The sequence below is a fragment of the Ovis canadensis genome, chromosome 24, assembly GCF_042477335.2.
Source record: "Ovis canadensis isolate MfBH-ARS-UI-01 breed Bighorn chromosome 24, ARS-UI_OviCan_v2, whole genome shotgun sequence".
NCBI classification, from domain to species: domain Eukaryota; kingdom Metazoa; phylum Chordata; class Mammalia; order Artiodactyla; family Bovidae; genus Ovis; species Ovis canadensis.
This window is the reverse complement of record NC_091268.1, coordinates 18,635,770-18,736,938: the sequence shown is the minus strand read 5'-3', so window position 1 is coordinate 18,736,938 and position 101,169 is coordinate 18,635,770. Positions and strand designations below refer to the sequence as shown.

The window sequence follows — 101,169 nt, the reverse complement described above, 5'->3', positions numbered from 1 at the left end:
ATTAGCCGGCAGATGGTCCGGAGGGAAGGCCAGCTTCGGGACCTAGCACCTGCTAGGAGGGGGCTGTTAAGGGCCGATGCTCTGGGTTCTGGGTCCTCGGACCAGCCAGTGCATGGGGAGGGGGAGGGGCCAAGGGCCACAGAGCGCCCCCTTCCTGCCTCCTGGATTTGGCCCTCAGGGGGCCCTGCAGCCTGGGGCCTCACTTTGTTCCAGTTGGCCCTGCAGGCTCCAGCTGCGAGGGAATGCAGGTATATCCTAAAAGGTACACAAGGGGCTAGTTTTAAATCTGTTAAAACTGCTTATGGAAGGCTTACAGGATGCCAGTGACAGTGGGGACAGATAGTAAACAATCCCAGCCATCCTTGCCCTTCTGGGTCTCACAGTTCAGCTGCAACTGATTCAAGTGAAATCCACAGGTCTCCACACTATGAGGGGACCTGACCACAAGAAACCTTAACCTGTGAGGACCTTTCTCATTTGTTTTTCTGCTCCCCTGTGTTTTCATGGACAAGCACGTTGCTCCCAGTGAGAACTCTGACTTAGGATTCCCACATTTGGATGGTAAATAATAGTATCTCCTTTCTGAGGTTGTTATGGAAATTAAATGAGGTATATTCTCAATACACATTAGCAATCACTACTAGGAATCAAGAGGCTTCCCAGATGGCGTTAGTAGTAAAGGACTTGCCTACCAATGCAGGAGACATAAGAGACACAGGTTTGATCCCTGGGTCAGGAAGATCCTCGGGAGGGGAGGGTGAGGGAACAGCAACCCACTCCAGTATTCATGCCTGGAGAATCCCATGGACAGAGCCCTGGCAGGCTACAGTCTGTAGGGTCACAGAAGTCCGACATGACCGAAGCAACTTGGCACATATGTACACCCACAGCAGGTAGCATTAAGCCTGACCCACTGCTTTTCAATTCCAGGACCCAGTTGGTGTCCCCTTCGCTGCAGACAAACCCCTAAATTTGGCACCTGCAAACCCAACAAGAATGAGGAACTCTATATAGTTTTGGTGGAGTCAACCCAACCAGAAACCCTCAATTCCCAGCCAGACCAGTTCTTTCTCTGAATGAGATGGTTTACTTTCATTATATTCACAGTAACCCTGAGGGTGGGTCCTATGGTTATTCCCATTTTGCTGAGAAAGAAACTGAGGCAGAGATTAAGTGACATGGCCAAGGTCTTAGAAGACAGAAGGAGGCATAGACCAAGTTGTGGTCTCAATCAATCTGAGTCCAAAGCATTTGTTATAATTGCTGCCTCCCTGGGGCATCAACTAAGTGATGGGATGGAGTGTGGAACATTTCAGAGGGCCAGACTCAGAGAGGATTTTTCATGGTATGCTTTTCTGGGAGGCAGCATTTGTTATGGCAGTCAGGCCAAGCATGGCCTTCTAAGTGCAAGGTGGGTGAACAAGGATGTCTTCTTTCCCTAGTGACACTAGATTTCCTCCCTCCAGGAGCCCTTATTCTGAGTACCCATCCTTTGTCACCTGCTCCCCTCCCATGTGTTTTGTACTGTCTCTTCTATTAGAGCATAAATTCCCCAAGAAGTAGAATAGGGGACAGTATCTGTTTTGTCACCCCCCTACAGGGTCCTGCCCAGGGCCTGGCATCATCATAAATATTGCTGTTAGAGACTGAAAGTTTGTGTCCTCCTCTGTATTCATATACTGAAGCTCTGCTTCCAACCCTGAGGTGATAATATTTGCACATGGGGCCCTTAGGAGGTAATTAGGTTTAAATAAGTTCATGCAGTCCCCATGATGTGATCGGTGCCCCTATAAGAAGAGGAAGAAAGTTGGAGCTCTCTCTTTCCCTCCCTTTCTTCCTCTCATGTGAGGACACAGCAAGAAGGTGGCTGTCTGCAAGCAAGGATACGAGCCCTCACCAGGAAATGAGTCTGTGAGCACTTTGATCATGGACTTCCAGCCTTCAGAAGTGTGAGAAATAATGGTTGGTTAAGCCACCCAGCCTGTGTATTTTGTTATAGCCACTGGAACTAAGATAATTGCTAATATATTTGGGGGCTGAATATTGTCCCTTAATCCTTCATCAGTGAACTTTTATTTCCCCATGCTGCGTGGCTTGCAAGATCTTAGTTCCCCAATGAGGAATCAAACCGAGGCCACCCCACCCCCACCCCCGTCCCAGCAGTGAAAGCACCAAGCCCTAACCACTGGACCACCAGGGAATTCCCAATAAACATTTATTGAACATCTCCTAGGTTCCCGTTCATTCAACAGATGCCTATTAAACTGTTATCACATGTTCATTCAACAACATTTATTGAGGGTCTGATGCATGCTGGGCTAGCAAACTCATCCAGGTTTCCAAGGGGATCGCTCAGTCTAGGGTGGGCTCCTTACCTGTCAGTACCCAGAAGGGACATGACTCACTCATTCACACACATATACCTGCCCACTTAGTACATGGCTCTTTGGTTAACACATGATGAGTTTCAGTATAGGAGTAACTCAGCTGTATAAATATGGTTCTTCTCTTTCCAGAGCCTTTAATCTATTCAAGGGACTGGAATTGAATAATACAAGACAACATGTGAGCCTGAAGACTTGTTTCAGATGTAGGAGAGGTAATAGGAACCAGGATAGATGAATGGTATCTATCAAACCCCAAACTCTAGCTCTTAACCTCAGCCAAGTCATCAACTCTCTTCTAGTTTCCCTGTCTGAGAAACGGTGATCCTCATGCCTGCTACGGGGCTATATGAGGCTCTACTAAGAGGGAACACAAAGGGCTGGAAGGGAGAAACAGCGCAGCAAATGGTAGCTGTGCTATTATTATTAATGAAGCCTGCAACCCACTGTGAGTGGGGCCCAGGCACAAGGATGGAGCTGTGGCAAGAAGTGAGATCAGGGTGACTTATTAACCTTGAGCAGTCAGCCTGGAGAGCTCTCTCCCCGTTGGCGCTGGCTTGCCATGGCTGCAAGGCTGGGGCTGACTATGGGTGGGGTGTTTATTCTGGGAATCAGCCCTGACTGTTCCTCACTCTCAGCTCCAGAGAGAAAGAAGGGCTTTGAGTCAGAACCGAGGGCCCTGCTGGGCCCAGCATGTATGACCCAGCCCACCTGCCAGCAGGGCCCCTGACTGAGAACACCCCAGGAGGCACAGCCCCCAGGGCCAGCAGGGTCTTTTGGGTTTGACACACACTCTCCCACTGGAGATACACCTGACCCCTAGAGGGCCTGAAGCGCTCAGCTTTTGGAGTTTTGGAGGCTGAGCTCTAGACGTCAGCCTGGAGTGAGTCTCCTGGGCAGGGAGGGACAGACACTGGATGTGGGGGTGTCCATGCTGGCTTTTCAGCCCCTATAAATAAGTGGCCCCAGTTTCCTTCATCAGGGCTCCATGGACATTCACCTGTTCAGTCGCACAAACCTGACACTTATCAAGGCTCATCCACCCCCAAGGGTGATTTGGGGCTTCCCTGGTGGATTAGTTGGTGAAGAATCTGCCTGCACTGCAGGAGACTCCAGGTTCATCCCTGGGTCGGGAAGATCCCCTGGAGAAGGAAATGGCAACCCGCTCCAGTATTCCTGCCTGGAAAATCCTAGGGACAGAAGAACCTTGCAGGCTACAGTCCACGGGGTCCCAAGAGTCCGACACGACTTGGCAACTAAACCACCACCATACTTCACTGAATGTTCTGCCTTCACCATCTTGGGATTATTAATCATTCTGAACAGACCCAGTGCCTTTTCATTTTTGCACTGGATCGGGTCCATTGTGCAGCCTGTCCTGCCCCCCTGCTTTGTTTTTCCCCCCTAGTCTTCCTCAAGTGAAGGAGGTTTTCAGATCCACCCCTCAGCCACGCCCAGCCACCCTGGAGTGCCTTAAGTAATAAGCCCATTTCTTGAAAGGGGCGGGGGTGAGCACCTGCCACTTCAGCCTAACGGTACCAACCTTTCCGGAAAAAGGCCCAAGGAGTTGGGGCTGTGTGCTGGTGGGTAAGTCACTCAACTTTCTGATCTTCTGATTATTGAGACAATGTTTTATTTAGCTGAGTTGGACTATTGGGAGGATTAAAGATGTAGTTCATATAATACACAGTGCTTGGTGGAGTAAGCGCTCAATCCATTAGAACTATTATCAATATCGTTTTTAAAAAGGAGGATTCTTACAGGCGCTAACTTGGAGAGAGGGAGGGAAGGGCCAGCCATCCCTACGGGCCTGCCCCGGGAAGGAGGAGCCGCCCCTCCCCCGACCCCGCCCCGCTGTCTTCCGAGGGAGGAGACCCCACCGTGGTAGGGACGAGGGGGCGGAGGAGCGGGAGCGACACATTTTTGAGTCGTGACCAAGTGGAAACTCCCTCCCAGAGGCGGAAGCCGGGGGCGCCCCACTGGGGCCAGAGCCTCCGCCGAGGCGGGATCCGCGGCCTGGGGGCGGGGCGGGGCGCCGCGGGGTGGGGGTGGGGGACCCGGGACCCGCCCCTCGCCTCATGAATATAAACGAGCCGGCGGAGGAGAGCGGAAGTGCGAGGCAGCCCTGCCCCTGCTGGCCCCGCCTTCGCCGCGGGCCCGCGGCCGGAGGGGTGTGGCCTTGCCGCAGACGCCCCGCCCCTCCCGCCCGTTGCGCTGGGCCTGCTTCCGGCCGGCGCGCCCCGGACGTGACCTCGCGCGGGCGCGCGCCGGAGCCGCCCTCGGGGAGGTACCCGCGCCCATCGCGCAGGTAGGGCCGCCCTTTGTCTCCGGCGCCGGCCCCCGGGGCCTGGGTTTCCACCACCCGCCTCGCTGCTCCTCTAGCTCCGACGCAGCTTGGCGGCCCCCAGGGCGCGATCTGGCCCCTGAGTCAGGCTCGCAGTCGCGCCTGCAACCCGGGAGGCGCGACAGGAACCCATTCACTCCAGCGCGGGCTCCCCGGGGGCAGAAGGCTGCAAAAGCCCTGCATCTCACGGGGCTTGTGCTCCAGAGCGAGAGAGGCCAGCGGGTGCATCAGTAGAACGTCCAGTATGTCGGATGAGTGTCAGGGTGAGAACAAAAGCACGGGATGGCACACCCAGGCCGCTGAGGGGGGCCTGGAGAAGGTGACTTTTGAGCGAAGACCCGGAGGAAGCGAGGAAACAGGCCTGTGCCTGGGGGTGTCGGGGGCAGCCGGGCATTGAGGATGGTGTGGCTGGAATGGAGACAGGCAGAAGGAAAGGATGGAATCATGATAATAATGACTCAGTGTTGAGCAGGTGCCCTGCAAAGTGCTAGGTGCTCTATGTATATTATTTTTTTTAAGCCTCAGGACAGCCCGGACCTGGGCGCTAGCATTATCTGAGAGGAAATCAGTCTCAGGCAGGCTAAATAACTTGCCCAAGGTCGCACAGCATTGGAGCCCAAGGAGACTGGCGTCATTGCCCGATACACCCAAGAGACCCAGAATAAGGTGAACTTGACCGAGTCAGGTTCTTGTGCCGCACCTCAATTTCCTCCCAAAGTGCTGGAGGAAGAGGGTGTGACTGACCCCCTGAAGGGAAGAACGGGCAGGCAGGGCCTTTTAGCTAACAATCTTCCCCCAAGCCAGCTTGCTGTAATTCATACCCAGCCCTGAAATCCAGCCTGAAATCTACACAGAATGAGGATGTAGCAGGAGTCTTCGAGGATGTCTGCCTATGAACGAGAGGCTTTTATTGCCTGGGAGGCACTTGTCACCCCTCCAGGCTCTGGAGCAGGTACAACTGGGCTTGGGAAGGGAGGACAGAAGGCCCAGAGGCTGGAAGAGGCTGCTAGGATGGGGGCGGGGGCGGGGGCGGGGGCGGGGGTGGGGGTGCGGGGTGGGGGGGGAGCTCAGGGAGGAAGAGCCCTGTGAGCCTCAGTGCTCCAGAGCAGTAATAAAGGTGGAGTCAACCAGACAGACAGGCTCTGTGTGCGTGCAACCAGCTAGTGCAGAACAAGCAGAATCCCCCAAACATCCCTGCGAGCCTGGAGAAATTCACACACACACACACACACACACACACACACACGAAACAAAACCCACCCATGTCTGCACCTGCAGCAGATTTCTTTGACCACTGCTCAGACCAGAGGGAAAGGGCCTCAGTGCTTCCTATTTGGGTTTGGCTGGCCATGCTGACCACTCTCTGCTGTGGGAAGGGACAATCTCCTGTGAAGATTTGCTTATGCACTTAAGGTGGCTCGGATGGTAGAGCCTCTGTCTACAGTGCAGAAGACCCGAGTTCAATCCCTGGGTTGGGAAGATCCCCTGGAGAAGGAAGTGGCAGTCCACTCCAGGACTATTGCCTGGAAAATCCCATGGACAGAGGAGCCTGGTAGGCTACAGCCCATGGGGTGGCAAAGAGTCAGACACGACCTAGCCACTTCACTTCTGATCCTGAGAGTTTCTAACAGGGCAAGGGTGGTGAGTCTTCAGCTTTGCTCCTTCTCTAACCTGGCACAGGCTCCAGCCTCGGCCTCTGGGCCATGGCGTGAAATGTGGCACTGGGAGGATTAGTCATGTGCTGCATTCCTCTGTGTTGGAGCACAGTCCTGGTGGTACAGGACCACAGTGGAATTTACCATCACGCCCATTTGGTAGATGCTCAGAGAGGTTAAGTGGTTGGACTGAGTGCACAGCTGTCAAGGAGCAGAGGGGACTTCTTTGGTGGTCTAGTGGCCAAGACTCCTGGCTCCCAATCCCGGGCCCCGGGTTTGATCTCCAGTCAGGGAACTAGATGCCACATACTGCAACTAAGAGTTCAAATTCCACAACCAAAGATCTCACATGCTGCAAAGAAGATTGAGGATCCCCTGTGCCCCAACTAAGACCCAGCCAAATAATTTTTTTTTTTTTTTAAGGACCAGAGGTGGGATCCTAGTCCAAATCATTTGACTCCAGAGCCCTGCCCCTCAGGGAGCTGATTCACCCTGTAGAGGAGATATATTTCGTGTTTGGCCTGGAGACATCCCCCCACCCCTGCCGCGCCCCCCCCACACACACACACATATACTCTGTGGGGTTGTAAGGGTGGCAGAGGGGACAATGACCAAAGGGGATGGAGACACTTTCTGCTCTTCTTTCTTAGCCACACAGTCTCCAGGCCTTTGTGTCTGGGTCAGATAGGTCAGTCCCTTCTCAGGGTGGGAGTGCTGCAGGTGGGGCCAGAGGCACCTTGGGGGCACCCGGCAGGCAGGAGGCTTCCCTGGGAGAATGACTCTTATTCTACCTGGGCTCCTGGGACCTTCTGTGCACCCTGGCCTTGAACTGAGGGGGCGGCTGGAGCTCTGGCCGCTGACCAGGTAGGCTGAGAATGTGGGAGTGTCCGGGTGGAGGGGGAGAGGTCTGAGGGTGTCACATTGGAGTGCTGCAAGTCACAGGGATGAACCTGGAGAGAATGCCCGAACAAGCTGAGAGCTGGTCCCCTCAGATCAGTCTCGCTGTGTTGTCTGTCGCCTGCTGAACTGGAGAGCTTCTGAACCTTACAGCTGCAGTAGTTCTCAAACTGAGAGACTTACTGAGGGCGGGGCCCAGGGGTACACATTTCTAACAAGCTCCCAAGCAGTTAAGATGCATCTGGTCCTCTGACTAAACCTGGAAAACCACGGTCCTGGACCTCCCAGCCAGGCAGCCATGAGAAACCCCTTCTGGAGCCTTCTAGCAGATCCAGAGCCTGGTGTGTGTGTAAATGTTTTCCACGACTGGATTTAAGTGCACTCCACTCTCCGTTGGGGTGCTGTCATCAGCTGAGCTTCCCTGTTTAAGATAAATGATGGAGTCTCAAGTGATAGCTCTGCCTCGATCCATCCCCGGCCGTTTCCCCCAAAGAGCAGGCTGCCCCATCACCCGCTTACCGCTGAGCCGCTTACCGCTGAGCTGTCCTGAGCCTTCCCCCTGGGCAGACCTCCTTCCAGCTGTCCTTCCTGAAGCCCTCTGGGGTCTGCACCGCCTGCCTGCCTGTGGGCCCCTAAAACTGGGTATTCCCTAGGATTCCTTCCTTGGTCCTTTTCTGTTTGATTCCTTTCCTCAGTTGAAGAGGCAAAAGTGAGGGGGAGGGATTTCCCTGGTTGTTCAGTGGCTAAGACTGTGCTCCCAGTTAAAAGGGTCCGGGTTCAATCCCTGGTTGGGGAACTAGGTCCCACATGCTGTGACTGAAAGATCCTATATGCCTTAAGGAAGATCTCTCTTGCTGCAACTAAGACCCAGTGCAGCCAAATAAATAAATGGGTTTTTCTTAAAGTGAGAGAGGAACCTCATCTCTATCCAGGAGAGTCCCCTCAATGCTACCCAGCTTCTGAGGTGCATCAGCCCGACATTTTCAGGGGCGAGCATGATATCTCCCCTCAGCTAACCCTGTGGAGCTCTTCGATATAGACTCTGACTTGAGGGGAGTCTGGCCACACCTGTCACCCTGAGGGGGGTCCACCCACCGTGGGTTCCTCGATGCTCCTTCCAAGCTGTACCCCTGACAGGAAAGAGTGCCCATCCCAGTAGCCAGGCTTCCAGCTGGAAACTTCTGACTTCTTTCTGCTTTCCCTGTTAAAAGTCACAGTGCCCTCTCACCTTCCAGACCCCTGAGTGCACACACACCCCCACCCACCACATGGGTGTCTGTCCTGGTGTCCCAGGCTGGGGGTCTCTGTATTAATACCTTTTCTTTTATTACCGCCCCCCGTCATACATCTCTTGAGTCCCTTCATCTGGCCACTGCAGTTAGGGGCCTTTGAACTCCCCAGTGGCCCCCTCACTTTCTGAGAACTTGACTCAACCCAGAGGCGTCATCTGAACTGGACTACTTGGAGGCTGCCTGGCTTTTCCCCCATCTGTGTCAGGGCCACGTGGCACTGAGTCAGTGCCCCTGCCTTGAGTCGGGGTCTTCATTCAGATCCTGGCCTTGCCCTTCCCGGCCTTTAGCCTGGACAGATTCCTTGAGCCCCCCAAATTCCCATTTCCTTGTCTATAATGGCAAAGCAGGTATTAATAACAACAGTGTTATCTCACAAAGCACTTGTGAGGATTGATGATATGTAACCTTGTCTCTAGAATTCCTTGGCACATTTAATTTAAACACTGCTTGGCGCGTTTAATCCTCAAAACCATGCTGTCAGAGACTTCGTTGCTAGTCCAGTGGTTAACAGTCCACCCGCCAATGCAGGGGACTCAGGTTCGATCCTTGGTCTGGGAAGATCCCACGTGCCGCAGGGCAACTAAGCCCGTGTGCCACAACTGCTGAGCCCAAGTGCGCCTGGAACCCGTGCTTCGCAACGAGAGAAGCCGCCGCAGTGAGACACCTGCACATGGCAGCTGGGGAGTAGCCAAGCCTGTGCTGCAGCAAAGCCCCGTGCAGCCAAAAGTAAAAATACAAAATAAATCTAAAACAAAATGCTGTCAGGTAGAAAGTCAGTGTCAGGCCCAATTTGTAGATGGCGAGGGAGGCTCAGAGAAGCCAAGAAGTTGGGCATGCAGCTGTAAAGCAGCAGAGGTGGCCTTCAGTGGAAACCAGTTCACCCCAGAACCTGAGCTTCTAACCACCAATCCCGACTCTGGGTTCTCTTCACCTTCTGTTCATTCATTCACCCACGTGGCAGGTATTTACGGTGTGCCTACTATCCAGGGCCGTGGTGTGAAGGAACAGGTGAAACCCCACTCTGTGAAGGTGCAGAGAGGAAGGCCTCAGTTCCTACAGGAACTCCTGGGGGCAACTGCCCAGGCTCCTCTTCCACACTCACTTCCTTGGAGGCACAGACCAGGATGCCCATCTCTCCTCTCCACTGCTCCTCATACCTGAAGGTCTCCAGGCGCTGGACTGGATTAGGGTTTGACCCTTGTGAAGGAGGAGGTGGATCACAGCAGGACAGGACCTGTTGTAGGGCTTGGAAACATTGGAATCCTCAGGGAGTGGGACAGTGCAGTCGCGAAAGGAATGGGGGTGCAGCTCCCCCAGCAGATGGTGGTCACGAAAGAGGAGGGGCAACAACAAGTGTTGAGGAAGAGAGGGAGGAATTGGAATGTTCTCCCACTGCTAGTGGGCATGTTGGGCATATCAGGTGGTGCGGCCACTGGCAGTTCCTCAGGATAGAGTCATCATTTGACCTGGCGACTTCACTCCCAGGTGTGCACCCAAGAGAAAACACATGCCCACGAAAAACCTGTACACAGACGTGCGCAGCAGTGTTATTCGCAACAGTCAAGAGGTAGAAACAGCCCGAAGGTCCATCAGTGGATGAATGGATAAACACGCTGGAATATTACTCAGCCAGGAGAAAGGCTGAAGAACTGACACAGGCTACCGTGTGGATGACTGACATCACTTCATTCAGCAAAAGAAGCCAGACACAAAAGACCACATACTGTATGATTCCTTTGCTCTGAAATGTTCAGAATAGGCCGATCCATAGATAGTAAATAGGTGAGTGGTTGCCAGAGGCTTGGGGCAGGGGTTGGGGTGGGGTGGGTAACTGGTAAGCAGTGCAGGGTTTCTTTGAGGGTGATGAAAATATTCTAAAATTGATTGTGTTGAGGGTTGCACCACGTTGAAATACTGAAAAATCACTGAATTGTATACATTAAAATGGTAAGTTATATACTGTGTGACTTATATTGTAATAAAGCTTTTATTTTAAAAAAAAAAAAAAAACCTCCTAGCCAGGAGCCTTCACTGGGGGTACAGTGGTTAACACTCTGCGTTTCCAGTGCCGGGGACTCAAGTTTGCTCCCTGGTTGGGAAGCTAAGATCCCACATGCCACACAACATGGTCAAAAAAAAAAAAAAAGAATAATTAGCCAGACTTCCTTGCATCAGTGCTGACAGAAGGCATGAACACAAGAACTCAAAAACTTTCTGAGGAATCGAGAGACATTCTTTGGGGTTGCTTTGCTGTAGTTCTCGGGACACAGAGAAGTGACTAGATCAGGTTTCCGTTCATCCTTCAGGCCTCAGCTTACACGTGACTCCCGAGAGAGACCCTCCCTTTGTCACTTGTCCTCTGTCAGCCTTTCTTTCTTTCCTTAAGAGTTCTTCCTGCACTTGGAATTGTTATGTCTGTGGAGCTGATTCGGACTCTTTCTGGGTCTGGTTCCGGGCAGTCAGGGGCTTGCCTCTCTCTTGCTTGCCCCATAGTAGGTGCTCAGTAAATTCCCGCAGCGTGAATGAACAGCAAGTACTGATAACAGCCGGGGCGCCGGGCTGGGGTCCACACTCCCTGCAGGGGAGAGAGCCAGCAGGGCGGGTCGGGGTGCCTCCCAGCCCCAGTGGCTTTCTTTTTCTCTGTTCCAGTTCCAGGAGAATGTCTCTGGAAAGGAAGCCCAAAGCCCGGTTTGGCTGGGAAGAGGCGGGCAGGGAGGGGAGCAGGGGCCGGGCGGGCCTGGGGAGGAAGTCTGCAGCCCCAGGCTGCCGAGGGCGCGGCGTCTGTGTTCGCACCTTTGGAATGTGGCTGATTCACTCTGGGGGGAGGCAGGCAGCCACTGGCTGCCGCCGGCCGCCGACTCCGATCCGACATCTGGAGGCTAGATTCCAGGAGGAGAGATGGAGTCTTGCAGGCAGATGTCAGCTTTGAAGGTCAAAGAGAGCAAGGGAGCCAAGGAGGAAGAGGCCGCCAGGGTCCCAAGCTTCCCCACCCAAGATTCTGGGAGAGAGGTGAGGCCCCGTCCCCAGCCTTGTCCCAGCCCTTCAGCCACCAGAGCCCCTAAGGGGGCAGGACAGCCTGGGGCCCTCCTTCAAAGACCAGTTGCTTAAGAGCTCATGTAACTGCAAAGGCTGAGGGCCTAGCTGGTCCCGTGCTGTCACTGGCTGTGGGACGCGGGCTTGCATCTCCTGGCCCAGTGTCTGGTGTAGCTTCACTCAGACCATCGCTCCCCAAGGCCTGCGAACTCCCAGCTTGCCTCTCCCTGGGGCTCCAGTGAGACCCTCGGCTTGCCCCTCGTTGGCTCATCTGGGAACCAGTTCATGTTGGACACTTGGATGGGCCAGGTCCGAGTCAGGAGCTCGCCCCAGTGCATGGCTCACACCCCTAGAGCCACACAGAGAAGGTGGGATTTGGGGGTGGTCCCCCAAAGGAGCCAGTGCCAGGGGATGGGCAGAAGCCACACTCTGTGAGCTGCCCCCACAGGACTGGCATCTGACACTTCTGCCAGGCAATGCACTCGGCTTTATGACCCTTACCTACTGGGGTGTCTCACTGGCTACATTCCCTAAGCTCTCACAAGCTCATTTTCTTCATCTATGAAATCTCATGGGATTCTTTTTGGGATTGACAGAGACTATGCCTGCAGATCCTCTGGCACTTGCCTGGCCTGGAGAAAACACAGAGCTAAGTGACTTTGGTACCTTTCTCTGTCCTGAATCTAGGTGCTCTGTGGTCTGCCCTGTGGGCTGAAAGGATGGTGTGTGCATGTATGCGTGAGTGTGTGTGTATGTGGGAGTGAGCATGCAGGCTCCTTTCTGTTCTCCAAGGAATTTTGTGCTGTCTGGCTTCTCCCTGGGTTAGGGACTACAGCAGGCAGACGGTGGAGGCAGGAGGGACAGGAAAGGGCTGAGGGGAAAAGTGGGTGAGCGTGACCTGCGGGCCTGCAGGCTCAGGCCTGCCCCTGGGAGTCGCCTCACTGTGCCCTCAGCTCCACCGGGGCTGGAGGAGGGGCCCAGGCTCACTCCTGGGAGTGACGGTCGGTCTGTCCCTCCCTGCGCAGCATAAGCCTGCCTGGTCATTTGACCGGGGTGTGTGTCTGTGTCTGTGTGTGTGTCTGTGTGTGTCTGTGTGTATCTCTGTGTGTGTGTGTGTGTGTGTGTGTGAAGGGCGGGACCCAGGCTCACCCGTCTCCTATCCTGTCTCTCCTGGATCCTGGGGACCTGTAGTGGAGGGTGGCTCAGAAAGGGAACCCAGGCCCGGGGCTCCTCAGAAGAGGAAACCCGGTGTCCAGACTGGTCGGAACCTCCTGGAGCCTTCAAGAGAAACTTGGAGGTTCTGGGAGGGCGGAGGGCCGGCCTCCTGTAAGCTTTTTGCAGCTATTTGTGAAGTGCAGTCCCTCCCAGAATCTGCTGGGGCACAGTACATGCTCCACAAAGTATGCCTCCACCCTGCCCCACCCTGGGTTCAGCACCCTCCACTCCTGCCAGCCCTGCCTCCCAGCATCCCTCTGGGATGCAATACATCTGGGCATCTGCTCATCCCCACCAAACCACCCACATCCTCCCACTTAAGGACTTGAGTCCAAATGCTACCTCCTCAGATCCCTGCCAGCCTCCCGCACTCACAGTTATTCTCCTCTGGACATGGTGGGCTTGGTACTCCTGTGTGGAGCTTATCACCACATCAGCCCCCTCGGTGATGGAGGGGCTCCTGCATCTGCCTCTTGTCCATGTCCTACATGCCCTGAGCCTGACTCTAGGATAGGCGACCCAGGCTGCTGGGACGAGGCTGCCTGGCTCTCTTCTCTAAGATTTTTCTCTTTTCCATTAAACGACGGACTCTCTGAAGTTGAAGGACATATAACGAGAGCTACATTTTCTGAGCTCTTACTAAGTGCTTTTTATTTTTTTTTATTATTTTATTTTATTTATTTATTTATTTATTTTTAGTTTTTTATTTTTTAAATTTTAAAATCTTTAATTCTTACATGCGTTCCCAAACATGAACCCCCCTCCCACCTCCCTCCCCACAACATCTCTCTGGGTCATCCCCATGCCTAACTGCTTTTTAAAAACTGATGTATAATTCACATACCTTAAAAGTCACACCTTTAAGATGGACAATCCAGGACTTCCCTGGTGGCCCGGTGGATAAAGAGTCCAGCTGCTGATGCAGGGGACACAGATTCCACGTGCCACGGAGCAGCTGGGCCCCTGGACCGCAGCTGCTGAAGCCTTTGTTCCCCAAGAGCCAGCAGGTTGCAGCTACTGAGCCCGTGTGCACCTAGAGCCTGCGCTCCGCAACTAGAGGAGCCACTGCGATGAGAAGGCCGCACGCTGTGGTTAGAGAGTAGCCCACCCTCTGCAACTGCGGAAAAGCCTGCACAGCAACAAAACCCAGCACAGCCAAAAACAAACAAAGCAGTGTGTACACGGAAAAATATTTACAATCCAGTGGATTTTAACGTATTCACAGAGTTGTGCATCCACCTTCAGCATCTAATTCCAGAACATTTTTATCATCCCCCCAAAGGAAGCCCAGCAGATTCATCAACTGTAAGATATGTACCATTTGTGTGGGGATTGATCATGGAGGAGGCTGTGCACATGTTGGGGCAGAGGGTAGGTGGAAAGTCTGAATCTTGGCTCAATACTGCTGCGAACTTAAAACTACTTTTTTTCATTTTTTTAATCGATTTTGGGAATTTTCTGGTGGTCCAGTGATTGGGGCTCTGTGCTTTCACTGCACAGAGCCTGGGGTCAGTCTCTGGTTTGGGAACTAAAATCCTGCTAGCTGCATGGCACAACCAGCCCCTACATTGATTTAAAACAAAACAGAACCCTGAATGCATTAGCAGTCACTCCCCATTCCTCTCCTTCCCCACCCCCAACCACTGGCAATCATTAGTCTGCTTTCTGACTCTACAGATTTGCCTGTTTGAGACATTTCATATAAGCAGAGTCCTATAATATGTGGTCCTTTGTATCTAGCTTCTTTCACTGAGCACCATGTTTTCAAGGTTCATCCACCTCAGTCCTTTTTTATGGGTGACTAATATTCCACTGTCTGAATAGATCACCATTGGTTTATGCATCTATCCATCAGAGGACATTCAAGTTGTTTCCACTTTTCGTGAATAATGCTGCTAGGAACATGCATGTACAAATTTTTGTAAAGATGAAGTTTTTCCAGTCTAAGTGTTTTTTTTGACAAACACCTCATTTAATCCTCAAAGCAGCTCTCTGTTTCAGTGCTGACACGATCCCCCTCCTGCAGGTGAGGAAGCCGAGGCTCAGAGAGGTGAGCCAAGGTCACGTCACAGCTGGAAGCTATGGAGCAAGGACCCTCCTGCCTCCTGGTCAACAGACCCTGGTGTTTCTGCCTGTATTTAGCAGAGCTTTGCCCACTGTTACTGCACAGTAGATGTTGCTGACTCTTCAAACAAGGGCCATGCACACCTGAAGTCCCAGAAGTCCTCTGTGATCTGTCAAGCTGAATGGGTCACCTGCTCGGTGATGATCCAGTGGCTCCAAGGGATGTGCTTTCAGGGGTTACGAGAGGTCCCTGTGGCCATAGCATCGTCATCCATGGATCCAGGCTGGACCAGACCTGGCCCTGCTCCCTCCAGATGCCGTTTGTACCACCTCGTGGGGTATAAGCCCCAAACATTGCTGCTCCTTTCATTCACCTGCAGCCTCTTTGCTGGGGTTCCTGGGCTGCCTTACGTCTCTTGCTTTCTTGGATTTGCCGTGCAGCCCTGGGTCACCTTCCGGTGGACTTTGTTCCTTTCTCCTTGCCAGGAGCGTGGCATGGCATATCTGCTGTCGGATATCCCGGGTTCGAGTCAGCTTTGCTACTCTGGCTATGTGGCTTTGGGCACGATCCTGAGCTTCTCTGAGCTTCTGTCTGCTCCTCTACGATGGGGGTCACAATAATAGACCTGCCGAAACTCTGTGGGACTGACTAAGGGCAGGGAGATGAGCAGCTCACGCTGTGCCCAGCACCTCACACATACTTGGGAAGAACTCGAGGTCGATCCTCAGGGCAGAGGCAGGCTGGCAGTGGGCCGGGGAGGGGGCGGGGAGCTTCATGTGTCTCCCATGACTCAGTCCTGTCCAAGGAGCGGGGAGTCAAGGCCAGGCCTCTGAGGTCGGGCGCCTTGGGACCTCCCGTCCTCCTCCTCCCCACTCTGCCCTCGGCCTGCTCCCCACCCAGCGCTTCCGGCAGCGCCGGGCAGGGCCTCACGCATTCTCCACTGGCCGCCTGGGCACGCCCTCCATCCTTCCCCAGATCCGCAGCTCCGTGGCCCAAGGGCTCGGACACTGGCCCATCGTGGACCACCTTGAGCTAGCGCCACAGCCCGCAGCCTAAGGCAGAGGGGCGGTGACGCAGAGAGGGGATGCGGGCGGAGGGAGGGTCTTTTCTGGCCGCTGGAGCGGAGCTGCAGCTCCTGCCAGGGAAACCCTCTCTCTCTGCCGCCGAGCCTTTCCCAGCCCTGCCCCTCTCCCCTCTGCTTCTCAAATTTCAGCTTCTGCATTACTGGCATCACAGCCTGCCCTGTGGTCACCGCACCAGACAGACATTAACCCCCAGTGTGCTGGTGGGAGCAACGTGGCTGCATGTGGGCGCAGGTCCAGAGAGGCCGAGGGAGGAGACCACCACCTGGAAGCCTTCCTTCGCTCCAGCCAGCTTCCCCTCCAGGGAGCTTGCTCGCCGCCTTTCTCCCTGTCAGCCCAGACTTGAAGCCAAAGCCCTCCCTGACCCTTAGGAGTTGCTCCTTCCTTGGCTGTCTGGGCCCTGACTCTCATCCACAGCACGTGGGTTCTGTATCACCATGAACCTGGCCTTGTCGTTTTAGCAGACGGGGTTCTCGCCCTCCACATCCCTCAGCTCCCCTCTTGCACCTGGCCTTACCTGGGCAGGGCCAGAACCCTGGGACCAGGTGAGTGAGTTCTCAGCCTGAAGGCTGTTCTGGGGACAATCACAGCAAGGTCATTGAGAGGAGCCTGAAGGGAGCCAGGCACTGGTGCAGACTGGCCGGGTGACCCTGGCAAGTTCCCGGGGAATAACAGGATTGGGGGTCCATAGTGAGGATGAAACGGGGGATGCAGGTAAAGCCACCAGAGCAGCCTGTGTCAGGCACTTGCGTGGCCCAGACTTCTCATGCCCATATGCACAGGGACCTCCTGGCATGCTGAGCCCCCCTCCCCAGGGAGAGCTCCTCCCATTTCCCATCAGCTTCCCCCCTCGCAGCCCACCCAGGTCTGCTTTCTCATCAGAGCAGGCGTCCGTCCCTCCCCTGGCCTGGCCGGTCCCATCCTCAGATGGGGCTGGACGTCCTGCCTTCTCTCCCCATCCCTGTCTCCTTCAGAGGAGAGTCTGCAGTCCAGAGGGAGACTGGATAGCATCTTGAGCTCAGCAGCACCCCTCTAGTCCTCCTCCCTGATTCTCCTGCTTCCTGCTTTCCTTCTGAACCCCAAATGCTCCCTCGCGGTTTCCTGTGGCGCCTCTGGTGACCCTTTGTCCCCTCCGGCCATGGTTCCCTTGGTGCCTTGACCGACTCAGCCTCCTTTATATTGACCGGAAGCCCAGAGGCCCTGTCCTTCCCTCCCCTGCACCCCTGGTCCCCCTTTCCTGCTATGCTGAGACCCAGGCTCCTGGTGGGATTGTTGTAGCCGCCCTGACGGCTTACAACCAACTGAGGAAGTGGTCAGCCAGCCATTGCTGTCTAAAATGGAAAGTCCAGCCAGAATGGCCATTCACTGAGTTTTTATAACGGGGATGCACCCAATCAAAGCAGACGACCTGGCTCCTTCTAGTTGACATGTTGCAAAGCAGCAGAGGAACATTTCCCAGGGTTGGGGGTGGGGGTCCTGGACAGGGCGAGTTGGTCGAGGAAGAGAAGAGAAGGCAGGAGGCTCCCTACCATGGGCTACAGTGTCAGGCCTGGAAACACGGAGTGGGAGAGTGGGACCAGAGAGAGGAGACAGGGGACACGTCACAGGTGGGTTCCAGCCCCCTTGTCAAGGGCTCACTTGTGAGCAAAGTGAATCAGATCAGCCTGTTAGAAGGAAGCGGGCATCTGGTGATCGGGGCCTGGTGGCTGGGGATTTGGGGCCGTGGGGTTGTAGGAAGCTGAGTGGTCAGAGCTTCTACCCTAGTATGTGCAGTTGGGTTTCCCAGATGTGCTCAAGGTGAGCCTGGACAAAAAACATTGTGTGTGCTAGTCGCCCCCTAGTGGTTGGGGGACCCCAGTCTTGTTGGCCCAGGACTCTCCCTGTGGATAGGGTAGGAAAGGGGACCAGGGCATTGGCGGGTATTGCAGTTTGCTCCAAACCCCAACAGAGGCATGTGACCCCCATTCTGCCTTCCTGGGTGCATTTAGGATCATCTCCCAGGCAAGGGCTTTATGCTTCTATGGGGCCTCATCCCTGCTCCTATAGCTGGTATCCACACCCCTCAACCCCAAGAAGGCCGGGATTCCCTGTGTGCACGTGAGCATGTGGGCCATGAAACGTCAGCCAGAGCCTGAATGGTCATCTTGTCCATCCACCTGCTGCTCCTGTCACGTTTGTGTAGAGGATAAAGCTTCAGATTAGGGTTGGGGCCCCCGTTTCTGCTTCAGGCTCCATCTCCAATTCTCCATACTTCCTGAGGGAAGTTCCTTAACTTTCTCTGTACCTCCTTCGCGGTCTCCCTTCTGTGGCAGCAGAATTCTCCTATGACCCCGATGACCTTTGCTCTCGTGAACTCCCTACATTGGGTGTGTGTGGAACCTGTGACCCTGGCATCACTCCCGTGATTAGGTTATAAGTTGCCTAAGTGATAGGTTATCCAAGTGGGCCTGACCTAATCACTCAGAGCCATTTAAAAAAAAATAGTTTTCTCCAGCTGCTTGTGGAAGATGAGATGAGAGAGATTCAAAGCCAGAGAGGGAATCGATGTGTGGGACGCGCTCTGTTCCTCAGATGGAGGGACCACAGGGCCTGAGGATGGTCTACAGGAGCCGACAACCCACAAGATGACGGGACCTCAGTCCTACAGCTGCAGGAATTGAATCCTGCTGACAACCAGTGAGTTTGCAGCCCCACCAACACCTCAGTTTCACCCAGCAGGACTTTGAGCTGAGAGCCCAGCCATGCCACGTCTGGCAATGATAAATGGTACTGTTTCAAGCCAATGCTGCTGCTGCTGCTGCTGCTGCTAAGCTGCTTCAGTCGTGTCCAACTATGTGCAACCCCATAGACAGCCGCCCACCAGGCTTCTCCATCCCTGGGATTCTCCAGGCAAGAACACTGGCGTGGGTTGCCATTTCCTTCTCCAATGCATGAAAGTGAAAACTGAAAGTGAAGTCGTTCAGTCATGTCCGACTCTTCGCGGCCCCATGGACTGCAGCCTACCAGGCTCCTCCATCCACGGGATTTTCCAGGCAAGAGTACTGGAGTGGGTTGCCATTGCCTTCTCCGTTTCAAGCCAGTACATTGATGGAAATCTGTTACGCGGCAACAGGGAGTAAGTACATCGTCATTCCAAAGAGAGGAACAGTATTCTAGATGCACAAGTAGGATAAAAGCTTAAAACTGAGAAAAACCCATCCCTTGCCCCTCGGGCGCTGGGTAGAGTGGAAACCTGCCGCAGCCTCTGTGCTGATGGTCCCCCCTCCCGCCCTCCCGGCTGCAGGTTACATCCGTGATCTTAGGGCTCACATCTCTCACCTGAGCTGCCAGCCACCCTCAGAGGAGGGCAAGTGTGTTCTGAGAAAGGTAGCGCTGATGGCACCTTGAGGGCAGCCAGATCCCACTTTGGCTGAAGAAAGATGCTCTGGAACCCTTTGCTTTAGGGGATCCCTGAGGTTTCTGGGGCTCCTGGGACTTCTGGAAATCTTCAGGGTCAACAAAGCTATTTTTTTAAAGAAATAAAGTTGTTTAATATAATAGCTTTATTATATGTAATTCAACCATCTAAAGTGTACAATTAAGTGGGTTTTTTTTTAATACAACCAGTTTTGTAACCATCACCACAATCAACTGAGAAGATTTTATCACTCCCCCCCAAAGAAACTCTATGCCCACTAGCATTCACTCTCCGTTTCCCAGACTCCCCCTCATTCCCTTCAGTTCAGTTCAGTCGCTCAGTCATGGCTGACTCTTTGCAACCCCATGGACTGCAGCACGCCAGACCACCCTGTTCATCACCAACTCCCAGAGTTTACTCAGATTCATGTTTGAGTCGGTGATGCCATAGAACCATCTCATCCTCTGTCATCCCCTTCTCCTCCTGCCTTCAATCTTTCCCAGCATCAGGGTCTTTTCAAATGAGTCAGTTCTTCGCATCAGGTGGCCAAAGTTTGGGAGTTTCAGCTTCAACATCAGTCCTTCCTATGGATATTCAGGACTGATTTCCTTTAGGATGGACTGGTTGGATCTCCTTGCAGTCCAAGGGACTGTCAAGAGTCTTCTCCAACACCACAGTTCAAAAACATCAATTATTTGGCACTCAGCTTTCTTTATAGTCCAACTCTCACATCCATACATGACTACCAGAAAAACCATAGCCTTGACTATACAGACCTTTGTTGGCAAAGTGATGTCTCTGCCTCATTCCCTGGCAACCACTAATCCGCTTTCTACCTCTGTGGATTTGCTTATTCCGGACACTTCATAGAAATGGAAACATACGATATGCGGCCTTTTATGTCTGGCTTCTCTCACTGATCGTCACGTTGTCAAAGTTCATCCACTTTGTGCCATGTATCAGTACTTCATCCCTTTACATGCTGAGCAGTTCTTCATTGGGTGATAGATCATGGCTTCTGTATCCAGTCATCAATAGAGCCTGTTGCTCATCACTCTTCCCACCAGGAATCTGGGGGTGGGGCTGGGGGAAAGGCAGCAAAGGGGAATGGGGGGAAGTGGGCTGATTGGGCTTGGGTTTGACAACATAGAGAAAGGAGGGCGGTGTCCCAGGCCACACCGTAGCCCTTAGCTCTTTCCCCTAGGCTGAGTCAGTCTGCTCCCTTCACCTGTTCTCCAAAGCGCTGGATGTCCCGGGGTCTCCAGCCCCAGAGCCCTGCTGCAGGTGGACCGGCTGGCTGTCAGCTCTGTAATCTGCATTTCTGATCGTCTGCATTTCTAACACCGATTGTCCACTGGCAGTTATTTGATGACAGTCTTCATAGAGACTTCCTTTTTAAAGGGCAAACTGTCTGCAGGCCAGTTTTCACACCAGATTCTACCTGTGAGTGTCTTTACTATAAAGCAGTGAGCACCATGTTCAACAGAAAAGAAACCTGCAATGTCCTTGCTTCCTTTCACTGTGACAAGTTGCTTTTTTGTTTTTTGTCTGCTGTGCCACGAAGCATATGGGGTCTTAGTTCCCCAACCAGGGATTGAGTCTGTACCCCCTACACTGAAAGTGCAGAGTTTTAACCACTGAACTCCCAGGGAAGTTTCATCACCGTGACAAGTTTGAGCAGGGGAAGGGAAAGCTGGGCCCCTCCTCTGTCCCTCCCCGGTTCTCCCGGGCCAGCTAAGCTACCTCTGGCTGCTGTCACCCATGTCAACCCAGTGATACCAGGAAATACCACTTATTAATGCTATGACAAGCCAGGTGTGCCGGTGACTTCTTGTGACAGTCAGCCTGCAAGCTAGGTACTATATGGCCTCTGTTTTACAGACCAGGAAGCTGATTTAGGTTAAGGAACTTGACTGCGGTCACCAGGAGCTGGGGTTGGGGTAGAACCTCCTGGATTCTGAATCACACTGCATGGCCTCGCGTCCTTTCTGGAAACTCTGTGGTCCAAAGAGTGGGGAGTATGTGTAGACAAGAGATGAGGTCTAAAGACTATGGCCCTGGGATATCTCAGATGCCAAGCAGAAAAGAACTTCAAGAAGGTCATTTAGGGACTTCCCTGGTGGTTCAATGGTTAGGATTCCTTGCTTCCATTGCAGGGGGCCCGGGTTCGATCCCTGAACAGGGCAACTGAAAAAAAAAAAAAAAGTCGGATACAGTGAAGACATGAAACAGAGCTCCTTGGAGTCACCAGTGAGAGCAGTTTTCATGGAGTTCTGGCTCCGGATGGAGTGAGCAGGATGAGAAAGTGAGCATAGACAGCCACTTCAGGGAGTTCTGCAGTCAAGAGTGTAGCTTGGGAAGGGAATGTGTGATTGTCTGATTTTCTTTTTGGCTGAGCTGCGGTGCTGATGGGATCTTAGTTCCCTGATCAGGGACTGAACCCAGCCCCACGGCAGTGAAACACGGAGTCTTAACCACTGGACCACCAGGGACTCTGCCATTTTTAAATTGGAATAAAGATGGCTTGTTTTCCACGTGGGAATGAGCCAGTAGCGGGCAGGAGGGAAGGATGCAGGAGTGGGGGACAGTTGCTGGAGAGACATCTTTGAAGAATACACGTGGAGGGGTTCTCCAGGCACTGACAGAACATGGACTCACATCTAGGTGCTGGCTGGATAGCAGATTTCAGGTACCAGGGGGGAGGCAGAGGAGCCTTGGGAAGGGAGGGAGGAGGGAGCAGGGCCATAGGAGGGGACGGCCAGCCACACAGAGGAGTCACTTGAAGATCTTGGTCCAGCATTTAAAAGTAAGATGGTGGGATTTCCTTTTCCCAGCGCTGTTCAGATCCAGGGGTGGGGGCAGGGGCAGGACAGGTGGAGGGCTGGACTCAGAAGGGAGCATGCATGCAAGATGATTAGATTGCTGGGCTGTGAAGCCTAAACTGGAGGAGCAAAGAGAGAAGACAAGGGGCTTGCGGCAAGCCCCCTCCCTTCACCTATGGAGTCAGGCAAACTATAGCCCACAAGTCAAATCCAGACCACTGACCTGTTTTATTTTTTTTGTTAACTTTTAAAAAAACTGTGGTAAAATACATATAACATAAAATTTACCATTTTAAAATTTTTGTGTGTTCACCTGAATGAACAACTTTGCTGTTTTAAACTGCACAATTCAGTCCCATTAATTACATTTATGATGTTGCGCAAACACCACCACTATTTCCAAAAGTTTCCATCACCCGAAACAGAAACTCCATACTCCTTATTAAGCAATAATTCCCCATCTCCCCTCCCCCTCCCCCGCCCTTGGTAACCTCTAATCTACTTTCTGTCTCAATGCGTTTGCCTATTGTAGATCATTCATAGAAGTGGAGTCATTCGATGTGTGACTTTTTGTATCTGACTTTCACTTAGCATTGTGTTTTCAAGGTTCAGCCAGGCTGTAGCATATATCAGAACTTCATTCATTTTTAAGGCTGAATAATATGCAGTTGTTTGAACAGATCAGAGTTTGTTTATCCATTGATCCATTGATGGTTTTCACCTTTTGGCTGTTGTGAATAATGCTTCTGTGAATACTGGTATATGATCATGTGTGAGTCCCTGGTTTCATTTTTTGGGGGATGTGTACCTAGGAGTGAAATTGATGGAGCATACTGTAACCTCTGCCAGCTTTTGTATGAACTGAGATTGTACGGTAGACGGAAAAATGACCTCCCCAAGATGTTCATGTCCTAATCTGTAGAACCTGTGAATAAGTTACCTTCTATGGCAAAAGGGACTTTGAAGATATAAGTAAGTTAAGGATCTTAAAATGGGGAAATTATTCTTGATTATCTGCTTGGGCCCAAGGTCATCAATAAGGGAGTGGTGGTGGTGGGGCAGTCAGAGTCGCATAAGGAGATGTGATGACTGAAGAAGTTGGAGTGATGCGTTCTGAAAATAGAAGGGGCTGGGAGCCAGGAAGGGGCAGGCAACCACTAGGAGCTGGAAAAGGTAAGGAAATGGATTCCCCTTCCTACCCTAGAGCCTTCAGAAGGAATGCAGTCCTGCTGACACCTTGGTTTTAGCCAAATACAACCCATTTGGATGTCTGACCTCCAGAAAGTATATATAAATACATATATTTTTAAATTGGCTGCACCATGCAGCTTGTGGGATCTCAGTTCCCCTAACCAGGAACCCGGGATTGAACTTGGGCCATGGCTGTGAAAGTGCAGATTCCTAACCGCTGGACCAGCGGGTAATTCCCTTGTGCTGTTTTGAGTCACTAAGTTTGCCGTAATTTGTTATAGTAGCAATAGGAAGCTAATACAAATATTAAAAAAAATTTTTTTGTTGAAGTGTAGTTGATTTACAATGTTGTATTAATTTTTGCTGTACAGTGAAGTGATTGAGTTTTTAATATATATATTATATATATATTTATATTCTTTTCCATTATGGTTTATCACAGGATATTGAATACTGTGCTATACACTAGAACCTTGTTGTTTATCCATCCTACATATAATAGTTTTCATCTGTTAATCCCAAACCCCCACTCCATTGCTCCTCCCTCTTTGGCAACCGTGAGTCTGTTCTCTCTGTCTGTTTCTGTTTCTTAGATATGGTCATTTGTGTCATATTTTAGATTCCACGTGCACACAACTTTTACATTCCCTTTAAAGAAAGTTTGCTGATGCCTAGTTTAGAGTCAGAAGGGGTGGGGGAAGGTCCAAGGATCAAAGTGATTTTGCGGAACAGCCTCTGAGAACTCTAGAGGGCACAGTGGCCCGAATATAGGAGTCTGGGAAGGAAGTAAGAAAGGGTCAGACGAAGGGGGTCTACAGAGCCTCCAGGGAATGAAAAATAGCCTGGAGGAACTTCTTTGGTGGTCCAGTGGTAAAGAATTTGCCTTTCAATGCAAGGGACACAGGTTTGACCCTTGGTCACGCAACTAAGCCGAGGTACCACAACTAGAGAAGTCCACTGGCTGCGACCAAGACCCAACACACCCAAAAAGGAAAAAACCAGCCCGGAGTCTGGGGACTTCTCATGCTACTGTCATGAAGCAGGTGACGGGAAAGAATTGGGTGGGTGGTGGGAGCAGTGATATTTCAGGTGTTGGGGCAGCTGAGCCAGGGGTCTGGGTTTGTGCCAGGGGGTGTGGTTTTGTGCATTGGAGACAAGACAGGGCCCTAGAAGAGAAGGTCCCTTTGGCAGAAATGGGGAGGCCAGTTGGAGTGACAGTGTGCCCAGGGAAGCAGGCTCCGGCTGGGTCAAGGGATTTTTGAAGAAGACAGAGCAAGGGGTGGACGCATTTCCCCCAGCTCTCCATTCATTCTCCAGGCACTGTGGACGCTGCTTAGTGTACACAGTTAAGTGGCCCTGTATCCTCTACTGCCCCCGCCACCATGTCATCCTTCCTGCTCCCGCAGTGAAGCCTCCCAGGGACCCCAGATATTACCCAACAGCTGTCTTGAAGGATTGCAAAGCATTCAGGTAAAACTGCCAGGCCTCTACAAGGGGCTCCAAATATCTAAAAACAATAACATTTCCTAATAATAACAGTAATCCTTGTTATTAAGAGGGTTTCAATCAGGAGGCGCGATCTGGGCGGGAACCTGGAAGGCGGATGGGATTTGGAAAGGCGGTGGGCAGGAGAAAGGACATTCCAAGGCAGGCGCGGTCTTCCTGAACCAGAGGCCAACCTCTAGGAGCCAGGGGAGGGGACGCGGGAAGGAGGGGACGGAAGCTCGCCGGCCAGGAGTCCTTTCCTCCTCCGTCCCAGTCCTTCACCCTTGGTAGAGAGCGCGCCCTGCCGGGGGAGCAAGTCTCGCCCTAGCTTCGCCACGAATGGGCAGCTGCAGTCTTCCGCCTGCCCAGGTCAAGCTTCGGCGGGCCTCTCGCTGTCCAGCCTCCCAGCGGAGGGCTAAAGAGAAGGGGACAGGAGGCGACCCGCAGCAGCCACCGGACCTTCGGGCCGCGCCGGCAGCCGGCCTCCGGGGCTGCTGCTGTCCTGGCCCGCCTCCACCCTTCCCTCCCCGCCCGGGCCCCTGCTGCCTAAGGCAGCCCCAGGATCTGAGGCGCCCGGCGCGCCGCCCCCAGCTTTGCCCTCCCCTCCCCGGCTCCGGGATTCCCAGGTTCCGGAGCCCAGGCCGACCGGCCAGCGGCGGGCAGCTGGGCAGGGAGGGAGTGAGGGAGGGGGCCGCTTGGCCTCTGAAGTCGGCCCCAAGTTATATGTGGGAAGCGGTGGCTGTGACGCAAGTTTCCAGGGGGCCCTGGGCTTGGAGGGAGCGCGCCAGAGCGGCTCCTCTCCTAGCAGTTGCAACCGTAAAAAAAAAAAAAAAAGAAAAAAAAAGCCCCGAGCAGCACCCCAGGCCGCCTTCGCCTTCGCAGGGCCCAGCAGCGCGCTCCCGCCCCCCGAGGGTTTTCGAGGGCGCAGACCCTGTACCGGGCAGTCCCCGTCGGACCCCGGGCGCACAAGCTGGGCTCCCTCGCTGTGGCTGGCCGTTTCTTTTTTTTTTGCTACGCTTGCCAACCTGTCAGCTGATGGACCTCATCACCCATAGTGGCGCATGTAGCTCGGCCGCAGCTCGCTCCATTCAAGCCGCGCCCCCAAGGCCGCCCGCGGCCCCCGCACCCGGAGCTGGGGTGGGTGGTGGCCCGCAGACCGGGGCCACCACCCACCCCCGGGGGCCCGCGCCCCTCTCGCCCCGGCCTCGCGCCGCCCGGGGGGCGCTGCAAATAGTCCTTTGTTTACATGCAATTCCTTACTCCGCGGAAGGAGGCCGGGGGAGTGCTGAGTTTTCACCAGCTGTTTCCCGCCTTGAAACAGACATCTGATCAGCTGCAAACACACACACACACACACAGACACACACACACACACACACACACATACACACGCCCGGGGAGGCAGGCCGGAGAGACCTCCCTCCCGCCCCTCCCGCCCGCCTCCCTCCCCTCGCCGCCGCCGCAGCCAGCATCTGGGACCGGCCGATTCTGCACCTCCGTCCGGCGCTGCCCTTTGATTCGGATTTCCATCTTGCATTCTCCGGCGGACCGCGGGACCTGGCTCGTGCAGAGGAGGGGGGCCGATCGCTATGGAGTATTTCATGGTGCCCACTCAGAAGGTGCCCTCTTTGCAACATTTCAGGAAAACAGAGAAAGAAGTGATAGGAGGGCTCTGTAGGTGTGTACTCCTCCTCCCCCTCACCCCCTTCCCACGATTGCAGCCCCCGGCCAGTCCGCCCAGGCGGGCGCGCGTGTGCGCACGCATGGCCCGCGCCGCGGACCCTCTCGCCTTTCTTATCCGCCGAGGCGGCTGCAGCCCCGCGCGCCAGGCTTGGGCCGTCTGGGGACCTTCCTCCCTCGGAACGTGGGGGCCCCGAGCGGCCCCGGTCACTTTTGTCCGCTGCAGGCGGGCGAGTCGCGACGTTTGTAAATTGCAAACAGACCCACGTGGTTCTGCAGCAGTCCCGGCCATGCTTGGTGCTGGTGGCTTCCCCCCCGCGCTTCCTCCTACCCCTCCCGCGGCGGCTTCCTTCCTCTCCCTCCTTCATCGCTCTCTCTGGGCCCCCCCACTCCAAGGGGAACTGGGGGGCCCATGTCGCGCGTGGGGCCGCGGGGCCAGGGGCTACAATGCAGCCACGCCGCGGCTCCGAGCGCGGGGAGGGGGGTGCGGGGAGCCGGGTGGTTGTGAGTGTTTGCTGGGACCGGGGCTGCAGCGGGGTCGGAGGGCGTGCTGGAGAGGGGGTGCAGGAGTGGGCGGGACCCGGGGGGCCAGCGCGGCCCGCCGGGAGCGCCGCCGACCCGGGCACGTTGGCGGCCGCCTGCTAGCTTGCCGCCCGCGCCAGGGCGCTGTTTACTAGCGAGGCCTGGACGTGACTCTGCAGCCCTCTTGGAGTAGGCGGACCTCCGCGCGCCGCCTCGCGGGAGCTGTAGTTCTCCACGCCGCGTCGGTGCGGCATTGTGGGAGTTGTAGGCGCGCCCAGGCCATGCTTTACCCGCACAAAGCTCGGCCCCCGCGGGCGGGATGGGCGAGGCAGGCCGGGTAGGGGGGCTTTTGGGGGAGTGGGCACCATAGGCCGCCCCTAGCCTCGCCAGATCTCTGCCCGCCGCACGTGGGCCTTGGCTGCAAACTTTCGCGTCTCACGCCCCTCCCCCCAGTCATAAACCGAAAGCATCCAGTTGCCCAGCAGGCTGGGTGGGTGGGTGGTCCAAGATCCGTAGCCCTCCCCAGGAGCTGCTTCTTAAATTTGGCCCGGGTTGCTCCGGGATCTATCCTTTGCCGAAGAGAATGGGTCAGGGGAATCGCCCTGGACACTTGTTAAAATGCACACGCCCGCAATTCTGATCGCTAGAAGGGCCTGTGTATCAGCATACTGAACACTCTGCGGGACTGCAATACCGCGTGGGTTGTTCTCTGCTGGTCCAAGTTTGGGACCTGTGGCTCCTTTCCTCCCGTGCCGCTTTCGGAGAGAAATGGCTCCCCAGGGCTGGGGCCACGTGCTCTGCCGCCCCGGGCAGTCAAGGCGGGGACTGAGGGAGGAGGAGTCGCAGGCGGTGTGGCCAAGGCTGGTGGACACCATGGGCTGCAGAAACCAGGCTAGGTGGAGGTTGCTGCACACGTATACATCGTTCCCGCCCCCTCTCCCCCCACAGGGCTCCTGCCTTAACTACTCTCAAGTTCAAGGTGGTGGGCAGTCGGCAGTCCTGAGTGTTGGCCCTTCCCCAAGGTCCGTCCACCTGGAGGGCTTAGCTGTAATAAGTGAAAACAAAAAGAAAACAATTCTGGAGCTTGTAATACGTTGTAGGGTCTCGTTTTGCAAGACTTCTCTCATCAAATTGTTAACAGTCTTCCTCTGTTAATCAAGTGGCTTAATGGACCCAGGTTTGGGAAGGAACAGGTAGGGCAACTGGTGGGGCTGGGACTTGAACTCTGATCCCTGCTGTTACCCTGAACTGTTGGTTGCTCTGGGAAGGGAAGGGCTGGGCAGTGAGGAGGTAGGTTGAGCTGCCCCAGATGCTGGAGCGGACATCCTGGCCCTGACCTCAGGCAGGTGTGGCAACATAGGACCCTCTGGCCACAAAGCGTGAGCCTTGACTGAGTCCTCTCTGGGCCCCCTAGGACTACTGCTTGACCTGTTTCTGTTCCAAGCCCCCTCTTCGGAGGAATCCAGCAGTTCCTTAGGGACCAAGTGCCCCAGGCTTGGGCATGGGGACTGCCTGGCTTGCCCAGCTGTGAGGCAGTTGTCAGCCTATGTGCTGGCTGTGAAGTTGGGGCCTCTGGGTTTATTCATTTTCAGACGGAGCCGCCTGATGAGGTAGGATTGAATGTGGGTTGGGCAGGACCTTCTGGCCGGATATACTGGCTTCTCAGGCTGGTGGACTTTGCTCCATCCCTCGTTGACTAGCAGGGCTCTCTGCTTCTCTTCTGCTGGAGCGAACAGGCACTGGACCATGGGCGGGGGTGGGGGTGGGATGGAATGGGCGTACCTGACAGCGGCGCCCTCACACACTGTGTGGTTTTGGACCCGTTGCCTAACTGCTCTCAGCGTCTGTAAAATGAAGCACCTGTGAAGCTTGGCTATGCATGTGGAAAGTGCCTGGTAGCTGTTAAGTGGCGCTCGGATTCTTAGACTCAGGAGCATGGTGGTCTTAAAGAGTTTAGCTGCCCGCTGCCAGGGAGAAAGAGGCCAGCTCCCCTCAGAGGGAGAGAACAGTTAGGGGCTTTGGAGTGTGTGTTGGGTCCCTGGTCTGGTACTTACGAGACACTTACTTTGTGCTGGGGCTTCCCAGGTGGCGCTAGTGGTAAAGACTCCACCTGCTAGTGCAGGAGACATAAGAGACACAGGTTTGATTCCTGGGTGGGGAAGATCCCCTGGAGGAGGGCATGGCAACCCACTCTAGTGTTCTTGCCTGGAGAATCCCATGAACAGAGGAGCCAGGTGGGCTACAGTCCATGGGGTCCCAAAGAGTCGGACATGGTTAAGTGACTAAGCATACACACACCATGTGCTGGGATTGAAGACACCACAATGAACTAGAACTTGCCCCTCTCCTAGGATATGGAAGTCTCATGGTGCTACAGAGTCTTGTCAGTTTCCTTAGATGCATGAATTCTGGAATCTGGGGTACAAACTCTGGAAAAGCAAAGCATCTTGTTACCCTCGATCTCTCTCTCTTTCATTTATTTGCTTTTCTGTTTACTTGTCTGTGCTGGGTCTTAGTTGTGGCATGTGGGATCTTCGATCTTCATTGCACCATGAGGGATCTTTAGTTGTGACATGAGAACACTGAGCTGCAGCATGTGGAATCTAGTTCCCTGACCAGGGATCAAACCCAGGCCCGCCTGCACTGGGAGCTCGGAGTCAGCCGCTGGACCACCAGGGAAGTCCTCCTCCTCTATCTCTTTTAAACTTCACTCTGGCCCTGTGAAGTGAGGCAGTATGTCCCCATTTTTTGAATGGGGAAACTGAGGCTTCAAGAGGCAAAGTGCCTAAGCTTGGGATTCCACAGCTAGTAAGTGGCAGGACTGGAGTTTCCACTAGAACCCAATGCAGGCCTCCCTCTGAGAGGTTGGAGAAACGGAGGGGAGGGTTGTTTCTGATGGGGACAGTCCGGACATGGTTTCTTCTGGGGACCGTAGGCGGGGTGTATGGATAGAAGCAATGGGCATGGGCCAGGGCCTCAGGCTGCTTCAGTAGCTGCTGCAGGAGAAGGATGGGGGCCTTGGGCATCCTTAGTGAGAGGGTCATCTTCCTCCTGTCCTCCTTTTTGGGGTATAGGAAAAACTCCAAGTGGGCTCTCCCACCTCTGCGTCGACATTGAGTGGTAGGTTTGTGAATTACTTTGGGGCAGTGTGAAATGAGAGCTCTCAATGGCTAATTTGAGGCTGGAGCTGGGTGGGTATTGGGGGGTGGGGGTGGGGAATGGGGGATACCCATTTGCACTTGGGCTGGGTAGAAGGGGCGGGTATAGGTTGGGATCTAGACTTGAAGAGCCTGCTTCCTGCCCTCGAGCCTCTGGTTGGGATGCCAGGGTTATTCTGGGGGGAGGGAGAGGAGGGGTTGTCGTGGGGGTACCCTAAGAGTGGGAGCGGCAGCTCTGGTCTTGGCACTGGGGGCTCTGCCACCAGCTGCCCAACCCCAGGAGACTGGCTGGCTGAGGGCTGTCAGGGAGGGAGAGGAGAGAGACAGTGTCTGTGGACCAGGCCTCACTGCTGACCTGGGGTTCTGAAGTTGATGTGAAAGAGTGGAAGGACCTTACAATTACTGTAAATCGGGTATACTTCTGCAAAACTCATAAAGAAATGTAAGAAACTTCCAGGCATTTGCAGAAAAACCCACTTTATCTAGTACAGTAGCAGCTGGAAATGCTAATTAGCCATCCTTTATAGGAACCCCTGGCAGGCCAGCACTCAGAACCCCTGCTTAGTCATGATTCCACTCATCAGAACTTTGGGTTAGTCTGCATTCTATTAAAGAAACTTCCAGGGCTATTTAGGTGAGTTGGTCTTGGTGGCAGCCCAAATCCCTATGAGGAACTGTGGCTTTGGGGTGAAGTCTGTTTTCTGAGCTTTTAAGTCTGCACGAGCTTAACCAGCAGCTAGTTAGTTCCTGAACCAGGAGGCTGGGCTGAGGGACTTGGTGCTGAATGGGACAGCATGGACCATTCAGAAGAGCCAGGCCCCCTTCCCTCTGGGGACGTCTGGGCTGGGGCTTTCAGGCCTGGGGTCCTGTGGTCTCCTTTGGTGTCTCCGCACCTCGTGGGCATGCTGGGGAGAAGGGAGGGGCCAGAGGTTGGCTCCCCAGGGCTGAGGTTTCCTGAGCAGATGAGTGGGCTGGCGGGGTAGGGGGTGGGTTTTTGAGTTCTGGCTTCAGCCTGGAGAGTTGGTGAGTCTCAGCTGGGAGGCAGGGGGGCTACAGGGCTGTATGTGAGCCCTCAGTAGAGGGTGCCGCCCACAGGCAGGGGAGGAGAGCATGCATTTTGGCTCCTGCAGGTGCCTGTGGTATCCTGGTGTGGCTGCCGGACCTTGGGCATGCCAGTTCCCCTCCCAGAACCCTGGATTCCTCATTGCAGCTCAGCCACTAGGTGTCCTTGGGGGTCAGGGAAAAATACAAAAAGTCCTGTGAATGGCAGTAAGAGCTGACCAGTTGACAGTGCACACCTGTGCACAGCCTCTCTACACGGTGACTGTCACCTGTCTGTCAGGGCATCTGACCTGTGGCACTGGGATCGGGGTTCAAGTCCCAGCCTCAGCACGCACCAAAGCTGTTCCCTTCCCAAGCCTCAGTGTCCTCATCCCATCAGGCCACTTGACTCAGAGGAAGATTGAGATGTTTCAATGAGATAATTCCAGCAAAGTGAGTCTTTAGCACATTATGTTAAGAACTTAAGACTTTTTTATTTTTTAATTTTTTTTGGCCACACCAAGTAGCTTGCAGGATCTTAGTTCCCCAGCCAGGGGTGGGTTAAACCCGGGCCCCCAGCAGAAAGCACCAGTCCTAATTCTCAAGACTTTTAGAAAACAGTAACTCTGTGGCTAGGCTCTATAGGTGGGCCTTCTGGAAGGGCCAGCACTCAGAGTGGCCCAGGGGTGCAGATGGGGCTCCTTTTGACCCTTTAATGCTCTGGTCAGCTCTGGTCTCCATCTCTGGTGATGCATGGGCATCTCCAGGAGGGAACCCAGGGAATGGGTGAGTGGGAGGCGTCTCTCCCTGTATCTATCTGGGTGGGGGAATAGGAAACTCCCAGATGGATGTGAGTCACCTGGTGCGCTGGCTTCCTGGGGACGTCTCTTCCCATCTCTCCCCATCCACCTGCCGCAGAGGGTCTGGAGGGCACTGGCAGGCCTGGGAGCCCAGACTCAGTTCTGATCTCCCTTCTCCCCGCACTGGCAAAGGGCAGGCAAGCCGCTGCGCATCCGGTCTCTGACCTTCATTTTCTCTTTTTCTCCATCTCCGCCACTGTGTGGGTGCATGCTAAGTCACTTCAGTCATGTCCTACTCTTTGCGACCCTATGGACTATATAGTCCGCCAGGCTCCTCTGTCCATGGGATTCTCCAGGCAAGAATCCTGGAGTGGGTTGCCATTTCCTCCTGCAGGGGATCTTCCCCACCCAGGGATCGAACCCGCGTCTCTCATGTCTCCTGCGTTGGCAGGTGGTTTCTTTACCACTAGTGCCACCTGGGAAGCTTCCCACTGTCGGGTTAGGGAAACAGAGAAGTGAGGTGCCCCTGGCCCAGAAGTCGGGGAGCCAGGTGCCCAGCTGTCTGACCAGGAAACCGTGTCCCTCCCATTCTGAGCCCTCAGTCCCATTTGTAAACGGGGGGTCATAGGCCCCTGTGAGGGAACTGTATCTTGGCAGGGGAAGTGGGGGGCTCCCAGGGAGATGCTGGGGCTGCTCGTGGAGGACAGGGCTGGTCTGTGGACCCCTAGCACCAGCTGATGTGAAGCTTGCTCCCAGCTCACCCCCAGCTGACCACCCTCATGTGGGGAGAGGAGGCGGAGACTCAGGAAGGGGCAAGGGCAAGTTCAGGGGGTCGCTCAGGGGAATGAGGAGGGACAGGTGGGTGGGTGGGGGGCCAGGAAGACCTTGACTATCTCCAGCTGTGGGAGACACGCTCCCCTCCTCGGTTTCCCAGCAAACTCCTTTTTTCCTGGGGGTGATCAGAGGGGGCCGGGCACCTGCCTCTGAGCACAGGCTGCTCCGCCATCGATGGAAAAAAGCTGCTCAGAACCATCTCCCCTCGTTCCCTCAGATCCGGGGGTGTGAGCTGTCTTGGCCTGGGCCTGGACCAGGTCACCCCAGGAGGGCCCCTCAGGAGGCAGCCGGGGCTGTGGCTTTGGGTGGGGCCAGTGGCCTCTTCTGGGAGCCTGGCATCTGGAAGCCATCAGGCCAGGGGTGGGGAGTTGCAGGAGAGGGCCTGGGAGGGGAGCCTGCCTCTTTCAGGCCACACACAGGCCCACCCCTCGGGAGCAGTGGCGTTGGGCCCAGAGCCCTGCTGCTGGCTCTGTCTCCCGCCAACGCCTCTCAGCCTGCAGCCTCGTCCCCTTCCACTGGCTGCCTCTCCTGTGAGATGCGATCACATAATATGCAATAACATCGCCTGCTGTGTGCTGGGAGCCTCGCTTCTCTGGCCCAGGGTGGGCCTGCCTTTCAGGGTGGATGGGCTTGGGGACAAACTGTCCGTAGAGGGGCCTGGCTGGGTCCTCTTCCTGGAGCGACTGGTACCCGGCTTGTCTTGGCAGTCTTAGCTGCCAGTGTCTTGGGCTGGGCTGGGGGCGTATGTAGGAGTGTATGTGGCTGTGGAGATGGGAAAGGAGGAGGGACATCTTCCTCCATCCTCAAGCCTGCGACCCTGAAAGAGGGGACCCTGGGGGCACAGTGAGGAGCTCAGAGGTGTCCCAAGAGCAGGTGTCTCTGATTATCACCTGAGGCCACTCGCATCCAATCACAGGGATTCTTAGCCACGTGGGTTTCCGGGTCCCACTCAGGCCTGTTGGCCAGGCAATGGGGTCAAGACTTGGGGTCCACACACTGACGTTGACAGCCAGGCATTTTGGAACATGCTACTCCATCAGCCCCCTGGTATGCTGCAGGGTGTAGGCATCAGACAGAGCCGATATATTCTGTAGGGGCAGCTTGCCTGTTACACTTGGACCCTCTGGAGATGAAGACAGGGGCCCACTGGGAACCAGGCATGGAGGGCGCCCAGCCTGAGCCCATCCCTGTTCTCCCATAGCCTGGCCAACATTCCACTGACCCCTGAGACTCAGCGGGACCAGGAGCGGCGGATTCGGCGGGAGATTGCCAACAGCAACGAGCGGAGGCGCATGCAGAGCATCAACGCGGGCTTCCAGTCCCTCAAGACCCTCATCCCCCACACAGATGGAGAGAAGCTCAGCAAGGTGGGCGAGTGTGCCAGAAGGACTTCCTGGAGGAGGAGGTGGGCTGGAGGGGGAGACTCGCGAGACATCAACGGTTGGGGTCCCTGACTCGTCCCTCCTGCCCTCAGGCAGCCATTCTCCAGCAGACAGCAGAGTATATCTTCTCCCTGGAGCAGGAGAAGACCCGACTCCTGCAGCAGAACACACAGCTCAAGCGCTTCATCCAGGTAGCGCTCTGCCCTCCTCCTGTGCCCTCTCCCTGGCGTGGGCACGTCTGGGCCCAACCACTGGCTTGAGACTGTGATGTGGCTGCAGGTCCCTTCTTCCCCACTGACCTGCCTACTTCTGGCATTTTCCTTCCTGCCTGGGGTCCTGATTTAGCCATGGGCAAGTGCAGTGCAGTGGGATGGGCTCTGGAAGCAACTGGGTGACTTTGGGAAAGCAGGTCCCTTCTGCCTCCCTTTCCAGCCTTGGCTTGGTGGATTTGCACAGGGGGGCTCCCTCGTGCACGTGCATCTGGGTTTGACAGCTTTGGGGGGCTGCGATGGAGCTCTGCACTGCCCTCGCGGTGGTGGTGGTGGTGTATGCAGTGTCACCACACACTCATCAGCCCCTGGGGGTTCCCCAGGAGCTGAGCGGCTCATCCCCCAAGCGGAGGCGGGCGGAGGACAAAGACGAGGGCATTGGCTCGCCGGACATCTGGGAGGACGAGAAGGCGGAGGATCTGCGGCGGGAGATGATCGAGCTGCGGCAGCAACTGGACAAGGAGCGCTCGGTGCGCATGATGCTGGAGGAGCAGGTGAGGCAGGGGAGGCGATGCTGTCGGCTCGGAGCTCCTGATTTGTGCCGGGGCTGGGTGTCAGGTGTCCGGTGGGGTGATCAGTGGGGAGCAAACCAGACAAGTTTCTGCCCTGGGCAGGGGGGTGGTCACTGTCCGGGCCTGGGGAGATGAGTCAGAGGCACTCACTGTAAACACGCATCCGTGGTAAAGGCCACATTGGATCGGTGGGCATCAGCGAGGGGGGATCTGGGCTGGTTCCACCCCATAGCTTCCTTGTGAGGGTGGGAGGAGCAGAGAGGGGAGAAGGGTGCTCCAGGCAGAGGAAACCACATGGGCAAAGGCCTGGGGCTGGAGGTAGGCAGGGAGGGAGCACAGCCTGCGGGAGGGAGAGGAGTCAGTGTGGGCCCGGCGGGCTACGGTGCAGGACTTTGGTCTCAACCCTGAAGATGTGGAGGGCCCCGCCCCTGAGCCCCGCTGCTCCACCCCCAGGTCCGCTCCCTGGAGGCCCACATGTACCCGGAAAAGCTCAAGGTGATCGCACAGCAGGTGCAGCTGCAGCAGCAGCAGGAGCAGGTCCGGCTGCTGCACCAGGAGAAGTTGGAGCGGGAACAGCAGCACCTGCGGACCCAGGTGAGCGGGAGGGGCCTGCAGGGGCCGCCTGCCCCTGGGCCGGGGCTCTCAGACCCAGCATCAGTGCCACCGGGTATCCAGCAGGGCGGACCCAGGGCCTCAGTCACAGTAGTCTAGACGTTCCTGGCTCCCAGTGTCTTGCATAGATGATTATGTTGACTCCTTATAGCAGCACTTTGAGGCCTGAGCTGTTATTAATCCTGTTTTACTGATGAGGAATTGGAGGCACAGAAAGGTTCACTAACACGCCCAAGATTGTTCAGTGAAGTGGGGCAGGGATTTGAACCCTGGCCATCTAGATTCAGTCTGAACTCCTAACCACCACTGTATTTATTAAATGTGAAATGCTGGCATGGCTGTGCAGAGGGAAGGCCCGTGCAGTCTCAGATGGTCAGAAGTCCCTCTCCAGACCACCTTGCCTTCGTTTCTTAAAATAAGAGGGGTGGGAGGGGTCACGATTTTGGTGGCCCCAAACTGTGAGTGAAGGAGGTTGATGGGCTGCTGGGGTGTTTGGTGGAGGTTCCCCAGGTGGTGGGCAGAGGGAGATGGTTTGGAGGACTGTCCCACACCCTCTGTGATGGACAGAAGGGAAGGGGCTGCTCCTAGAACCTTTGCAGAGACACTGAGGGCCCCTGTCTCGCAGCTCCTGCCCGCTCTGGCCCCCACCCACCACCCCACGGTGATAGTGCCAGCGCCGGCACCCCCTCCCTCCCACCACATCAACGTCGTCACCATGGGCCCCTCCTCGGTCATCAACTCTGTTTCAACGTCCCGGCAAAATCTGGACACCATCGTGCAGGTACCTGGGCCTGGGGAGAGGGCAGTGCTTGGGGGCTTCCCCCTGGGAACAGGCCCTTTGGGGGGAGATTAGAAAGTGGGGGAGTGCAGGGGATGGAGACAGGGATATTGAGTGTTGAGTTGGGGGAGGAGGTCTGGAAACCGGATGGGTCTCCCATCTCTGCATCCTGGGTGAGGGGCAGAGAGGGAGGGACCGGATGGCTGGGAAGACCCCATTCCTTGCCTCGTGGGGGTTTGCTGGGGCTGTCCTTTGTTCCCGGAGCCTCCTGCTTTCAGAGTTCTTGCATCTGTCTCTTGGGTTTTGGGATGGGGGTGGAGGTGGAGGAGGAAGAAATGAGATGCTCAACTCTGAAGGTTGAGCCTGAAGTCCCTGCTATGCCCAGCCTCGTGCAGAGACCCCCTTTGGGAGGCCCAACAACATTACAAAGAAAGAAACAACCCAAAGGCCCAATCGGAAAAAAAAGGTCCACTGAAGTCCCAGGAACTTAGAGTTGCACCCGGCAAACTGAATAATAAAATTAATAACAGAGACCTTCCATAAAGCCAACAGGCAGGCTTTTGAAATACATAAATGAGGAAGAGAGGCTTATGACTTCAGGCAGGCCTGCACTGTCCCTCTTCCAAGCCAGATTCAGCTCATGAGAGAGCTTTTAAAGTTTGTTTTCCCCCTGACTCTGAACGGGCTGCCCCTTTTGCCAGGCTTCCTTCTGGTTCTTTCTGGGGGGTGTGTGGGTGGCGGGGGAGACACTGCTGGAGATGCTGGCGGTCCACATGGCCCCCGCATCCTCATGGCAGCCTCCCCCACCCAATCCCAGGCGATCCAGCACATTGAGGGCACCCAGGGCCAGGAGGAGGAGCAGCGGCGAGCCGTCATCGTGAAGCCGGTCCGCGGTTGCCCCGAGGCCCACGCCTCGGACACCGCCTCCGATTCGGAGGCCTCAGACAGCGACGCCATGGACCAGGGCCGGGAGGAGCCGGCAGGGAACGGGGGGCTTCCCTGACCAGCCCCCCAGCCCTCCTCTCCCTTCTGGGGGCTGGAGGGGGCGGGGCAGCAACTGGGAGAGAGACGAGGGTGAACGAGTGAGAAATTTTTACAAAATTTACGGCGTCATTTGGGTCTCTTTTATGACCTCTTTTTTCAATACTGTAAATCGTCCTTTGAATGAAGCCGCTCGACCCGAAGTCCGGGGCTGGGGCGGCAGGAGCGCCTGGCGGCACCCGGGCAAGTGGGGCTGGGCCTCGGCCCCGGAGGCTGGGGAAGCGGACGTGGAGGTGCCTGGCCTCTCTCCGCCAAAAAAGCATTTTTTCAATGAAACATGTTTTTAAGAACAGGGAAAAAAATCAAAACAAAACCCCACGGTATTTCTGCCCTCTCCGGAGCCAGCCCGACCACTGTCAGTTTTTAATTACCCCTTCCCTCCTCTTTCTTTGGTGTTCTTTCTCCTTTAAGCACTTACATGGGTTGGGGGTCTGGCTGGGTCGGGGCTCTGGGGGTCCGGGGGTCTCCACTGCTTCTCGGTTGGGGTTTGCTGCTGACCTTCTCCCCTCCCCTCCCTCACCACCCGGCCCCCCACCTCTCCCTCCAGGTTTCCCATCTTGCACCCCCAAAAGTCTTTGTCTCTCTCTTTGTTTTGTTTGTTGTTGGTTCTTTTTTGGTTTTGGTTTTTTTTTTTTTTTTTTTTACAATTTTGAGGTCTTTGTGTTCAAGGAAAAACTATTATATTTTGTTAAAAAAGTGGGGGGTGGGGAACCAAGAGGCCACTGTGCCTTTATAAAGAAACAAAATAAAGTTTGTACTTTGTTTTTTAGATTCTGTGTCTCCTGGGGACTGTGTCCTGAGGGGCTGGTGAAAGCTCCCTGGGGGTACTCTTTGGGCCTGCTGGAAGGGGACTGGATGTGGGTGAGCGTGATGACTCCCCCAACTTAGTATTGTGGTGTTATGATGAGATATCAGGGTCCTGAGATTCCTTGGGTTTACTCTGGGGATTCTGCAAAGATGGGAGATGGTGCTGGGATTGAGGTGAGCGGTTCCCAATTTCTCCTGGGTGGGAGACAGGAGAGAATGAACAGCTAAACCAATAGTTCCTGTCTGCTAGAGAAAGGACACAGGATGTTCAGGGCTCCCGATTGATTGCCACTTCCCCGGCTTGTGTAACCTCTCTGAACCACAGGATCCTCATCTACGGAAGGGAAGGGAGCACTGCCTTAAGGTGCGGTGTTTAAGAGCTCAGGGCCTGGAGTCGGTCTGCTGTTGATCAGTTTCACCTTGGGCACATCTCTTGATCTTTGAGACTCAGTTTTCTCTTCTGAAAGTTGGGAATCATAAGGGCTCAAGGTTAAATTTCTTAATCCTGTATGATCAGAGATGGCTTAATAACATCTCGCTCTTGACCTGCTTTTCCTCAGGTATGTGACAGGTATGTTCGGACTGAGGTCAGAGCAGAATAGTGGATTCACACCTCACCCCACATTGAATGGTTCAAGACATGAATTTGTTGGATAGAAAGGAAGGCAGGGGCCTGTATTTTTTTTAACTTTGAATACTTTTTAAGTGAAATTAACAATTTAAGCATTTAAAATTGAACAGTTCAATGGCATTTTGTTGTTCAGTCACTAAGTCATGTCTGCCTCCTTGAGATCCCATGAACTGCAGCACTCCAGGCCTCACTGTCCTTCACTATCTCCTGGAGTTTGCTCCAACTCATGTCCATTGAGTCAGTGAGGCCTTCCAACCATCCCATCCTGTTACCCTCTTCTCCTGCCCTCAATCTTTCCCAGCATCAGGGTCTTTTCCAATGAGTCAACTCTTCGCATGAGATGGCCAAAGTACTGGAGTTTCAGCTTTAGCATCATTCCTTCCAAAGAACACCCAGGACTTTAGAATGGACTGGTTGGATCTCCTTGCAGTCCAAGGGACTCTCAAGAGTCTTCTCCTTTTAGCCAGGTGTAAGACGCGCCACTCCAGTGTTCTTGCCTGGAGAGTCCCAGGGACGGGGGGAGCCTGGTGGGCTGCCGTCTATGGGGTCGCATAGAGTCGGACACGACTGAAGCGACTTAGCAGCAGCAGCAAGACGCGTCCTACGGGTTGCAGGCAGCGCCTAAAAGGGTCAATAGAGGGCGCTGTGGAACCAGGATGTCTGGCAAGCAGGGGCAGAGGCTCCGCCTCCTTCCGGTGTCTGCTGGACTACTCAGTTCCTATAGGCCAGAGGCGGGGCTCGGGGGCGGGGTCAAGGGAATACCCAAGACTTGTCCTTTGGAGCCCAGCTACCGTAGGCGGTCTCACCAGCAGGAGGCGGGAATCGGGGGCGCGGCCGCGGCCCCGCCCCTTCCCGGACTCGCCCCGCCCGGCCCCTAGCTGCGCATGCTCCTTGGTGCCTCAGGCCATCTCGCGCGCTCCCGATAGCACGCTTCTCTGGCTCTGGCCCGACCCCGCCCCGCGCCCTCCCACGCACGCTCCGCACGCAGACGCTGCAAACGTGCGTTTCCCGCGTGTACTCCGCACGGAGGCGCTCGCAGGCTTTCCGCTGTGCCCGCTGGGTCTTGTGGTGGCTCCTTCGCTGCAGAAGTTTGGAGCCCCCGCCGTTCCAGAGACTTAACGATGTCGCAGTCAGAAGGGAACAAATGACCTTAGTGTTAATAACTTGTTTCCTTTTAACCCAGGTAGCGAATGTAAGAAACTGAAACCATTCGCCTCAAATTGGGACTTGAACCCATGTGCGGAAACTTGGACACTGCCAAAGCCCAGCTTGGAACTTAAACCCAAATGGCTGGGACTCGAAGGTGGCCAAAACTCACTGTCTTGTGAGGTCATACATCTGATTTCAGGACCTAATGAAGCTCAAGCTCTTGATGTCTCATCACAGAAAGAATTCAGTGAGAGACAGAGTGGTAGGTAAAAAGTAGATTAATTTAGAAAGAAACGCTCCATAGTATGTAGGCCATTTCAGTGCCATAGAGTGGACCATGGAGGAACGCAAATACAGCCTCGAAATGTGGTAGTTAGCTCTTATGGACTGGGTAGTTCATAGGCTAATGAGTGAGACGGTTATTCCAACAATTTTGGGGAAGAGTTGGAGATTTCCAGGAATTGGACCACCACCCACTTTTTGGTCTTTGATGTTCGTGGAACTGTCATGGCGCCTCTGGTGAGTCACTTAGCTTGATGAGCTGTTACTGAGGATGAAGTTCTAGTTGAAGTTGACTTGTCTGCCATCTTCGACCCATTTAGTTCTAATCAGTTTACCTCGTGTTCTTGGGCTTCATCATTCTTTCAAAGGTTGTGCGGTACCCCCTTCCTCTTGTTTACAAACTACACATGAAATAGCTCATTCTTCCTGCCGAATCTGGGAGCCCTGTATGCAATACTTTGGCCACCTGATGCGAAGAACTGACTCATTTGAAAAGACCCTGATGCTGGGAAAGATCGAAGGGGACAACAGAGGATGATATCGTTGGATGGCATCACTGACTCAACAGACATGAATTTGAGTAAATTCTGGGAGTTGGTGCTGGACAGGGAGGCCTGGTGTGCTGCAGTCCATGGGGTTGCGAAGAGTTGGACACGGCTGAGTGACTGAACTGAACTAAACTGTGTGCATCTTGCTCTGGCCACACCTTTGTAGGGAAGGCCATGTATCTGGGCACTTGGGAGCCAGGCCTAGGATTCAGAAAGGGCACGGTGTCCAATGGGCACAGCAGACACTGGCCTGGGAGGAGGAGGAAGTGGAGATAATGTGGGAACCAGATTGTAGAGGACTTTCAAGTCACGCTACGAAGCTTGGACTGTATTTTTTGTGAAGGGAAGGAGTCTAGGAGAGACATGACCAATGCAAAGTTCAACAAAACCTTTCTTATAAACTGTTGTATTGAAGTACTGTATTACGTACATTTAGAGGGCTCATAATGAAGTGTTTAACTCCGTGAATTTTCACAGACTGAATGTACACCCATATAGCCATCATCTTACCAAGCCTTCAAGTGGTTTGTTTCTTAAACAAAAAATTGTTGGAAGTAGTTACAGGAATGTACAGGAGGCATCTGCAGCCTTCACCCTGCCTCCCCCAGTGCTAACATCTTGCCTACCTAATGCACCCCATGGAAACCAGGTGAGTGTTTTTGGTGCAGGCCACAGGACTTATTCAGAGTTTACAGTTCTGCATGGGTTCACTTCTGTACCTGTGTCTACAGTTGCTCTGTACCATTTTGCAACAGCGATTTTGAGAACTGGAGTTGCTCTGCATCCTTACCAGTACTTGATATTATATTGTCAGATCACTCTCTTTTTCAGGGTTTTTTTCCAACCAATTTGGTAGGTGTAGAGTAGAATCTCACCACAGTTCTATTTATATATTTTCGGCCACACCTTGAGGCATGCAGCATCTTAGCTTCTTGACCAGGGATCGAACCCTGGCCCCTTGCAGGGGAAGCATGGATTCTTAACCACTAGACCATCAGGGAAGTCCCTAGTTTTGCTTATTTTATATTATCATACAAATCGTACAGTATATATACTCTTTTTGTCTGGCTTCTTAATATAATTCTCTGAGATTCATATTTGATTTTGTATATATTAGCAGTTTGTTCTTTTTATTTCTAAGAATACTGCATTGTATGAATATACCACAATTTGTTTAGCCAGTCATTTAACAGTGGACACCTAGGGTGTTTCCAACTTGTGACCATTGTGAATATATTCTAGTAGAGACTGTCCCCCAAATAGACTGTGCCAGCCTATGGATTCTGTCACCAGAGTGACGGTGAAGGGGCATCGTAAGCCTGTGCTGTGGACCCTCTTGTGGTGGTTTCTTTGGGAGGGGATTAGGCGTTCTTGGTTCCTAATGGCCTCCCCCACCCTATTTTAAGGTCTTCGTTAGGGATTAAATCTTATGGGGAAATGTATGTCTGCTCTGATCTGAAGGATTGTGACATTGCACCATGTCCTCTTTGTGAAGATCCTCAGAAGAAATTCCTGTCGAGTCTCAGCAGCAGAAATAATTTCACTTCTCCGGAACAGTTGGTTTGTTCTTATTTTAAGGATACTGAATTGGCAAGTGATCAAGTTACACACACGTGAGGGTTTACGTATGCACTGCCGCTTGCTTTTGTATCAGCCTTACACATGGCTCCACTTCGTGTGCCTGTCTTTGTGTGGTTTTCATCTCCTGTTACTTCCCATTCTTGTTTTCTTGGTGTACTTTATGGATATTTGGGACCCATTTGTATGCTTTTCTGGCACAGGGTGGGTTATGATAAACGCTGCTTGTGCCCTGATTTGGGGGTGTCTGGCAGCAGAACATTAGCCCCCCACCCTAGTTCTGTGAGATGTTGAAGGGCTATCTAGCAGAAAGAGGGAGGGGACTCCCTGTGACCTTGGCCTCCTTAGCGGTTGGTTAACTGGCCTCAGACCAGTACATAAAGCCCTTGCAAATCCTCCAGCCACCTCTTGGGGCTGGTCGGCCAAGTTGTCCTTAGCCCCAGATTTGTCTCTGGCTCTCCCCTGCCTGCCCCTGCCCCTCCTGGACCCATTCTGCAATCCCTTCTTCATCCAGCTGCCTCTCTGTGCTCTCCTACAGGCTGCTGTCCTTGTGGCCTTTGTCTTTCCCCCCCTGTCTGGAGTTCCGCATGCCCTCCCTCACCCTGCAAGTCCTGGGCTGGGGCGTGGGGTCAGTGCCATCCCCTGCCTTGGTCCCCTCTCTCCTCTTGCCCTGCTGAGTTGCAGGTTTCGGTGTTGATTGACGCGAGCGCGTGCTGGCTGAGAGGAGGGTGGTAGGGGGCTGGGGGGCAGGATGGGTCCTGAATCCGGCAGCCGTAGGAAGGAATGAGCTCCCCGAACCGGCTGTCCCCCCCACCACACCCCTGGTGTTGAAAAGGAGCTAGGAGTGACAGCTGCAGGGTTTCCTGAATTAGGGGGCCCAGGTCACAAGTTCCCGCGGGTGCGGCCTGTCTCCATGGCAGCCTCAGGATCAAGTTCAAGAGGAAACCGCACAGCGATTGGAGAAGCCTGCGTGCAAGTGCTGCACACATTCCAGAGATTAGTCGTCCCTCTCACGTCGCCTCTCGCCTATCTGAGGCAGATAGAGAGGATGCTCTGAAAACGGGGAAAGAGAATTGACGACAGCCTGTTCCCTTGTAGGGAGAAGGAATTGTCTGGGTTGGATGGGCACTGACAATTAGTGGGGTCTGCTTGTTTGAGATCAGGGGAGGGGCGATCTCCATTCTCTGGGGGACCTCATGGTGCGTGTCCCTGGCTTCCTGCGAGAAGGTGGGATGGCAGTGGGGAGGAGGTCTGGAGCACGTGGCTGGCTGTGGGCCTCACCTGGCATGCAGAACAGCAGAGGCAGTACTCTGTGGTAGTACTCTTTGTCATTGGAGGTATTCAAGCAGGGATCTCTGTGAGGGTTATTGTAGGGAGGATGATGGGAATTTGGGTCCTTCCAAGGAATACAGTCACTAACTCCTGAGGTAATGGGAAGGTCCTCTTGATGAGGGCTACTTTAGAAGAAATGAAATCTGCTGACACCTTGATCTTGGACTTCCAGCCCCCAGAACTGTGAGAAAATAAACTGTTGTTTAAGCCCCCAGTCTGTGGTATTTTGTTATGGCAATCCTAGCAAAGTAACATGCTGTCCTTTTGTGACTTTTGTTTCACTTTGCATAGCATTTTCAAGGTTTAGCCAGATGTTGTAGCATACCTTAGTATTTCTTCTTTTTTTTAAAATGACTGAATAATATCCCATTGTATGGCTGGACCACATTCAGTTTATTCATGCATCTGCTGAGTGAGGGATACTTGGGCTTTTTTCACCTTTTGGCTGTGGCGAGTTGTTTGCTGGGTGTACAAGGACCTGTTTGACCACAAACAGGGCATCTTTAAATCAGACGCAGTCAACCCTTTAAGCGGAGCTGGGCTCACCCTCCCTGTCTTCCTGGCGTGGGTTCCTGTGGTTTCTCTGACTCTCTGTCTGTTCCCCACATCCCCGCCCTACCCTCCACGCCCTTCCCTGATGTGCTAACTCCTTTCCCCCTACCATGGATGCTGTTCACTTGGTTGATGGGAGAAGCACCAGGTTTGTGAGGCGGGCTGATCTGGGCTCAAGCCCAGCAGCTCTGTTCCTAGTTGGCAACCCTGAACAAGTCCCTTCAGCCCAGAGCCTCAGACTTCTCTGTGAGGTAGTGACGTTCGCCTCCCATCCCTCGAAGCCCCGGGTGGAGTGGGCGCCTCCTTGGTTCAGACATCCTTTTCTCTCCCGTGACCGAATGAGGCCCCTCCCTCACAAGGAGGGCCACACCCCCTCCAGCTCCCCAGCCATGAACACGGGTTGGAAGACTTAATGTTGGTGTGTCAGTCGGGGTCTCCTGAGAAACAGCCAATGGGATCCGTGTTTACAGAGGGGCCCAGAAAGTCAGAAATCCAAGGGGGAGGCAGCAGCTGGAAGTCAGGTGGGTGGACATTGCAGTCTGAAGGCAGAACTCCCCATCTGTGGGACCTCAGTCTTGCTGCTTAAAGCCATCAACTGATTGGGTTAGACCCACCCACATTAGAGAAGGTGATCTGCTTGACTCAGGCTGGGGTTTAATTATTTTTATTTATTTTTAAATTATTTATTTATTTTTAAATTATTTATTTATTTTTGGCTGTGTTGGGTGTTCATTGCTGTGTGCAGGCTTTCTTACTTGCAGTGACTGGGGGAAACTCTGGTTGCAGCGAGCGGGCTTCTCACTGAGGTGGCTTCTCTAGTTGCGGAACACAGGCTCTAAGGCATGCGGGCTCAGTAGTTGTGGGGCATGGGCTTAGTTGCCCCTTGGCATGCGGATTGTTCCCCAGACTGGGGATCGAACCCATGTCCCCTGCCTTGACAGGCAGATTCTTAACCATTGGACCACCAGGGAAGTGGGAAGTCCAAGACTGCAGATTTAAATGTTAGGCACATCTGAAAAACACTTGCACAGCAATATCTACACTGTTGTTTGACCAGCAGTTGGGTGTCATGACCTAGCCAGGTTGACATACCCATTGCAGCTGATACCTCATCAATTCTCTTCAAACTGATCTACAGATTCATCATAATTCAATTAAACTCCAAGAAGACTTTTAAAAAACAATTGATAGACTGATCCCCAAATTCATGTAGAACAGTTAAAATGACTTTAAAAAAGAATATCAAAGTTGGAGGATTCATACTACCTATTTTCAAGATTTATTAGGAAGCCACGGTGATCAAGATAGTGAGATATTCAGTTCAGTTCAGTTCAGTCGCTCAGTCGTGTCCGACTCCCTGTGACCCCATGAATCACAGCATGCCAGGCCTCCCTGTCCATCACCAACTCCCAGAGTTCACTCAAACTCACATCCATTGAGTCGCTGATGCCATCCAGCCATCTCATCCTCTGTCGTCCCCGTCTCTTCCTGCCCCCAATCCCTCCCAGCATCAGGGTCTTTTCCAATGAGTCAACTCTTCGCATCAGGTGGCCAAAGTATTGGAGTTTCAGCTTCAGCATCATTCCTTCCAATGAACACCCAGGACTGATCTCCTTTAGGATGGACTGGTTGGATCTCCTTGCAGTCCAAGGGACTCTCAAGAGTCTTCTCCAACACCCACAGTTCAAAAGCAACAATTCTTCTGTGCTCAGCTTTCTTCACAGTCCAACTCTCACAACCATACATGACCACTGGAAAAACCATAGCCTTGACTAGACAGACCTTTGTTGGCAAAGTAATATCTCTGCTTTTCAATATGCTATCTAGGTTGGTCATAACTTTCCTTCCAAGGAGTAAGCATCTTTTAATTTCATGGCTGCAGTCACCATCTGCACTGATTTTGGAGCCCCCCAAAAAAGTCTGACACTGTTTGCACTGTTTCCCCATCTATTTCCCATGAAGTGATGGAACCAGATGCCATGATCTTAGTTTTCTGAATGTTGAGCTTTAAGGCAATTTTTTCACTCTCCTCTTTCACTTCCATCAAGAGGCTCTTTAGTTCCTCTTCACTTTCTGCCATAAGGGTGGTGTCATCTGCATATCTGAGGTTATTGATATTTCTCCCGGCAATCTTGATTAGTGAAGGGACAGACACGTATGGAATGTGATATATGTGACATATGGAATGGAACAGGACATAGTCCAGAAATAGATTCTCACATATATGGTCAATTATTAAAATAAAAAACCTTTTTTTTGGTCCAAGTTGTTTGGCATGTGAGATCCTAGTTCCCTTACCAGCGATGGAAATTGTGCCCCTCAAAATGGAAGTGTGGGAAAAAAAAGAAAGTATAGAGTTCTAACTACTGGACCACCAAGGTGTCCACATATATAGTCAGTAGATTTTTCTTAAAAAAAGAAGCAAAGGCAATTCAGGGTCGATAAGACAGTAAAGAATTTGCCTGCAGTATGGGAGACCTGAGTTTGAACCCTGGGTCAGGAAGATTCCCTGGAGAAGTGAATGCCAAACCACTCCCATTCTTGCTTGGAGAATCCCATGGACAGAGAAGCTTGGCAGGCTACAGTCCATGAGGTTGCAAAGAGTTGGACACGAGTAAGCACTAACACTTTTACGCTTCAGGAAAGTCCTTTTAATAAATAGTGCTGGAACAACTGGATATATATTTGTTAAAATCTAAATTTTGGTCCAGTCTTGCAACATATTTTTTAAAAAAGCAGAAAATGGATTATAGATCTAAATGTAAAACCTGAAACTACTGTACTTCTGGAGAAAACAGGAAAAAAATCTTCATGACCTTGGGTTAGGCAAAGAGTTCTTAGGTATGACACCAAAGGTATAATTCATAAAATAACACATTGATCGGTTGGACTTTATAAAAATTAACCGTTTCTGCTCTTTGAAATACACATATAAATGAGAAGATAAGCCGCAGACTGGATAGGGAATATTTACTGATGATGTATCTGATAAAGGATTGTCTCCAGAAGACATTAAAAAATGGGGAAATATTTGAATAGGCACTTCATCAAAGATGCACCAAAGAAGTGGATGACAGATACATACACAAGAACATGCTTAATATCATTAGTTGTTAGGAAGGTGCAAATTTAAACTACAGTGTGATATCAATACACACCTATAAGAATCACTAAAATTTGAAAAACAGGCCATACTAAATGTTGGTAAGGATGTGGAGTAACTGGTGTTGGGATTATAAAACCGTATGGTCATCTTAGAAAAAAGACTAAGAGGAGTGAATTAAGAGTTTGAGATGAACATACATGCACTACTCTATATAAAATAGATAACCACCAAGGACCTACTGTATAGCACAGGGAACTGTGCTCAATATCTTGTAATAACATATAAGGGAAAAGAATTAAAAAAAATTTTTTGCCACTGTGCGGCATGTGGGATCTTAGTTCCCTGACCGGGGATCGAACCCGTGACCCCTGACATAGAAGCCTGAAGTCTTAACCACTGGACTGCCAGCAAAGCCCAACTCCAAGGTATTTATCCAAGAGAAATGAAAGTGTATGTTGTAATGAATTGTATATAGATGTTTATAGCAGCTTTAAAAACTGAAAGTCTCTCAACGGGTGATGGATAACAAACTGGGGTCTATCCAGGCCATGAAATACAACTCAGAATCAAAAGGAGTCAACTCTTCATATGTGCTACAATGTGAAAATGTCTCTATCATTATACTATGTGAAAGAAACCAGATAAAAAAGAACGCAGATGGGATGATTCCATTTATATCAAAATCTAGGAAATGCAAACTAATGTATAGTGGCAAGAAGCAGATCAGTGGTTGCCTGGGAAGGGGTAGGCATGCATGCATGCTAAGTCGCTTCAATCATGTCCGACTCTTTGCGACCCAGTGGACTGTAGCCCTCGAGGATCCTCTGTCCTGTAGGATTCTTCAGGCAAGAATACTGGAGTGGGTTGCCATGCCCTCTTCCAGGGGATCTTCCCTACCCAGGGATTGAAACTGTGTCCCTTACATCTCCTGCACTGGCAGGCATGTTCTTTACCACTAGCGTCACCTGGGAAGCCCTGAGAAGGGGTAAGAGGGGTGAAGAGGGAGGGACTGTAATGAACATGAGGACAATTTGAGCGTGGGGAATCCGTTTGTCATTTTGATTGTGGTTGTGTACGTGTGTGAAGATATATCAAATTGTACACTTTGAATACGTTATTTGCTGTGTGGCCATTGTGTCTCATAAAACCGTTTTAAATGGGAAGTGCATGAAAGATGCCGACCAGACTTTTGTCCTGTCCCCCATGGCCAACGGTCGCCCCCACAGGGACGCCATCCCCAGCAGGACCAGCCGACGCCACCCCTTCTAGAGCTGGCTTTCAGGGGGCCGTCACGTGCCCCCGGGAAGAGTGCATCAAGTAGCGTGTTGCAGAAGCGCTGCTGGACAGGCACTGGTCCGTCCAGGCTCTGCCCGACCGCACAGCATCCTATGTACCATTTCCCTCCCGTCAGCATTCTGTCTCTTCCAGGGGAGAGGGAAGCCAAGGCTCCTCGCCATCGACCTCAAAGGTCAGATGTCACAGGCTTTCCTCAACTGACCATCAAGACTCTACCCTCTTGACCTTCAGAGAGGGCCTCAAATGTGTGTCAGTGCCTGTCGTCTAATAGGTCCTTGGTCCACAAAGCCGAGGCGTGTGAAAGGGACTGCTCGCATGGACTTCAGCTCACATGACTGCAGGTGCTGAGAAGACTCGATCCCTGACTCCCAGACCAGACCCAAAAGGACACCCCACTTTTTCTCTGCTGTACACCCCCCACCCCTGCCCACCCTGCGACCCCTGTCATGTGACCCTGGGGCTGTCGCGGGAGAGGAGTCAGCCAGGCCCTGCCTTTCCCATGGCAGCTGGCGCTGCAGGCACAGAGCAGCCTCCACGGCCTCTGGGGTCTGCGCTGCTGGCCCATCACGTCCGCCCAGTTGCCCTGGTGACTGTGTGACCCTGCCGCCCGCCCCCGCTGCCGCCCGCCCTATAAATAGAGGTCTGGAGCAGCTGGGCTCTCTTGGCAGTCACCATGAGGGCGCTGGTCCTGCTCTGCTGCTTCGTGGCCTCACTCCTGCTCCCAGGACAAGCAGGTACGACCCCCAGCCAGTTGGCCGGGCAAGCCTGTGACCCCATGCGCCCCTGAGATTTTCTGTTTACTGTGGGGTGGGAGGCTTGGGTGGTGGACGGAGGGTGAGGCCTCTGTGGCTCCTGGAGCTGATGGCAGCCCTTTGCCTCCCAGCTGGTCTCACTGAGAAGGCACTGGGTGCGGAGACCTGAGAGCAGTCAGGGGGCTCGTGGGGAGGAGGCCAGAGGGAGCGGAAGCTGTGACCTGAGAGGTGCAGGCAGGTGCAAGGCCTGAGCAGGGGGCTGGGGAGAAGGGCCGGCCGGTAGATGGTAGGGGAAGAAGACCCCAGGAGTCAAGACTGGAGCCTCCTAGGTGGACAGAGGACCCTGTTCTTGGAGGTGGAGGGAACCCCTGGAGGTCACTGAGTTGACCCTCCCACCTGGTAGAGATGGAGTGGTGCCTGGCTTTGCATGAGTGAGGGTGGGTAGGGGGGCACGGCTTGGGAACAATGGGACAGAGCGGGGCTCAGTTTGGGGTGGATTGGAGCGAAGAGCTGGAAACCAAACTTGGCAGTTCAGAGGAGGGCCAGGACCCAGTCTGGAATGGAGCTGGGCTAGGCCGGGGGCTTCACTGGAAGGGGGCTGGGGCCCGTGTGCCGTGGTTTTCCTGTGACATCTCAGCACTTTTTGTGGCAGAGGCGGTGGCTCTGGTTACAGCGTGGGGGCTATTTATAGGTGTGGAGCGGGTACTAGAACATTTTGCCACCTCTGTTCCCAAGACTCCTGGGGCTGAATGCCCCTCCAAGATGCTTCAGGGGTGCCCTGGGAACCCCCTAGGAGTCCAGGAGCCCTGCTTCGCCTTTTCGTGACAACTGTAGGCTTCTTCTGCACTGGGGACCGTGGGGCCTTGGGGGTTCTCTTTCTTGAGGTCTTGGACCCAGACAGGGAGTCTAAGGCAGGTCCCGTGTCAGGCAGGAGCAGAAGCCAGTCCCTCGAGGGCTGGAGACTGAGGCAGGGGGCTCCGGCCTCGTGTGTGCCACTGGGCCCTGCCCTTGTCTGTCCTTGAGTTAAATTTGGGCTCCATGGGGCTGCAGTGGCCGGGGCGGCAAGGATTCCAAGCGGCTGTCAGGCGGCTAAGTATGGAAACAGCCGTGTAATCGGAGCCTGAGCCGGGGAGCCACTGCCGACCTCTCCCCTGCACCGCCCAGCCCCAGCTGCCAGCTCCGCAGCTTCCACGCTGTCGCCCCAGGAACTTTTAGCCTTTTAGGGACATCCTTTATGTTTCCTCCCGCCACGGGAACTGGACATCTGGAATGTCCCACAGGTCCTGTTGGGGGACCTCGCCATTGGGAAAGGAGGCAGGCAGGTGCTTTCTGCAAAGATCCTTTCTTTGCAGTCCTTTCCTTCCTGGACTCTGCGGTGTGCCCCCCAGCTGGCCCTGGCCTGGCCACTCGTGTGCGGGGTCCCCGCCCTCCTCCCCACTGCTCACAGCTTGTGCTGTGTGTTCTTCACAGTGGTGGGCTTTCTAACCCCCAGTTGCAGATTGTAAACCCCAGATGGTTTCCTCCTGTGATCCAGGGTAGGGGATTCCATGAGTAGCTTCCCTCACCCCATAGTGACAATCCTTTCTACCAGTTGACTTGCCTGGAGAATATGCTATCAGTAAATGCCACCATGCCCACAGACACAGCTTTGCTCCTGAACTTCCCACCCCTGTGCTGAATCCTCATTTCCAGCCCCATGTCACTCACCCCTCCCTGGTGGCAGGCCCCCTTCCCGCTTCCTGGGGGGACACTGCAGAGCCGCCTTTCCTTCTTGTTTGCCCTCCTTGTTTCCGTGGTCCTCTGCACCAGGGTGATGGGCTCCACAGCCTCCCCGACCCCCAATCCACCCCAGTCCTTTGTAACTGCCAGCGTCCTTCTCTTTGTCTTGGGGACCTGGCCTGGGGCCAAGCCTGCTCAAGGACAGAGGAAAACAGCCCCAAGAGGGTTTACTCAGTCTGCTCATGGTCCAGGTGAGGGAGCAAAAACCAGAGGAAAGAACCGTGGTCAAGGTCAGACAGCGAGTCTGCGGCAGGCACGCTGGGCCAGGGCCGGTCTCAGCCCACCTGGGAGCTCCTGGCCTCCTTTGGCCCTTCTCTCTGCAGTCCTTCTTGGACACCCCAGTCCTCCTTGGACACCCCAGTTTCTCTGCCTGTGGGTGTAGGGCCATGCATGGCTGCCTTGGGATACAGGGCAAGACCAATGCCTTTGAACTTTGACTCCCCAGAGAGCATGTGGGAATGGGGGTGCTGTGAAAACATTTCTCTGGGCTTAAACTGCTGGTGTCTGTTAGGCTGAATTCAGGACAGCCTTGCTTTCTGTTACCTGCTTGAGGCAGAGATTGAGGGACGACAGGAGGTCTGAGTCTGCTTCCTCCAGCCCAGCCCTGGTTTGCAAACTCACCCAGTCTGCTCTGGCCCCACCCTGCCATCCCAATGGTGAGAGATTGGTGCGTGCTGGGGCTCCCAAGGCCCTCCAAGAGCAATGGGGGTCTCTAACCCCTTCGTGACATTTCCTCTCCCACCCAGAAGGAAGTGGTTTTCACAGCCCAGGTGCCATGATCCAGTTGTGGGGAGAGCTCGGAGAGAAGGTCATGAGCTAGGGGATCCTGGGGAGGAATTAGACCCAAGAAGCCTTTGCAGCATGTGCCCCTCCACCACAAGCTATGTCCCCAGTGAGGTCCCCAGCTCCTGGCTTGGTGCTGCCAGATGAGTCGTGGGGAGCAGGTGATCCACTTCCCACATCGGGTATATGAGGCGCTAGTCTGGATCTGCTCAGTGGATGCAGCCCCCCGACATGGGCACCGAGCCTGGTGGCCTGTGGAACCACGGTTTGGGAAATGCAGGCTTTGCCTCCCATGTGGGTGTGGTGGTGAAGCTCACACAGCTAGCTCAAGGGCCAGAGCTGGAATCTTGGACCAGAGAGGGGTCCGATGAGGCTGGTTGCATCCACCTGGCCTTGGGTGCTCGCTCAGGTGTGGTGGCCAGGAAGGAGCCTAATCAGGACTCCTGGAAGGAGGAAGACGACTCAGGAGGAAAATGACTGTTCCTCCATTGATCTGGCCTGAGGGATCAGGACAAGGCATAGATACGATGCCTTCTGGCCTGGAAGGAGGGGTGTGGCTGGAAGAGGAGGGCGTGGATAGCATCTGCCACTATGGGGTGTGCCCCTCTACCCCAAATCCAATCTAAAGCCAGACTCACCATCCCTTCCGTTTAAATACTGCTCGAGGATGCAAAGTGCTTTCACTCAGACACCTTCCTTAATTCATCCCAGATCTAGTGTGTGCCTGCTGGTTCGCAGGTGTGGGGCCAAGGGAACGCGGATAGGCACTCTGTCCTTGGCATGCTTACAGTCCGGGGCTGGGGGAGATAGGGTGTCCCCCTTGTGGCTGTGCACACACAAAGAAGACACACGCGTGTCCTCGGGGAGGTCCAGGTAAATGGGGTGGGGTGGATGGAAGTGGATCTGAGTGGATCAGGAAACGTCTTTCAGGTGAGGGAGTGTCTGAGATGGGCCTTGAGAAGCATAGGGTTCAGAAGAGAATGCTGAGGAAAAGCAGGGATGAGCACATTCATGCACCAGGGAAGGTGGGGCTCAGGTGAGACCTAGGAGGGTCACGGGGAGGAAGGGTGAGGTGGGGTTTGTGGCGAGTCCGGGAGGCAGGGTTGGGGCCAGAATGTGAGCGGTGCTGGGCTGAGGAGGGGGCTTTGCTCTGTGGGTGGCAGGTAACCACGGGGTGGGGGGTGGTTTGGAAAAGTGTGTCTGGCAGTTGTTTGTAGGGAGGAGTAGACCGAGCTGGGATGATGTGTACTCTGGCAAGGGAGAGGGATGGACCGGAGGGCAGGCCCCACAGATGCTGGGGAATCTGCTGGACTCCTTGGCCTGGCAAGCTAGGTGGGAAGGAGCCCCCAAGGGTTTCATGTAGGCCACAGCAGGCAGCACCTTGCCAGAAAAATAAGACCAGGATCGTAAAAGAACCGATTTTAAAAGGTCATCTGAAATCATCATGAATTCTGGGTCCTGGAGGAACGCCTGGATGCAGGTGGTTAGCTTAGGAGGAAGGTCGGGTCTGGGGATCCAGAAATGAGGCTCGTTTGGGTAAAGAAGAGGGCAAGGCTGTGAGATCCCCGAGGATGCTGCTGCAGAGAGAGAAAAAGAAGAGAGTCCAGGACCAGTCCCCAGGGAGTGGGAAGAGGAAGAAGATAAATGGATTTCAGGAAGATGGGACGAGATCCAGGCAGAGGCGTGACCTGGCAGCGGAGGACAGGGTGCTTCCTGCAGAGGCTGTGAGTCCTGCAGAGAGGCCAGGGAAGGTGAGGTGTTGGCTTGGACACCAGGAGGCTGCGGACTGGTCACTCAGTGAGGACACGGAGGCACGTTCACTGGGACAGACTTTCAATATTAAGTCTACGAGAGCTAGAGGACGGTGAGGAGGTGGGGCGGCTGAGTCTGCAGAGGAGGCAGTGTGTTCCTGGGCCGATGGGGAGGATGCAGAGGAGCAGGAAGGGCTGATGATTGTGGGGCATGGGGTGGGAGACAGAGTTTGAGAGTGAGGTGGACAGGTCCGAGGGGGTTTGAGGGGGGAGCTCAGAGGGAGCCCCCGTGCACTCAAGGTTCACACAGCAGTGCCTGTGCCCACCAGTGAGCTCAACAAGGAAGTGAGGATCCTGGTCTACAACGGGATTGCTACAGAGCAGAGAGAAGGCCATGGAGGGGAGGAATCAGCCAGAGCTGACCAAGAACCCCTTGAGGTAGAAAAGGAGGCCGGTTGTCCTGAGATGCGTGGGATCAAACAGCAGAGCCCAGACCAGAACCTGGTCTCCAGTCCAGCTGAGATGAGGCCAGGAGGTGGCCAGTGAATCAGCATTTTCATCACAGCAAATGTTGGTCTCTCTCTGTTGGTGAACCAGCCCTCTCGAGCCTTCAGATGCTGCAGAGAAGGGGGCAAAACCCGACCCCAAGCTCTGTCCCAAGGTGTTCATTCCGCAGACACGCACACACCTGCTCCCGGGAAGCGCTGTGTTCGGCTCTGCAAGGACCGTTACTTTGGTGGAAGCTGGCGCAGGGCACGGTGCAGGGCACCGGGCCCAGAGGCAGCTGGGCTCAGGTTTCCTCTGGGTGTTTTCCAGGTGGCTGCAAGGCCTCCCTCTGCAGCTCCTGGCCCATCGGCAAGACTCTTTTCAGGCTGAGGGAATTCAGGATCTGCTCCGGGAGGCCAGGGCCCTCAGAGACCACCCCCCACCTTCCTCACTTGCCTTCTCAGGGGACTTATAGATTTAGACATGGCTTCAGGCGCCTGTCTCTGCCCTGTCCGTTTCCTTCTCTCCTTGGAGGTTCCCTTTTCGCCCCAGACACTGGCCCTGCTTTGTCCCCATGAGATGTGCCCTGAAACTCATTCCAGCAAGGGCTAACGGCTCAACACTTAAACTGTCACTTTCCAAAGTCACTTTTGGTTTGAAAGGAGTCAGAAGATTTTAGCTCAAGGAATGCATCTCTAACATGGAATTTCTCATTGCTTTGGTGGGCAAGGTCTTACCCTAAGTCCCTAGTCACGGCGTTGAGGCAATAGATAGTCCCCAATGCTGAGCTGTAGAGCAGGGCTTCCTCTACCTGACCCTGAAGGAGAGGAGACAGGGAGTGGGCTGGAGCCATGGTGGCCGCAGCTGTAGGACTTGCTCTGTGGTTAAAAAACCACCCGCTGCTCACCCGCAGCCTTGTTGTCGTCAGCAGGAGGTAAAGCGGGTGGCGTAATTCGGCAATGGGATGGGTCAGTTTTCATCTGCGCTGAGTTTCTGGAGACATCCATTTCCTGGTCTGTGTCACCTGGGATGTATCTTTCTTGGGGCTCAGGGACATCCCATCCCATTTGGTTTCAGCCCCATCCCTCTCCAGCCATGAAGATGGATTTGTTCAGAGTCAAGGTCCCAAGCACCCCTCTGGCGTGGGGTGTCCCTGTCACTTCCTGTCCCCTCAGAGACCTCCAGGTCAGCCTTTCCTGAGCTGCCCATCCTCAGGGTGAGGGGCTGGGGTGGTGGAGTCTGTTTTTAAAATGCCTGAACTGTTAGGTCCGCCATTCACACCCCTGGCAGGGCCTATAGCATCTGCTGCTTCCGCCCTCCAGCTCTTCCCCGGCTGGTGTGGAGGGAAGACTGGTGTCATTGTTGTTTAGTCGCTGAGTCGTGTCTGACTCTTTGCAACCCCAGGGACTGTAGCCCACCAGTCTCCTCTGTCCAGTTCCTCTGTCCGTGGGATCTCGCAGGCAAGCGTACTGGAGTGAGTTGCCATTTCCTCCTCTAGGAGATCTTCCAGACTCAGGGACTGAACCCATGTCTCCTGGGTCTCCTGCACTGGCCGGCAGATTCTTTACTGCTGAGCTGCCTGGGAAGCCTAAGGCTGGTGGTGGGTGTGCCCAGTTCTGAAGCCCACGAGACCGTGGGGCTGGCGGGCAGCTCCTGCCTGGTGCCATCTCAGGAGCCTGTCCTTCCTGGGACCACATCGTCGGGACCATAGGAAAGCACAGTCGCTGTTGCTCTGTCCAGTTCCTAAGCCGGGACCCAGAAGGATTTTGGGTGGGACATTGGCCCAGTGGGGCAGGCTCCCCATGTTCATGGCAAGGCTGTTAAATGATGAGAAGAGGCTTTTCTCCTCTGGCCCTTGGGGTCCTTGTCTTCCACAACCTTGAGGGCCCTTGACCTCTAATCCTCTGTCAGCTCAGAATGCTCAAGCGCAAAGGATCAGTGCAGACTGTGTGGCCAACCCTGGGGAGGAGGGTTCAGCACAGCCTCCTGAAAAAGCAGGCAATGTGGCCCTGGGTTGGGAATCAGGATGGACACAATTCGGGGGGATGGGCAGTATGTGATCATCAAGAGGCATGAGGGTGCAACGTGGATTCAGACACGGCAGGAAGAGGGAAGGAAGGGTGGGGCTGGGTAATCACACAGGGTGGTGGCTCAAGACACCACCAGGACCGATTAGGCAGGCAGGGTCCCTCTCGGAAAGGCCCAGCTCTCTAGCCCAGAGGCCAGGCCGTGCCCATTGTGATGTCTGGGCTGGCCACACTGTGCTGGCAGGAATGGGTCATGCCCCTGCCCTGAGGTGCTGCCTTCTATTTGGGGAGATGACACGCACTGAAAAAAAGATGTAACTAACACTCCGGGCAGCTCTGTTTGGAGTTCAGAGGAGGCCTGGAGGTCTGGCCTCACAGAAGGGCAGGGTTTCAGCTGCACTGGGAAGAAGGGGTTGATCCCTGGGCTGTCAGCTCCAAGAGGACAGGGCTGTGCATTTAACTTGCTCACTGCTCCATCGCCGACGCATAGCGCAACGCTTGGCTCACTGGAGGTGCTTAGCAATGTCTGATGAATGATGAAAGGTGACTCGTGTAGGCATAGACGGGCCGGGTCGGGGAGCATCTGGAGCTGGGGGTCAGAGCCGGGAGCGGGAATGCTCAGAAGGTGGTGCTGGGTGGATGAGAACAGCTCTGGCTCGAACATGGGGCTCGAACATGGGGCTCCCGTTGAGGGAGACTAGACCACCCTGATGGGCTGGAGCCCACTGGAAAGTACCTTGAATGCTGAGCCAAGCCTCTGTCTCCCTAAGCTCTCAGCATGCTCTAGCCCCTCCCTTTCCAGTAAGCTCCTCCCCTTCCCTTCCCTCTCAGATATTTTTGGATCCTTCTAGAGCAGGGACTGCATTCTGAGCTCAAACAGGTGCAGGCAAAGTCTGGCCTGGAGTTTGGGGCCCGCGGGAAGTGGGTTGCACAGGGATCCCTGCCCAGAACCAGGCCAGGGGGGAGCCCTGGGGTGTGGGAGCCCCCGCCCGCCCTCCCTCCCCCCTCCAGGCCGCTGCCAAACCTGCGGCCCCTGGTTCTCCTTCAAGTGGCCATTCAGTTAGGACCTCGGCCAGCGCAGTTGCCTCCCATAGAGTTTTCCCTAGATGGCAATAGGTTAACACAAAGCCATTGCCTTGATCTTTAGGTCCCCAAAGTGCCTCTGATTCCATGGGTGCCTGCCCTGTATACCTGCACCGCCCCCTCACACCAGAGACACTTCCTGGTTACTTGCTTTTTCCCAAACTTCCTCCTACGCTTTATTAATCAAGGGTCAGGCAGTAGAAGACCATTTATTTCTCTAGCTTATCCCAGGTGGTTGAAGACACCAGAAACACTCCCTGGAACCTAGGGAGGGGTCTGGAAACATCAGGGAGGGGTCACAGCTCTCGTAGTGGCCTGGGGGAGCCCATCCTGGCCTCAGGCTCCCAGAAGATGAAGCCTGGGTCCCAGGGGTCCCAGGAACAGAAGGCCGACGGCGACTCCACCCCTTTCTCCTGTCTCTTCCTGCCTCAGTTCCATTTCAGAGTAGATAGTTAAGCTGATGTCCTCTTCACCCAGACCTCCCTCCCCTGAGGCTGCCCACGAGGGTACCTGGGAGCGGGGGCGGCATGCACTCTGAGACTCGAGGACAGAGCAAGCCCTGGCATCGTCACAGTTCACCAGCGAGCCCCTTACCACCTCGGCACCTGTTGGCTCTGCCCGTAGAGTGGAATAGTACTCGCCCTATTTACAGCATGGGGTTGTTTCGCGACTAAAATAAGAAAGCGGCTATCGGATGCTTAGGATGTTTCTCGATCTCAGATACTTAAGGTTAGAAGGGCTGTGACAGCGATTACAGGCTTTCGCTGTGGACAGTATTCCTGTAGTTTGACACCTGCCTCTGGTTCCCTCAAATATCATGAAACGCGAGCGACTCCAAGGATCTCATCATCAGTACAGCTGCCCCTCTCGGCACTGCAGATATCCTCCGATTCTGTCCTCAGTGAGCTTGCAGACCAGGAGGGCAGGCCATCCCTGTTGGTGATAGGAGGAGGGAGCCATATAAAGCAGGTGTAATTGGGGCTAAAAATAAATGGCCAGAGCTTGCAGAGTAAGTGGGAGCAGGGACGGGGCCCCAGGGCTGGGGAGCACGGCCAGCATAGCCTCAGAGGGGCTCGAAGGCTTTCGTAGGGCCAGCTCGGGTGTTGGTCCTGTATTATTTTCCTGGGCTGCTGTTGCTGTAACAAATGACCTCAAACTAAGTGACTTCAAACAAGAGAGAATTTGTTTTAATTGAAGGATAATTGCTTTGCAGTATTGTGCTGGTTTCTGCCATACATCAACATGAATCAGCCACAGGTATACATATGTCCCCTCCCTCCGGAGCCTCCCTCCCACCTCCTACGTCATCCCAGCCCTCCAGGTTGCGACAGAGTCCTGGTTTGAGTTTCCTGAGTCATACTACAAATTCCCACCAGCTATCCATTTCACACATGGTGCATGTGTGCGCTAAGTTGCTTCAGTCGTGTCCAACTCTTTGTGACCCTATGGACTGTAGCCCGCCAGGCTCCTCTGTCCATGAGATTCTCCAGGCAAGAATACTGGAATGGGTAGTCATGCCCAGGGATCGAACCCGTGTCTCCTGAATCTCCTACACTGCAGGTGGATTCTTTACTGCTGCCACCGGAGAAGCCCCTCCACACATGGTAGTGTACATCAAAAAACAGAAATTCATTTTCTCCCAGTCTGCAAGCTGGAAGTCTGAAGTCGAGGGGTGGGCAGGGCACGCTCCCCCTGAGGCTCCAGGCGAGAGTCCTTCCTGCCTTTTCCCTCTGGTGCATCCAGCAGGCCTAGGCCTTCCTTGGCTCCTGGGTGCGTCTCCCTGATCTCTGCCTGTGTCCTCACTTGGCCTCTTCTTTGTATGTCTCCTCCCCCTCTTATAAGGACAGAAGTCTTGGACTCAAGGTCCACTCTAATCCCATATGAACTTATCTTGACTAATCACCTCTGCATAGACCTTATTTCCGAATAATGTGACATCCTGAGATTCTAGAGAGAACACTCTCTCTTTTTGGTATTCATTATTTGTTTGTTTATTGATAGCTGCACCAGGCCTTAGCTGGGCCACGCAGGGCCTTCAGTCTTCACTGCAGCACGCAGGGTCTTTGTCTGTGGCATGGGAGCTCTTAGTTGCAGCATTCAGGATCTTGTTGTTTCCTGACCAGGGATTGAGCCCAGACCCCCCTGCATTGGGAGCACAGAGTCTTACCCACTGGACCAGACGTTCCCTCGTTGCTGGCTCTGAGCAGTACACCTGTTTCCTTGGTCCCCTTTCCAGTCCCACGGCCCACACAGTTGTTCCCAAAGGCTAATATGGAGCTCTGTGGACACTCCCAGGGTGAGTGTGTTGAATGAATGGACGGACAGCTGGCCGGGGATAGGGAATTTCAGGAGCAGTGTCTCGCCTAGCGGTGGTCCTGGGGAGGATCGTGGGGAGGATTTTCCAGCTCCCTGTGCTCGATCACGTGTGCCCAGGTACAGAGTGAGTTGGAATTGGCACATCTGGAGGGCAGGGGTCTGGTTCCTGGCAGCCCATCGTGTGATGGAGAGAGGCAGTGAGAACTGAGAACCAGCAAACTCCCCTGAGTGCCTGCGCCCAGCTCTGCACTGTCTTCTGCGAGGGGTGGGGGGTGGCCAGAGAGGAGCAGGATGGGGGGCCCTCCTAATACTCAGCAGATGTCACATGCAGAAGGAACGTCTGGGTGACCCTCCACCGCCATCCATGAGGGGTTCACCTCTCAGCCTCCTATGCTCCCCTCGCCGGAAGGAGCCCCCAGCTGCAATGTATCTGGGGCTCCTCAGGGTGGAGTTAGGGGTCCCCAACCCAGAGACTGGGGTGTCAGCCAGCTCTGGAAGCTGGTGGCTGTAGCTCTGTGGTTTGTCCTGGCTCTGGAGGGACGAAGAGGTGGGGGGCAAGTCACCAGGGTCCCCTCCCCTTTCCAGAAATGCTCACCGGTGAATCCAGTTGACACCCAAATCCCTTACCCCTACCCCAGGAGCTCCTGCAACGAGCTCCTGGGGTCCACATCCCTGTCCGGTGCTGAGACTCCACTGCCAGGATGAAACTTCTCTCTCCCTGCCTGCCACTCCCTCCAATTACCTGCTCTGTCTTTGAGGGGAGGATCTTTATATTCAGGAATCCAGATCGGCAGCTACTCCTAGGACCCTTTGATCACAAAATAATAGGCCAGTTAAGTGCCTCCACCCATGGGTGCTTCTCTGGTTCTGAATCCTGGTTCTGAATTCCTCTCTTCTGGAACTTTGAACTTTCTGATTCGTAGGAAGGCCTTACATTTTGCCACCATTCACCTGTCCTCTCCTCCCATCTACCCATCCATGCACGCATGCATCCATCCATTCATCTGTCCATCCATCCATCCATCCAATGGCTGTTCTAGATGCCAGGACATACAATCTCTGATAGACAGGCAGTCAGATAAGCAAGTTATCTAGTCTCTTAGACTTTTATAGGTACAGTGGAGAAAGAGAGACTAGGATGGAAAGAAGGGACAGAGGGTTGGGAGGCAGCCTCAGCAGGGTGGCCAGGGAGACCTCACAGAGAAGGTGACAGGGAGCCAGGACTTAGGGGAGGATGGGAGATAGCCAGGCAGTGAGGGGAGAATTCCCCAGCTGAAAGCATAGCATAGGGAGGCAAGGCGGGGCCTGGCACTCCCAGAAGAGCAAAGCAAAGAGACAGAAATGGGTGATGGGGAACAGGGCTCGGAGGGTGTGTGCAGAGGAGGGCATAAGGCTCAGGGAGGGGCTGTTCCATAATCCAGGTGAGAGATGACAGTGCCTGCCTACCTGGGTCCTGGGCTGGCAGCGCTGCTCGTGGAGTGGGGCAGGGGGTCAGGGCTGGTGGGAGGGAAACAGACTGAGAGATTTTGAAGGTAGACCACAGGTTCAACTAAAGTTTTGGAGAAAGAAAAAATTGTAGATGCTTTATTTTTTAAACAGCTTTCTTGAGATATAATAATTCACATGTAAAAAATTTGCCCAATTAAGTGCACAAATCAATAGTTTTTAGTGTATTCACAGAAATGGGCAACAATCAGTGTCATTTTAGAAGGGCTGTTGGCTGGGAACAGAACAAGGGGCAGGCCTGGTCCGCACTTTGCACCCAGTAGGTTCCTGGGAAGATGGGTATAGGTTGACTGCCAAGGTCAAGGCCCAAGGACAGTGGTTCTCAGATTCTAGCATGTGTGAGAATCACCTGGGTGCTCGTTAAAAAAGCAGATTCTGGACTTCACTGCTAGTCCAGGGGTCGCAACTTTCCTCTTCCTATGCAGGGTGTGTTGGTTTGATCCCTGGTCAGGGAACTAGATCCCGCAAGCCACAACTAAGGATTCACATGCTTCAACAAAAGATCCCTTATGCTGCAGTTAACACCTGGTGTAGTCAAAAAAAAGAAAAAAAAAAAAAGAAAAAAAGGCTGTCATGTTGGTTGACAGGCGCTGTGGGGACACAGAGCAGAAGCCCCTCAGTACCAAGTCCAGGGATGCGTCCCAGGGGTTCGGCCTCAAAGCTGAGGTCTGAAGCAGGAGCTGGAATTAGCCAGGCAGCACTTGGGAGCAGGGAGAGAGGAACCGACTGGTGTTGGGGAGGCTGACCTAAAATCCTGTAGCCAGATTTGCGGGAAGCAGAAAGCGTTCCAGGTGCATGGTAGTCTGGCTGTCAGCAGACCCATCACAGGTTAGGTCGTGTCTCCTAAAAAGATAACCTCAGCATCTCAGAGGGTGGCCACCTTTGGAAATAGGCTTGTTGGAGATGTAGTTAGCTTGTGTGACTGGTATCCTGAGAGGAAGAGGAGGAGAGACAAAGAATAGAGGCATGGGGAACAGGCCACGACTGACACAGGGTGAGACTGGGCGAGACTGGAGGTGCCCATTGATGAGCCAAGGGCTGTTGAGAGCCGTCCAAGCTGGAGGACAGGAAGGCACCACTCCTAGAACCTTGGGGAAATAGGGCCCCTTGATATTGGACTTCTGGCCCCAGAACCATGAGGGAATACATTTCTGTTGCTTTAAGCCACCAAGTTGCAGGACTTTGTTACAGTAGCTTCAGGAAAGGAATACAAGACCAAGTTCAAGTTTTGTGCAGGGACTTGGGAGTCTTGTCTGGCGGGGGTGGGCAGCCCCCTGGGCAGGCGGCCTGCTGGATCCTCAAGTGCAGTCTGGTGGAGTCTGGCTGGCAGCAATGACCAGGAAGGGTCACCCTGGGGACAGTGTGTGCGGAATGTCCACTCGCTCTTGCCCCGCCCTCTGTCCTGCCCTTGGCCTTAACTTTCCCCTCCCCAGGGGAGACCCAAGAACTAAGGAATCAGAGACCGGCCCTGGCCCTCTGCATGGCCACCAGGTACCAGAGGAGGAAGAGGTTCCTGCACGGTCAGAGCCCCATCTGGGGTTTTAGTGTTTGAAGAGACGAGGAGTACCCGGGTTCTCGGTGACACTGGGTTCACATGAGAAGGAAGCTGCCTCCGTGATTCCTCCCCGGAGTGGGGAGGTCCTGAGAGGGAGCCAGACCCTAGCTTCCTGGGAAAGTGTGGCCCACATGTCTGAGGCTACAAATGGGAAACAAGTCTGCTTCCAGAGGAGATGTGGATTTTCAGAACGTTCCACCAGAGAGCAGCCTGGGTGTTCCAGACATCTTTGTCTATGGAGTCCAAGCTCTAGAGCTGTGAATGAGGGTAACGGATGGTTGCCTGCTCTGGTGACCATCCATTACCAGATGATCAATGCTCTGGAGGCTTTGGGGGTTGGTGAAGTTCACGGAGCAGCGGGTGGGCGGTGGTCTTCTGCCCTTCCTCTGTGACCCCCAGGCCTTCTCCAAGCATCTGTCCAGATTCGTACTCGGGGGCACAGCCTGATATCAGCGCCCTCCCCTGGCCCTTTCTGGGAGGCTGCACTTTATAGGGGAACGGATGGGTGATCCCAGGAACACTGGGCCCCAGGGATGGGGTGAGACTTGGGTGTAAGGGGTTGGAAAGATCAGGTTGACAAGGACACCATTACCATTTGGAGCCTTCCAAAAAGGCCAGAGCTAGAAGCCTAGAAGCCATCCCTTTACATCTGGCTTTGCCCCAAGGGGCTTGGCAACATACAGGCAGGTTCTTTTCAGTCTCTGGGCCTCAGCCTCCTCATCTGTGAAATGAAAGAGCTGGGTTAGTGAATTCCTAAGTTTCCTTTTAGTTCAACAAGGCTGTAATAGGAAAACCAAGGCTGAACAATGAGATGAGCCCAGGGGCCATGAACCTAAGGATTCAGAGGTAGAACCTGTCAGTCTTGAATTTGAGGAAGCCCTTTGGGAGAAGGCAGAGGATCTGGCATCGTGGCTGTGGGCAGCGGTTGTTCTGGAAGGGTCCACAGGGTGGAGTATCCCCTGTGTTGCTGCTGCCCCAGCTTCTCCCATTGGCTTGACCTTCCTCTGCAGTCTCCTCTGAGCGGACCTAGGGCTGGGGGGACCCCTGGGGGTGGGATCTGCTAAGGAAGACGCCTCACTCCTGAGAGCAGGCGGGAGAGGGCCTGGGGGTGCTGAGGGGGCGGGGCTGCTGGCAGGCGTGGTTGGGCAGAGCGGTGTGTGAGGTACCCCCCACCTCACCCCCGAGCTCTGATTGCAGGATGAGCCAAGTGCTGCTGAGCGGGAGCTGGAGCTGCCCTCAATCAGCTCAGCAGCCAGAGCTGTGTCTCAAGGCCCGAGTTGCTCCTGAGGGGCTTGATGCTCCCTGTGCTCACTGGTCAGAGGGATGGTGGCGAGGCTCCTCGGGGCCCCCGAGTGGCCTGTCTCCCAGAGCGGGGAAAGGCCTTCACCCATCCTCATGCTGACGCGACCCCTCACGCACCTTTGCGTTGGGGTGCAACGCAGGGCCACCTCAGAGTGACAGGAGGGGCCAGGGAGGCAGAGGACAGAGAGGGAGCTGTGCATGGTCGTGGAAGTTTCTGAGTGAGTCGGGGCTGCGTGGAAGTGGGAGTCAGTGACTGCAGGAGTTGTCCTGGGGCTTGGCAGGACAGAGTCTGGGTACAGGCGTGCCAGCAGCCAGGGCTCCTGTCCCAGGCCAGTGGGAACCGCAGAGAGCAGGGACACCCACAGCTCCTCTCTGAGGTGCTTCCAGCTGGAAAAGGGGGAAAAAGACCCCAGGCAGAAAGACCTCACCTGGCCCATGGATGGACCACTTAGAAACGAGGTTGAGAGGAGTAGGGTGCAAGTGAGCCAGGGTGGCTCCCGTCCAAAGCCAGTTCTGTTTTGCCCCACCCAGTGAACTTGGGATTCAACCTGGCATCTTTGCTCTTCTAGGAAATTATTATTATTATACTTGACATTTGTAGAATGCTTTTTTTTTTTCTTTTTGGTTCTGTACCAACTTTCGGGCTTTTAATTCCCTGAACCTGGGCCCACGGCAGTGAAAGTGCCAAGTTGTAACCACTGGGCTGCTGAAGAATTCCCTGTAGAGTGTTTTAAACATCACCTGATGTTTAAAATACTCCAAAGAGGTGGCAGAGCAGGTATTGTTCCCTGCTGCATTTTATGGGGGGAAGGAGCTGGGTGCAAGTCAGTGAGGGGCAGCCTATATACTAACCGCGTGGGCGGTGAGGAAGACGTCAAGGAGCAGAGCCCAGCTCTCCTGGCTTCTGACTGAGTCCAGAAGGATCAGTCTGGCTCTGGGTCGCACGGCAAAGGAAAGCCCTGAGATGAGGGCCTGGCCCGGGAAGGTGTCAGATCAAGTTTCTTAGCTCAAGAACCAAGCTGACTTCCCCCAACTTCCCCAGCCTGGGGAGGAGGTGGGTCTGTGTCCTTGCTCCCCCACCTGCCAAGCCCACGACAACGGCTCTGAGCTGAACACAAGGCGTCCATCTGACAGGGGCCTCCGGAGCCACTCTCCTCTGGCCCCCGGTGGGTCGCCCCTTGTCTGGTGCCCCAGAGTTAGACCATCAGTCCTCCCAGAGGTGGTCCTCATGCTCCTAGGAAGGTTGTTTCTTTGGGTGGGGAGGTCGTGGCGGGGGAGGCTACCTTCATACCTCAGCCCGTCTCAGAACCCAGCCTGTGTCCCTACCCCCTGCCTTTCCCCTCCTGCCCACTTAGGGCCCTCTGAACGGAGGAAGCATTGCCAACGACTCCTGCGAGGATCTGTACTCCCTCGAGGCAGGGGAAGCCGTGTGCTCCATAGAGTGTCCAGTTGCCCCCCAGGGCTTAAGGCATAATGTCCTACTTCTTCCAAAGGTACTTGTCTTTTGAGAGTGAGTGCTTACCGTTATCCACGAATCCTCTGGGCATCAGTGTATACACCACAGCTGTGGAATCCTGATCGAATTTCCCAGTGTACTTCCTGAGCTAGGAATTCCTGGGATTTAGGGGTGGGGAATGGGGATGGAGTTATTCTGTCAGTCTCTGGACTTTATGGGTTAAGAACAATTGTGTTGAAGTCTTGAGCATGGTTTTCAAAGCGAGGAAGAAGAGAGCAGGCTGAGAAGTCGCTGTCCTTCTGAGGTTGACTCACCCCCTCTCATTCCGAGGTTGGGGGGCAGCGACCAGGCACGGGGACAGTACATGAGACTTGGAGTTGGTACAGAGCTGGGTCCCAGAACCAGCCCGCTGCTGACTAGCCTAAGTAGCCCTGTGGTCTTGGGATAATCGTTTATCAGAGTTCTAGGATCCTGACCAGTGAAATCAAACCAGTTGGTCTGTGAGGAGGTCCCCTCTGACCACCAATCCCATGGTTCCCACTGGCCGCTGCCCTTGTCATCCTGCTCCATGCCCTGGGTGAATCATCTTGGGGCTAGAGTCCAGCCTGGGACAAGCTGTCCTGGTGGGATTAGCCTTGACTTTAGGAGCTTGGCCAGGAAGCCAAAGAACCTTCTGAGAACGGCTGCCTGCCAGGGCCCCTTGAGGGGGCTGTCCACAGAATGGCAAGGGAGAGGGCCTTAGGGTCCCTAGTGGGAGGCAGGCACTTCCCTCCTAAGTTCCTTTCCAGCATCAGAGTCTGTAAACGATCTGAAGTCTCATTTGTGAAGCGAAGGAACAAGGGGCCTTGAGTGGTGAATATTTATTCCGTAAAATAAGGTTGAGGAAAAATGTGATGCCAGAGGGGCTGCTGCAGTCTGCTCAGTCCAGGAGCACACAGGGGCGCAGAGGGGTCAGCCTGCCACCCCAGCCACGTGAACGCGAACTCCAAAGTGCTCTCTGCTGTACCCAAGGCACCGCCGGTGAGATGTCCAAGTGTCTGGGCAGAGGAGAGCCTGGTGAAAGACGGGGGCCTCCCTGGGCACCCTGACCAGTATTCCTGGCTCCCAGGGGCAGACGTGTCTGGAGGTAGAAGTGGAAAGGGATTGTGCCCCCGGGGACCTTTTTTTTTTTTTTTTTTTTTTACCGCATGTGCATCCTCGTGTATGAGTAATGGTATATCTTACTTGTGATGATCTCTTTTCTCCTGAGGTCCAGTCCCAACGTCAGGACAGATTCTCTGACACTTGGGGGTGTCCCGGAGCAGGACTTCTCACATGCAGGTGTTTGTTAGAATCACCTGTGAAACACCCAGATTCACACTGACCCAACCCTGGACACAGGGCATCTTTGTCGGGAAAGCCCTGCAGGGCTTGGATACCACTTGCCACAGGCAAGAGATCCTGGGCGTTGTTTCTTGGTGAGAATGCTAGCCCATCCCTGGATGGCCTGTCAAGCCCACACTGGACTTTCCTGTGTCTGCTTCCTCCTTTCCAGAGAAGTGAATAATCAGTTAATAATCCTTGCTTTCCCTGCTTCAGAGGACCACTGAGGGGTGGAGAAGAACACAGTTATTTGAGGGGAAGTGTGAAATTCAGCTTGAAGGTCAGATGGCCTCTAGCTCTCTGCCGGGCGCATGTTGATCAGCAAAGTGAAAAGATGCTGTTGGGAGGCTTCTTGGGCTGTTGGAGGAAATGAGCAAGAGGAGGAATTCTCAGGGAAAAGGCAGCGGAGGCAGAATAGTAGGGCAGACAGACCCAAGGAGAGCTGGCTGGGCAGGAAGTAGCAAGGGGGTGGCTGAACTCTAGCTCCTTCATCTCCCTTCACCCCCTAGACCCTTCTATGGAACCCTAGCACCTCATGGGACATGGTCTTTGGGAGCAGAAAGAACTCTAGACTGAGGGCCATGACCTTGGGCTCTGTCCCAACCCTACCCCTCACCTTGAGCAAGTCTCTAAAGCTCCCCGGCCAGAGCTTCCTCCTCTGTAATGGACTCACCAAGGCCCCAGTAATTACTGTGGGCAACTCCACAGTAATCTGAGTCCCTGTGAAAGCATTTGGGAACAGTTAGGAGCTGGAAAAAAATCTGGTGTTTGGCAGTGGAGGGTGGAGAGAGGAACTGAGCCTGGGGCCCCCACTGAGGCTATGGAGGAAGGGGGGAGCAGCTGAGAAGCTGACCCCCGCAGAGAAAGGCTGATGACAGAGAGGGTGTCAGGAGAGAAAACGGAGCCAGTTTATGCTGTGCTCTGCCCCGGGGCACCTGTCAGGCTCAGGGGCCTTCCTTGATCGCCAGGGTTGAGCCGGGGGCTTGCTATTTGCATACGCTGGCGCGTTAGCACCAGGCTTGCCTGGGGCCTGGGCAGCTGCCTTGGCAGCAGCGCATACAGTGCAGTACTGACACCCATCTTACCAGGCTCTCAACCTGGTCAGGGTGTCCTGGGTCCTCTGTGCACCCCACCCCTCCTCCGGGGCCGCTGGGGGGCTTCCGCAAGAAGTTAAGGAAGTCAGAGTGGGTGGTAAGACCACCCTGGTTTGATGTCACAGAATTGAACTAAGTTTAACCAGAGGCTCTTTAAGCCTCGGAGCTGCTTCCAGGAGGAGAGATTGGACCCAATGGCACAGCTGCTTCCTGGGCTTTGAGCTCTGGGGACCCAATGGCACAGCTTGTTTCATTGAGAGAGTTTCAGAGAAGTTATTTTTAGCCTGGGAAGGAAGATCATGGGGCATGAAGTCATCACCCTCGCTCTTTGTCACTGGAAGGGCAGGAGAAGCTTGGCACTAAGTCATAAAAGCCAGGGAAGAGTATGCATATAAATAAGTAAACACACAAGCACACACCTGAGTTCCTGTCGAGGGCCAGTGCGAAGGTCATGTGTATCCCCAGAGTCTGGGGTCCTTATCTCCCTTCTGGAGCCCTCCCACCTCCACTGGGCCAGAGGGTGTTCGGAGACTAGCAGAAATGCTGCAGGTAGTCAGACCCAGAGTCCGTTCAGCCTGCGCTCATCACCACCATCAACACTATCACATCACCATCACTATCTCTGTCACCATTACTTTGTCCACTTGGTGAGAAGAGCAGAGTCACTGGAGAAGACCCTGATGCTGGGAAAGATTGAGGGCAGGAGGAGAAGGGGACGACAGAGGATGAGACGGTTGGATGCCATCACCGACTCAATGGACATGGATTTGAGCAAACTCAGGGAGACAGTGAAGGACAGGGAAGCCTGGCATGAGTCCATGGGGTCTCAAAGAGTCAGGCACGACTTAGCAACTGAATGACAACAGTCAACATTATCATCCTCAGTACCACCATCATCATCACCATCATCACTATCACTTTGACCATCACCATCACCATTATCAACATCACCACCAGCATCACCATTACTAGCAACATCGCCATCATCACCATCTTCATTATCATTGCCACCAGCATCAACAGCATTAACAGTAGAGGGTGACAGGGCCTGTTGAAAGGGGCTGGACTCCCCAGAGGAGAAGTTCTGATCACTGCTCTTCCAAGGTCATTTGCCAAGCCCTGGTGACCCATCTAATTTGGAAGCCTCCAGTGGGCACATGAGTGGAGAGAGGCCAAGAGCAGAAGCCTTGGGGTCAGGGTCATTTGGCTGGGTAGCATTTCCCTTCTCCAGAGGATCTTTCCAACCCAGGGATCAAACTCAGGTCTCCCACATTGCAGGCAGATTCTTTACCAGCTGAGCCACAGGGGAAGCCCAAGAATACTGGAGTGGGTAGCCTATCCATTCTCTAGCCAATCTTCCCGATCCAGAAATTGAACCAGCGTCTCCTGCATTGCAGGCAGATTCTTTACCAACTGAGTTATCCGGAAAGCCCCTAAGTAGAATCACCCCCCCCCCCGCCGCTAATTTTTTGGAGGGGGTTACAGTCCTGATGCTGGGGCTACACCCTGGGCTAATTAATTAATTCAATGAGAACCTTCAAGGAGGAGGAGAGGAGTGGGATCAAGAACCAGGTGTTTCCACGTACAGACAGTGGTGAGAACCACTGGTTTAGAGGCAGTTTTATAGGCTCAGGTTGACTAGTGCTTCTTGAACTGTAATGTGCAGCCAGTGAGTGGTTCAAATGCAGATCCAGAGTCAGTGGTTCTGGGCAGGGGCCTGAGAGTTGGCGTCTCTACTGATTCTCCCAGGTGATGCTGATGCTGCAGGTGCCTGGACCACAGGCTGAGGAGTGTTGGGAGGGGTGCGGGGTGGGGTAGGGGGCGGGGGAGAACCCCGCTGCAGGATCAGACAATCTCCTTTGCAGTTCCGAAGTTAAATGGCCTCAGCTGGTTGCTAGCTGTGTGATGTTGGGGGCAAGACATTCAGTGCCTCTGATTCCAGTCCTCTCATCTGTAAAATGGGGATGAGAAGAAGAAAGCACAGAAGAAAGCAAATAGAGTAAGATCAAGTTCATGTTTTATACATCCAGTGCTCAAGCACTGCCTGGCACACTGAATAATTGTCCAAATGTATCTCATACGATATCTATATATCTACCTTGCTGCTCAAAGGCCTGTCAATCTCTTGCTGCTAAGTCGCTTCAGTTGTGTCCGAGACTCTGCAACCCCATAGACGGCGGCCCACCAGGCTCCCCCATCCCTAGGATTCTCCAGGCAAGAACACTGGAGTGGGTTGCCATTTCCTTCTCCACTGCATGAAAGTGAAAAGTGAAAGTGAAGTCACTCAGTCGTGTCCGACTCTTTGAGACCCCATGGACTGCAGCCCACCAGGCTCCTCTGTCCATGGGATCCTCCAGGCAAGAGTGCTGGAATGGGTTGCCATTGCCTTCTCCATGTCAATCTCTTGGGTTAAACCAAATTCCTGCCATAGATTTTTATTTCCCCAGAGGTTGGGGGAAGGGCAGATAGAGATTCAGGGAGAGGAATGAGGACTTACAGGTATTCAGGTGGTGATGAAAGAAAATTTTAATGAGTTAGCTCCCCAACTACCAGGAATTCTGAATGTACCCAAATCTCCCCATGGACCTCTTCACAGCACTTTCTTGGGGGAGTGGGGTGGGTCAGGCAGGGTCCCAGCCTGCAATCCAGGAGCCAGAGCAGGTGCATCCAGGGAGGGCAGAGGTACCAGTTGGAAGGGGCTCCCATGTGCTCCCCTCAACACAGCATGGCATGGAAGGCCTGGACGAGGAGTGGGCAGTTCTGGGTTCCACTTGCCCACTAGCCACCTGGTGTTTTGGGCAAATCAAACATTCTCTCTAGACCTTCAGCTCTGAAATCTGGCTGATAGTAATAAGGGAGGTGAATGGCGTCACAAACATGAGTGGGGGGAGTGTTACATCAACATATGGGCTCCTTTATAATGAAAGGCACCCAAACTTCCCATCCTTCTGAATCTGATAGCAGATTATGTCTGTGGGGATTAATGAGAAAATATTTGTGCCTGGCCCTTAAGAGGCTTCCCCAACTTTCAGGGAACAAGGGGGTGGGTACTCCCAAGAAGTGGCTTTTCTTTGTGGGAGGCAGAGCTGGGCCAGCACTGAGGCAGGATGCTCCTTCCTCAGAAAGAGTCCTGTGAAACCACGGAGACCCAGGAGCGTCTCAGCGACCCTGAGGCAGGGCCCCCACTTTGCCCTCATCCCCATGTGCCTGCAATCACCCGCTCTGCAGGGCTCCTCCTTAAACACGTCCCCACCTGGGTGGGGAAGGCTCGGAAAGACTAGACCCCACCCTCTCTTCTGACCCCACTGTCCAAATGCATCACATTCATCCCTTGACAGAGGCTCCTGGCACATTCTGGGCCCCTACCTGCCCTCTGCTTTGCCCTCCCAGTGCCCCCTGGCTCTCCCCTTTAAGCCCTCGGCCCTTAGAAGGGGAAGGCCATCGGGAAGCCCAGGCCTGCCCCCGTGGGTATCTCCTCCTGCCACACGTCCCCTCTAATCTAAGGTAGAGAGGCCAGCAGATGCTTGTCCTTAAGAGGACAGAGTTGGATGTGTGACTTAATAAGGTTGAGAGCCATAAGTAATCCTCAGAGTGCTGTGCCCCGTAACCCAAGAGGACCTGGCCCGCATGCACCTGTTTTCACTCCTTTGCCGATAGCAGTATAAAAAGCATGCTGCTTAATGACTCTAGGAACTGACCAGGGGTGGCAGTTCCCATCGGCCCTGTCTTGGAAAGATCTGCCGGGCGAGCCAGGCTGCACGTGCCCGCCCGCGCGGGTGAGGAAGGACTGGAAGGGCGACGCCCAGCTTCCATCCCCCCGGGATGCCGGGGCGGGGCTGGGGCGGGTCAGCTGCTCACTCAGAGCCCAGGCTCGGGTCAGGAGGGGGCACGCCCGCTCTGCCGGCCACTCGGGGCGGTCCCGAAGACGAGGGAGGGAGGAGCCCCACCGTCCCCGAAGGTCCGCACAGCTCTGCCTCTGGGAGACAGGCTGAGTTTTTAGAGTTGTGAGAAGCAAAGCGCGTGCCAACCCCTTGACACTGACCCCTCGTGTTCTGATCATCTAGAACTGCAAGTTTCCTCTTCGGGTGGCACGGAAGATGTTGGCAATTTGTTGGAGAATCATTTCTCTGCCGGAGACGCAAGTCTAGAGGAGAAAGAAAGGGCGGTTCGGGCAGAGGCGGCCCCAGGAGAGACGCACCCGCTCCTTCACCCCCCAGAAGGCCGGGAGGATGGGAGCTCGGAGAAAACAGCTGCCGACGGCCTGGGCTCCGATCCCGATCCCGAAGCCAGCCTCTCCAACGCCTCGGCCTCCGAGTCTGCTGCTCCCGGGGAACCTGCGGGGCCCGGGGAGGAAGATGCGGGCCCGCCGGGAGCAGCGAGCGCCCTTCCCCCAGGAGGGGAGGGTGAGCCCTGGGAGGAGGAAGGGGCGCGGGAACTCAGCTCCGGAGAGGGCCCAGGACAGGAGGAGGAGGGACCGGCTGGGAGCGGCGAGGTCCCCGAAGAAGCTGCGGAGGCGCTAGGGGAAGCAGCGGCGGGGTCCCCGGAGCCTGAGAACGCAGGGGACTCTCCCAGCCAGGAGGTCGAGACAGGAGGGGAGGGCAGCCCAGGGCCGGGTCAGGAGCCAAAAGTGCCTGATGGAGCTGCGGATGTGGACGCAGAAGCCGCGCAGAGGACGGAGGACCAGGCGGTACCCAACTCCATCTCGGCTGCGGCCGCGGAAGACGCTGCCGCGCTAGAAGAGGAGGGGGGCTCCCGGGAGCACCGCCCGGAGGAGGGGATGCCCGCGGAGCACCCGGACGAGGCCTCCTCTGAAGAAGAGGGGGGTGAAGAATCCGAAGAGGAGAGCGGCGACGAAGAGGACAGCGGCGACGCGGCTAGTTCGGAAGAATCCGGGGGCGCCTCGGAGGAGGAGGAAGACGAGAAAGAAGCTGGGGAAGGAGCCCACGCGGCAGCGGGAAGCGCGAGCCTTGGGGAGGAGGGGTCCCCGGAGGAATCGCCCGAGGGTGCTGACGCTCAGGAGCCCAAGGAGGAGGGGCCACATGGTAGGGGAGCGTCCCAGGGCTGCCCACCCCCACCCCCGCCCGGCAGGCACCTCGTCGGACGGGGCTGCTTCGGGCATTCTGGTGGCTGCAGTCTTCCCGGAGGTTTTGAATGCAGAGGAAGATAGGGACCTGCAGGGCAGGCGGGAGAGCCTCTAGCCAACCGCGGGGGTTGTAGGGCAGAGGCCCCATGGGGGTTCCTGTCCCTCTGGGTGCCTCCAGGCTGTTCCTTACCTCACTTATCCCCACTTCAGAGAGACCCACTGAGAGCCTGCACCCTGGAGGGCCCAGAGGAACCTGGTTACATCTGAGTTAGGCCATCAGAAACTTATCCGTTAGAGTCCCTCCTTTAACACAGACCAGTGCCTAAACAGACCAGTGTCTAAACCCAAAGGACAAGGGACACGGGCAGAATTTGAGGCCGGGAGGCAGGCTGGTGGGTGTGAGGGGCACTGGGGGACCATGCTGGTCGGCTAGCTCTTGGGACCTCCCTTTGAAGGCTAGGTCATGTCAGGATCCTTAAACACTGGGCTGGCTGAGACACTAACGTCCAGCAGATGTCTGTCCCGCAGATGAGTGGCTGGAGCAGCCACTCAGGGCCAGGGGACAGGGTGGGGGGATGGAAGTGGGCAGGACCTAAGCTATTGGGCAGCATTAGAGGTGTGTCCAGCACTGGCCATGGCCTCATCCACTGAGTACCCTGACCTGGACCCAGAATTGGCTTGTAGGATGGAGGCACTGGACTCAATCTTCAGTTTCCAATGCAGGTTTCCTTCCAAGAACTTCATTTCCCCACTGGTCGGGGACTTGCAGTGGGGGACCCTTCCCCTGGCCTCCCAGATCTGGGTCTGATCGCAGAAAGGATCACCCTGTTGAGACACATTGATTATTCTCTGCTCCCATCCCTCCTGGAACTGGTCTCCCCTTGTTCCCACAGGCCAGGTCCATCCTCCTTCCATCACCTAAAATTCTTTGTGCAATTAGCCAAGGATTTAAAAAAAATGGCTGTGATGTTAAGAGGCCTGGGGCACCCCTCCCTGGGAGCCTCAGGTGGTCACGGGCACCTCTGGCTGGGTCAGAAGCAACAGTGTACCCTCACTCCCTCCCCCCCTCCCTACTCCCCCTCCGCTCCCCAAGACTGCCTGTAGCAGCTCTTCCTGATGAAATGCTCACTTGACCAAGCCAGTGGTCCACCTAGAACCTGAAAGGCAGTCTCCTATAAACCTCTCCTTCTCCTGTCCTGGATCTCAGCTCACAGGCAACCCTCAGGAAATTTTCCAACTTCCCCACCTGAGATGTCATAGGCACATGTCTTAGGCCCTCCCAGCTTCCGGACTCTCCTCCCAAAGCCACATCGATGCCTGTAATTGTATTGCTTTCCAGGTTACTTCTCCCCCTCTCCCCGCAGACTGTGGAAAACTCCACGTGGGCAGAGCTGGGTCGGTTTGGGGCACCACAGCATTCACAGTGCAAGGCTCCGTGCTTGGCGCGTGTATAGTAGGTGCTCAGTCAACATTTGCTGAACCCCTAGAATGGATCGTGGAGCTTCACAGGTGTTGAGTTTGGATTTTCAAAGTCCCTCCTAGAGACAGAGCTCCGTGCAGTTGAACCTGGACCGACTCCGATCAGCACTTGCTTGCGATCCTGCCCGACCCTGCCCACTCCCCAGCTTGCCTGACTGGAGGGAGCCCCAGAGCCAATGACTCCTCGCTCTGCCCTAACCCCCCATCTCTGCTTCTTTCTCCAGAAGAGGCGGAGGATGTGAGTGAGGAAGCCCCGCTGAGGGACCGCTCCCACATCGAGAAAACTCTGATGCTGAATGAGGACAAGCCAGCTGATGACTTCTCTGGTAACCCGAGGCAGGGGCTGGGTGGGGCCGGGTAGGGCTGGGAGAGCTCCGGGGCCAGTGGCCAGGCAGAGCCCTGAGTCTGTAGCTGAGGCCGGCAGACACCCCAGGGGAAGAGGAGTGCCCTGGAGTTGAAGGGAGGGGAGCGCTTCTCTTTGTGGAGGAGGCTCTGTGAGCAGATCCAAGCTGGAGGGCTCTGGGTTGGCAGGAAGGAGGAAAGGCGATCCGAACAGAGGGACTGGTTGGGGAAGCAAATGGCAGAGCTGCGACCTGGGGACGGTTGTCGTTGTTCAATTGCTCAATCGTGTCCCACTCTTGGGGATCCCGTGGACTGCAGCACTCCAGGGTCCCCTGTCCCTCACTGTCTCCCAGAGTTTGCTCAAGCTCATGTTGATTGAGTCGGGGGTGCCATCCAACCACCTCACCCTCTGTCACCTGCTTCTCCTCCTGCCCTCAATCCTTCCCAGCATCAGGGTCATTTTGACGGTGCCAGCATCCGAGTCGTGGCCGGGGGGAGGTTGTTCATCACACTGGCTTCAATTTTTACAGTTTATAAAGCCCTTTCGTGTCCGGTATTCCACTTCACCCTCATAATAACCCAAGGCTGTCAGCAGGGCTTTCTGTCTCCTAATCGATGAGCCAGTGAGAGCTCAGGGTGAGGCCGGGGTCTGCTCTGGCAACAGCAGGAGATGGGCCGCTGACGGGCAGCTGGAGAGCCTGACCCTCGCGGCTCCGAGTTGGTCCCTCCCTGCACCTCACCCCACGAGCCCCTTCTCCCTGGAGCCGCATTCTTCCCACGAAGACACTTGGATGTCTGAATCCTCCCAGGGGCACCAGGGATGCGGTGAAGGGTGCAGTGCTGGGGTGGCCATGCCTGCTTGCCTCTGATCCTAAGGCAGGTAGCACTGGGGGGGCAGAGAGAAGGAGGTGGAGTTTCCAGTACCTCGAGGTAGCTGCAGGCCAAGGTGGTGCTGTGAACTGTTAAGGGGAAGGACCAGAGGGCTAAGTTAAAAAACAAAAATGCTGTGGTGACTTTCAGGGGTGTGTGTAGGGGGAATGCCTTCTAGACAGTGCCACAGCTGCGAAGCCCCTGCCTGACCCTTAACCCTTCACCCTTCTCTGCCCCCAGTGGTGCTGCAGCGGCTTCGAAAGATCTACCACTCGTCCATCAAGCCCCTGGAGCAGTCTTACAAATACAACGAGCTTCGGCAGCACGAGATCACAGGTACCGGCCACGTCTCTCCCCTGAGCCCTTGAGGCAGGGAGGGGCAGAGACCTCAGTGACAAGGGCCAGCCTTTCCCAGCAGGTGTGCCCCTTGATCTACACAGGGATTTACCGCGAGATCCATGAGTGCAGTTTGGGTTTCCAAAAGATGCTAACTTCCCTGACTGCTGCACTCCAGCCCCCACGGGGCTCCTCATTCACTTACAGATCACGTCTTCTGTCCCCTGTCCACTTCCCATGGGTTTGGATTATTTTAAAAATTGATTTTCAAAATAATTTTAAAAAATAAGATAAACTGGCAACCGAAAAAATTTCTGTGCAAAATAGTATAAGTTGAAAAATAAAAAAAAACTCCCTGTCTTGATTTCCAGGCTCTCTCACTCCACTCTCAGAGATGCACGTGGCTAAGGTTACGTAGCTCATCAGGGCTTCCAGACAGCACTCTGCTTCCATGCTCAAGGGTGTCTTTTCCTTTGTTTGACAAAGATGGGATCACAGCACACAATTGCTCTTTGTGTTCTTTGTGAACCCACCACCTTAGATAGCGTACCCTGTTGATGAACCACTGGGCGTTTGCCTCGTTCCCTTTTTAGTGTTACAGACACTACTGTAGTTGTTCCATATCTCACACAAGTTTATTTGTAGGATATTTTTTTTTTTAATGCTGGAATTCAGCGTTTTGATAGTTGTCGCCCAGTTGCCTTAGGTTGTCCTCTGTGTACCACAGCAACGCGATACAGTTCTTGTTGCCTCACAGCAAGGCCATTTTAATTAAAGTGTCACTTGTCTTGGAAACCTGTTGACAATGACATGTAATTGCTATTATTGTTCTAGTTGTGGTTTTTTAAAGGGGCAGCAGAAAAATTCCTCTTTCACCTTTGATCACCTTTTAAAAAAAATAATTTAATTAAAAATGTTTTGTTGGAATATAATTGCTTTACAATGCTGTGTTAATTTCTACTGTACAGCAAAGTGAATCGGCTATACATATACATAGATTCCCTCTTTTTTGGATTTCCTTCCCATTTAGGTCACCACAGAGCACTGACTGGAGGTCTCTATACTATACAGTAGGCTCTCATTAGTTATCTATTTTAACATAGTTTATAGGCTTCCCAGGTGGCGCAGTGGTAAAGAATCCGCCTGCCTATGTAGGGGATGCCGGAGACATGGGTTTGATTCCTGGGTCAGAAAGATCCCCTAGAGGAGAAGATGGTAGCCCATTCCAATATTCTTGCTTGGAGAATTCCGTGGACAGAGGAGCCTGGTGGGCTACAGTCCATGGGGTCACAAAGAGTCGGACAGGACTGAGGAACTGTGCCTACATGCACACACGCACACTTCAATAGTGTATATCTGCCAATCTCAGTCTCCCAATACGACCCAGCCTGAGACGGGAATCTAATTCGTGTTTGAACGGGGAGCGAAATTGCACGTCCCTTCCTGTGTTAGTTGGCTGTTTCTGCATGTCTCCTGTGATGCTCTGATGGCTGTGCAGGGAGGGGGTGTTGTATGGCCTCCCTCATTCCTGCTTTACAGAAGGCGGACCAGAGGCTCAGAGAGATGCTGGGCTGCCCAGGCCACGTGGCCGGAATTAGGAGCGGTAACTTTTTGTCTCCTCCTTGTTTCACCATTCCCTTCCAGGCTTCTCAGAATGTGTAGGCCAGAGACGGCAGGCAGGTGGCCCGTGGGCATGGCACTCTGCAGAGAGGGTGCCCCCGGGGCCTGATCTATCCATCCAGGCGTCCCTCCTCTGCCCTCTTCTCTTGCCAGTGTCCGGGCTCCTCTGAGCCCAGGGTCATCCTCCTGTGACCTCCCTCCTGGGTGCCACACCTGTAGCCTCTTGCGTGTTCCAGTGCCGCCCCCTACTGCAGGGAGCAGGAACAGCAGCTGGGAAAACTGGCGAGGTGGTCTCACAGGGGAGCTGGAAGGCCAGGTTCCCCTTGGTGAGGCCTGGGCTGGGGAAAAAGATGCTCCTTCTAGGATCTCTGTGGCTGTGACTCGGGATTCCTGCCACCCCACCCCCACCCTCCTGTTCCTTCCTGCTCCCCAGCAAGGGGTTGTTCTTCAGTCATTAAATCATGTCTGACTCTTTTTGACTCCATGGACTGCTGCACGCCAGGCTTCCTTGTTCTTCACCATCTCCCAGAGTTTGCTCAAACTTGTGTCCATTGAGTTGGTGATGCCATCCAACCATCTCGTCCTCACCCGTCCCTTCTCCTCCTGCCCTCAATCTTTCCCAGCATCAGGGTCTTTTCCAATGAGTCAGCTCTTTGCATCATGTGGCCAGAGTACTGGAGGGAGCTTCAGCTTCAACATCAGTTCTTCCAATGAATATTCATCATTGATTTCCTTTAGGATTGACTGGTTTGATCTCACAACGAACTTTGGGAAATTCTTAAAGAGATGGGAATACCAGATGTGGTCTCATACACACATTCAAATATCTGAAAGGACACATAGCCTAAGCAGCTTGAGGACATGGAGGGGAGACTTTTCTCTGTATACCTTTTTATACTTCTGATTTTTGAATCATGAAATGAAATCAATTAAAAATTTAAAAAATAACTGAAAGAGAGAAAGAAAAAAAAAAAACCACCACAATGCATCCTGTGTTGAGGCCTTGCCTGCCAGGCTCAGTGGGGCTAAGATGTCTGGTGAACTTTAGGTACTAAGCTGTATAGGGCTGGGGACTTGCCTGGTGGTCCAGTGGTTAAGACTCCATGATTCCAATGCAGCACGTGCAGGTTTGAGCCCTGATCTGGAAACTAATATCCCACATGCCTTGCTGCAGGGACAAAAAAAAAAAGCTGTGCTTGGTCGACCCTATGTGCCCTAAGGGCTGGAAGTCTGCAACAGGAGATTGTGAATCTCCCATGTGGAAAGCCTCTCACTGTCCCCTCCCCATCCCTGGGTTTTGAAAGCACTGGAAAATTCTGTTTTTTTTTCCTACTCAGGGACCTGCGCTGGAGAGCCCCAGGCAGGGTGTTCTCCCCAGCATGAGACAAGAACCCGACAATTGCCGAGTCAGTGCTTGGTCTTGGACACTGGCAAATGTGTCTTGGACTTTGGAGGCTGGCATTTGGGACTGGCCCTGTTGGCCGGCTTAGGCTGAGCCTGAGGAGGGGTGTTGGGAGGTGCAGCTAAGCAGAGGGAGGCAGGGGGCAGGCAGCGCCCGGGTCCAGACCATCCCAGAGTGTATAAACCTCTTCCATGACTGTTTTTCTGTAACCAATCCAGGTAGCAGCATTTTAGCCTTTCCTCGGTGGCTGCTCTCTCCTGCCCCTCTTATGAATGCTGTGCTCCCAGATCTGAGCCTGGAGGTCTCCCCCAGCGTGAGCTCTGAGTCACTGTTTGTTGACCTCAGTGGATCCCTCCCTCTCAGGGGCTGGTGTGCTGTGCATCTGTGCATGGTCCAAATGCTGGTGTGCCACAGTCCAAATGCTATCTTCTCGTGGGTGCTAACTGGGTCATCACACTAACACAGAACAAGACATGCTCCAGACCATACCAAGCTCTGTGGTCCAGGGTAGAAACCCACAGCTCCTGATCGACTCTCTGGGGCACAATGTGAAGAACCCTGGCCTTCCACAGTGAGGAGCTTTGAGTTCATCTCCATGTCTTGTCCCTGCTGCCCACAGATGGGGAGATCACGTCCAAGCCGATGGTCTTGTTCCTGGGACCGTGGAGTGTTGGCAAATCCACCATGATCAACTACCTCCTTGGCTTGGAAAACACTCGCTACCAGCTCTATACAGGTAACAGTGTGACTTTCTTGTGTGCCTGTTGGCATTTCAATGTCACATGTAAAAAGCACTGTGAAAAAAATGAAACACTTAAGGGCTGTGGTATATGGCACAAAGTACCAGGAAAGAGATCCTGTACCCACTAAACTTAAGCTGTAATGCCATGGGGAAAAACTTGGAGATCAATGAGAGATCTGTGATTCAATATGCAAAGATTTAAAGGGGTTACATTTGTTTAAAAAAATATATGTAAAATCAGAAGTAAGTTAAAAGGATATTTGACTACACAGGAAATTTTATTTTTTTAAATTATGGTATAGCATTAATATAGGGTTTCCCTGGTGGCTCAGTGGGAAAGAATCTGCTTGCCAATGCAGGAGATTCAGGTTCGATCCCTGGTCTAGAAAAAGCCTTTGGAGAAAGAACCGCAAGCCCCTCCAGTTTTCTTGCCTGGAGAACCCCATGGACAGAGGATCCTGGTCAGCTGCAGTCCGTAGGGTTGCAGAGTTGGACATGACTTAGTGACTGAACAGCAACAAGTGCATGGCATAAATGAAAGTGAAAGTCACTCAGTTGTGTCCGAGCACTAAACAGTCCATGGAATTCTCCAGGCCAGAATAATGCAGTGGGTAGCCCCTCCCTTCTCCAGGGGATCTTCCCAACCCGGGAACTGAACCCAGGTCTCCCGCATTGCCGGCAAATTCTTTACCAGCTGACCCAGGGAAGCCCAAGAATACCAGAGTGGGTAGCCTATTCCCTCTCCAGCGGATCTTCCCAACCCAGGAATTGAACCGGGGTCTCCTGCATTGCAGGCAGATTCTTTACCAACTGAGCTATCAGAGAAGCCCAGTGTATGGCACAGGGAGTATAGAAAACAATACTAGTAACTTTGGATGGTGACAGATGGTAACTGGACTTACTGTAGAGATCATTTCTTAATGTACGAAAATATTGAACCACACTGTTGTATACCTGAATCTAACATGATATCGTAAATCATTTATACTTCAATTTAAAAAATAGGATCTGACAGATTGAAAAAGAAAAATGAAAATATTCATACACATCTTCAATATAGTAATGAAAATTATGTGCAAGAAACCAGCAGTTATACCTGTATTCACAGCAGCATTATTTGCTATGGCTGAGAGGTAGAAACAACCCACATGTCCATCAATTGATGATGGATAAAAGACATGTGTTCATTCCATCTACACAAGGGAATATTATTCAGCCTTGAAAAGGAATTAGTTTCTGATACATGCCACAACATGGCTGAATCTTGAAGACATTATGCTAAGTGAAATAAGCTAGACATAAAATGACAAATATCATATGACTTCACTTATATGAGGTCCCTAGAGTCATCAAATTCATAGAGACAGAAAGTGCAGGAGAGGGAATTCCCTGGTGGTCAAGTGGTTAAGACTCGGCACTTTTCCTGCTGGGGAACTAAGATCCTGAAAGCCAGGCACCATGGCCAAAAAATAAAAATAAATAAACACTAACTTCCATTCCTCCACCCTCCACTCCCAGTAATCTCTCCTGTGCCTCCTTTTGTATTGCGATGTGAGATGACTGTGTTCTTTCTAACCCATGTGTGCAGGTGCCGAGCCCACCACCTCGGAGTTCACGGTCCTCATGCATGGGCCCAAGCTGAAGACCATCGAGGGTATTGTCATGGCTGCTGACAGCGCCCGGTCCTTCTCACCCCTCGAGAAGTTTGGCCAGAATTTCCTGGAGAAGCTGATTGGCATTGAGGTTCCCCACAAACTTCTGGAGCGGGTCACATTTGTCGATACACCAGGCATCATTGAGAACCGCAAGCAGCAAGAAAGAGGTATTTCAACACTCATTTCTGAACAGCATGAGCTCTGTCTTAGGAAACTGTTTGAGGCAGAGGATGGTAGGCAGACCAGAGGAGACCAGTATTGTCCAATGTCTGGGGTGCATTCTTTGCTTCCAGCCCTTTCTTTGTCATCACTGTGGAGCCTCCTAGGTGTGAGTACCTCATCCTTTTATTTCCCTGAGGAATGGTCTGGTTTGGAGACCATCAGCATCCTCCCAGGGGGAGGGCTGGCCTTCTTGCCAGGAGCTCCTCCAGGTCCCTGCTGTGTCTTTGAGATGCACACACTGTCCAGGTGATCAAGGGACTGGACTGATTGAATCCCTGTCCAGGTGCACTTGACCTCTGGCTAACCTGAGTCTGGGTTAAACTTGACCTTCAACTCGTCCTGGTCCCAATATCTGCTTTGCCAGACCTGCTTCAACACAATCCTGTCTCAGACTTTCCAAAGCCCCGCTTGCCTTCGGGTGGCAGGGGAGTGCCACTGAATGTCACTGTGATGCAGCACCATCTGCAGAGATGAGTCATAATGGGGCATTTGTCAGAATATATGAACAGATGGTGGATCTCAGTTTATGGTTATAACTCTCATTTTGTTATAACCAGATCCTGTTTTATAGCTAATAATAATGTTGTTGCTAATAATTATAGTAATAAACTAACCTTTATTGCACTCTTCTAACGCACTGGATAATTTCCATGTGTTATTGGTTGATCATTGTAGAAACATTTCAAGACAGGTATCCCTACTCTTCCTATTTTGGAAATAAATTATAGGAGTTAGGATGTATTGAGCACCTACCCTGTGACTGGATGGCAGTTTTAGTTCAGTGCTTTCCTGTGTTTCTAGCAACATTGTAATCTTTATATCACCTTAGGTGGTATTGTTCTTCTTGTCATTTTTCAACTAAAATGGTAAGGCTTAGAAGCATATAATTTTCAGCTGGTCAGTGATGGAGTCCAAATTCTAGTCCAGGTCTCGATGGTAGGTCCACATATATTTCCCCTGAGTGATGCCCCCTCTCTTTTATTTCTTCTAATTCCCTGACTTAGTTCCTTTAACATCTTTGCCACTGCCCCAGATCTTTTCAAGCAGTGGGAAAATCTCCATTTGGCAGAAATGTTTTGTTTTCCTGGAGCCTTGAATTCCACTGTGGATTAAAACAAGGATCAGGCCATTTCTTTCTTTCTTTTTTTTGGCTGTACCACGCAGCTTGCAGGATCTTAGTTCCCCAACCAAGGATTGAACCTGAGGCCTCAGCAGTGAAAGTGTGGAGTCCTAACCACTGGACCGCCAGGACATTTCCCCAGGCCATTCTTGACTGAGGGTTGACAAGGAGCAGGGGATGTGTAATGAATTCTTTAAAAGTCTTCAGAAACCCAGAAAATCCCTGAGGTTCTTAGTCCCTTCAAAGCCACAGAATGGTCTGGTTCCGAAAGGAGGGGCAGGGGGCCCGGGGGTGTGTGGGGTCTGCCCAGCCTGACATCTCGCTCCCTCTCCCCAAGGCTACCCCTTCAACGACGTGTGCCAGTGGTTCATCGACAGAGCGGACCTCATCTTCGTCGTCTTTGACCCCACCAAGCTGGACGTGGGTCTGGAGCTGGAGATGCTCTTCCGCCAGCTGAAGGGGCGCGAGTCCCAGATAAGGATCATCCTGAACAAGGCCGACAACCTGGCCACGCAGATGCTCATGAGGGTCTACGGGGCCCTTTTCTGGAGCCTGGCCCCGCTCATCAACGTCACAGAGCCTCCGCGGGTGTATGTCAGCTCCTTCTGGCCCTACGACTACAAGCCCGACACCCACCGGGACCTGTTTCTCAGGGAAGAGATCTCCCTCCTGGAGGACCTGAACCAGGTGATTGAGAACAGGCTGGAGAACAAGATCGCCTTCATCCGCCAGCACGCCATCCGGGTCCGCATTCACGCCCTCCTGGTGGACCGCTACCTGCAGACGTACAAGGAAAAGATGACCTTCTTCAGTGATGGGGAGCTGGTCTTTAAGGACATCGTGGAAGACCCTGATAAATTCTACATCTTCAAGACCATCCTGGCCAAGACCAATGTCAGCAAGTTTGACCTTCCCCACCGCGAGGCCTACAAGGACTTCTTTGGGATCAACCCCATCTCCAGTTTCAAGCTCCTGTCCCAGCAGTGCTCCTACATGGGAGGCTGTTTTCTGGATAAGATCGAGCGGGCCATCACCCAGGAGCTCCCCAGCCTCCTGGGCAGCCTTGGGCTGGGGAAGAACCCAGGTGCTCTCAACTGTGACAAGACAGGGTGTGGCGAGACCCCAAAGAACCGTTATAAGAAACCCTAGGTGGCCACGTTGCCATTCTCGAGCTCCCGTCGTCGTTGGTGAATGAGCTTGTGTCCTGACTGTCTGAGAAGTCCTGGTTTATTAACCCTTTGAGCCACACTGGCAGGAACCATTGTGCATTGGAGACGGGAGTTAATTGAGGCCAGTGGTGGGGGAAGGGGTGGGTCGAGGGGGGGAGTGGAAACTGTGAATTAGGGCCTGCTTGTCTTGTTGCTTCAAGTAGGGGCCTGACTGAGGCATGTCAGGCCACACCTGCTTTTCCTGGGTCCCCTCTCTGCAGTGGGGCGGCGGGAGGGGACAGAGAGCAGCTAAACTCTAGTGTAAACTGAATTAATGAGCGTCACACAGGCTAAAAGCAGCTGAAGTTCCTTTTTCCCCGATCAGCTGAGAGGCTAGAGAAGACTTGAGTTCTGCAGGGCTGTCTGCTCCGTGCACACAGCTACCTCCCACACAGTCTTCTGTCTGTCCCCAGCCCTCATCTGCCTCTTGAGCTTGGGTTGGCTTCAAAGGAGACAATCTCTTGGGTCTGAATCAACCTGGGTGTTGAGCCTACCCCCCGGCCCTCTGCCCTGTTTCTTCAAGGGGCAGGGAACGGTTTGGAATACCAGGACGCTGAGAGAGAACAAGCGCTCCCCAGGCCAGTTCTCTGGCACCTTCTAAGCCAGCCGGAAGCTCGGTCCCTTTCTCGGCCCCAGGAGGAGGGTGACTGTTCCATGTGTTCCAGTCATTTCCTTGTTGGAAGTGACTTCAGTGAGAGTCCCGGCAGGGCTCAGAGGGTTAATTGGTTTGCAGTGTGTCTTTGTCTATTGCATGTCTTGGAAAACTCAGACCCCAAAGGCTTTGGGTTTCAGAGGGGACAGTGGAGAGCTTGCTCCTGCTGTTGCCACAGCTTCTCCGTGGAGACACTCGGCACAGGAGTCGTTCCTTCCTGGTTTTCATCACACGGCTTTTCCTTTCGCTTCTCCATTCCCTGATGCGTCAACACTCGAAACTCGGAGTAATTTCTGGGGAGTCAGAAGCAGCACCAGCCACTCGGTGCCACTGGCAACCCAGGCCTGTCTGTCAGTTTCCCACCTGAACTTGATGCTGATGCCCACCGAGCGCATAGCAGGGGTGCCTGGCCTTCCAGTACCAATGAGTGTGAATGTGTGTGTGTTACATTGTCCAAGAGAGATTAGGGAGATGACAAATGCCTGAGGGCACAGAGGGGGAGCAAGTGGTGAGAGTCCTGCCTGCCTGGCGCGCCCCCTCAGAGGGCAGGAGCGGACGGAGGGACGGGGCATGGAGGGGATGCGCCCCCCTCAGAGGGCAGGAGCGGACAGAGGGACGGGGCATGGAGGGGACAAGCCTTTTGATGGAAGACGGGTTGGTGATGAGTCTAAGTCTAGGGGACCTGGCCTGGCTGCCCCTTCCCCCCTAACCTGGGGCCTCCTTCTGCCTGTCCTGGGAGGGAGCTGTCTTGGGGGACTTCCCCAAGAGCCCCTGCCTGCACCAGAGCGTCCCCCAGACCCAAGGAAAAGCCAAGACAAAGGCAGAGGGAGAAGTGGCCTGAGGGTCAGGCAGAGGAAGCAAACGGGCACGCTGGTGGCCATGTTAGGCTCACACAGAGATCTGCAGTCTGGAATTGCTTGAGTTTCTCGGAATTGTCAGCAGTCTGGCATGTGCTGCCTCAGAGGCTGCTCCTTCTGGCTCCTTTGGAGGATCTAGAACCTCCCACAAGAAGACCAGAGGCCCCACCACCTCCAGGACATGTTTCTAAGGACAGTCAACCAGAGAAGACAAGTCTGCAGGGACAGCCGAGGAACCTGGTGACCAGCACCCGGGGAGCTGCTTCCTTCTCGTTCAAAACCAGCCCTGGCCTCATCTCTCCATCCTTTACGCTCTCAAGGGGCTGCCCTCCCACCTTGCTCCTTAATGCCCCTTCGCCCCCTCGGCTACTTTGGGCATTTCTGTTTTCTCAGTGCAGAAGGGGAAGAAAAAATGCAGAACTGGGCATCGTCGTAGCTGCCGAGGTCAGCACTGCTTTGGGAGCAGCAGCTGGAGTGAGATGAACACATTCATACGGTATTTATATTTCTGGGGGTGCGTGTGACATCATCAGTGATCTTTCCCCCCTTTTCTTTTCTCCATTCAGCTTCCTTTTCTTACTCCTTCTGTTCCGCTGTTCACCCCTTGACTTCCCTTCTCTCTAACTTCCCGCAGGCTTGTCTGCCAGCCGGGGCTTTGAGCGCTATTTGGTGCCCTGCTCTGTGGAGGTGGATTTCGAGCAGAATTCTGACTCTTTGGATGGGGGTGGGGATCGTGGGGAACTGTGTGGGGAGTCAGGAATCCCCTAGGAGGAGTATCTGTGAATGTTTGTGCCTGAACAGTTGCTGTTTCTCTCCAAAGCGGAATCTTTCCAATGCTCTTTCTATTCTGAGTTCATCAGGGAGAAACTCTCAATAAAGTTCCCATCTCTCTTTAACACCTCGTACTGTCTCGGTGCCTCCAACCTGTGTAATCTCTCTCTCTCTCTTTTAAAAATTTTAGAGAATTTTGGCTGTACCCTGTGGCATGTGAGTTATTAGTTCCCTGATCAAGGATCGAACGCACACCCTCTGCATTGGAAGGCAGACTCTTAACCACTGGTGCGTCCCCAGTGTAAACTCTTTCTTCCTTTTATCCAGTAGAAGGGATTTCCAGGTGGTCTAGTGGTAAAGAACCTGCCTGCCAATACAGGAGACAAAAGAGAACTAGGTTGGATCTCAGGGTCAGGAAGATCCCTTGGAGAAGGGCATGGCAATCCACTCCAGTAGTCTTGCCTGGAGAATCCCCATGGATGGAGGAGTCTGGTGGGCTACAGTCCATGGGGTTGCAGAGTGGGACACAACGGAAGCAACTTAGCAAGCATGCATGCACATACTGATTTTAAGGAAGACAAATCTTTTTTAAGAGCATTTTTCGGTTCATAGCAAAACTGAGAAGAAGGCAGAGGTTTCCCACATGCCCCCTCCCCACAAGGCTTGCCCATTATCTACGCCCCCCTCAACAGTACATTTGTTAAAACTGATGATCCTCATTGACACATCATAGTCACCCAGCTCTGAATCTGCTTATGGGGCAAGCAAATGGGCACTGAAGTCCCTTCTATAAGGATTAGCCAGAGCAACTTCACGGTCACGTTTAGGAAAAAGTACTGAATAAATTTGGGGTAACCATGGGACTGTACTGATATCCAAGGTGGAGCTAAGGCCATCTTTAAATTAAGTCTGCAGTCAGGATGATAAGAAAATCAGAAGGGTGAAATACAGAAAGCAAAATCAAGGATCATTCTAAACACAGCCTGATGACATGAGGGACACTGTGAATGGAGGGGGTGTCTACAGCTGTGTGTATGCCTCCCCTGAATATTTGGGGCTTACAGGTAGCTGTATGTATAAGGGACACCCAAACACTTGTGTGTAGTCTATGTGTGGGTATAGCGGCTCAGCAGATGCACATGTGGTCTGGGGTGGTGAGGTAGTAATTGTATGAACAGTGTGAGGATTTCAGATCATGGGAGCATGTGTGCAGGCAGATGTGCTGGGGGTGGGGGTGAACTGGGTGCCCAACCCAGGATGGAGAACCAGGGAGATCTGGCCCAAGGAGGACATCGCAACTGTCCTCAAGTTTTACGTGTGTATCCCAAAGTCTGAGCCTTGAGACAACATTTCAAGCCAACTTCTCTTTCTCTCTCTCTCTCTTATTTTAAAGCCAATTTCTCTTTCTGTGACATAAGCTCAAGCTTTCCTAGCCCAGAGAAACTTGAATTTTTATTTAGAAGATCATAAAAACAATAAAAAAGAAGCCTAAGAGAAACAGAAAAACGAGAGTAGAGCAATGCAGCAAAGGAGGATTGAACAGGTTCTGAAGGAATCCCTTGCGCCAACTTCTTATCTGAAGCATACAAAAATGACACACATAAATGAGCATATTCTGTGTCTGCCTACACTGCAGAACCTTTCTCTGGTTTACTGTAATGTCAGTGGGGAAGGGAAACAACTTCTAGAGCACTCGTGCCAGGAACCGGGCTATAGACCTACAGATATTGCCACTCTTAATGCCTTAATTTTACCAGCTGTGTGCCAAGCCACACTGAGTGCTTTATGTGCTTTATTTCTTTTCCTTTTTTTCCCTTTTCTTTTTTTTGGGGGGGCTGCATTGTGTGGCTTGAGGGATCTTGGTTCCCAACCCAAGCCGTGGCAGTGAAAGCACTGAGTCCTAAGCACTGGACCGACAGGGAAATCCCTGCTTCGTTTCATGTAATCTTCAAAATAACCCCAAGGGGAAGGAGCCATCCGGCACGGACAAGAGCACAGGCTCTGGAGTCAGCGCTTGGGATCCATCCTGGGCTCCACCACGTACTAACTGAGCACCCGTAGGCAAATGTCTTAACTTTGTGCTTCAGTTTGCTTACCCATAAAATGGAGATGTTAATTGTTCTTCTCTCACGGGGTTGTTGAGAGGATTAAATGACTTAATGCAACATGCTTGAAATAATACAGAGCCCACAGAAAGTATTCAGTACATGTTATTACTATTATTAATCATACTTTACTGAGGAGGATACTGATGGTCAGAGTGATTGGGATGATGGCATGTGTATTTGGGAGGTCGGAATTCTTCTGAAGTCTGATTCACTCTACAGGTCATGCTAGGTTACTTGCCCAGGGGTCACATTTGGTGACACTGTTCTTTCTGATCCCTTTCCCTCCTCTTCATAAACTGTCTAAAATGTTTGGTCAGTACCTTAAAGCTTGTAAGTAATAAAACCTATAATTAGAAAGATTATTGAGGATTATTTCCTGACGAACAACAAAATATTATAAGAAAAAAAATCACACCCTTAATTCCATTTCAGTTTTATCTCTACCATGATCATCTTGTAAAGTATTAATAGACTGGGCAGGTATATTTACTAACCTTAAATTCAAATCCAGCCTGGGGAAACTGCATATCCAGAGAAGTTAGGTCCAAATTCACACCATTAAAACCTGACAAACCAAACTAAAAGGCAATTTTCTATCCATCCTGCTATTCTTTCAACTATATTCTATCATACTGACTTGTGCTAATCTGGAGCTTAGGCCAAATTGTGATAGTACATTTTTCTGATACACTGAAGAGTGATTTTGTATTTGTGAAGACTGCAAAAAAAATCTGTTGGTTCTATTTCCATTTTCTCCAAACTTCTGGATTTTTCTCCCACCACAACTTCAAAAGCCTGGAATTCTCACATATTTATTCAGGCATATTCTCTGCCCTGGGGGAGCCAACAGTCCAATTAGGGAAAGAGTCATGGAACCCGAGTGACCACAGAAGTCCTCTGGGATGAAGTGACCACATTTTCTAAATCATGAGGACACATGGTCTGGCAGAGAATTTTTTTTTTTAATTTGAAAATGTGATTATTTGAAAAGTCTGACCAATGCATAGTGACTGTGAAATTTATTTCAGCATTTAATAGATTCCCTTTGTTGAGAATCTGTTTACATCATATCAGGACTCTCCTGAGAATACTGAGACAGCCAGGGGGTTATCGACCTTGGGAAGGGAATTCTAGGTACACGCTGAGGGATGGGTGGGATTGGAAGGTCAGAGACCAGGGGGATGGATCCTGCCGGGAGATCAAAGGCCCAGACTCAGAAAGGAAGACATCTGTGTGTCCAGCGAGGAATCAAGGTGAGATGAGGTGATTTAGGGGAAACCAGCACTTTGCTGACAAAGGTCCATATGGTCAAAGTTATGGTTTTTCAGTACTCATGTGTGGATATGAGAGTTGGCTGAGCACTGAAGAACTGATACTTTCAAATTGCGGTGCTGGAGAAGATTCTTGAGAGTCCCTTGGACAGCAAGGAGATCGAAACAGTCGATCCTAAAGGAAATCAACCCTGAATATTCATTGGAAGGACTGATGTGGAAGCTGAAGCTCCAATACTTTGGCCTCCTGATGCGAAGAGCTGACTCATTGGAAAAGACCACGATGCTGGGAAAGATGAAGGGCAGGACAAGAACGGGGGCAACAGAGGATGACATGGCTAGATAGCGTCACCGACCCTATGGACATGAGTTTGAGCAAACTCTGGGAGATAGTGAAGGACAGAGGAACCTGGTGTGCTGCCGTCCATGGGGTCCCCGAGTTGGACTTCACTTATCAACAACAACAAGGCAATTAAACGGAAGCCCAAGGAACCAGGGTTTGAGGTCACTCCATTTCTTAATATTGAAGGCCATGAAGAAGAAGGAAGTTCCTGCAGGCAGCAAACGGGCACTGCCTGGAGAGGTGAGCGCTTAGCATCCAGGAGCCTGCTTTGGCTACCCAGTATCCCTTGGGTAATGCCCTCTTCCCCCAGTGATTCATGGCCTGATGGGTGGGGGATACTGGGTCTCTGTCCTCTCTGTCCCTGCCCCACTCCTAGGAGCTGAGAACCAGGTGCTGGAGCCTGGTAAGGAGGCGCCAGGAAGAGGCCCACCCCATCAGTCCTGCCCTACTCAGGAACCCCCGTGGGCCCCTGGACCCCTACTAGTGCCTACACCCAAATCTGTGTCCCTTCTCTGGCCCCCCTGTGTCGTTTCGGTCACTCCAGCCCAGTTGACCAGGGCCAGCGGACAAGAGGACAGGAAGGCCTGCATGACGGGGCAGGACGAGGACATAGGGCGCTCCTGGCCCCGGGGTCTCAGATCATTCAGTGAGGTGGGCTCCTGGTGGGGTCGGGGGCCACTTCTGGTGTGGGGACGTCTGGGGACCTCAGGGTCTGCGGCCCGAATCCTCATACCGGTCAGGTGCGGTCCGAGGTCAGCGTCAGCCTTGGTTGGTTCATTCCCCATTCCCTTCCCTCAGCCTCCCCCGCTCCCCGCCACCTTTCAGGTGAAACCAGCGCCCGGGCAGAGCAATTCTGGACCGGGGTCACGAGGGTAGGGGAACGGGTGCCTGGTGGAACTTGACCTGGCCCCTCAAGCCCGGCTCTTAAACGCGTAAATAACTATCCCCGAGAAGCTCGTCACCCCGACTCTGAGAGGAACGGCGGGAGGCCGCGGCACCGGGACCCGTCGGAGCCTCGCCTGTGGGATCCCGCCCCGCGCAAGCGCCTCCGCTCGTGCCCGCGGCCCTGCCCCGCCTCCTCCGGGGCCGCGCGCTCCCGAGACAAGCGCCCGGGACCGCGCATGCGCAGGCGCGCGGCGGCGCTTCCTGGGAACTCGGGCTCGGCGGAGCCCGGGCGGCGGTGACTCAGCGCCTGAGGCGAGGAGGACTGCCGGGGTCCCCTCCCCGCGAGGCCGAAGAGCTTCACCTTCTCGGCCCTTGCCGCCCCCAAAGTTAAGGCCGCCCCGGGGCCGGGCTACGGTGCAGGCTCGCCGCCTCAGCCGGCCCCGAGCGCTGTCCGTCCGTTGGAAGCCCTGAGGAGCTCGGAAGTTTTTCATTTGGGGCGGGGAAAGGTCTTGAACTTGCTCAGAGTTGTGGGGTGAAGCCACAGCTTTCTGGAGGCATTTGGGGAACGTGAAGAACGTCAGAGACAAATTGGTGCTGGCAGTTACTGTGTTGTGGTTTTTCACCTGCGGTCAGCCCTCAGGTAAAGCAGGAACTGATAATTTTAGGAGTTTATCGCACCTCCCTCACCCCTCCAGAAATTCAGAAAAGCTGGAGTCCACGCTGCTCTCTCCTCTTGTCTTTAGTACAGAAACCAGCCTTATCTGGCTCACTTTACCCTCCTTCTGGATGACCGAGGGCGGGAAAGCACTTAGAACAAATGAAACTTCAGATTCGGGGGTGGCGGGCGGTGGGGGAGAGGGTGGCGGGGGTGTGGGCATGGGGAGTGATATTATTAGAACATATTTCTTGTGGCTCCTGGATTCCTCTGGGTCACTAATTTTAGGAGCTAAAAGGACTTCACAGATTCTGTAATAAGCACCTAAGTGGTCCTTAGCTTCTACTTGAAACATGTCCCACCACAGGCGTCTCCCAATAGGGTGATGGTTTAGATTCCTCTGTCTTAGATGCCAACTGTGAGATGCCCCCCTACCCTGCTGCAGCCCCGGGGAGTGGGGCATCAACTGACCAGGCTTTCCTGCTTGGACCCCTGGGCCATTAGAACTTGGGAAGGGGCCTTGGTGGCCAAAGCAGGGTTGGCGGCTGGCTATTGAAAGATAAAGGAATTTATTTTAATTCCCTGAGTTTTCTTGGCAATTGCTTTGGGGGTGGGGGAGATCCTCTGGGCATCTGGTAATCTGGTGGCCTGAGAGAACAAGGACACAGAACGTCCTTAAAAGGAGTGAGGCAAAAAAAAATAATAAAAAGGAGTGAGGCAATTCCTGGGGAAGGATGCGATGGTGTAGGCCTGGCAACCTCACCTGCCCTCTGACTGAGGCAGCTCTCCTTTGTATGCATCCCTGTCCTGGGCTTAAGTTATAGAACCCCCTGTGTGTGTTTGTATGTGTGTGTCGGGGTTGGGGTTGTAGGACAAAAGAGCTGTTCTTTTTACAGATGTGGAAGCTAAGGCCTTGGAAAGGAGAGCCTGGCTCAGGGTCACAGAGCCAGCGAGGAGGAGACATGAGACTCAAACCCAGGTCTCTTGATCCCCAGGCCTTTTCCTGTGTTCTCCTGCACCTTGGATGTCAGGGGTCCCAAAAAACAGATGGCACATATCAGCTGGGTAATTTGACACAAGGTATAGGGAAACAGCTATGGAGTGTGAAATATTCTGAGGCTAGTCACAGTGGGATTGTAACCACCTCTGTGCCCAGAGGTAAGGAGGCTGTGTGGAAGGTCATTTTCCTAGAGCTGAGACTTTGCGTCAAGGGATTCAGGAAGGGAGCTGGGGAAATAAAAGCCTTGTCTTCAATTTCTCCCTCCCTTAATCTCACTCCCCATGGACCAAACCCAGTGAGAAGTCAAGGGGCAAGAGAGTCTTGACTAGTCCATTCTAGGGCACTGCACAGGGTGGAAAAGGGTGTGGAGTATATCTGGGAGGTGGGAGGGGTGGAAGAAAGATAGCATAACATGCAATCTTGCTTCTACCAGTATAACAATAATTTGCGTTTCTGGAGCACTTATTCTATGCCAAGTATGTTCACTATCTCATTGCATCATCCTGTGAGCCTATTTTCTTCATTTGACAAATAAGGAAACTGACTAGTGAATCAGCAAGAGGAATGGAGGTATGGACGACAACTGAGCTGACATTTGCCTCTCTGGGATCTTGTGTATGATAGTTCCTCTGTGGATGTTTGTGGGGTGAAAGAATGAAAGAGGAGGACATAAGAGGCCAGATTCTTTGAAGAATTGCCCTGAAGGTCCATAGCTGTGCCTCTTCTCTGCAGGACAGGGGGATTGGTGTCAGTGTCTCTCCTGCTGCTTTGTGATAAGCCAGGTTATTCATGTTAAAAGAGTAGGGATATAGATCTGAAAAAACAAAAAAACCCTGGACATTTTGCCTTTCCTGTAGAGGATAGTGTTGGAGTTAAAAGCATTTCTCTTTCTGCAGCCATCGTTCCCTGTCCCCTGATTTCTGGTTCCCCCCACAGTCTGGGCAGGAGCCCAGGTGCTGCCTCTCATCCCTGCTCAACTCCTACACTCCACCCACAAGCCTGATTCTGCTAATTGCATCGCTGTGCCACTCCTGGAACACAGTGTTGTTGGGGGACAAACCAAAGACCAATGTGATAGGGAGTATTTTTCCAGCATCCCTAAAGTGGCCTGCCATGGAGCAGAACCTCAACTCAGAAGCTTTGGGTTCTTTCCTCTAGGAACCTCTTCCTTCACCACCACCCCCCCTCCCACTTCAGAATCCTTTTTTATTGGCCTCTTCCTTCCTCAAGGGTCCCCCAAAGTTGTTGTTCATTGTCCTAGCACCTCAGACGTGGAGATGGAACCTGACATTCAGTGACCACATGCCGTGTGCCCGATGCTGCCAGATGCTCCTAGCCACAATCTCCTTTCATTTCTTAGTGATCCACTTAGTAGAAAGTAGCAGGGAGGGACTTTGCAGAAAAGCAAGATTCTGGTTAGGTAATGTGTTCAGGATCACACAACTCTTTTTTTTTTTAAGGTTTTTTTAATTGTGGTAAAAGTCATATAAAACACTGTTTTAACCATATTTAACTGTAGAATTCAATGACATAACTATATTCACATTATTGTGCAGCTCTTACCATCAGCCCTCTCCCAAAGTTTTCACCTTCCTAAACTGAAACTCTGTCCCCATTAAACACTTAACTCTCCATCCCCTACTGTCGCCCCTGGGCATGGCATCTACCGGTGTACTTTCTGACTCTGAATTTGACTATTCTATGTATCTCGTACAAGTGAAATAAGCAGTAGTCTGCATCTACTGTATACTGGAATACATTTTAAAGGTTAACTTAGTATGTTCTACAAGCATGTTATACCTTTTTTTTTTTTTTTTACTCCGTGTGCTATACAATAGGTTCTCACTGGTTATACAAAAGACCCTGATGCTGAGAAAGATTGAGGACAAAAGGAGAAGTGGGTGACAGAGGATGAGATGATTGGATGGCATCACTGACTCAAAGGACATGAATTTGAGCAAACTCCAGGAGATAGTGAAGGACAGGGAAGCCTGGCGTGCTGCAGTCCCTGAGGTTGCAAAGAGTCAGACACAACTTAGGGACTGAACAACAATACATAGGATGGGGTTTCCCAGGTGGCGCTAGTGGTAAACTCACCTGCCAATGCAGGAACATAGTTGCTGGTTCGATCTTTAAGTGGGGAGGATGCCCTGAAGGAGGACACAGCAACCCGCTCCAGTATCCTTGCTTGGAGAATCCCCATGGACAGGAGCCTGGCAGGCTACAGTCCATGGGGGTCACAAAAAGACACAGCTGAAGTGGCTGATTACGCACACATACGTAGTAGGACCATACAGCTGTTAAGGCAGAGGAACTTGGTAGCTACAGTCCATAGACTTGCAAAGAGTCGGACACGACTGAAGCGACTTAGCACACATGTATGCATGGTCCATGGATCCTCCCCTAGTCCATGTGGCGGGCACTCCAACTTCTGAGTGGCAAGTTCCCTGTCCTCTAGAGCCCAGCTCAGGCACCACTCCCTTCAAACTCACCTCCAGATTCCCAAACTCACCTTGGTGAGCCTCCCCTGGAAGACATCACATTACTCCCATCTGTGCATGAATGTGAAGATGCAACTTACTTTCTTTGCTGGGGACAGGGATTATATTGCAGTAGGATCTGAATTTTCAGTTCCTAATAGAGGACCTTATACACAGGAAGCCAGCAGTGAATGAGTACATCTGGGGAGCTCTTTTTCCTCCTTTAAAAAAAATTAAAAAAAAAATTTTGGCCATGAGGGGCATGTGAAATCTTAGTTTCTTCAACCTGAACCCCCTGCATTGGAAGTACAGAGTCTTAACCACTGGACTGCCGGGGAAGTCCACCTCTGGGGAGCTTTTTGTGGTGAAAAGAGTTAAGTGAAGCTCCATCTCTTAACTTTACATGCTCACTTTGCTCAAAACAAGATTCAGCTATAAAACAAACATCCTGGTTGCGTTTGAGGGCTGGATGGTGGAGGATGTTTTTCTCAAGGATCTTAATTCTCCAACCAGGGATCGAACCCGTGCCCTGTGCCCTGTAAGTTACGCAAAGTGAAAGTCGCTCAGTCATGTCTGACTCTTTGCGACCTCATGGACTATACATTCCATAGAATTTTTCAGGCCAGAATACTGGAGTTGGTAGTCTTTCCCTTCTCCAGGGGATGTGCCCAACCCAGGGATCAAACCCAGGTCTCCCACTTTGCAGGTGGATTCTTTACCAGCTGAGCCACAAGGGAAGTGGTATAAATGCAGATTCTTAACCATTGGACTGCCAGGGAAGTCCCTTAGGGAAGCTTTGGATTAATTTGGGGAAATGAAGACACACCAATGAGGGCAGGCAGTGGAGAACAGGCTGCTTAGGTGAAAGGCCATCCACATCTGTCTCTCCAGATGGATCGTGACCTGTGTCCCTTGACCTTTATCAGGGGCTGCAGCTTTTCTGAGCCCATCCCCTGCATCCCTGAGTCCCTATAGGTTGGCTCCTTTGGGTAGAGGCCATCACTCCTGCTTTCATCACCAGGGGTGGGGGGAACCTTGGCCACGATGGCAGCCATCCCTCCTTGGTTCAGAGTCAGCTCAGAGCACCCATTTCCTGTATCACCAAAGACAGGCAGATGCTGGAGCCCTTGAGCAGAGAATGAGCGTGGGCTGCGATGACTTGCCTGCTCTGCCACCGCCTCCAGCTCAATTCAGAGCCCCTCGGCAGCACGACAGTTCCCCAGGATGGGCACGGAGACTCTCCTTACAGATGGCAGCTTGGGCTCCTGCTTCTGCCAATGTCTGTTGCTGCCCCAGGGTTTCTAAGTCCAGATCAGTGAGGAGAATCCAACTGGATGGGCATGGAAAACGGAAGAGGCAGCCTAGGAGAAGACCCCTGATCTGGACATCAGACAACCTAGATTTTTAACTGGGCTCTGCCAGGAGCTCACTGTGTGTTTATAAAGGGAAGGGGTTCATTCTTTATAAATGAACACTTTTTTTGACCACTTACTACAGATACATCAGGAATACACCTTTAGACACAGAAGTGCATGCAGAACACCAGCTGAGACCAGGCAGGAGTACCTGTTCAGCGGAAAAGAATATATAGAACCATGCAGAACTCGGTAGGATGACGGAACTAGGCGGGAAAACAGGAGTGTTAGTAGGACGCTGGCTAGCAACTGGTGTGCTAGCAAGCAGGGGTGTGAGAAGTCAAAACCCATCCCTACCCCTATGGTCTGAGTCTCTAAATCAGTACAAATCAGGGTCAGAAAGGCTATGCAGAAGCATACATATATGTTTTTCCCAACTTTATTTTTTAAAATTAATTAATTATGGCTGCACTGGGTCTTCATTGGTGCATGCAGGCTTTCTCTAGTTGTGGTATGAGAGCTTCTTATTGTGGTGTCTTCTCTTATTGTGGGGCATGGATTAGAGGGTACGTGGGTTTCAATAGTTGTGGTTCCAGGGCTCTAAAACTCAGGCTCAGCTGTGGTACACAGGCTTAGTTGCCCTGCTGCATGTGGGATCTCACCAGACCAGGGATTGAATCTGTGTCCCCTGCATCGGCAAATGGATTCTTAACCACTGGACAACCAGGGAAGTCTGCAGAGGTATTTTTGGAACATAGAAGATCAACTAACTCATTCTTCCTTGGAAAAGTGAGGGGGGATTTAACTGAGGAGGTAGCACCTGGGCTGGACCTTGACATTTCAATTCTCCTGGCAGATGGGAGTAAATTTATTGCATCTTTGGAGAATGTTGTGCAGTGTTTTGTCAGTGGAATGAGGTCAGTGGGGTGTGGAAAGGCATAGGATAAAGACAGAATATTGTATGTGAAGATCTACCTGGGTTGGGAAGATCCCCTGGAGGAGGGCATGGCAACCCACTCCAGTATTCTTGCCTGGAGAATCCCATGGATAGAGGAGCCTGGTGGGCTACATACAGTTCATGGGGTCGCAAAGAGTCGAACACAACTGAAGCAACTTAGCACTACCTGTGTTTAACAGAGAGGGACCGTTTTAGGCCATATGGACTTTGAACTCTAACCTGAAGGTTGAGGAGCAACTTGAATGGACTGTTTCAGAAAGACCACAACTTGGAGAATGGATTGGAAGCATCAAAGATGAAGATTGATGCTGAGTGAAAGTGGCTACTACTCTGACAGGAAGGAATGTTTGAGGACCTCAACTGTGGGATCAGAGAAGGGGGTCAGACTAGATAATCCCTAAACCACCTAGGACTTTGGTCTCTTTTGCCCCTTTTGCGCCCCACCCTGTTCCTATTTGGTCCCCTTGATGGACCATCTCCCTGGGGGGATGGAGTAGCTCATGATGCATCTCCCTGCCAGGGGGACTTGTTTGAATTTTGACCCTATCTGATGTTCCTGTCTGTCATTCTTGTCCACCTAGCCCTTCAGAGGAGACCACCTCATAGAAAGCTGTATTCTGCTTTGGGGTCCTTTCCACCCCCACCCCCGTTGGGCCCCGATTCAGCTCTCCCCTCTGGCCTCAAACCCTGGGGCCCCTAGACTGGCAGTGGCAACCTTACCATCCTTCCTGTTACTCTTCCCAAGAGGAAGGAGAAGACCCCATGTCTCCTTGGAAGATGTTGACAAGCAGGAACTAGAAAAACAGGGGAACCTTGGGACCTTGGTCTGAGAGAGCAGAAGGTGAAATACTGGAAATGCAGGGCTGTCCCACAGAATGATCCAAACCCCTTGATTTAAATATGGCTCAGTTCTATAAAAGGCAAACCTAAAACCAGAAGTACATGTCTACTCTTAATCGCTTCACTGTTGTCCCAGATGAGGGATGCTCTCCTCATCTTTGAAACTGTCATCCTGTGATTCTTGGGCCTGTAGACTTCAGCAGGGGCTTCCCTGGTGGCTCAGATGGTAAAGAAGTCACCTGTCAATGCAGGAAAAACAGGTTTGATCCCTGGGTCAGGAAGAGCCCCTGGAGAAGGTAATGGTAACCCACTCCAGTATTCTTGCCTGGGAAATCCCATGGACAGAGGAGCCTGGTGGGCTACAGTCTATGTGGTCACAAAAGAGGACATGACTGAGTGACTAAACAACAAGATTTCCACACAGAGGTTTTCAGTACCTACTTGCTCTGTGCCCAGCTTCACGATGGCAGGGATAGGATACAGACACCCCGTGGCCATGTTCACAAGGAATTAGGAGACTGGTGTTTTAATCTAGTCAGAAAAGCAAACCAGACATAGAGAACAGAAAAGCTGAGTGGTTAAAAAGGCAGTTAAGATCAGGTGGGACATGACACAGACACCTTAGGACCTGAGAAGAGGAGGAGCAGGTGGTCTGGGTCTCTTGGCTTCCCTCACGCTGGGGCAAGATCCAGCCCAGATCTAGCTGGAGGCCTGACTGAGCTGGACGGCCCCTAGGCTCAGGGTGACATGGGGGCTGAGCAGACTTCACGCTGTTCTCACATGGGGCTCCGTCCCTGTTTCCCAAATGTTCACGCTGTTTCTGCCATAACTGTATGTCTTACCTGAAATCTTTTAGTATCTTCATGGAAAAAAGTTGCCTAGTGGGCTTTCCTGGTGGTCCAGTGGCTAAGAATCTGTCTTGCAATGCAAAGGACACCAGTTCAATCCTGATTGCACATGCTGCAGAGCAATTAAGCCTCCTGTGCTACAACTACTGAAGCCCACATGCCTAGAGCCTGAGCACCACAATGAAAAGTAACCCCCACTCACCACAACTAGAGAAAGCTCGAATGTAGCAACAAAGACCCAGCACAGCCAAAAAAAAAAAGTCTTAAAAGTTGTAACAGAAATTGCTTCTGCATCAGTTCCACAAACAAAACAAGGACCTACAACATCCAAACTGTTCACAGACAAAGCCCTGTTGGAAAGCAAGCTTGTGATTGAAGTGCCATCTTTGGCAGGATCAGAGCTGAGCCAGGAACTTACAAGAGATCGGTGAACATTAGCTTGGTTACTAATGCTGCAAGCAGGAAAGTGCTATTCCTTCTGCAGTGAAAGACTTGATGATTTCTCAAGTACGTCTGTGGAGCCATCCCAGTGTTAGAGGGATCCATCTTCAGGCCAAGTAAATAGATGATCTGAGTTGGATGGGTGAAGATGGACTTCCCGCATCTCAGCTTGCTGAGCCTTCAGTAGAGACACGGCCATTGCGCCTGTCTAACACCCCAGATACTCGAAGATGGACTTCCCGCATCTCAGCTTCCCGAGCCTTCAGTAGAGACACGGCCATTGCGCCTGTCTAACACCCCAGATACTCAACATCCGGCCTTGGCCACTAGCAGCTACAACATGCTGCTGGTTGGGATGTCTATCGATAAACACAGTGGAGTGGCACTCCATCACCATAACTGTCACCAGTCAGTGGCCCACGCACGCCTGCTTCTCCACTGTGAGTCCAGATTCTCCGCTCACCCATCAAGGTCCAGCCCAAGGCTGCTTGCTTTTTAGGAGTACACTTTTCTTCCTCCTTAGGAGTACACTTTTCTTCCTCCAGTCGGAATTGTCCCTGATTCTCCACAGCCCTTTGCTTATAACTCTGTTGTGACATTTATTCCGTCTCGTTATGCATTCATGAATGTCATGTATCTCCTCAGGTATTTGTGTTTTCTTCAGTTCCGCTAGACTGTGAGCATCTCGTTAGCAGGGAATATGTCTGGTTCATTTCTCTAACATCAGGGCCTAGTCTAGAGTGAAGCCCTGCTCAGAAACAGCTGTTAAATGGACAAACAGCAGCTTGACAGATAACATTGTCCCTGGTTTATCAGTTATATAAAATCAGTTGCGTAAAAGTAATCCTAAAACCAAAGGAGATAAGTGAAGGACAGGGAAGCCTAGCATGCTGCAGTCCATGGGGCCGCAGAGTTGGGCCTGTCTTAGGGGCTGAACAATAGCAACAATCCTAAAACCAGAAGGGGGAGGTCCCTGCTTCTGGGGCAACTTCCGGCAGAAGAACAGTGAAATGAAAGGTGTCCCAGTGGTTAGGATGCGATGCTTCCACTTAGTCCTCGATTTGGAACTAAGATCCTGCAAACCATGTGGCATAGCCAAAAATACAAATAAAGAAGAAAGGTCACCTTAAGTTGGACTTGTATGGACACACAAGAGAAGGGTGTCCACTTGTCTCTTGGTCCTGACCCTCAGGACCAAAGGGACAGAAGTAGGGTATATGTGCTAAGAATGCCCTCACTTAGGTTATGGAAAGAGTTTGTGAATCGGAAGAGTTAGGGGTTGATTCTGAGCCAGCCTTCTTACAATCAGTCAGTGTGTTCGTTGCTCAGTCGTGTCTAAGGATTCTTTACCGTCTGAGCCACCACTGTACTTGCTTTATTAACCTTAGGGGATTGTTCTTTGAACCAAATAAGATAAGAAATATGTGAGTTCCTTGAAAGCTCTCAAGTTTTGGAGAGTTTTGATAGTTACTGGATTATCAGGCATCCTTGTATCTTCCTCTTACTCTTGATCCTTACTTTTCTTTCATTCTTTCAATAACAAAATTCTCAAAAGAGCAGCCACTAAGGCCAGTTGAGAAGAGCTCAGCTAGTCTCCCTTGG

The 101,169-nt window shown here is 53.1% G+C and overlaps 2 protein-coding genes and 2 long non-coding RNA genes across 7 annotated transcripts; 3 read left to right on the top strand and 1 right to left on the bottom strand.

Annotated features, from left to right (window-relative positions):
• The first annotated feature begins 25,899 nt into the window (after window positions 1-25,899).
• On the top strand, window positions 25,900-38,260 carry TFAP4 (transcription factor AP-4). 2 transcript variants are annotated; one of them, XM_069570667.1, is made up of 7 exons: window positions 25,900-26,481; window positions 34,099-34,264; window positions 34,372-34,470; window positions 34,872-35,042; window positions 35,514-35,654; window positions 36,298-36,453; window positions 37,268-38,260. In XM_069570667.1, exons 2-7 carry the CDS (start codon window positions 34,190-34,192, stop codon window positions 37,451-37,453), a joined length of 828 nt encoding a protein of 275 aa, XP_069426768.1. In that variant the 5' UTR covers window positions 25,900-26,481; window positions 34,099-34,189; the 3' UTR covers window positions 37,454-38,260. The 2 variants fall into 2 exon arrangements, with proteins under 2 accessions (XP_069426768.1, XP_069426767.1); XM_069570666.1 differs by having other exon boundaries at window positions 25,972-26,540.
• A 1,565-nt stretch (window positions 38,261-39,825) lies between these two features.
• On the top strand, window positions 39,826-44,032 carry LOC138429308 (uncharacterized). The gene is made up of 2 exons (XR_011252761.1): window positions 39,826-41,557; window positions 42,370-44,032. It is a non-coding gene; the product is annotated as an uncharacterized lncRNA (long non-coding RNA).
• A 5,115-nt stretch (window positions 44,033-49,147) lies between these two features.
• On the top strand, window positions 49,148-86,508 carry SRL (sarcalumenin). 2 transcript variants are annotated; one of them, XM_069570664.2, is made up of 7 exons: window positions 49,423-49,506; window positions 72,089-73,066; window positions 74,811-74,912; window positions 76,039-76,134; window positions 79,776-79,892; window positions 81,487-81,720; window positions 83,233-86,508. In XM_069570664.2, the coding sequence occupies exons 1-7, from the start codon at window positions 49,446-49,448 to the stop codon at window positions 84,042-84,044; spliced, it is 2,400 nt and encodes a 799-aa protein (XP_069426765.1). In that variant the 5' UTR covers window positions 49,423-49,445; the 3' UTR covers window positions 84,045-86,508. The 2 variants fall into 2 exon arrangements, with proteins under 2 accessions (XP_070145580.1, XP_069426765.1); XM_070289479.1 differs by lacking the exon at window positions 72,089-73,066 and having other exon boundaries at window positions 49,148-49,506.
• On the bottom strand, window positions 68,990-72,999 carry LOC138429307 (uncharacterized). 2 transcript variants are annotated; one of them, XR_011252759.1, is made up of 3 exons: window positions 72,067-72,999; window positions 70,123-70,275; window positions 68,990-69,975 (listed from the first exon to the last, which is right to left on the bottom strand). It is a non-coding gene; the product is annotated as an uncharacterized lncRNA (long non-coding RNA). The 2 variants fall into 2 exon arrangements; XR_011252760.1 differs by lacking the exon at window positions 70,123-70,275 and having other exon boundaries at window positions 72,067-72,977.
• Window positions 86,509-101,169: the final 14,661 nt, after the last annotated feature.

Bases quoted from the DNA above. Each gene is read 5' to 3' on its own strand.
- TFAP4 (XM_069570666.1), top strand. From the start codon at position 26,452: ATGGAGTATTTCATGGTGCCCACTCAGAAGGTGCCCTCTTTGCAACAT. The intron at 26,541-34,098 runs GTGTGTACTCCT...GTTCTCCCATAG, and splicing joins GTGATAGGAGGGCTCTGTAG to CCTGGCCAACATTCCACTGA. The intron at 36,454-37,267 runs GTACCTGGGCCT...ACCCAATCCCAG, and splicing joins ATCTGGACACCATCGTGCAG to GCGATCCAGCACATTGAGGG.
- SRL (XM_069570664.2), top strand. From the start codon at position 49,446: ATGAGGGCGCTGGTCCTGCTCTGCTGCTTCGTGGCCTCACTCCTGCTC. The intron at 73,067-74,810 runs GTAGGGGAGCGT...TTCTTTCTCCAG, and splicing joins CAAGGAGGAGGGGCCACATG to AAGAGGCGGAGGATGTGAGT. The intron at 74,913-76,038 runs GTAACCCGAGGC...CTCTGCCCCCAG, and splicing joins GCCAGCTGATGACTTCTCTG to TGGTGCTGCAGCGGCTTCGA.